This window comes from Molossus molossus, unplaced genomic scaffold (genome assembly GCF_014108415.1).
Source record: "Molossus molossus isolate mMolMol1 unplaced genomic scaffold, mMolMol1.p scaffold_m16_p_12, whole genome shotgun sequence".
In the NCBI taxonomy this organism is placed as follows: domain Eukaryota; kingdom Metazoa; phylum Chordata; class Mammalia; order Chiroptera; family Molossidae; genus Molossus; species Molossus molossus.
The window spans coordinates 96,177,534-96,321,712 of NW_023425347.1; the positions used below are offsets into that span (position 1 = coordinate 96,177,534).

The 144,179-nt window shown below is 45.4% G+C and overlaps 1 protein-coding gene across 2 annotated transcripts; it reads right to left on the reverse strand.

Moving 5' to 3' along the window:
* Positions 1–4,390: 4,390 nt before the first annotated feature.
* PRDM2 (PR/SET domain 2) lies at positions 4,391–108,586 on the reverse strand. 2 transcript variants are annotated; one of them, XM_036257164.1, is made up of 9 exons: positions 108,506–108,586; positions 94,597–94,714; positions 91,975–92,078; positions 80,682–80,834; positions 72,245–72,371; positions 47,436–47,546; positions 37,224–41,604; positions 10,427–10,570; positions 4,391–6,198 (listed from the first exon to the last, which is right to left on the reverse strand). In XM_036257164.1, the coding sequence occupies exons 1-8, from the start codon at positions 108,512–108,514 to the stop codon at positions 10,450–10,452; spliced, it is 5,124 nt and encodes a 1,707-aa protein (XP_036113057.1). In that variant the 5' UTR covers positions 108,515–108,586; the 3' UTR covers positions 4,391–6,198; positions 10,427–10,449. The 2 variants fall into 2 exon arrangements, with proteins under 2 accessions (XP_036113057.1, XP_036113058.1); XM_036257165.1 differs by lacking the exons at positions 4,391–6,198; positions 10,427–10,570 and adding an exon at positions 31,324–33,900.
* Positions 108,587–144,179: the final 35,593 nt, after the last annotated feature.

The window sequence follows — 144,179 nt, forward strand, 5'->3', positions numbered from 1 at the left end:
GTATTAAAACGCGTCTGCTGTAAGCGGCAGGCCCAGTTCCGCCAGCGGCACCTGCACAGCCTGTTGAGCGTGTCCCTCCGTTGCATCATTTCTCCGGTCCTGATTTAGTCTCCTGTTTTTTACGGGAACGCCCTACAGGTTTACGGCCTGGAAGCACCAGGCTGCACACGCAGCCTCGGTGAGGAGCGGCTGTGTTCTGCGGGTGCGCGAGCGCACTCTGTGATGTCCGCACACGACAGGATGACCCGGGGCGGTTTCCCAGAGTGCGCCCCCTGGCTGTGTGGCTCGTGACTGTGTCGCTTTCTAACACGGGCATTTCATTCCCATGGTAAATAGCGCAAGTACGTGCAAAGATGTCCAGTGCCCATGTGGAAACTTAGACCCCCCACCATCATTAACGTGAACACAGAAGCAATAACCTTAAAGGTGAAGAGACCCAGTATGAACGAGTGGTAACTAACAGCCCGTGCTGGACACCGGGCACCGCGCCACGCACATTAACAATCGTCTTAATTTCCCCGACAAACTTGAAAGGAAGGGACTACGATAATCTCCACTTTACAGAGGAGGAAACCGAGTCACAGAGAGGTTCAGTAGCTTCTCAAGGTCACCCAGCAGGTTGGTGGCACAGCCAGTTAGCCAATATTTGTTCACATAAAAACCTAAAGGATGAAAGGGAATCCACCACTGTCTGGGGATTTCTTCGGATTTTCCCTGTTTTTCTCAGGTTACTGTAATGTACAATTTCTAGTTAAAAAATTAAAAATGTGAGTCCTGGCTGGTTTGGCTCAATAGTTACAGCATTGGCCCGAAGACCAAAGAGTCCCAGGTTTAATTCCAGTCAAGGGCACGAACCTCGGTTTCAGTTTGGTCCCCAGCCCTGGTTGGGGTCTTGCAGGAAGCGACCAATTGATGTGTCTCTCTCGCATCGATGTTTCTCTCTCTCTCTCTTCCCCTCCCTCGCACTCTCCCTCCCTCCCACTCTATCTGAAGATAAATGGAAAAATACCCTCAGGTGAGGATTTTAAATTAATTAATTAATTAAAATTAAACATTAGATGGAGAATTGGCCGAGTCAAGAGTCCGTGCTGAGGGAGCACCAGGGTGAGCGTTCACTAGGAGCTGGGCGCACCCCCGGCCTCAGTAGTCCCAGAATGGGGGGCCCACCACTCAGCCACCCGCCCCCGCCCCACAGGGAGCGCCGAGGACTCCGCCCCTGCCTCACCTTCACTCTGCCCTGCAGCTCTGCCTGCAGCACTGAATGGCACGGGGTGACGCGGAGCAGATGGGGACCACGGGACAGCTGGTTTGCATGGGCTCACCCAGCACGGCCCTGGGAAGGAGCCGGAGACCCTCAGCTCTGTAAGAGCCCTTCTTTGCCCACGAGAGATGGCATCTGGCAACATCCTCCCAGCCAGGGCCCAAGCTGCTCCACCGTGTGCCCTTCTGTCCGGGAGTCTCACACCAGATGGCAAAAAAGGCGAGGTGGTTTTGTTTTTTAATCTGATGCATCAAGCAAAAGTCAGAGCCACAACCCCACGCTACAGGCAGGTGTCAAGAGCCACTTGAACACTCTAAAGAGTCCTCAGGGCCCCACTTGACACTCGGTGACCTTCCCATCCAAAGCATGAGCTGTAATTAACAGCAGGGGCCCTGCTGCCCCGGCTGCTGGGCTGAGGGCCAGTGCTGACTGACAGGCGCTCAGGACGACCAGCTGGAAGCGGCAAGATGTCCCCGAAGAGAAGGACATCCCAAGGCTTAGCCAACTGAATAGGGTCGCCAGACAGAGCAAATAACAATAAAGGACACCCAGTTACACTTTCATTTGAGCTCAACAGAAATTTCTTTCAGTATACGTATCCCCATGCAATATTGGGGACCTACTTGTACTTAAAAAAATCATCTGTTTATCTGAGATTCAAAGGTAACTAGGCATGCTGGGCCTTGTCGGGTGCCCTTCCTCTGCAGCAGGGACTTGGAAAATGAAAGCCGCCTCCTTCCCCCTCCGGCCACTAGAAGGGTCTGCGCAGAGACCCCGACAGAAGCAGGCTGTGGCTGGGACTTGGCCAAATGCTGCACCCAGTTTGGAAGCTGCAAACCGGCCATTTTTACACAGCTGCATTCGATCCCCGTCCATCAGGGACGCCTGTCAGTGGAATTTCCCCAGGAACGCCTCTCAGTGCGTCCCACGGTGACTCCTGAGCGCCTACTGGGTGCTGGGTGCCGAGGCCACACAGGAATAGACAAATATGGTCCCTCTGCTCCCGGGGGCTGACATTCCAGAGAAGCTGAGAAACTAGAAAAATCTCAGGTACTAAATAAAATCAACAAGGCCAAGTGACAGGTGACCAGGAGGCCACTTTAGACTGAGTGGTCAAGGAAGGAAGCTGAGGAGACAACCCTTAGGCTGAGAGCCATGTAGCCATGGGGTGGGGGTGGGCAGTCATTGCAGGCAGAGTGATTAGTTTGTGCAAAGGCCCTGTGGCAAAAAGAGCTTACTTTATCCAGGAGCTGAAAGACAAATGCCATGGCTGGAACAGAGAGGGCAGGGAGGGAGTGGTGGCGTGCAAGGCGAGGCTGGGGCCAGAGGACCTTCTAAACCAGAAAAAAGAGTTGGATTTTATTCTGTGTGCGTGAAAAGCCCTTGGAGGGTTCTTAGAGAGACAAGACGAGATTCAGAGATGTTCTCACCAGAGAAACACAGCATCACAGGCTGTAGGACCAGGGCTAGGGGGGTATAAGCAAAACTTAAGAAGACCCTCCCTTTGGATCTGTGCAGGGGCAGCCCTCAGTGGCCCCAGCCCCGGCCCTGCACGGAAGTCAGTGCTGTCCCTGCTGCTGGAGTGGGGGCAGATCAGGAAGAGAAAGGAGAAACTTACTTTGTGCTCCAGCCCTCGGGACAGGCTGCAGCTTCCGGTAACCCCTGGGCTGGACCCTGCGCGCCCCCCCCCGACCGTCTGTTGTAAAGAAGGGGCGGACCTAGGCCAGGTCCCTCTCTTACAGCACAGGGCCCCTCCATCGGGGGGCAGTAGTTTTTCTTCTCAGCCGAGCCCTGGCAAGGCAAAGCTATGGGGTGTTCTGCCGCTGTAGGCCCCTAGCCCCGTAGACTTATTACCCACTGGACTGTGAGTCCCGGGGAGCTGGACACACCACCACCTCACCCCAGATCACTGCTTCTCTGCCTTCACCTCACACTCGGGGGAAGGGGAGCCAGGCCTCCCTCTCTGGGGCCGGGAGCGCACAGAAACACTTCCCACCACCTGGCCCGGCTCTGGCCTCGCCTCCTTTCGTCCTTGACCAGCATCAACCAGGAGCACCTGGCTCACCCACGGGCCCGAGACCACCGTGGTCTGGCTCAGGCCGGGAATGTTCATTTCAGCTGTTGCTATGACCACAGTACTTGACCTTAGCGGGCATTCAACTTGGTGGAACAAATAGAAATAGTTGACAAACATGTAGGTGGCCCAGACCCCCTCCAGGGGTTCTGATTGGGTGGAAGTGGGGAAATGGGGCCAAGAATATCTCATTCAACGACCAGCCAAGGATCTGGGAAGCAGACAGTTAACTCACCTTAAGGAGACGGGGTGGGAGCTCACTGATATGCTTCTAGAACACAGGAAGGTGTGCCGACAGGGAAAGCTGAGGTCCAAGGTCAGCCCAAGGTCACAGCCAGTAAGGAACAGAGCTGCAACCGACCCAGGCTGGTGACCCTGAGCCCATACTTTTTTTTTTTTAATGTTTTTATTGATTTGAGGGATGTGAGAGAGTGTGAGACCGAAACATCGATCAGTTGCTTCCTGTATGCATCTCGACCAGGGCTCGAACCCAAACCTATGCATGTGCCCTGACTGGGAATCGAACTGGCGACCTCTCGGTGCAGGGGACGATGCTCACCCTACTGGGCCACTCCGGCCAGGGCTGAGCCTGTACTTTGAATCTGTGCTTCTGGCATGGCCATGCCTCTGGGCTGCAGGAAAAGCTGGGGGTTTGGGGAGAAATGGGGGTGAAATGTCCTAAAATTGATAGCAGTGCCAAGTTCACAACTCCGCAGACTAAGCACCGTGGCTTTGCACACATGGGTAAATTATACGGTAGACAAGCTCTGTCTCAGTAAAGCGTGTAAGGAAATGTGTTTGCAGTCACAGGTGGTCCTCTAGTCGGGGTGCAAGACTGAACCCACTGCTGGCAGCTGGGAGGGGGTTCAAAGCAGGGGAACCTCGCCCGCCAGGTAAGGTGCTGCTCCGGGAGCCTCCTCGCAGCCGCAGGGAGCCCCGGGGGACCCCACCCCCAGCCCACACCCCTCCCAGCGACACAGACGTCACCAGCATGGAAGTCGTAAAGCACAGCAGCCCAAATGACCACTCCCCACGCTCATTCCTTAAAATCGCACTTCACACCTTTATTGTTAATTTTCTTCACGTGGCAGATGCAGAACTGTCTCCCTGCGAGGTCTAAACCCAAAGCCACCGGGCCAGGGGGCGCCTCTGTAAAGCCACGCCCCTTTCACGCCGCCCGGGCAGTTTTCCTGACAGTCTGAGTGTTGGAAGCTGACCGGCACATTTGCACATGCAAAAGATGAGTGGCCCCAGCCCCCAGCCCGCGACATCCCCAGAACTCGCCACTGCTGACAGTGACCTCTGCAGGCTGGGGCCCGCAAGCCTTCCCCACTGCGGAACGGAGGCCGGGTGTGGGTCGTGTGGACAGTTAGGGGACGGGATCCAGTCTTTAGGATAAGGCGCAGCCAGCGTTTCCATGCTGTGAGGGCTGATTTCAGAAGCGGGCGAAGGGATCCTTCCGGTTCGCACACAGTGAGAACAAACCGCGGCTGTGGGCTGGGCGGGGGACAGGGGAGCCGTGACGTGGGCCAACGATCAGCATTTCTGCCCCTGTGAGGATCTCACGAGAACTTTCTCCTGGCCCATTATCAGAGCCCGCACCGCAGCTGGTCGACTGATTAATTAAATAACACAAGTTATAAAACTTTAAAAAGGGGGCATTTACAGTCAGGGACATAAATACGTGCTTTTAAAAGTGTCTACGTACATATTTACAGAGTTGCAAGATCAACCATAGTAGCCCTGAAAAAAATCCCTTTTTGTGTGTGACCACTCGCAGCTCCCGCATCCCCTCCCTCCACTTTGGGTCGATACGTCTCCACTGGACACGGGCGAGGAGCAGCCTGAGTGGTCTCGGACATCCTCGTCTGGGGTCTGCCCCAAAGGCACCAAACCCGAGACCCTCCCCGGGTCCACCCTCCGGGCTCCGCCCACCCGTCGCTCTGAGGCGCCTGTGCCTCCAGGGAGCCGGGGCCACCACGTGCGTGGGGCCCTGGCAGGCGACTGACAGCTTCCGGAAATCGTCTTGTGCCCCTGGGCTTTTTCATCTCCCATCTCAGTGTTCATCTCCTGATTTCTGTGTGTCCGTTTCCCTTTTCGGCTGATTTGAGCTCCAAGTGTTGATGGTCCCAACGAGTGAGGCAGAGGGGCACAGGAACACCGGGCATCACCCCTCCCCCACGCCTGTCCCCTCCCCTGCTTCTCCACTGGGAGGAACCCAATCCCGAACAGGGCCAAGGGCTCCCCCATGCACATGGATCAACCACAATTTCAACTCTGGAAATGACTCGGGCCGGCAGCCCAGACTACTCTGGCCAAGAGGGGATTTTCCAAGTGCACAGGCCAAGGTCAGCGAGGCTCCCGTGTCCACACGCCACTGATTGCCAGAGATGGCGGAGGGCGTGGGACGTGGGGAGGCAGGGTGGTTGGAAGGAGAACCTGGCCACCTCCTGAAGGCCTTCCTCGGACAGGATTAGAGCTGACGCCTGGGCCAGACCAAGGTCCCCGCCATGGCAAAGGTGAACTCAGAAGCGCCTGGGCCAGACCAAGGTCCCCGCCATGGCAAAGGTGAACTCAGAAGCGAAAAGCAGGATCAAGGAGCTCTTGAAAAATTGCATAGTAGGTGAGGCCCACCCCTGCTGGGAGGCTGAGCTGCAGAACAAGCCCCCGGCCGCAGCGTGGTCCTCCGCGGTGTGGGAGCAGCCGCCTCCCTGCCTCTCGGGGTGCAGGGCGCTCATCCGGAGACGGCACGCGCTCACGCACCCCTTTCTCTCGCAGGCTCTAGAACTGGATCAGGTCGCTGCTCCCGGCAGGGCGGGAGGCCAGGCCCTTTGGCTTCGCTGATTCCAGGTCACTTCAGGTGCTGAGGAGACAAAGGAAAAATAACAGAGGCAGCTGCATCCTCGGTGTCTACTGTGAGCTGTTCAAACATCGTCCCACTTAACTTCTCCAGCTTGGCTGCTGATGGAGGGAGAGCGCACAGCCGGAAACCGGAGCTGGCTGGGTCTCCGAGCACCCCACACACTCCCCCCCCCACCCCCACCCCCACGTCCTCAGCGCCCAGGCCGGAAGTGGAACAGGAGGGCCAGGCTCTCGTCAGCTCTGCGCCCAGCCCCCTTGTAGGATAGCCACTAACACGCACCCCCAGAACCGCTATCCTGACCGCTGACATCAGGGTCTCCCCCGTAACTTAAACGGAATTCATCAGGGCACCTCCACTGTGCCTGGCTGCGTCTGCGGAGCCGGCTGAGATTCATCCGTCTGAGCAAACCGTGTGGTTTTCCCAGGTTCCTCGCTCACTGTGGGGGTCTGCTGCAGGGTCACCCCTTCCCCCGCCCAGTCTGCTGCCCGCACAGCCCTGAGCTTCAGTTTGGGGCCATCGTGAGAAATGCTGCTGGGACATTCTTACACGTGTCTGAAGGACATGTATGGTAACGAGTACACATATCCATGCGGCCTGGAAATGCTGGGGAGTAGGGTGCCCCTGTATCACGTAAGAATGAATATTCTTTCTTTTTTTAATTTTTCTTTATTGATTTTAAAGAGAGAGGAAGGGAGAGGGAGAGAGAGATAGAAACATCATGAGAGAGAACACTGACTGGCCGCCTCCTGCATGCCCCCCACTGGGGGTTAGGCCCACAACCTGGGCATGTGCCCTGACCAGGAATCGAACAGGCAACCTCTTGGTGCATGGGTTGACGCTCAACTACTGAGCCACACCAGTCGGGCTTTTTTTTTTCATGTTTTTATTGTTTTAGAGAGGGAGAGAGAGAGAAACAATGATGTGAGAGAGATACATCGATCAGCTGCCTCCTGCACGCCCCCTACTTGGGCTCAAGCCCACAACCTGGGCACGTGCCCTGACCGGGAACTGAACCAGGACCTCTCAGTCTATGGGACGATGCTCAATCCACTGAGCCACACTGGCCGGGCCATATGAATATCCTTGCACATGTTTTCCGGTGCACATGTGTACACACGTGTACACACGTCTGAGCGTATCCCTAGCAGTGGGATTGCTGGGTCCTGGAATACGCGTTTGTTCAGCTTCGGTCGACTGCCAAATGGTTTTCCAACAGAGTTACACTGCCATGAATTCCACCTAATGCTCGCGACAGCCCTCGTGGCAGCGGCAGAGACCTCCATTCTGCAGGGAAGAAACGGGGCTGAGTCCTGGCCGGTTTGGCTCAGCGGTTAGAGCACCAGCCAGTGGACCAGAGAGTCCTGGGTTCGGTTCCCGCTAAGGACACGTACCTCAGTTGCAGTTTGTCCCCGGCCCCGGTTGGGGTCATGTGGATGGCAGCCACTCGATGTGTCTCTCTCACATCGATGTTTCTCTCTCTCTTCCTCCCTCTCTCCCTCCCATTCTATCTGAAGATAAATGCAAAAGTGTCCTCAGGTGAGGATATAAAATAAAAAAGAAGTGGGGCTCAGAGAGAAGTAACTTTTACAAGGTCAGACTGACGGCAGGTGGAGGTGGGACTTGAACCCAGGTCCAGCGCACTCCAGAGCCTGTGTGTGCTTTCTGTTCGAGGGAGTGGCTGAGCCACGCTTCCTCCGTGGAAACCCGTTCACAGGACCTGGCACAGACCCCGGCACAAGCGAGCACCACAGTATTTGCATTGGGTTGAATGTGTGCCTGGAATGGGGCTGAGTCAAGTTCAGGGGTTCAGTTCTCTCACCCAGGGGACCTGGTTATCATCACTATTACTACTCCTAATAATTAGAGCTACTATCATTATTACTATTCATACTTCTAACAGCATAATAATCCAATGAGGATAATAATAAGAGCAGTGCTGATATACAGAAGGCTTGCTACATACCAGGCACTTTGCTAAGTGCTTCTCAGGTACCAAATAACCTATCAAATTCTCACAATATACCCATTTTACAGATGGACGAACCGAGAAGTGAAGTACCCGGCAGGATTACTGGAGCCAGGATTCGACTCGAGAAAGCGTGCACTGAACCACTCCACTGTCCATTCCAATCCCCCCAAACCTCCCGACGGCGCTGGGGGAGCAGCGGAGCGGAGCCTTTGGGAGAGGGAGCCTCCCTTCCCGCGGAGGCCGCCTGGCCCATCTGACGGAGCAGGGGAGGAGCAGAGCACACAGAAGGGGCGACCTGCGTGCCCTGGGCCGGGCGTGGCAGCACCTGTGACTTCCTGTGGGCAGTCGAGTGGGATCCACAGAGGCCATCTGGCCAGTCCCCTGCCCCAAAGACAACCTGCCGAGGAGGCGGCCCCAGCGCAGGGGCTGCGGGCTGGACCCGAGCTCTGCTCCAGGGGTCTGCGTGCCCCTCTGCGTCAGCTCCCCTCCCTGCGAAATGAGGGCTGACCTACACACCCGTTCACAGCATTTTAGGGATCATTCTGGAACTGTTAAGGACTGCACTGTCCCCGACAACTGAGCCTACCCTGCAACGTGAGGGTGTTAGGAAGTGGGGTCTGTGGGAGGGGACTGGGTTTAGATGAGGTCACGAGGGTGGGAGGGGACAGTCCCCGTGTAAGAAGAGACACCAGAAGGTGCCATCTGCCAGACAGCGAGAGTCCTCACCAGCCCCGACCTGCTGGGGAAGCTGCGAACGTCTGAAAATGAGGGACAGGGAGGCGTCCATCCAGGGCCGTGCCGACCCCGGGGAGCCTGACTTAGCGAGGTGGCGTCATGGCTGAGACACAGTGGGCCCCAGCAACACCTCCGTGTGCGCAGGGAAGCAGCCCGTTGCTCCTGGCCCTCCGTCAGCGGCACACACCCTCCTGGGCTGGAAGTGACCCCCTGCCTGCCCATCAGAGGGCCACCGGCAGCGCCACCGCCACAGGAAGGACCCGGGGCACACATGGGACCCCGAGTCGGGAAGTGCTCATGCTGGCGCTGCCTCCCCTTCTCCGGAAGACTGAGCAAGCCTCTGCAGTCCAGGCCCAGGCCCCCGGAATGCGAGGGCAGAGGGACTCCCCGGCTTTGGGTACTTCGCGATCTTAGTGTGCATTTCCACCCTGCTCGGGGTCACGACGCCTGTCAGAACCTGCTTCCTGAGAGGCGGGCTCAGATCCCGCTGCAGATAGCGATGCTCTGGGGAAAGTGGGTTTTATTTTCATTCCCCCCAAACCCCCCACCCCGAGAAATAAAGCTGAGCCCAGAAACCCCAACTGCTAAGGCACGGAGGGGTGAGTGAGCCATCGGGGTGGGAGGGCCGGTGGAGACAGAAAGGTACAATACCAAACAGCCCAGGGCATCGGAATTCAGCCCATTCTTCCTTAAAGGGCTGCGTTCTCATTCCAAATGACCCCAAACTTGAGGTGACCCAGAAGCACCCAGCCACCTGCTTGTTCAGCACAGGAGTGGGGCTCGGGGTCTGTACCTCTAACGGGTGCCCCAAAGCCAAGGTCCTGCCATCATGCCCGAGGCTGGTCCTGGGGACACAGTGGAAGAGGACACCCTGTGTCACCTGCTCCAGAGCACGGACACAGCCCAGGCCCCTGAGGATGAAAGGTCTGGTTTCTACAAATGAATTTGGGTTTCACCATCAGAAAAATCTAGAAAACAGACTTCTGGTTCAACATAAATCTAAATTTATTGTGTTACGAATGAGTATGATGTTTACTTTCAAGTGCATTGTGGGAACAGGGACTCCACCGTCCTCTCTGGGCTTAAAGCCTCTGAGGGTCCCGATCAGGTCCTGAGTATTATTCTCAGCAGCAGCAGCAGCAGCAGCAGCAGCAGCAGCAGCATTACAACAAGGTAGTGAAAGCTTACCTAGTGCTGACGTGTGCCAGGCGCTGTTCTAGGTGCTCTGCGCACGTTTGGCACTTGGGACTATTGTCCTATTTTGTGGATGTGGAAACTGAGGCCCAGAGACTAACTTGTGGAGGACCCACGGCCAGCCAGGGGCGGAGCCGGGATTTGAACCCAGGTGGTCCAGGGTCCGCACTCTGGACCACTGTGTGCCCGTCTTTCAGGAAGGCTCCATGCCACCTGGCACACAGAGGGTACTCCACCGGCCACCATGCCCACCCCAAGACCCAAGCCCAGCCCCCGTGGGCCCCCAGAGCCACCCAGAGGGATCCAGAAGCGGCTCCACCCTCTTCATACCTGTCAGGGAGCAGGTGAAGCTTCTACTCTTTGAAGAGGGGTCCTTGGAGCTGAGCTGCCGCCGTGGCCTTGACACTCCGGCACTGCCTGGTGACGTAGGGGCCGGCGGGCACAGGGCATCGGGTCGCCAGGCGCAGACTGTAGCTGTGCAGGGAGAGAAACACACACACCATCACCAGGGGCCCGGGCCAGACAGCACCTGGGAGGCCCCACCAATGCGGCCCTTGAGGCCAATGGGGTGTGGGCTTTGATCAGGGGTGAGCGCCCCGCCCCGGAGACAGCGCCAGCAGCAGCAAACACCGTGGGCTCTGAGGCTCTGCGCTGAGCGGGGCACCCGGGGAGGTTTCTAGCACCAAGTTACATCCGTCACCGGTGGTTGGGAGAGGAGGGCGGGCCCGGGCCCCTCCCGGATGTTCACGCTACCCTGGACCTCTGCCTTGGCCCCACTTTCGTGGCAGGGGTCACAGACGGGGTGTGAGCCAGGACCCTGCGACAGTTTGGCCCTATGTGCTACTACAGCCCATTACGTTGGACTTTTTTTTTTCAGGAAAGCTTTTAAATTTCTTTTTTTTAAAGACAGGTAACAGATTGTTATTCCTCTCTTCCTTCCCTCAGCTAACCCGTACACACCGTTCAGGGGCTGCCTGGCAGGCTGCCTCCTCCAGGAAGCCCTCCTGATTTACGTCCTAGATGCGTGTCCCTCCTGCCGGCTCCCACTGCCCCAAGCACTGGTTACACCGAATCGCAATTGCAGGGAAATGAGTCGGCCCTTCATGAGCTGTGACCCCAGGGCCAGGGCCTTGGCCTTGCCTACTGCCTGACCCCAGCGTGGCACAACCAGGATGAAGATGTGCCGACCAAGAAGGACGCTGTGCTGAGTGTTTTCTGTATATCCACTCTCTCCCTCTTCACAGGACCTTCCCGGGGACACTGCATACCCCTCATTCACAGGTGGGGAAATGGCACAGTGGTTTGTCCCAGGTCCCAGGTCTGTCCCTGGAGATGGAAGAACGGAAGAGAGGGGAGACGGGAGGTGGACCGGAGGTGAGGCAGAGGGAACTTCTGGGAACATCACCTGCTCCAGGGGTTGGCTGGGAGCCAGCTCTGCCCGAGGGAGCAAGAGATGGTCCTCAACCAGGTACCTGTCTGCGGGTCAGAGACATTTCTGGTCGTCACATCTGGGAGGAGGGAGGATGTTACTGGCATCTAGTGGGTAGGGCCGGGGATGCTGCTAAATCTACCACACACGGGGCCACAGGGTAGCCCCCACGCACAGGGCCACGGGACGGCCCCCCACGCGCAGGGCCACGGGGCAGCTCCACGACAGAGAACAATCCAGCCCAACACGTTCAGTGCCACAGTTGACAAGGAAGCCTCAATACCTATCTGTTAAAACAAATGAACGTGGAAACAGACCAATGACGGGAGAAAGTCCGGGGAGCATCTTAGATGAGACAGAGACCGGCTGCTTCCGCAAGGAGAGCCCCTCCTCAGAGGGCCCGGCTCTGGGGCCCGCGCACTCCTCCCGAGGCAGACAGCGGAGGCCCAGTGCTCAGGGACTAGGAGGCCCGGGAGGTGGCCTGTGGGGGCACCATGGCTGGCTGGCACCCCAGTGTGAGCAAGGCCCCTCAGCCAGCCAGCCCAGCTGTGGGAGGGGACAGTCAGCCGTGAGGCTGCCTGAAAACACAGACGGCTGGTACACCCTTGTCCGGCTGGGGAATGAGGGACGGTCCTGGCACATCATGGGTCCCCCAACACTGTCCTCTCTTTAAGGAGTGTCTCCAGCAGAATGTAGCAAGACATGCAGCTGCTAGGGAGACAGGCCGGCCCTGCACCCATGTCCAGCTTCTTCCTCTCTGTTACCTTCGTTCCACAGCTATTAAACATGCAAAAGCCAAATCAGCCAGACCGAGGTAACACCCGTGACCTCGTGCCCGCCGGGACTTTTCCCTGCTCCCCTTTCACATCTGTTCTACCCACGGGCTCCTGTGGCCCCAGCAACCACAGCCATTTCCACGGGGCCTGGCTTCTCCCCGGCCCAGGCATCTACCTGGGTAGACGCTTATGGTCGGGGCAAGGCCCGTCGCCAGCCCTCAGCCCACTGCCTGGCCCAGGGGAGGACGGCGCCAGCGGACATGCCCTGTGACTCCCAATATCTTCTCAGTTTTTGCCTCTGAACTGTCCCAGCCGCCCAGGAGGTAGGTTAAAAAACAAAAACAAAAAAACCCACTTTTATACCCATTTCACAGATGAGGAAACTGAGGCTCAGACAGATGTGGAGACAGGGGCAGGGGGAAGCCCAGGCCTTTCAGTTCCATGAGCTCTGATTTTGGGGGGCCACCAGGTCACCACCTGGATGCTTCCTGTTAGCACCGGGGCAGCGACATCCGGGAGGGAAGCCTGCTTCCCTATTATGAAACCCTTTCTCTGGTCAGTGCACTCTTGAGAGACTGCCCGGAGCTGGGGCGCTACTTCTCTGGACTAGACACTGTTTCTCCAGGCCTCAGCACAGGAGGGGTCAACTCGCAAAGACCTCACGATTCTGGGTTCCTCCTCACTAGCTGTGTGACCTCAGCAAGGGACGGACCTCTCTGAGCTGCTCCCACCACCTGCAGAAGGGGAACATCCATACGACGTGGTTCATCTTTTAAAACCGTGGTGGGGTCCGGAGGGGGGCCTGCCCCACAGGGACTTGGCTCAGAGCTGCCCATCCGTTTAGAGTGCTCTCCTCTGCCGCCTGCTGGGAATGTCACTTAACTGCAACACAGACTCGCGGACTCTTACAGCACAGGGGGACCTCGCATGCTACCCCGGCCCAGCCCCAGGCTGTACGGGAAGGGGGTCAGGATGATGCGAGAGAATGGGTGGGACACACCCATTGGTGCCCGGCTCGCATGGAGGGCTCACAGACGGCCATCCTCACGCACCGTCCCTCCGGATGACAACTTCTAAACGGTCAGAATCCCTCGATAGTCTGAGGACGCAGAAAGGGCTGATCCACCCTGGCCCTGGAGGGCACGTCCTTCTTTCAAAGCCGTGTATGTATCTCCTCTGGTGCTCTCCTACTCAGGGACTTGGTACCTGCCATTCCCTAGCGGGAAGCTCCCCAGGTGGTCAAGGAGCCCGCCCCACCCTCCTCCAAGTTCTTGCTCAAGTGCCCCCTTCCCAGTGAGCTCCCTGGACGCCTCCCTCTGAGCCTGCAAACACCCCCCTGGAACTCCGGGGGGTCTGCTTTGCAGAAGCTCCACCCCTTCATCCGGGGCGCATCCCACAGTGTCAGTTACACACAGTCACCACGGTCCGGTAATATGAAATGGACAATTCCAGAAAGAAACAAATCTTAAGTTTTAAAATGTGCACCATCCAGCCCTGGCTGGTTTGGCTCAGCGGTCAGAGGGTCCGTCGGCGGACCAATGAGTCTTGGGTTCGATTCCGTACCTGGGCTGCACGGCTCTGGTCGGATCGTGCGGGAGGCAACCAGTCGATGTGTCCCTCTCACAACGATGTTTCTCTCTCTCTCCCTCCCTCCCACTCTATCTAATGACAAACAGAAAAACATCCTCAGGTGAGGAATGAAAAAAGGTGCACCATCCTGAGCAGCCATGACGCAATCTCCGCCCGCCCTGGACGTGAAGCACCCCCGTCCAGCCCAGTCACTGTGAGTCCAGTACAGTAAGATACTGAGAGATCATATTCACATAACTGCTATTACAGCATGTTGTGACGGTAGTTCTATTTTAGTAGTCATTGCTGTTAACCTCTTACTGTGCCCAACTTATGAATTAGACTTTATCGCAGGTACGAACGGAAGGGGAAAAACGTATGGTCTGGTACTACCTGTGGTTTCAGGCCTGCACTGGGGGTCTTGGAATGTGCCCACCACGGATACGGGGGAAACACTGTAACACTGTATTTTCTTTTCGTATTCATCACTGTCAACATACTCTGTTGTTGTTTTTAAAAATTTTTTTCTTTATTGATTTTAGAAAGAGAGGAAGGGAGAGGGAGAAACAGATAGAAACATCAATGAGAGAGAACATTGATCAGCTGTCTCCTGCATGCCCCCCACTGGAGATCGGGCCCACAACCTGGGCATGTGCCCTGACCGGGAATCGAACCAGCGACCTCTTGGTGCAGGGATCGATGCTCAACCACTGAGCCACACCAGCTGGCTGTCAACATACTCTGTATCCACATGGGTTTTGTGTCCGGGCTCCATCAGAGGCTTCTTGTTGCTGACGTATCCCCAACACCGGCCAGGTGCATTGCCAGGGGAGCGTCAGTGAACGGGACCCAGAGCTCCCGTGTGCAGGGTGCGTGACACCACGTGCAGCCCGAGAGGAACAGTGCTGTTTCGGGGGAGTCTGCACCAGTGTGAGGCCAAGGCTCGGGCCTCCTGGCTCCCCGGTGACATGTTCTCGTTCAGTGGTTTCTCATAAAGGGGATCTCTGGAAATGCTGAACTACAGTCCACTGAAAAAACAAAACTGAGTGCCCTGCCGGTTTGGCTCAGCGGTTGGAGCGTCAGCCTGCGGTCCAGAGAGACCCGGGTTCGGTTCCCGCTAAGGGCACGTACCTCGGTTGCAGTTTGTCCCCGGCCCTGGTTGGTCGTGCGGGTGGCAGCCACTCGATGTGTCCCTTTCACATCGATGTTTCTCTCTCTCTCCCTCCCACTCTATCTGAACAAAAAATGGAAAATGTCCTCAGGTGAGGATCAACAACAACAACAGAAGGGCAAAGTGTAGCCTATCACTGAACTGATAACTCAATGACTTAAAGAAGCAATTCCCAGAGAAATCCGAGGCAGTGAAGATGGAGAGATGCCTGGCCACTTGTCCAAGACAAGTCTGTTAACACAAGGGCCTGCTTTCCCCAGTCGGACTGGGGACAGGTGCCTTCTGTATGGGGCCTGCAGGTGAGGGGGTGTGACCAGGATGAGGACTGCCCGGGTTCCTCCACACTGGGGGAGGCGGAGCCTGGCACACCCCCACCCCACCCCCTTCCTGAGAACCTTCCGTCTAGGCCCTCTCAGAGCTGTTCATCGCAGCCCCGATGCGAGCAGAGACATGGGGTCACAACCCTGCCTTCCCTGACTACGTCCTGTGAGAGCCAGGAAACCAATAAATGAACCACAGTGATCACTGTGGAGAGAAACGAAGCAGAGAGAGCGCAGAACGACCGAGGGGGTGGGCGGGCTGCAAAGTGGGGGAGGAAGACCCCCACAGAAACAGCCGAGTGAGGGATCCTCGTGGATACCTGGGCCTTGTGCGCTCCAGGCGGTGCGAACAGCACGTGCAAAGGCCCTGAGGTGAAACTAGCCTGGAATGTCAGAGGTCAGATGGGGCAGAGGGGAGGGTCTGGTAGGCATGGCAGCCAGGTTGTCCTTCCGAGCAGCGCAGTGACATGGCCTGACGTGGCCACTGTACTGGGCATAGACTGCAGGAGGCCAGAATGGAATGGAGGAGGCCAGTTGGGAGGTGACTGCCGACATCCAGGCGAGAGATGACGGCAGCTTGGACCTCGGGGCCCCTGAGGAGATGGAGTTGTGAGAAGAGGCTGCGTTTAGACACCTTTCGCAGCAGTGCCGACGGGATGTGCTGATGAACTGGACATCGGGCTGGGCAGGAGGGTGAGACAGAGACTGGAGTCTAGACTGACTCCAGGGTCCAACGGTGTCCAGGTACTGCAGATGGCAGGAGGGTATGGCTCCCTGGGGGACCCGTTTTGGAAGAATTCCATTTGAAATGTTTGTTAGGCACCCAAGGGAGAAATCGAGAGGGTGGTTGAGACGCACCTCCGACGAATCTGGGGTTGGTCAGCATCAGGGTGGACTGGGTGGGCGCCCACGGGGAGTAGAGACGGGGGGGAGCCCGGGCCTGCGGGAGGGATCTGGGCAGCACGGGTGGAGCCTCGAAGCAGAGTGGGGTCACAGGGGCCAAGGAAGAGGGAAGAATAAGCGTCCAAAGCTGCCAACAGGTGAAGACGAGACAGACCACCGGACCGTGGCACCCAGCGGCCTAGCGGTTGCTGGTAACCTTGGCAGCAGCAGCTTCCAGGACAAGGTGGAGACAAACACCTGGAAGAAGTGACAAGAGGGAGGCGAGGAGCAGGGCTCGGGCTCCAGGAGGTTTCAGTCAAGGGGCAGCGAGGGGACAGGGTCTGGGTAGGGAGGGGCTGCCTGCTCCCGGATGTTCCCCAGAACCACCCAGGGCCCCCAGGCCAACACGCTCATCCATGTTCCCCACCAGGCTCCCGGGCCCTGCGCGGAGACCCCTGCCTGCCGGGCCCATCTCCCACCTCCTCCTCCCGCAGGCGTCAGGAGGGACCTTCTGCAACGCAACCGTCAGGCTGGCTGGGCCACACAGCCGCCACGGAGTCTTGCACAACTCCATGAATCAATCCTCAGAGTGCAAGCCACTGAAGTCAGCGGCTGACGTTCCGTACTTTCCCGGAGGCAAGGGAGAAGCGAAGACGCATGGGACCAGATGTGCAGGTAAGACAGCCTGCGACGATGTTGAAACACCCAGGCGGGGTGAGGGCCGCAGGCAGAAGCTACGGGAACCACCGCCTGCTTCCAGGAATGGTTGGTCCCAGCTTCCCAAAGAGGACAGCCCCTTCTGCCCCAGGGTGGCCCCCAGGCTGGGAGGCAGGAGCCTGGAGCTTCAGCTCCAGATTCCCCGCTACATGCTGTGTGGCCTCTGGAAAATGCCTCTACCTCTCCGGTTCAGAGTCATCTCACCTGTAAAATGAGGGTGTCAACCAAGGGGAAAAGTGTATAGCATCATCCACTGAGCACGTGATGTGCCTGCAAGATTTCGGGAGCTTCTGGAGTTCCTCAAACCCTCTCAGCAGCCCCGAGGCAGGGACCGCGACAATCCACATCTACAGAGGAGGAGACAGAGGGTCAGAGAAGAGAGTCTACACTCTCTCGGTCAATAGGGGCACAGCCAAGACCTGAACCCAGGACCATCTGACCGCAAACCCTGAATCTTCTCCCTGACACAGACCTAGTAGTGCAGGGGCCAAGGAGCTCTTTTCAATACCCCCAAAAGCCATAAGGAGCCTTTGCCCACAGGACAGACGCACAAGCACCCAGGAAGCTCAGAGGAGCCGTGGCGAGGGATGGGGGGGGTCCTCAAACTCCGATGCTCACTGGGGTCACCTGGAGAGATGAAAACCATCCTGATGCCCACTCCTCAGCCCTAGAGATTCTGACGGAGCAGGTTGGGGTGCAGCCCGGGCACTGGGAATTTTAAAAGCCAAGTTTATGGTCAATGATCCATCCACTCAAAGAGTGGTCCACGGCCCAGCAGCATCAGCAGTCCCGGGGCTGGCTGGTCGGCCCGGCCCGACCTCCTGACTCAGACTCTGCATTAACAAGATCCCTGGAGAGGCATCTGTACACGAAGTTGGGGAGTGTCGGGGCTAGGGGACCCCTTCCAGTGCAGGCAACGTGCTGGGGGGCGGTGTATGGGGGCGGGTCCTGAAGCCGGGTGGGGGGACCTGGTGGCCAGTGATGGTTGTAGAGAAAGTCTTCCCCAGCGAGGGCTCGGGGATGAGGGCAGAGGTATGCCCCTGGCCCGGGCGCTCACTGAGCTTCCGTCGGTGGAGATGCCGGGGCGGGGGCGCCAGGGCGGTGGGCTGGCCCCAGCTAACACGAGGCTGCCATTGCGGCCCCTCTAGCAGCACTTGGCAGCTTCTTCACTCGATCATCCCTTTAACGGTGTGAGAGGGCGACGGTGCCCTTTTTATGGCCGGAGAGGACAGCGGCACAGGACGCTGAGGTCACTGACTCCCGGAAGGTCACGGGAGAGGCGTGAATGGAAGGGCAGGAGGGAGGACAGGAGGGCAGAGCTGGAGCCAGGATTGGCAGGAACCTGGCTCCAGCTGGATCTGCCTCTGAGCAGATGGGTTTCCCTCCCTCCCACCGGCTCCGGGGACGCCCTGTACCCCGCGCTGCCTCCCGACCTGGCACTCATGTGTCCATAGACCAGTCACGTCCCTGCTTTGTGGGGTTTTTACACCAGGGTCTGAGGTCTCCGGGGGCCACTAGTTCCCCCAATGTGTTTGGCTTGAATTCCAAATAACCAGCGTGTGGCAGCTCCCAAGCCGGTCAACAGGAGGGCTGTCCTGGCCGGCCGTGACCTCAGCCCAAGGAGGCTGCCAGAGGGACGCCCTGCCAGGACAGGAGAGGGACGGGGACCCCGGGACTGTGTCAAGCAGCCCTTCACGCAGACGAGGAGACGGCCAGAGGGAGGGGGGCGCACAGCTGATCCTGGGAAGGAGCGAGGAGGCACATCTGGGTCCCGGATCGTCTGGGGGCACTGACAGGGGGAGGGAGGGCGGAGTGGAGCCCCAGAGAACTTGGGGAAAGGAGCCCTGGGAGGCAAGGCGGGTGGCCCTTTGGCGAGGGACCGGGCACTGTGACTGCCCGTCCCGCTTCCCCCACTGCGGAGCCCCTGAGCCCACAGCCTGGCCTGCTCTGGGCCTGGCCCCAGAGGGCTCGGAGATGGTCCCTGAACAAATCAACAGCAAGCCTGGAGCCAGGCTCCTCGTCCAGCTCGACCCTGAATGTGCTCATCCCTGTCGCTCAAGGTCCAACTGTCCAAGGAAGTGGCCAGGGGAGGTTTCTCTCACCGCCCAGGCCCCGCCCCAACCATGGGACCAGGCCCCTTTCCCAACCCGACTGACTCCAAAGGCCTCTCTCCCCACCACACCCTCCGGCTGGGCGCAGCGCTGCGGATCGACTCACACCTGCAGGACAGTCACGGCCTGCGCGGAGCCCCACTCCCCTCCCTTCAGGTTCTGCCTCTCGGCTCCTGGCTCCTGTCAGCCCTCCCTCCCGGGCCCAGGGCCCAGGGCCCGAAGGCCGCTGCCCCTTCTCCTCTCCAGCCAAACCGAGACAGTCTGCCAGCGTTAAAGGGAACTTCTAAGTGCGGGAGGGAGGCCCGGAACACACGGACACACGTGTCAGGACATGAACACACAAAAAGCAGATCCCCAGCGCGGGACAGAAGGGCACCAGGGGCCTCCCAGGAGGTCCAGATGGTGACGCTCTTTGAAATGGGAAAATTCTACAAGGGACACAGGCTTCATCGTTTCAAGTACACTCGGGCCAGAGAAGTTAGAGACGGTTAGTCAACTCCAGGGACAATGTCCACATTTTGGAGTCACTGAGACGCAGTCTCGGAAGCCCCATGTGGCATCTGCCTGGGTGACGGGACTCCTAGGACCTGACTGGTGCCCGTCCGAGGATAAAAGCCTTCAGGGGCGCCTCTGCCCCCTAGCGTCCCCGGAGCCTAGGTGTGCCTGCCCGGCAGGGCGCCCTGGTGCGGGGCTGGTGTGCCGGGAGGGGCGCTCCTGCCGTGAGTCCGAATCAGCAGAGAGGTGAGGGCGCTGCCTGGAGGGCAAGGGCATTCGCCTGGGCGCCTGGAGGCCTCTCCGAGGGCGAGGGGAGTGGACAGTGTGCTCAGGCACCGCCCCCACCCCAGGACCTCAAAGCCCTCCCCTCGCATCCTGGCTGACCGCAAACGGGCTTAGGGTGGCTGCAGTTGGGACAGAGTGGGGACAGAGACGGCCTGCAGATGCTGAATGACTTAGACCCAGCCGGTGGACCACTCTGGGCGGCTCGCCGCACCAGCACCCTGCACGCCATCTGGTTTGGGAACCACTCGTTGGCGACACGGAAGGCCCCTCCCTGCGGGCGCGCGCAGCCCAGCTCTGCTACTGGGGCGCCCATGGACTCGTGTCCGGGCAGCGGCTGACGCGGAATGAAAACCGCCTTCCCGTCTCGTCCACGTGACTGGCACCCCCCCGCCCAGGGCACATCCCCGCCCATGTCAGGTGGAACAGGTTCTTCCAGGCGCCACACACAGCATCGTGACCATCCGCACAACTGGCTAATGTCGCCGAGCTTGCCCGTGCCGAGCGCTGTGCCCACGTCCCACATGGAGCACCCAATTTACTCTCCACAAGACCCGTATGAGACGGGCCCTACTACGTTTTGCACACGAGGAACTAAGGCACAGAGAGGTTCAGCAGCTTGCCCAAGAACACGCAGCTGGCAAGAGGCAGAGCCGGGGTCCAAGCCCTAGCTATTTGCCTCCAGACACGGGCTCCCGAAGCCAAACGGGCATGTCTCTGCAGGATTCCAGAGCCTTTCATGTACAAGTGTCCAAGAGGAAGACAGGCTGTGACTTACCCCTCACTCACTTCCCCACTTATCTGGTCGCTGCTCCATGCTGGGATCACGCACTCTGGAGACTCAAGAATGCTGGCAGGGGGTGGCTCTGGGCTCTGCTGAGCCTCAGGGAGCACCCTTTAAGCACCAAAATTTTAATTATCCTTTTTAACAGAAATGTCCTAAAATCAGCCACACGAAGCCACACGTGTCCTGAATGTGATGTCACCTCTTTGGGGGCCGGATCACCAACTCCACATTCACACATGCCGTCGTGCACCGTCATGGCACGATGTCCTCGGGGACCTGCCCACATGCCAAAGAAGACCAGGCCTTCCAGTGATTATCATCAATACTGATCAATCGCACCTATTACATACCTGACCCTGGGCTAGGCGCCGGGATACAGGAGCGAAGCCAGCAGACCTGGCCGTTGCCCTCGTGGGGCATGTGTTCTAGAAGGGGAAAGTCATTAATTACTTGCATAATACAAAATACAAAATGACTGGCACTAAGGAGGAAAAACAGGGGCTACCAGAGCTCAGAACAAGGACACCGGGCCCTGACCACGTGTGTGCGTGTGTGTACATGCACAGATGCACACACCCGGACACCCGGGTCCTGTAGGACACCTGGAATACATTTAGGATTCCCTTCACTTTACCTTGTTGTCTTCTGCATGACTCGGGGAGCAGGGAGGGGGGAAGAAAGCACAGAATGTCTAACTTATTTTACCCTCAAGAAAAAAGAGAAAGGACTTCTAGGAGACATCATTCCTGGGTCTGAAGGCCACTCCCCGAGACAGAGGGGGCACTGTTCCTCCCTGCCGTCGCCCCAGATCCTGCCCTCGTCTGTGCCTGAGTCTCAAACACGCTGTGCACGAGAGGCGCTGAGTTTGCACGGGACCGGTGAGAACGCCTCTAGTCCCTTCCCCGGGCCTCTGTGTGGGCGTGCCTAGCAGACCGGTCACGCGCGGAGGCCTGCTCCCCACGCGACACAGACCTGAGAAGACAGGCCCTGTGTTTCCGAGGGGGTCAGGCCTGGCCCCCCACCTGGAGAAACGGCAGGGAAGCGGGGCTGGCCGTGGTCCGGGGTCTCCTGGGGTAAGTCAGGAGGCCGCTTGCACCTGCTGTGCGGGCCTCGGAACAGTCTATGAAGAGAAGAGCTACTTGGAAACGCAAAGCAGAGAGGACCCATTCAGGTCCAGGGGGTCTCCCGCACAGCGAGGTCCCAGTCTGAACCCACCCACCCCCGTCAGACGTCACAGCTGTCCCCTCCCACACCCCGAACCTGCTGACACCGGGTCCCCACCACCTCCCCACCCAACTCAGTTCTTGGGCTTCTTCTATTTATTTACACTCACTTCCTTGGGGCTTCCAATCTCACTGTGACAAATACCGTGTGTACTCTGAGGATTTCTTTCATTTACTTCCAGCTGGGTCCTTCCCTCGGAACTTCAAACCTGTGATATTCAACAACCCTTTCCACGTCTCCCCATGAAGGCCTAATGGCGTCTCCAACTTAACATGCCCCAGACTGGACCCAGGCTGGGGATGGAGACTGCAACCCAGGTACGTGCCCTCGACCTGGAATCAAACCTCCAGACTGAAGTCTTGGGCCAACATGCTAACTGCTGAGCCAAACGGCCAGGGCCTTTCAGTCTGTTCTTAACAGGTCAGCCAGAGGATTCTTTTAGAAGGCAAGTCATACCGTATTTCTGCTCAAAACCCTCCAAGGACTTCCCCCCACTCTTTACAATGCCTGTAAGCGGCAGTATGAACCGGCCCCTGGTCCCTTCCCTTCTCACGGGGCTCTCACTGCTCCTGAGCATGCCCGGATGCTTCCACCTCAGGACCTTTGCACTTGCTACTCCCTTTGCCAAGTGCTTTCCTCCCACACCCAGGTCCCATCATCACTCCAGAACTATTTCCTCTTGCCTTTCACGTCCCTCCACAGCACTCTCCATCTGATGTTCTGTACAGTTACTCGCTCGCTTGCCGTCTCCCCCACATACACCAGAACGTGAGTGCCGAGCTCCCTACCACATCCTCCCAGAACAGTGCCCAGCACATAACAGCAGGTGTTGGCCCTACACTCATTGTTGGATGAATGGACGAATGGACGAAGGGCCGCGATCGGCAGTTTCTTGACTAAATCACACCCGTAATACATCATCTCTGATTTCCAGTTGTTTAAAGTGGGGCGAGAACTGAAGACTCGTAAAAGCGATCGGAGCGCCAAAAGTCTTTGTGCCTTTATGCACATTTTTCATTGTTCTTCACGCACACCTCACAGCAGTTTTTAAGCAAATTACTAGGAGCCTTTCTAAGCCTTCAACTTTGTTTTCCATAAACAACTCTGCTCATGTGTCATCGGTTGTGATACTATTTAATTATGTCATAAAGCACGATAATAAAGATGACAAATGTAAATGACCCTTTGGCCGCATGTACCTTGAGGGCCGGGGGTCACAGCGCATGGCCGTCCCCTTGAGGGCTCTCAGGATGCTGCGCCGTGGGAGTGAGGGGCACCTGTGCATGTGGTTACATGCAAACCAACTGAGTCTCAGCTGTGTTTGATTGTATCCAGAGTTGGTGCTCTAACAAGTTCTCAGAGATTTCTGCCACCCCCTACCCTCCCAGGCCCTGGACTCCACAAACGTCCTCCCTTCAAGTATCCCTCAGGCAACGGTGGCCAGGCCGGTCTGAGGACGGCGTGCTGTGCACGGTGCTCCCCTGGGGTGTCGTGGAGAAACCGCCAGGTGAGTGGCGCTGCACTGCGGTCCGGCGTGGGGAGCACCTTGCGCGCTCACGGCCGGTTACGGCACATGTGACATCGTGAGATCAGCCAGCGTTTAAGCTCTGAGAAGGAGGGATGTGTGATTTTGAGCCACAGTAAGAAAACAAGGAAAAGGAGCCTGAGCCGTGTGTTTCGGAGGCTCTACGAGAGGGGCCCCCTGGGAGATGTCTGGAGTTTAAGTTGGTGACAGAAACAGGATGACCTTATTTTCAGAGCCAGAAGTCGGGGGAAAGGAGTTTAAAACAGAGGAAATGATTAGCTAGCTCCACCCCAGGGGGTTCGGGATGCTGGGTTACAGTCGCAGGCAGTCTGTGTGGTCGGGAGTGGGGGTGGGGAGGGGGTATAATTTCACCAGTATCTTTGAAAGAATGAGCTGTGCCATAAATTTCCCTCTGGTCTCTGGGGTTTGTTACCAGTTTTTGTTCTGCATTCTTGACCTTGAGGACCGTGCCCTGAGGTAGTATCCCTTTAATACCGATTGTAATGAACGATGTAACAGATTCTAATCAACCAAATAGCCCATTCTTTTCTTTCAACCTGATTTTAACAGGCCATATGCTTATCCAAGGGACACTCTATTCGGCTGCCAACAATCAAATGCCCCAAAACTCACATCTTAAGCAAAAGTCATGAGTTAGGGTCACATAAGTAGGTCACTGAGTGGAGTAATTTTTTCCTTTCTTCTTTCTTTTCAATTCTACAAATACTGAAATGTGTGCCGGGTGCCGTAGTAGGTGCTGGGGTACAGTGGTGAACCCACACCCGCGGATACTGTGCCAACCAAGCTTGTCCTGGGTAATGACCAAGGGCCATGTACACCCCTCCCCCGAGCAACAAGAACAACTCCATCTTGACTGACATGTGGAGATGTTCCTGCCTCTCAAGCTGCCCCAGCTCATCTGTCACAGGGTGGTTCTTAGGGTTAAGAAGAAATGTAAGTGAAGTGTTCTGAGAACTGACAAATGCTGTCAGTACCCCTGAGATTACTAAGGAACAGAAAATGATTTGAGGAAAAGCAGAAGCAAACGAAATGGTGAGCTAGGGTGATACCACACCACTTTGCTTTGCTTTCTAAGATCCACTGAAGACTCTAGAGTCTGGGTAAAATTCACTCGAGAAGCTGGCAAAAATAAAGATCGCAAAGACCAACACCCCAGAGATGACAGTTTTGTAGGTCCAGGATTTTTAATAAGCCCCTGGGTGGCCCGCTAAGTGAACATCCTGGTGACATGTGCCAAATGAGGACCCTCTGCACACCTGGGACACAGCCAGGAAATGCCCACCATGCACTGTCATCAACCAGACAAGTCTCCTGGACCCGGGAAGGACTGTCCCCTCATCTAAGTACCTGTCCAACAGCATTCAGGGCATCGCCTTACTAAACACCTGTTAGCAGGCACTCAAGGGACGCAGCTGTTATTTTTATGGTTTAAAGGGGTATAAACATTCTTAATTACGGTGGAGTAAAAAAACAGGGCATAACACTTCAACTACAATATCCAACTCCAGGTTGTCAGGTGCCTCCAAGTGGCTGGCGGCTCCATGAAGGCAAAGTCAACACGGCCTTGTCACCAAACTCACTGGTGACATTCCATCGGCGGAGCCTGGATATGGAGGAGGGCAGGAGGGCAGAACACCGAGGAGCCTCTGCACTGACCACTAGGGGAATTCTGGAAAGCTTGCAACATCCTGACTTGGAGAGGAAATGAAGCCAACAGGCAGGTGGACCCGCTTTCTCATGACCAAGTAATGGGGTGGCGTGAACCCCAGGAACGTCCTCAGACTCGCCCACCGGAGAGCGCGGGGCCCTGAAATATGTACTCCAAACCTAGATAAAGGGCGGAGGCACGAGGCAGCGAGCACATGACTGCGCCAGCATCCCGGTCCTTCCCGGCAGGACCTTCCCGAGACTGCGGCTCCGCCCCTTCACTCCTCTCCACCGACCGCGGCTTGAACTCCTGTGCGCGTCAGGAGCTGTGGAGGAAAGGGGGCCTGTGTGTGTGTGTTTCCCTTCACACGCTCCGACCTCGAGGGCATTTGTCCAGCCAACATCACTTACCAGCCAAGAACCAAGACGTGTTTAACAAGCAACCACGCCAGCAGGTCCACGCTCTGCGGTCCCTGCACTCTGCTTACAGGGAGGCCCCTGGGGTCCCCTCGGGCCCCACCTACCTCATTCTTTACAGCAACTACTAAGAGGCCCAGTCTCCAGCTTCCTAGCCCATAGATGGTCAACAGAAGCACACCTGCAGGGGATGCTGACAACACCCACAAACACCGGATGAAAAAGGAGCCGGTGAGGACATCCTTCCTGGAACAGCTGTCACACCTCAAGCCGGGATCCCGCATGCCTGACTCACCCGAGGACGTCACTTCGCCACAAGTCGTCACTGATGTCACCCTGCGCCTCCGAGGAAAGGTGCCACAGCGCCAAGGCACGGGTCACAGACCGACAGCCCCCCTCTGCGGCACGGCCTGCCCCGCCCCGTTCTGCACCCCGCGCAGCCTCCGCCCCAATCCCTTCGCGGCGGCACCCGGGGCTGCTCCTCACGGCGCGTGGGAACCTACTTGCCATCTGTGGCCTGGAAAGACTTCTCTACAACAGGAAAAGATTGACACCAAGAAGCAGGGTTTGGACGAGTCGCACGAGAACCTGCTCCTGCCCGAGAGCTGGGTAGTGTCACGTCTGGCCTGGCTGGAAGCAGCGGTCTGGTCTCCCGAGAACAGACAGTGGACCGGGGTCAGGGAGCACCACGGCGTGTTTCCGCTCCTTCGGGTCAGCGGTGCTCTCGTCCGCGCGCCAGGGGTCTAGCAGTGGGGAGACCCGCCTGGCCCGGCCCCTCCCCGAGGCCGCCGGCTCCGCTGGCAGGTGGGCCGCACTGCCGGGCCGGCTGCTCTCACTACCTGTGACCACGGGCAACGGCTCAACTTCTCGGTGCCTGTTCTCCCACAAAAGCAGTTATTTAACCATTAAATGGGGGGATATAGGAAAAGCCCCGAGACCAGTGGCTGGAAGCGCTTTGAAATACCAGAGATGGTTCTTACATTATCACGTCCGAGTTGGGGTCCCTGGGTTAAGTTTTCATAGAGCTAATGAACCTTTTCTTCTGAAGCTGCCTTCTGACATGTACATGTGGCTTTGAAATTCAAAACCAAGAGAAATAAAGTTATGTAGAGGGAGGTGCTTTGAAATGCAAACCCAAGAGAAATCATCATAGGGAGGGCTCGATGAAGAACTAATCTTTTTTCTCACCCTGACTTGAAAGCAACTGCCTGTCTCTGGCTCCCTCTTTACTCTGGACGGCGGGCGCCTGGCCGAGCGCAGCTCAGGGCCCGAGAGCAGAGGCCCCTGGCTCACTGGGCAGAACCAGGAGTCACTCGAGGAGCCTCGGTGGGCTCAGGCAGGGCAGGATGGGGGACGTGCCCACTACGGCGACCTGTGCTGTCACGAAATCACGTATGTCAAGTCAGCTTTGAGCGGAAGCCACAACTTTTGATCAGATTCAAATTTAGATTCAACAGAATGTCTTTCAGTAACAACCATGACGGTGCCGACGTTTACGAAGCACTGACTAGCGCAGGCAGCATCCTCGGGATTGTCTGCTGGCTTCGCGAGAGTCCTTTGTGGCTGGACCGATCATTACCACCCTTTTACAGAAAGGAGAAGTGGGCTCAGAGAGGTGGCGTAACTTGCCCAAGGTTACAGAGCTAGTAAGTGAGGAAGCCAGGATGCAAGGATCTTCTTCCGTTAACAAATCTTTCCTGAGCAGCTACTTCACGCCAGGCGCTGTGGTACACACTGCAAATGCAGCAGCGAACAGCGTCCCTGGGTGACTTCCCATCCTAGGAGACACGTTCAGTAAACCAATGGAACAGACCGAAACAGAATATATGGGAGAGTTAAGTGAGAACAGTAGCGCTCAGTGAGGAACTGAAGAGGGACAATGCACTTATTTCAGAGTGGATGGTCAGGGAAGGCTTCTTGGAGGTGTCACCTGAGCAAGTGGCTCTGGGCCGGAGCCAGGGCCCATCCCTCCCTTCCACTGCCTGTGATGAAACCACAGAGAAACTTCGCAACCAGGCCGGCGCTGGCCTGCACCGCACCCTCTCTCTCATGGAAGGCAAGGGGCCTTCGGGAAACGCCGAACTTGGAATCCCATTCTGCGATCATGGCAGCACCCTGGCCTGAAGCCACGGGCTATGCTACACCACTTTCCAACAGCAGAACCCGTCTTCGGGCGATGGCATCGGCATGAGGCCTTTGGGGGACACAGCGAGGTACGAGGTTTCACAATGCCTGTAAGACCAGGGCTCGAGAATCAGCGGTTGGGCTCTCCCCGAGCTGCGGGGCCCAACGCAAGTGAGGCCGCCTCCCAGGCTCGATTCATCTGTACACGCTGAGAACGCCACCTCCCTCCGGCGGTGGGACAGCTTCAGACAAGTCACGTCACGCACAGACCTCAGAACAGTGGCTCAGGGTGACCAGCTATGCCCCGGGACCTCTCAAGTCCCAGGACACAGGACAGAGCACACAGATGTGCAGCCTGACACCTCCGTGACCCGGCCTGACCACTAAAGATGTTTTCTGAATGGACGGCTGGAGAATGTGTCACGAATCCGGTAACAGCTTGGCAGTAGGAGCCATCTGAAACCATTCCCGACCTCAAGCTGGGCTGGCAAGGATCGGATGTGATTTTAAAATGCGAGTGAGAAGAGACTGTTACTGGGGAAAAAATTGAATCCATGTGAGTTTTAAATAACTTCATTCCAACAAGAATATTAAAACAGTATCGTTTGGGCAATTAGCAAACACTAAAACAAATGCAGTGATTTAAGATTGAAATTCTATTTTTAAGGTTAAAAAAGAAAAATGCCACCACTGTATCCTGAGGCCTAAATCCCATTATTAACTTACCTGTGCAACAAATCCCAGGTTTTTATTTATTTTTTTAATGATTCCTACTGAAAATTCACATTCCGATTTCATGCTAACACTCAGCAGCTACCTAAGCAGCGCTCCAGACTGTGCAGTAGGTACATTATCTGAACACTATGGGAACGTCCTCATATATGCTCCGACTCAGACTAAACCTCCACCTTAAAACCCCGCTGTAGCTTCCCGCCCGTGTGAAATGACAGCCACCTTCTCATGCCCACTGGGTAGCCCAGGTAGCACCCATCAGGGAACGTTCAAACTGCGGGTTGGCTCGCTTCCTGCTGCGGCCTGGCAGCTGGACAAGGGAAGCCCAGTCAGGCACTCACTTCCCCCATAAAATCTTTGTTCTCTGGGACAGCCATCTGAATTTTGGGTCACTTTCTGTAACAGCCCGTTGGAAATGCAAGGGCAAGTGAGGCGGAAAACAGAAGCACGTACAAGTCCCGTGGCCCCAGTAGTTCGGCAAGTTAACTCCAGTAAAAGTATTTTCAAACCCTCTTTCATGGCTCACAACAGAACTCCAAGTAGTTTAATGCGGTCATTCCAACTCTTAATCTAGAAAGTAAATAAAACCTACGCACACCCTCCTGGCTGTCACCCTACACTTTAATCACTTACTACTGGCAGAAATGTAACCCTTGTTTTGCACATGACGGACTACTGCTATGGTGGAAAGGCAAGCCCCGATCACTGCCTTTTGGGGCTACTGCCCATCAAGTCAAAGTTCTCAAGTGACATCTACGGCCACTTCCCATGTCACCCAGGCCCCCCTTAAGAACCACTTTCAAATGCACAGGATATTATTGGAATGAGCTTGATTTCCCTTCAACAGATTTTTGCTGACTAGTCAGATCGATCTAGAAAGTCAGCTGGACTTGAACGGCCTGTGACGGGGACAGGAGCACATGCTACAGTCAAGAGTGAAACAAGACACGGGTGTGGAGGAGCCGCTCCTGCTGACCGACAGTCCTGCCGTGGTAGGAAGACTCCCTTGCCCACCGAGGACTCTACTTGGTCATGAACGCAGGGGAGGCCTTTAAAGAGGCTTTACACTTACAGGAAATGAAGCTTTAAAAAAAAACAAACAAAAAAACCTATTAAAATGACAAGATGGTGCAGGTTAGAGGTGGTTCAAGTCCCAGCTTGCCACTCGAGTTGTGTGACCTTTCAACTCGCCCAAGTCTGTTTCCCGGGTGTAAGCGACACCAACCTCATGGTGTTCTTGACAAGAGGCAACTTTGGAAAATGCTGAGCGCGGTACCTCGCACAGCGAGCGAGAGCTGTGCCAGGTTCCCTGGAGCTTGTCACCACCTGCAGAGGAGGAACTCGAGTGAGCCGCTGTGGCTGGAGGCGGGAGGGCTGGGCGTTCCCCAAACAGCAGACGGGACACAGAGCCTGAACTGATCAATTCTTGAGCAATCTTACATTTTTCCTCTACACCGCACACCCACTGAAATCTCAAGTTGTGCTTCAAAATTTTTTTGGGGGGGACCCTTATGTTCTTAGTCTAGGAATGTTAACAGTAACATGGAACTCATCATGCCCGCCAATTTGGACCTCGTTCCCCTTTTCAAAAAACCCCTGAGCACTGTGCACTGAAGGCCCTGCACCTTGTAGGCAGACTGCCAGGAAAAGGGTGGGCCTCGAAGCAAACACACTGAGGGAACGTGCGCCGTGGCCAGTGGTCTGTTCACTAGAGACAGAGCACCCCTCCCTCCCAGGAAGTGCACGTTTCCATAGCCCAGGGCTCGGGGCTGCTTTCAGAAACCTCCTTCCTCCCCTCCCCGCCAAGGTACCCCATAGCCTTCAGAAAACCATGAACAATGAGGGGACCTACTTTGCAGGGTGGCTGTAAGGATTAAATGTGAGACTCAAGTCACAGTGCAGAAACTTGAGCAATTACAGGCTATAGACATTTTTTTTTCCCCACATAAATTTGGAAATTCTTTGGTGTCCAATAAAATTTCCTGTGAAATTTAAACTACGGACAACACAGGCCCGCCCCCAACTAGCCTAGTTTCAGAGGTCAGCTGTGAGGCTTTGGAGCTGCTCGCCTGACCTCTCTGGGTTCTGTGGAACCAGAGCTGGAGGGCAGGGTGTGGCTCTCGTCCTGTGCCAGCCAGTGCCCGGTGTCCAGCGATGGTGCCACCACCACCAGGGCAGCTCAGCTCTCCCAGGTCCCCCATCCCTCGAAATGGCATGTCCACCTCTGACACCTGAGTGCCCATCAGTAGCGCTTGACCAGGAACTTCCAAGATCAGGCCCTGAAGCAACAGCAGCGGCGTCGGTGCGGCCTGGGAGGGAAGAGGTCAGCGCCGCGGGGCCCCTAACACGGCAGAAATGGCAAACCTTTTCCTTCGACTGTCAGCCTGGTCTTTGCAGCACTTGAAATGTGGCCTATATCTCCAAGGTGACCCTGTCCTCACCCACCTGGACTCTCATCCAATTTCAAAGTAAATTGCCCTTTATGAATTTTTTTATGGATATAAGTCAATCTATTCAAAGTGAGGTTTGCTATCAAGTCAAAATCCACATAAACAGAATGTCAAGTGCATTAAATGAACTATCATTTCATTAGTCACTTTGACACCTAGACACCCACACTCAAATACTAAGCGAGAAGCATCCCCTTGACCAACTGCCTTGGAGGACGTGGAACTAAGCAGCAGGTTTAGGACGTGAAGTACAAAACAGGAAAAAAAGGCCACCACGCAAATCTAAGTCCTGTGAGGGTCGAGATTTCATCCACGTGAGCACCTAGGACACAGCCTGGTACACAGCAGGTGCTCGGTAAAGTGCGACTCTAGAAAACATCCTGGCGGAAGTACTTATAACCACCAAAAGAGCCATCCTAGAAGTTTGTAATCAGACACATCGTGACAGATGCTTGAAAACAGCAGCAAGAACGGAAGGCTTTCATTATTAGATTAAAATTTTTTTTTAAATGTTTAACTCCATACAGAATAAGAGCATGAACCGCATGGGGCAGCGCACTGCTGGCGAGATGGGAGAAGTGACTTCTTGGGGACTCCTCCACTGAGTCAAGGCCTGAGTCTGCCACTTCAGGCTCTGCTGCAAGACCCAGTCACAAGACAGACCCGGCCCTGCTCCTCCGTCCCTCGAAAGTCTGTCAGCCTCCGTACCCAGTAAAAAGACCTTCTAGAAGGGAAACGCAGAGACCATCTAGCCGTTCCCCACTTTGCACAGACTGCGAACTAAAACCCAGAAGTGATCTGCCCGAGGCCGACTGTCAGAGCCTGCTGGCGGGCAGCCCGATGAGACAGATGAAGAGCAGACGGCCAGATGGAGTCACTCCGTCCCGGAGCAGTGTCCTTGCATCACACAACATGCGGCCAACAGGGAGCCATGCACATCCAAACCTCGGTTTTAGAGGGCAGCTAGAACAACGAACACTGGAAGCCATTGCGTAACTCCTCTAACCTCTCACCTCCTCCCCTTCCGGTCTCGACCACAGGAGTATCATAAACCAGAAATGAGGCGCTTGACTAGGAGATGCTGACCATCCCTTCAGCTTTCCCGTCTACCCTAAGAAATGACACGTACCGATGTAAGGTATGAGAACCACAGTGCTATCGCGTGGGACTTTACGACTGCCGACATTCAACCATTTTTAATCTCAAGAAAAATGGCAACCCCATAGAAACTTAATACAGATGTTCCAACTTCTCTGCTTCATTCCTTGGGGATCCTTAACAATAAAAATTCCCAAACCAGAGTAAAGTGTTAGTAAGCAAAGAGGAAGTGGAGACCCCCACATGTGAAATGCTTTATTTCACTCCTGAGTCCTGCTCAGCACCCCTGACTTTGTGGCAACCCCCTCAATGGTAGCCAAGCAGTAAGAAACACAGACCCTCAGTAATGCCAACAGGAAGGCGTGAAGAGGTCGCAGGGGCAGACAGCGCTTCCTGCTTCCTGCATGCCTCTTCCTCGTGTACCTTCACTGCTCCCGGCCATGTACAAAATGCAGTCCTTTCACAAGCTTTCAGAAAGTTTTTATTGGTTACAATGATATAAAATGTATCATTTAAAGTTCCCTAGTTATTAAGTGCTTGCTAACAACAGCATAAAAAAACGTTTGTACACATGACAAGCTCAAATGATTCGTTCCATCCTGGAAGGGGATAAACAGCAAACAAACAGCTCTTGACTTGTCTATCTACAATCAACCTCCTTCCCTCTTACAAAGCCATCGGTTCAAATCAACAGACAATCCCTTTTGTATGTCAAATGTAAATTTTAATGTTTTCATTAGAATAGTCTTTTATATCATAACTCTCCAACAAGAAACAATAAAATAACTAACAGCAAACTCCAGTACAAGAACACTCTCCAGATTAACAACTCAAACACAAATGTAAAATGTAAATCACATATAATACAATTGAAGTGTCCAAAACAATTTAAATAATTTTAAATATTTTATTTTCAAACTGCTACAAATGCTTTATACAATATTTCAACACAAAGTCCCCAGAACAGAAATGTAACAAAATGGGAATGATAGTGAAAGGGTTAAAGTGGCACAAATTCACCAAACAAGTATTAAACTACAAATTTTAAGAGGTAGATTATTTTTAAAGTTTAGAACAAAAACAAAAACGATGAATAACCTAGCCATTTCCCACCAACTCAGTCATTAATTAGGGTGAAAACATATATAATGTATGGAGAAACGATATACTCAGGAAGAGGCCAATTTGTAGTTTCTAAATCTCTATTAGAGACTGAAGTGTAAAACCTGTTACAAAAATTCTTTTACTTATGTGCAGACACACCTTTATAGGCTGTGATGCGTCCTGGGCATCGGTATATTGCTACATAGTCTCCAATAACAGTAATAGGTATAAATTAGTGCCACGTAATTATTTGAGAGGATGTCCATCTGGATATATACACATAAAACTGGAAGAGGCATAAAAAAGGAGTCCATATCCAATCTGGTTTCCTCTCCATTGTGCTGGCAATCTGCTTGTGATAATAATAATAATATAAAAAAAAGCAGGCTAGGAGAGAGGCTAAATGCGTCTCTCTGCCTATAATTAACTTAAAAAAAAAGGCATCAAGAGCTGGTGTGTGACCAAAACATCTCAAAATGAGTGCATTAGAATTTGTCATCCCTGAAATCTACAACAAACTATCGATAAAACTGAGAACTTGCTTTGCAAGGTTAAGTTCAAGTCATTCCTTCCTCTGCTATGTGCCAAAAACCAGGGCCACACTCACATCTGAGTTGTCAGTCCCGTGACGACGAGCCAGTTTCTCTGGCCCGTCTTACAGCACCCTCTTGCATCTCAATCACCTGGGTGCCCAGCACGTGTTGGGCACCAGCGAAGAAGCAGATGCCTGACTCTAACCAGGGCAACAAGAAGCCTGCCGGCAATCAGTTGAGTGTTAGGATTTTTGTCAGCTTCAACTGGTCTTGCAAGCTTGGTAGATTTCGTGTCCTTTGTCGTAGTGCTTATCCTAAGTTGAGCATGCATTATCTTTATTTAGTCAATTAAGGTTTGGTTTGTGTGGGGGGCTTTTCTACAGGAAGTTCCTAGAAAATAAGAAAACTGAAGATAAATGACAACGTAACACAACCTTGTATGAATTGACTGTGTTAAGAGAAGGTGAGCAGACCATATGACAAATGATAAGACGGCCACAGAATGACTCTGGAGGTGTGCAGGGCCTGGGGTCCTACTCAAAAGGCATGCACTGGCAAGGCCCCAGCCCTACCTGGAGTGGTGTGGCAGAGAAGGATATGGGAGAAAATAAACATTTTCTTTTTTAATAATTCGTGGTGAAGGGGAACACTTGGGATTTCATTTTGCTTCTCCATCTTTAAATGTTTCTGATCAGCTGCAATGGAAAAACCGTGTTTTTTAAAAGTTGCTCTTCAAGGAGCATTAGAGAATGCATAAATAGCTTGGGATTTACAAAGACCAAAGACGGATAAGAGGAGAGTAAAAAATGTATCTCTTTCCTTGTCTTTTTGTCTTCTAGCCCATGAAAATGAGCCCTGAGCAAGAGCCCTAAACCCATTTCCCCAGGAAGCCACAGGAGACTCTGCTGCTCATGCGCAAGGTGAGCCCAGCACAGGGTGCACTGGACTCCAGGCTGCAACAGGAGGATCTATAAAGGTGGGTGGTAAGCCCAGTGTCCTTTGCTGCTTTATCCTAAGAATTTGGAATCCATGTCTTTTTTTACACCCTGACTGGTACCATGGTTTGTGCTCCTGGAAATGACCAAGTGGCAAATTCTGCTGAGCCCTCTGTATTAGGGAAATCTCCGACTTCATTCACATGCTGACTGCAAGTATGAACTTGAAAAACTGTGGAATCCTAAACTGGCCTCAAATGTCTAAGTGTGGGGGCTGACTCTTAATCACAGATGTTACAGTGAAACACGCAGGAAAAGGAGGTGCAGCCAGTGCTGTGGGAAGTCCTTGGATACACAACGGGATAACCAAAGCGAAATCACTGAAAACAGAGAAAAAGCGAGTATTTCTAACCATGTGCCATGAGATCATCTCTGAATAAAATTTACAAGTAGAAATATACTGAAAGGGAAGACAACTATAGTGAAAACAACTCCTTGACACAGAGTAACAGAACAGGAATGTACCAAGGACAAGGCCTGCTCTCTAAGCCCTCATAATACTCCCCAGGCCTGAGTTCAGGAATCCCTAGTTCTATACAAAATGGCTACAAGGTACTAAAAAGACCACTACAAACTCCCTGAAGGAATGTCCCCTCTTATGTCCAGGTAATCAGAATATGATGTCCTGGTACTTCACAAATTGGTGGTCACTTATAAATGAACTCGTGTGAAGACACACGTCCTTCTGATGTGTCTACAGCACATCCCAGTGACACACACAAACAGGGGGACAGCTACCGTGCATGCTTGCTGCTGCCATCTACCAGTTAGAACACTGCTTTCTCATCTGATTCTCTGTGCTTCCTTTAGGCCAATTTTCACTCCAGCAATGTAAACCTCTGTTAACTATGAAACAAAGTAAAATAATTAAAATTAAGTGGAGGACATAGAGACATAATCTTATTAGGCACATTGGTCTCCTGTGGTCTTAAGGGTTCTTCTTCAAAAAGCTCTGGATGAGTAAGAGGCTAACTGAATGAACCACATACACTTATAGTTACTTAAAGAACTTTTCTTTATAGAATTTCAATTTTTCCTACCAACTTTACCCTTGAACTATATAACTGGGATTCAGGACAAAATGATTCTTTCAGACAATATTGGAGACCAAAGGGGATACATACACACAGTACATGCTAAAGCATCAACCACCTGGGAGATGTTTCGAGTACAGTCTGTAAAAATGATGGCAGAATCTGGCTCTTTAACCTTGAAAAGAACTAGCGTTAAGCACGTCCTGTGGTTGTGGCACCTCCAGAACAAAGAGTACAAACAGGGCAGTTCAAGTGCTATAGGCAGGCTGCTCTAACAGCTAATAGACATGTGCTTATGCACAGGCCATGGCCACAGACCAGACGCTGAGTAAGATCTCTGATAACCAATTATTTAGTACATTTCTGAAGTAGCTTTTATAAAATCTGATCCTTTATTCCAACAGTAAATCATTCCCATCAGCCTCGGCTAACGATTCTTCCCTACATCTTTCGTTAGCCATGACTTCGGGCACACCAGCACCCAGAACTCTACCTCATCAGCTGTGCATTGATAACAGCACCTTGGGTCCTCATGACCTCCCCAGAATGGCAGTCCACTCCCCAGTTAACTCTAATTCTGCTTGCCTGCTGCCCCACCAAAGACTTTTCAGTCACTAAAAGGTACAGCCCAGGAAGCCTTGAGTCAACTCACTCTGAAAGAACATGATTCTGAAGTATTCTGCAGAAATTCTATCTGATGAATATTTCACAAGCATGATCTGTAGGCATTTTTCAGGAAAACAGCAGGAATTCCAAGAAAGCCCATCAACCGCGGTTATTTAAGTAACTTAGAAAGTTTGAGGAGTCGCTGTAACAAATTTAACTACTGCCCTATGTTTTTATGTTGCTAAGAACACTTCTGAATACAGGGAGGACATAAACACAACAGTAAAACCACCTCTAAGCAAGGATGAATTCTCCTATCGTCACTGGGAAGCAAAGGCACCGACAAGCCCAGCTGCCTTGCCCTGGCTTTCAGCATGTGCCTGAAGGAGCCACAGGGGTCTGGCCTTGCTGAGGGTTCTGAGCACTATCCTAGCTGCTTCTCCTTCGTTATCTGCCCTGTTTATCACCCCATGTGGGAGGTAGGAGGGAGTGGGAAACTTAAGGCATTTAAAAATGAATATAGTGTATTTTGTTTTAACCAATGAGGCAAGTTTTTAAAATGAAAACAACAGAAGCATGGATAATAGAAACATTCTCCGTTACTCTAACTACGTTTAAGTCACAGAAATATTAAATGAGATTGCAATATGGTTTTAATGACCTCAGCGATCCATGTTAACAGAAGAAACGATCTATGATCCAGAAATATTAAAAGTGACACTGAGCTTTTACCCAAGATAGGAAGGAAGTTTAAGAGAATTTCATAACAGGGTACTTTTGAGAGCTTTGCATAGTTTCAAATTCAATTCACAACCAAACCTAAAAGAAATGGCACACTTTGTGAGTCCTAGGTCTGAGATAAAAGCTAGGTGGTATCCATCTCTGCAGCAATCAGAGCAGTGACCCTTCTTCGCATGCCTACAACGTAAGCAACAGCCATTTCCTTTAAGTGCTTATGTCAAAATTATACAAGAAAAAGAAGAAAAAAAACCATTGGGCAAGTATATTGTTTTCTTCCAACCGTCTTTCCCACCCCCACACCTTGAGCTCAAGTTTCTCGGCCCTGGGACAGGCTTACCTGAAGTCCTTCAGCTCCTGCTTGCCACCGCTGTCCTCCCTCCTGCCTTCGCCCAGGTCGGCAGCAGCCGCCAGCTGGAGGCTTCGGGTGATTGGCCCTCCACTCCGCTCTCTAGATTTTACATTGAACCGGTCTGTTCTTTTCTTACTGGCCAGAGTGGATTTGCTTTGTAAGACGGCTTTGCTTTTCTGTACCCTCACATGCAGGCTCCGGGCCGTCTTGCTTGAAAGCTGAGCAGAATGATTCTTGGCCACAGCTTTGGGTTTTTTCCCCTCGACGTGAGTTATTTTGGCCATTCTTATTGGGCTCGAGTTCCTTAAAGAGGAGCTTGGCTTTTTGGACTTCCCTGAAGCTGCAAATTTGACATTCTGCTTGGACCTGAAGGAGGAAGAGGGCAGTGGGACCTGTGCGGGGCCTGAGCTTCGAGCTCTGGTCTTGCCCAAAGGAGCCTGCGTGCTTTGCATTTTAATCTCTGAATCCGCTGTCCGTCTGCGGTGGCTGCTGCTACTGTTTCTGTCACTACTTGCAGGTGATGCGTGCCCACCTTTCTTGGACGAATGGGCAACTTTTCTTTTGGGAGGAGAAAGCGGTTTTTTGGGACAGCTGAAAGCAGCATGCTTATTCAGGCTGCCGATGTACGTGAACTCCCGATGGCAGTACGGGCAGATGTGCGAGGACGACTCCGAGGCGTTTCTTAAGTCGGCCTTCTGCTTGGCAGATTTGTTTTTTTGCAGGATTGCCTTCTGGACAAGCTGGTTTTTTTTCTTCAATGCATTTATTTTGAGCTTATTTGGTGACATTTTGCTGAGCTCGACACTAAAGTTCAGTCTTTTGGGTTGCCCCATTCGTCTGAAGGCATTTTTCCCAGAGTTATCCAAAACCACCACGCCGTTTCTGGGTTGCACAGTTTGTTTCAGCGGTACCGGGTTTTTCTTAGGGGTGTACCTCTTCTTGTCACTAGCAGAAGCACATGCCAGGATATGCTTGTGTAACTCAGGCATGTTGTCTACACCTTTACCACACTTTGTACAGCGAATGGCAGTGCTAAAAGTCTGTGGAATGTTGTGTGTAGTGAAGTTGGTGGCCGTCACACCGATACCCATGGGGTTTCGGTGGTGGTACTGAAATGGAGGCGGTTTAAAGCTTGGGTAATGTTGATTGAGACCCAATCGAACATCTGGGTCTTTCGTCTTTATTCCAGAAGCCATAATTTTTATGGTCGTATACAGCTCCTCAGAGGAATCATTTAACTCCTCCTCCTCTTCTTTCGACGCTTCCAAAGGATCTTCTGGCAAACTTTGCATATGCTCTGCGTGGGCCTTGCTGGGATCTGTGAAGTTCTGCGGCCTCAGGGTGCCACTTTCAAACTCGTGGTGTGTGCACACCTTATCCGGGTGGAGATCTCGCTGGTGCTGCTGTAAATTGCACAAAAAAGCAAATTCCTTTTTACAAACGGAACACACAAAGATATTCCCCACTCCATGCAGCAAAAAGCGATGTTCCGACAAATCAGTTTTGGCTTTAAAAAGCTGCACACAGAATTCACATTTGAAGGGCCATTCTTCAGCATGAATAGATAAATGTTTGGTTAGATCTTTAATGGAAAGAAAAGGTGATTCACAGACATTGCAGACAAAGTTTTTGTTGAATGTCTCCTGAACAATATCCTGTTCAACAGAAGGCTGTGGTTCTTCCCTGGGTTTCAGATCTTCATTCTCTAGTTCCTCCTGCTTGAAAGATATCATGGGGAGAGAGGCTTCCAGATTGTCCCCAGAGGAAACAACAGAGGATACTGCTGAGAGAGGAGGCGGTGAAGGGGAAGAGGAGGAAGACGAAGAGAAAGAAGAGGAGGATGAGGAAGAAGATGAGGAAAGCGTCGGAGGCCCCGGCGAAGCAGCAGACATGAGCGGCTCCACGGAAGGAATGGGCGATGGCGAGGGAGACACTGTCGGAGAAAGGATGGGAAGTGGGGACTGTGCAGCAGCATTCGAGAGTGGGGAGGGACACGGGTGAGGAGATGCCCCAGAAGAGGGAGCTGGAAGAGGTATGGTTGGAAGAAGTGGAGGAGGCGGAGTGGCAACAGTTAACACAGGAGGACAGGGTGGAGGGGACGAGGGATGTGTTGGCATCAAGAGAGGAGGCAGCTGCCCAGAAGAAAGAGAGGGTGTCTGGAGGACAGGGGATGAAGGAGAAACATCAGGTGGGGACTCCACAGCAGGGGCAGATAAACCCGAGTCAGGATCTGCTTGGGGATCTAGGGATTTACAAGGACTCGGGCTCCTGGTCACATCTGCCGTGTTTTCGATGGGTGCACTGACGCCATTGTATTCATTGAGAAGGACCTTCTGCAGCATGCAGGTGGTCGGTTTCTTTTTCTTGATAGCACTGCAGGCCGGCTGAGCCATGCTATTGTCTTTGAATTCCTTGCCTTCCGAGTCACTACACGGCTTTTTATGCACACTGAGATCTAACACCGATTCCCACTGGACCGGGGTCTTGCCTGTACCCTCAGCCTTCTGTTTGACACCGCTGGACAGATCCAATGGCTGCTGGCTGCACACACTGCTGAAAGCGGAGCTGGCAGCCCACTCTTTAGGTGCCTTGTATTCATCAAAGCAAGGCGGGCTCACGGCTTCTCGCTCGTCTCTCCCAGACAAGCTCCACGCCGGGGAGCTGCTATGACTTTCTAATTTGGGCTTTTTGGAACTTAGAACTGCATCAGTCCACATGGCTTTACCATCACTTTGCTTTCCAAAGTCTCGAAGGGCAGGACTGTGCTGCGGAGAGCTGGGAGGGGAGCTAGTCCGCCGCTTAAACCTACTCGAGGTCACGGGCAACATCGACGCAGGAGCGGACACGCAGACAGGACCAAGCTTAGGGATCTCAGGTGCCGAAATCCCCGCGGGGGGAGTCAGTTTATCCTGGGTCTGAAGGAGCTGCTTGAGCTTTGAGGACAAGTACAGGCTGCCTTTCTCTTTGTGGAAGGACATTGCCTCTGCAGTGGATATGCTGAGAGGCAGGCTTAAGGAACACGAGGGTGCTGTGGGCTCAGACTCTGCTTCAGCTTTAATTTTGGGTAACACAGGAGGACTAGCAGTTCTCCGTTTCTTGGACTCACTGGTTGTGCTGCTGGAAGGCTCCTTAGGAAGGTCATCTGTGATGGGGACCGGTGTGGTCTTTATATTCTGAGTAATTTCCACTGTAACTGGAGTAAGCAGACAGTTTATACCATACAAGTCCGCCGAACTAGATTCCATCTCAATCACATCACAGTTACTGGTGCTGCTGCTGGTTTGAATTTTACCATCAATATAGTAATTTAAGTTTTCAGAGATATTGCTAGAGATGTCCATGATGTACACATCATCTGCCTCCCCTTCCTCCTCTGGTTCCGTGCTGGGTACGTAGACATTCTGGGCCGGGCGGGCCTGCTCTGCTGCTGGCTGGGGCTCTTCCAAGAGGCCGCCTTTTCTCCGCACACCTTTGGGAATCAGATGACGTTCATGAACCCTACGCTGATGCCGTCTCATGTTAGTATGAGTTCCAAAGACCTTTTTACAATATTTGCATGGATGAAGCTCTTTAACTTCTCCGTTCTCTTCTACAACAGAAGAATTTACTGTTTCTTGGGAAGCTTTCTCTGAACTCAAGATCAGACAGTCCTGCCCAAGAGTGGAAGGATTCGAGTCATCTTTTGGAGTGCCACTGTCTCCAGATGCTTTGCCATCAGCCAGGTCCTCCGATGGCTGTAGTGTTAGGCTGGGTTTCCGCTTCAACCCCGCCTCGTGGCGGCGCTCGTGCCTGCGCCTGTTGATCTGCGTGCCGAAGGGTTTCTCACAGTACTTGCATTTGAAAGCGTGGTTGACTGTAGACATGTGGATATGCATGTGACGCTCAAGCCCCTGCTTGGTTGTAAACTTCCTTTCACAATGCTGACATGGGAACATTAATGTTTCGAATACATCACCGTTGGCCTCTTCCTTAGTTTTGGGAATTTTGGTAACAGGTGTTACCTCTGGAGAGTCTTCGAGAGCGTCTTTTGAAATATTTTTTGGTTCTTCTAATAAATCTTCTAGCTTCTCATCACACCGTATTTCTGGCTCTTTCACAGAACTTTCATTTGGCATGTCAGCTTCTTCTTCCCCCTCTTCTTCCAACTCATCATCTTCATCCTCCTCCTCCTCCTCTTCCTCCTCCTCCTCCTCCAGGTCATTCACCTCACAACGTGCTGCTTCTAGCTTGTCGCCGGGCTCTGTCTGTGGCTCGCCGGCAGGGGGAGGGGCCACCAGCCCTGGAAGCACATCCTGACTAAGCACCTCCTGAAGAACAGCTGTCTGCTCGACTGCCGAGGCTGAAGGCTTCTCGGCCTCTTCTCTGGCACCTAGAAAGCACAGGGAAGTAGAAGCATGGAGGTGAGGGCTAAACTGGCCGCTTCAAGATCAATTCTTATTACTCAAGTTATTTCTTAGCACCTAAAATGTACAAGGGAGGTTATAATTAACAGTAAGCAGCTCCACATTCTCATTTATAAAGTTGTACTGGATTTGAATCCATTTCTTTCTTTCTCTCTTTCTTTTTCATTCATTCAGCTAATATTTACAGAGCTCTTGCTACTAATCAGGCAATACACTGGGCAGTGAGGAGACATACATGAACAAAGAGTCCCATGGAGATGACACTCTTCTGTGTGTAAGCACACATACATAAATATATTTTTATTTACAGACACTATAGTGCTTGAAACTGACTTGCAGTAGTGGATACTGAATTTCAGGAGACTAACTGTGCATTCCAATTTCTTATGGAATAAGAAAACTTAAATATATTACCAGGTTAGACTCTTAGTAGTCTGCTTGAAGGGAATGATTCTTTCCCTCCTTCCTGACTAAATCTACATATTTTGAAGACAGAACATTTTCCAGAATCATGTGGATCAGAATTTTTTCAAGTAACAAAAACCTTAGCGATCACCTCTTCCAAGCCTGATCAAATTATTGACAGCTCAGAAGTCCGATGCACAGAAGCAGCCAGGTGGCCAGGGAAGGACTCACCAGCAGGGCATAGTGGAGCAGAGGACTAAAGAAAGTGAGCCATGCCAGTACCCAGCTGGGAGAGGGAAGCTCTCTGGAGAGAGCAAGTAGCAGATACTAAGTTCTGAGTCAAGAACTTGTTAGATGTGTTTAAGGAATAGCAAGAAATCTGGAAAGGCCCTGGGTGGGGGAGGACTGGAGGGAGGCAAGAGAACAGGAGATGAGATCAGAGCGACAACTAAACAGAACCTGGGAGACTGCTGGCCTTCACTCTGAGTGAAACAGGGAACTACCAGAAAGTTCTAACAGAAACATGATACAACTCACTTATATTCAAGAGAATCATTCTAGCCCTGGCCGGTTTGGCTCAGCGGTTAGAGCGTTGGCCCACAGACCAAAGTCTCGAGTTTGATTCCTGGTCAAAGGAATCAATGTACCTGAGTTGCAGGTTCAATCCCTGGCCCTAGTCTGGGTAGGGCAGGAAGCAACCAATCGATGTGTCTCTCTCATATCAACGTTTCTCTCTCCCTCCCTTCGACTCTTATCTAAAAATCAATGGAAAAATATCTTTGGGTCAGGATTAATGAGAGAAAGAGAGAGAGGGTGTATCATTCCAGTTGCTACAAGGAAGACAGAAAATTCTAGGTGGATAAGGGTGGAGGCAGGGAGAGGAGAGAGCTACATCCTCCAGGAGAAGGGGCAAGGGGCAGGGTACAGAGACTAGGGTGGCATGGAGGTGGTGGGAATGCTCAGACTGTGATATATTTTGGAGATGAGCTCACAAGATGTGCCTGCTGGCTGGAGGTGGTGGGAGAGATGTTGAGAAGGACCCTATGGCAACATAATAATCCTGCTTACTAGGCAGAAGACAGGGAAGCGCAGGTTTGGGCGGTGTGTGTGTGTGTTGGAGGAAAATTAAGTTTACTTTGATGTCCTAAACTTTGAGGTATCCGACAGATATCCACATAAAGATTTTAAGCAGTTAACCAAGTTCAACCAAGAGGCTGAGCCTAGAAATGTATAAGTCCTCAGACTCAAAACAGTATTTGGAGCATGGGACTGGACAAGGTCACTGGAAAGTGAATGCAGACAGAAGAGAGATGGGAAGACTGTCCCCCAGATGACTCCAGTACTTAGAGGTCGGAGGAATGACCAGTGAGGAATCTAGAGAGTGGTGACCCTTAGACAACATAAACAACGTTACCGGGAGGCAGCGATTAGCAGTGTGGAGAACTGCTAATGGGCTAGGTAAGATGAAGACTGGGCAAATGAAGCATTCCATTTACCCAGGTGGGGGTGTGACATGACAAAAGCTTTAGTGGAGGAGTGGGGACAAATGCCTAATGAAGTTCCTAAGAGAATGGAAGAAGGAAGAAGAGACGGGGAGACTATAAGCAGCTCTTTCAAGTTTAGCTATAAAGAAAAGCAGAGAGCCCTGGCCAGTTTGGCTCAGCGGTTAGAGCATCAACCTGCGGTCCTGAGAGACCTGGGTTCAGTTCCCGCTAAGGGCGCATGCCTCGGTTGCAGTTTGTCCCCAGCCCTGGTCGGTTGTGCGGGTGGCAGCCACTCGATGTGTTCCTTTCACGTCGATGTTTCTCTCTCTCTCTCTCTCTCTGTTCCTCTCTCTCCCTCCCACTCTACCTGAACAAAAAATGGGAAAGTGTCCTCGGGTGAGGATTAAAAAAAAAAAAAAGCAGAGAAACTAGACAGTGGATAAAGAAAACACAGGGACAGCAGGGGACTCGAAGACAGGGGCTGTCCTAGTACATTTAATGCTGACAGAGAAGATGCTTTCTCTACAGGACCACCAGTGCCTCTGCTGAACTAAGCCCCCCATACTGCACACACTTTAGCTAGAAAGGCTGTATACAGGAGGCAGAGCTACCGGGACCTCTCGTGGCTCTGTTACTGACTCTTCCCCTGTTCACTGAGCAAATATTTACGATATGCCAGTACTAGGTGAACAAGATGGTCAAGATCCTAATCCTTATAGAGCTTCACTTTAACAGGAGCTACAATCAAGCAGGCAAACTACTGTAACAAATGTATGGTTACGCTTGTGCACGTGCTGCTACAGAAGCACAAAAGAGGAACATCCTATGTGGTTTAACTAATCAGAGAAGGCTTCTTAGATAGAGCACTGAGCAGGCTGAACCTGAAGGTCAAAGACAGAAAAGAAAAAGTTAACAGGAGGAATCAAACATGGAGCACACTATCAATTATTCTGGACCTACCTAGGGATAACGGGGATCCATTAAGGTATTTTAAAGCAGGAGAATGCCATTTGGGAGGTTTGGCTGCTATGTGGATTAAGGATCTGGGAAAAGGCACTACTGCAGGCAGACGACCAATACTGATGCAGTGATACTGGAAGGGGGAAGGTGGCTACCCACACTAAGAGATGGAGATAGAAGCAGTAAAGGCAGAGAAAAGTAGCCAGACTGTCAAGAAAAAACAGACCTGTCACATACCTGGTCACTGCCTGGATACAGGGGAGAGGATGAGGTTAAAAAGGCCAACTGTTCCAAGTTGCAAATGCAAAGTATTAATACAAACTCAGTTGTTCGCCCTAGCCACCCTGCTGTTTCCCAGGAATATGTCTTACTTTTACCCATCTGCTACTACACATACTAACAATGAAGCTTCTGCTTCTAAACAGAAACCAGCCTTCTCTCCCCTCGACAAATTTCGTAACTCCACGAGTTTTCCACAAACTGCGAAATCAGTCATTTGATGGTGGTAATGTATGTCAAATTAGGAGCTAACTCCCTTTCAAATACATGTTCAACACAGACCTGCCATGATGCTAAAAAAGTTGGAATGAGACAACAGAAAGTGAAAATAACATCTCTAAGGCACAGAAATTTCTTTATAGTTTATTTTTGGCCAAAATCAGTGGCTTCTTTTAATTAAAAAAAATTATTTTCTTTCTCTGTGATTGCTAAAGAACTTCAGATTTGAAACTATCCAAAGTAGTATGAACCGAACATGCCCAGCTCTGCTCAATGGTGAGGCCCAGCGCACAGTGTGTCCGCACACTCCATGATGGCGCTGAGTTTTAAACATAAAAGGAGGTGAACACGGGAAGAGTCTGGACTGTTTGCTCAGACCACTTTTTAAGGACATGCAAAACATTTAGGAGAGGTCGACAACTACACTGTATAGAACCAATCACACTTTAACCAGTTATTTCAGAAAAAGGTTAATATTTAAGTATCTTTTTCCATGGGGCCTAATGTTATATCAGGAAAAAAATAACTGTCTTGAATCTTTGAAGGAGAGAAGGAATTGTTAGATTTTCTTCTTAAATTCTGTCACAAACGGTAGTAAGGTTCTTAAGTATTTTTGTCGCTATTGTTCAAACAAATGTCTTCTTGGCAAATCTGCTATCAGCAGGTAGAACTTAATTTTATAAGGTTCCAGAAAATAAACTTGTCTATTCTTCATAAAATGCCATAGGAAATTACAATTCTTTATGAATATCACCACCACAAACAGTGCTAATAAAATAGCTTAAAAGGAATCAAAAATATTTTGTTGGTATTTTTTCCTCTACAAATGTTTCTTGAAAGAGGCAAAACTTACATTTTGAAATCTGCCTATGAACAAGTCTTGAGTAAGCTCTAGTCTTTGCATAAATTGGCCAAATAACAAATTAAGACAGCTCCCTTTCTAATGGCTACAGTCTCAATATGGTGGCTCAACAGAGCAATATGCCTTTCTGATTAACTTTTTTTTCCCTTTATTGATTTTAGAGAGAGGAAGGGAGAGGAAGAGATAGACACATCAATGAGAAAGAACATCGATTGGCCACCTCCTGCATGCCCCCCACTGGAAATCGGGCCCACAACCTGGGCGTGTCCCCTGACTGGGAATCAAACCAACGACCTCTGGGTGCATGGGTCGATGGCTCAACCACTGAGCCCACACCAGCTGGACCTGATTAACTTTTTTGTTTGTTGGTTGGTTAATCCTCACTGGAGGATCTTTTTCCACTGATTTTTAGATAGAGTGGAAGGAAGAGATGGAGGGAGAGAGAAACATCGATGCAAAAGACACATCAAGCCCTGGCTGGTTTTCTCAGTGGTTAGAGCATCATCCTGCGGTCCAGAGAGACCCGGGTTCAGTTTCCACTAAGAGTGCGTACCTCAGTTGCAGTTTGTCCCTGGCCCTGGTTGGTCATGCGGGTGGCAGCCAGTCGATGTATCCCTTTCACGTCGATGTCTGTCTCTCTCTCTCTCTCTCTCTCTCTCTCTCTCTCTCTCTCTCTCTCTCTCCCTCCCTCCCTCCCTCCCCCTCTTCCTCTCTCTCCCTCCCCCTCTATGTGAACAAAAAATGGAAAAAAATGTCCTTGGGTGAGGGTAAAAAAAAAAAAGACACATCGATTGGTTGGCTCCCGCACAACCCCGACCAGGGCCAGGGATTGAACTTGCAACCCAGGTAAGTGTCCTTGACTAGGAATCAAACCCGCAATCCTTTGGTCCAAGGGTCAATGCTCTAACAGGTGAGTCAAACCAGCCAGGGTTCTGATTAACTTTTATTAATCCATGCCTCCCTGAATTCTTACAGCATGGCGGGCCTAGAATATTAGTCCTCAGAAGAGACCATAAAAAAAAAGTTTAGTGGGAAGAAATACAATAGATAAGATAGAAATTTAAATTCTAACCAAAACAAAACACAAAAACCCACTTTTCATTCTGTACATTTTTCATCCTGATATATAAAATCAAGGGTGTTTGATATTTTAAGTAGTTTTTTAACGAAGCTGCAAAATGCACCTATTGTAACCCATAAGCACAGAGCGAGATACAATGTTTATAAGGTAAATACACTATATACCACCTCACAGATTGGTATGGACTAGCACTGCTCCTCACCCTGTCCCTGGCAGTCTGATTTTTGTCACCATAGATTTTTTTGATGGTTTTAAACTTTGTAAATTATTTATAAATGCAACCACATAGAAAGTTTCATTTTATTTTAAATGAGGTATAATTTCATTTTCAACAAGGAAGGTCTTTAATATGTTTTTGAACATATGGTGGGCTTGTAGGGGGCCTTCATGCTGTGTAATCCTCTCCAGTTCTTGAAATGGTTCTCAGACAGGCATGCCAAGGAGACACGACGTTATAGAAACTGGTGGTACACACCCAGATCACACACGTCCAATACCCCAGCCTACCTTCTGCGGAATCTCTCATTCTTGCAGAGGCGGAATCTGGCTCACTTGTCTTCAGCTGTATGTCTTCAGTTTTGTTTCCTCTGTTTTTATTTTCCTGGGGTTTTTTCTTCCCTGAAACACATTATTTACTTATTTATTGGTTCATTCATTCACTATTACCCTGAAATCTTGAAGGAGACAATTACTAATCCCATCACCACAGCAAGCTGTCTATGTCTAAGCAATTGTCAATTCCTAAAGAAAGGAAGAGATGACGAACACAAATACTTTTAAGTCATGTCAGAGAAAAAAAGAACCCATAAATCCTGTATTTATGAGAATCTTGGGCATTAGTTCCCTCGTAGCTCTAACAACTATCAAATCAAACTAATAGAAAATATGTTCTAGAAAAGTTAGCCATATTCAACTCACCGAAACATTAGATAACAGCACTAAGTTTTAATACCATACACACAGTAGCAACTGGCAGGCTGGTTATCTGTAAGAAGCACATTAGGAAAAACAGTATGGGATAACCTGGGGCCCATGCAGTCATGACAGGAGTATCTGCAACTGTCCAAGGAAACCAGCAGAAGCAGAGCCACTGCGGAACTGCAAGGGACACACATGCACAATGGCTCCAACACGAAATGCAGACTGATGTGAATAATTCCCTGACGGCCAGCACGGCACTCAGAGGGTCCTGTGGAACTCGACTCGCAGTCCGAAACAATTCAGAGGCTGGAACTCAGGAAACATGAACTGAGTTCCAAGTGATAGCACAGTTCAGAAGATAAGATGGAAATGCAGTACATTTCTGACAAGCTGGAACAGTGGACTCACGTCACCGCGGTGCTCAGGAAGGGTAAACACCTCCCAACAGACGCTAACGCTGCTGGAGCGCAGAAGGTCAGTCTCTGTAGGATTTAACCCAAATTCGAAACCCATTTTTAAATTCTTAGTTTCTTATGCCTGGTAGCTTTTACTGCTCCATTTTCAGGTTCAGAACAGGTCCTATCACCTTCCCCAATTCCCTTCTCTCTGCAAGGCTCTCTCCACCAGGCTTCATACAGCACCGCACCAGCCTGTCTCATTCCAACAAGCAGCCACCTTCTCTCTGAATTAGTAAGAAGATATGCCAAAGCCACCGGCCGCTTCTGGAAAGTGGTCTGCTCCACAACAGCGAATCACTACAGAGCAGCGTCACTAACTAATGTAGGTTACGGGATGGAAATTAGGATCAGAGACACAAAATATCATCATTGCAAAGATCATAATGATTAAAAATAACACCACCAATTACAATACAAAACAAGTATTAGTCCTAAATCCACCACCAGATTTTTGAGAAATATTTAAGAGGTTGAACAAGAAAAATAGTATAAAATACTTAATAATCAGCCATTTACTGTTAGTCTTAAAAACAAAACTCTAAGATACCATTTTAAACCCTTAATTCTTTAGTAAGAAAGACGTTTTCGGCAACTGCGTAAAAGTTCACTCAAATCTCTGAAAACAAGTCGATCCGTTCATTTCCAAAGCAGCTAAAACGAACTCAGGACTTCACTGGCACCAAATCCTGGTGGGAACAGAAGCAGACTGTTCTGTACCAGGCAGATGCACGACTCCGGGCGAAAAGATTATAAACCCATCCCCTCTACAAGGGGCAAGGACATGAAACCATGTCACATTGCAAGAAGTTACCTCCTCTTTCAAGTCTTTCTCCCTCTGTCAATAGCACTGGCCAAAAGCTGGTGATGACAAAGGCTCCTGAGGAATCCAGTTGTGCTTAAGGGAATTTGGATTCTAACCTTTCAACCAGTTTTCTTATCCTCATGATGACTATGCCCAGTCCATATCGGATTACCCGGAGCAAACAATGCAAATTATCACTGACTGGCTAACTAACAACTGCTCTAGTTCTGCAGGTCATGTCTCTCTGACCCATGACAGGGCCCCCGATGCCCTCAGGTGCTTCAAAAGTTACAGTCAGAAATGTTTTTCCCTGGATCAAAACCATGAATTTGTTATAAGACAGCAGTACTACCTCACCTACTCCAAACAGGCCAAGGAATATGACTCTTTTTTACTGACTTCTTACTTTCTAGTCTTTACAGGTCTGAACTTTTGAAATACATAAAAACAGAGGTATAGTCTAAACCTTCCCTCTTATGCATAAACTTTACAAAAAAAATTTCACTGTAAAATTTACTAGGAATACAGATATTAGTTTGTTGTAATACAATCCCTTGCAAAAGCAATCAAAGATTTCCTGCAATCTCTCAAGCACTGTAGAGGCTAGTTAGGTTGTACAAAAAAAGTACATCGGCCTATATGTGAACAGAGTACTAAGTGAAATTTCTAGATTTCTATTATAATAAAGCAAATCACAACTTTAATAATACCCTTCATTAATAATTATTCAGAATGAGAGCACATAACTATCTAAAAGGTAAAAATACTATCTGAAGTTTTATTCTCTGCCTAAAGTATGAGAACACCTAGCTGATACTGAATGTTAAATATCTATTTTTGGACTCTCCAAACCTAACCAGTGAGAAGCATCCTCCTGCCCCCCAGGTGCCCTCTTTTAAAACCGTAACCAGGCAACCCTGATGCCCTTTGAAGAGAAGCCACTTGCAAAGGGACTCTGCATCTTATTCACAGGGCTCCCAAGAGCAACCCCCTCCCCCCAGACGGCTACAAGCTGGATACCACTGTCTCAACTGCAGCACAAGTGACACACAGGTCAGATCATGCTGTCGTGGGGCTGTCCACGGGATTAAAGGATGTTTAGCAGCATCAGTGACCTCCACCCACCAGGTACCAGTGTCACCACCACCCTAGTTGTGCCAAGCAAAGTCTCCAGACGTGGCCAGATGTCTCTGGAAGGGGGGGGGGGGGGATGCTCCCCAGGTTAAGAACCACTGAGCTAGACCAATATAACATGGGTTACTAAAGACATATGGGGCTCTGCAGTTTTTACATTTATTATAAAATTTTAAAGTATTTGAATAACACTAATAAAACAATTCTAAAAATGGAGAAATGGAATAATTAAATGTACCTCCAAGTTCCTTTCTGTGAACACTGACAGACTTAGTTTATGATAGCAATGCCTCTATCGTGAATTTAATAATCATCCAGTCGTGGAACTGAGATGATCTGACACATGAAATGATTTTCTCCATTTTCATCAGAACATCTAACCCTTGAGCACTCCCCTCAGGACGGCAGACCGGAGGTGAAGGAGCTGTTGAAATCACCTATCCTACCTGCTGTCCTGCAAGAGGAACCATAGGCCAGGACGCCACAGAGACTACTCAGTCTGCGACAAAACAGAAATGGAACCTGCGTGTCCTGACTCACACTGAGGTATGCTGGTGTCACTCACAAGGTCAAATATTGCAAAAACAAGTGTTAGAACCTACTCCATTTCCTTAAACCAGTACATTTCCCCCCTGACACTTGGTTTCTGTTCTGTATGTAATCAAATTAAAATAAAAAACAAACCTATAACCAAAAGTAACCTGAATGACGACTTTTACAAAGGGGAGGGACTTGCTGGTTCTGTCTGTAGCTGGTGCGGCAGAGCCCACCGGGAGCCTGGCAAGCACACGTGTGCACTTACCACCAGATTCCTGGAGGGTCCTACATAGAGGCTACTGCCAGCTGCGTGCTCCACTTGCTCTAGACAAGACAGACAGAGGAGAGAAACACAAGGAAAGTGAAATGGAAACAATGACAAAGAACATAATGAAGCAAGGACAAAACCATATGCTTATATATAAAGGAAAAGAAATATACACACACAGATGAAGAAAATGAAATGAAACAGAAGGAAACAGTTGTCTACTGCATCAAGGTTCTCACCAAAAAAATAAATAATGATAATCACTGTGTTGGGAGTTGGAGACAGAACGTGGCACCCTCACTCTCGAGCCTGAACCATGCCCACGCTGTAAAACGGATGCTCTTACCACTTAAGCACCACTCTGCTCAAGACCAGAAGGCCCCAACCATGATTCTTTTTTACAGACTCCAAGGACCAAAGACATGAAGTCATCTGCTCAGGTCCACACAACTAAATTAGCTCTAGAGTCAGAATTAAAACTCAAGAATGATGATGCTAAAAGTGTTCCTTTTGCTACATTTATTTTTTTTAACTTTTTTTTTTCTTTATTAATTTTAGAGAGACGAGGAAGAGGGAGAGGGAGAGAGAGATAGAAACATCAATGAGAAAGAACATCGACTGGCTGCCTCCTGCATATCCCCCACATCGACTGGCTGCCTCCTGCATGACCCCCACTGGGGATATGACCCACAACCTGGGCATGTGCCCTGACCTGAAATTGAACCAGCAACCTCTTCTTGGTGCCTGGGTCGACGCTCAACCACTGAGCCACACCTGCCCGAGGGGCTACATTTATTTCTTAAGACCAAAAATGCATAATGAGGCTACCTAATTCTTTAGAAAGCACTTTATAACCATTATTTCACTCAGTGTCAAGGGCAAATGAAAGTGGTATAAAGATTTACACTGGACTTATAGAAAAAAAACACTGGAATTGGAATGCATATTTTTTTCCCATTTCAATTTTATCTTACAGAAACAAGTATCAGTCAACAGCACAGAACCCCAATCTGAGCAAATACGATTCACCATTAAAGAACACCAATAAAACTGGACTTTCTAGTGAAATGGCTGCCACAATGATGGCTTTTACAGACAATGTGAAGCATTATACTGCTGGCGCTTGGATGCCAGGTGCAAACCAAAATTGCCTAAAGTGTCACATGAGTAAGTTCTGGACTATGCTGTACTCTTCCAATAAAGTGAACAAACACTAGGAAATTCTAGAGAATAATGTTTCACTTAAAAAATGTGCAGGCATCAGAGAGAATGCAAAATTCCAGAAGGCTGGCTCAAGTTACACTAAAAATCCATCCCAACAGTGAAGGTCCATGCATTCGATGGTTTAGAGGAATTACATTTAGAAATGTAACTACGTGCACTGCCTCTTCACTGGAGAGCTACCCAACTCTGAAGTATAAAATCAGAATTCAGTATCAACAGATCTATCTGATCTTTGGAGAGCTCACCATCTCCCTCAGATGCACAGCTGATTCCAAACCTGGAGAGGCCCCATCTGTGAGAACTGCCCGATGGCACCATGAAAGGTCACCAAGGCAATGAACGAGCGGCCCTGAAAGGCACCGACACTACCTCCCCAAGGTGGCTTGTGCCGCAGCCTCCAGTCGCTCACCACTCCATGCAGCCCGCGGCCCTGCACTGCACTTCCATCCTCTCCACTTCCCACGGCTACCTCTGGTCTCACTGTTACAACACCAGACATTTCTGCAGCCTTATTGGCCCCAAGTTTCTCCTTCACATTTGCCAGTTTGATGGGTCTTATGTTTTTAGTTTTATTTATTTATTTTTTTTGGGGGGGGGGGGGAGTCTTACATTCTTCAGGTTACTCTCCCTAGCCTTATAACACTGCCATCTAGAATCTCCGGCTTTAGTAACCATTCTTTTGTAAAATCTTCCTCTTCTTCCTGTCCCTAATGAGAGGGCCCCTCACAGGAATCAGAAGAGTGGAGGCAGCCTTCACATGAGCTTGAAGAACGGCTTCCCCGAAGTATGCTGCTAAGCGCAGGGCACAGACTTGAGAGAAGAGACACAGATGACAGGGCTAAGGGCTACATGAAAAGGGGAGAGAAAGCAGCCTCAGACTTGGAGCAGGAGCCTTAAAGATGGTGTCAGTAGGCTTCCTCCCCAGCTCCACAAACACACATCTCTGAGCTCTGTCTCCTTAAGCTAAAATCTCACAGCAAGTTTGCAGCAAAACTGGGACTTTTTATTCCCATCAATTCATTATTCTATCCACTGTGTTCTAGCAGCCTTAGGAGAATTAACAGTGCCATCAGGTAAGTTTGAGAAATTCATGATAAACATTTAAAATCATTATACACCTTCTTGAATTTCTGAAAGGCAAGGGTGTGATTCTCATGAAAGCAGGCCAGCATGGCACTGGTATCAGCACTGAGGATGTCTGGTTTTGAGAGGTAAGTCAGAATTCTGAAAGCAAATGAAAAGCTTAACTGGGGAAAAAGCATGAAGTTCATGTTAAATGAATTTTTATAGAATTTTGAAAAGAAATAAAGAAAAAAAAAAGCTCTCTAATAGATCAGGTAGCAAGGAAGGGGACTCAGTGGATAACAGCAAGGCCATTTAAAGAATGGCCAAAATGTCGCATGTGAGCTGGTAAAGGCGTGGTCAGAGCTGGGCCTCAGCTATGTTTTATGTCTGGTAGTAGTTTTAACATTCTGCATTTGGTGTGAAGAGGAGAAGTTGGACACATATATCAAACTAAACTTTCCACAAGGAATTAACAGTCTATTTCAATAATTCAATATCCTTAATGTATGCTTTAAAAAAAGGCAACCACAAAAAAGCAGAAGTCATCAAAAGTCACTGACAGGATAATCGAGAAACCTGGACCAGCAGGACTAGTGAGAACAGTGGGTCAGAAACGACGACAGAAAGGCTTCCACAAAGGCCAACGTGGGATGCGTGTATCAGATGATCAGAAGTGGCCCTTACAAATGGCCAAGGTGAGATTGGTGGGTAAACAAGCCACTTGGGGCCTTAAACCCATCAGTCCACGGTGTCTGAGAGAGAAATGTGAAGCAGTAAGATGTTTAACAGTTGGTTTTTATGAACATGATACGCTATACGTTTTCTACAGATTTCTTTTACACATAAAATAACTCTGAAGTGTACCTGAAGGTAAAAAAATTCTGTTAAGCTCCATGGGCATAATTTCAAATCCTTTTTGTAAACTCGCCAAGAGCTGTCTGTAACCTAGAGGCAAATTATAAAAATAAAACCTCTCTGGTTTTAAGTTGTTCATGGTATTAAAACGGGACTCTAGGCGTTGCTTCCAACAGAAACAATGGAAAAGTTCTGGAGACCTCGGTGCTGCGGATCACAGTATAAATTCCTGGAATGCTTTCGTCCCGCCAGCAGGGTGCACAACCTTTGCAGCCGCGGCTCCTCCAATGTCAGGCTGCCGGGAACACAGCAAAGATCACATCTGCGGGAACATTTCATTTCTCTAGAAAAGGCTTTTTGTGGCTCTGACTGGATAATTCCAAATATTAGAAATAAACTTTCGTAAATTCAAATTAAGAAAGCATTAAATTTCCCTACACTCTTTGGAATCTCAGAAAGACTTGTGGCATAAACAAAATTAGTTTAGAGACTAATTCAATTACCTCTGTTCTGTTTTTAAGTTATTTTAATTTCTCCAGTTCTCGTGGATCTTCAGGAGCCTTTATGTTACAGGGAAACAGTATACACCTGAAGTCAGAAATCTTACATATAAAAAGTGAATTGGTGAATACAAAGTAAAGGACTTAACTCAACTTCAGGTATTAGTTCCCTATGGCCAAACAAACCAGGACTGGGATCTGAGCAGGGACGTCATTACAAGCACCTGGCAACCCCCTAAAACAGAGGGGACAGCCACACCCTGGAGAATTGTCTCAGCTAAAAGGAAAGGCATTTTTTCCTCTCAAAACCTATGATAAGTTTTACAATACTATATACCTTGATGAATTAACTACAAAATTTAGTTTTAAAAACATTTCCAGGAAATAAAATCTAGATATAAATCTGAGTCAAGACACAATTACAACATTTAAAATTCATTCTTTACAAAATTTGTTTATAGAAATGCTCAAAGTAACAATGGTCAAACACATCACTTGATAAAACCAGTCCACAGTTTACCCATTAGTGTTTAAGCCGAGAGGTTCTACATGAAGATGTTGGCAGATGGCTCCTGCTGATGTGATTACAGATGAGAGTAAAATACCTGTTTCCCTATCTGTTTGTATCTTCTAATTTTTCTAGATAAACACTTGCTTACATTATGCAAAAATAAACAAATAAAAGATTTGTTCTAAAAATACCTACAAAAGCAAAATTAGTGAGGTAACTAAAAATATTTCTTTTGGTTGAGATTAACATGTACTTTTATGAAGTACAATTTGGAAAAGACCTCAACTTTCGCCTTTGCCTGCACAGCAAAAGGTCTTGCTGAAATATTTGTTTTCCAACTCTTACCTGCACACCCCAGTTTTAGTGTCCAGAATAAAGCACTATCCCCCGACACACCAAATCCACAACAGACACACAGTTACTTTTAAAAGAGATGTAAAATATTCCTAACAGACATTATTAAACCATCAGAACTGCTTAAGCATCCAGATCGCCACTGTCAGCTTTCCGTGTACTTCCAGTCTTCCCCTGTGCCACGCGTTACTGCAAACGGAAAATTAACTGTCTCCTTGTGAACAGCCACATGCCTCCTATTCTTTTCTTGTTTCACTGCATTTGGTTATTATAGCCATGATTATTTAAATCAGAAATCTAATTTCAACAATCTTATTGAATGCCTCCCAGGTATAAGCTGAGAGTCGATGTTTTTGGTGGTGGACTGTGATCACCATGCGAGTACTGGTCACTAGCTTTCATTTTCCTTCTAAAACACAAAAATTAGACAATGGCATTTGAATATGCCACATTCTGGTAGAGGTTCAAGAAATTTGTTTATAAAAATAAGAGAATTTACGGAGATACTAAATTCCCAAGTCCCTTGGCTCTACTGTCAAATGACACATTCATTCCAGGAGAAATTTGTAAGACTCTTCATGACTACTAAGTGATCTCATTTCCTTCTGTCCAAGCCCTCAACTGTCCTCCAGCCCCTTTCCCGCCTGCAGATGTGTCTGTCGCCCAGTTCATGGACGAGGCATCACTCCCTGCTCGGCAGAAAGAGTGTGGTCCCTCCAGAATGGTGCATGGGCACCGATTCACCCACTCCGACACTCTCCAAACTGTCGAGGCATCTTTCAGACTCAAGAAGCAGAGAAGGAACTAAAATGTATTCTTATAAAGTAATTGTTTTTTATTTATTTATTTTTAAATCTTCACCAGAGGATACCTTCTTTTTCCCATTTATCTTCAGATAGAGGGGGGGGGGGCATTGATGTGAGAGAGACACACTGACTGGCTGCCTCACACACGACCCCGATCAGGGCCAGGGACCAAACAGCAAAGGAGGTATGTGCCCTTGACTGGAATCGAACCCATAACTCTCTGGCCTGCGGGTCAACACTCTAACTGCTGAGCCAAACCAGCCAGTGCAAGTAATTGTTTTTTAAATCACAAATCACATTTAAATTCAATTCCAAGTTTTTTTCTTACTGACATTCACCTAAAACAAACTCCTACTAGCCTATTTAACAACACATCATATCTTCTGATGTGCTAACCTATATCAGACTACAGCATTATTCAAATTTAGCCCAAACTCACTATTTTTGTAGATTAAAATTTTTTTCCTCTACATGCTTTGTAAAGCTTCCGGAAGAATGATGAAGTAAAAGTATTTTGATCATTTTTCTTGGGTACTTATTATCTACAAGGCCCTTTGTTAGGAGCTCTAGGTAATTCATGTATTTTACTACAAAGATGTCTGTACAAAAGGAATTTAAAATTGGAGTTACATATCTAACTGTAAAAACAAGCAAGCCCCTTTGAGGAAAGGCTCTACTAATGTCAACGAGAAGCTAATTTTGAGCAAAAAAAAATGTTCCAGAGAATATATACTTCATTAAAAAAAATTTTAAGGGAAGGGAAGAAAGGAGGGAGGAAGAAAGCACACCAGAGGATGGAGGGAGGGCAGGAGGGAGAGAGACACAAAGAGATCTAGAGAGAGAGCCCTGGCCGGTTTTGCTCAGCGGTTAGAGCGTCGGCCTGCGGTCCCCAGAGACCCGGGTTCGGTTTCCGCTAAGGGCACGTACCTCGGTTGCAGTTTGTCCCCGGCCCTGGTTAGGTTGTGCGGGTGGCGACTACTCGATGTGTCCCTTTCACGTCAATGTCTCTCTGTCTTTCTGTCTCTCTGTCCCCCTCCCTCCCTCCCACTCTATCTGAACAAAATATCAAAAAATGTCCTCAGGTGAGGATAAAAAAAAAGAGAGAGAGATCTAGAGAGCGAAGACGCAGTGATGGAACATCCATGAGCCAGGTACCACAGGGTGCTCAGGGGATCTGCTAGAGGCTTCGAGCTGTGGCCCCCCCTCGGCAGCACAGCCAAGGACCCCTAGCTTTTCAACAGGCTCCAGCACTGAGATCACAGCCTTTCAGAAACACTAAGCCTCACTCAGTGCAGGATTATCCCACGTCACCCTGCGCTGATGCTTCTTTTGTCAATATGGGGGCAAAACCATGCCCCCAGGGAGGAAGGGCTCACAGAGGACTAGGATTTGAAATACAGCTGTCTCCTAGGCCAGTGCCCACAGGGAGGAAGAGTCTCACTCTCAATCCAGGAACTCATTTCACCTGCTCCCAAAAGGTTCCTGTATCCCCACAGGTCACACAACTTCCCTGCAAAGAGCTGACTCCAACTGAAGTGAGCCACTCCTGGACTGGGTCCTCTTCCTCCCTGGCGTTGGGGCGGCACTCCAAATGAAATAGATCCTCAGAGGACTAACGCCCACAAAACTGAAATTCACAAAACTAAAACTATACTGTGCAGCCTTGGGCCATGATTGGATAAATGAGAGATAACCCTGCTCAGGGCAGATGGGAGCTATGATACACACTGGTGATAAGTACCTGCTACTGTCATGGGGAGGAGAAAAACGAGATGATGTGCATAAGGAACGTTGCACAGTGCCTGACACAGACTAAATAAATGGAATCAGTTGTCAGGATTAGCCACAGCAGATTCTACTAAACAAATTACAGAACCCCCATGCCTACCAGCCTGAACTGTCAGCATATGTTCCTTTTTACCAAGACAATGGCATTCTGCTTCTACGAACAACTCCGAATTCATCCATTTGTTTTTTTCATTTGTTCTACATCAATTCACACAATCCCACACAGATATCAGTATGGAAATGTACAATACAATGAGGACAGTTTTACTAAGAGAAGAGAGAATGCAGGCAAACACTAATGTCTCCATCAATATAAATTAGTGCTCCAACGGCATAAGTTATAAATATATTTCATTTTTTAAGTTTGTAACCCACTGATTTTATTGCTGTCTCTGCTTAATTTTTAAAATTAAACATATAAGTTCATATTTTAGTGATTCCTAATCTTTGGGGGAAGAAACCTTAGACGCCTTTGAAAACCAGGTTAATACCTAAGGCTCCTGTCCCCAGATAGTCACAAATAGACATTAACACAAAATGCGGGGTCTTAGGGACCTCCTATGCTATTACAAAGTCAAGTTGTGAGTTCACACAAATGTGAGTATCAAAGGGAGTGTGTGATCCCTGAAAAAACAACAGAACAAAAAAAACCCAACCCTGACTCCTCAGAGTGCTCAATAAGAATGTCACACAGATAATCAGAACATTTGTTTCCTTAAAACTGACATCATCAACTTAATTCGTAACTTCTAAGGAAATGGCTCTTTCTTTTTTTCCTAGTTTTCACATCCAGAAGGATGTGAGCTGACAGATTTCCTCATCTGTCACATAGAGCACTGAAACTGCTGCCACACAGTAAGTCTCAAGGCTGTCTGATAATTTAACATCTAAGAAAATGTATCCAAAATTCATCCAAAATGTCACCTGCCTAAAACTTCACCCTAACAGTAAAGTAGAGCCACTGTGAGTGGTTTGCACCACATCAAGGAAAGACAGAACAGGAAGAAAGCAGAACACCTATCATTTGGGCAGCAAGCAAACAGTGGAACATGAGTTCTCTGATCTCCAACCTATAACAACCATCAGTGTCCTACTGTAGGTAACTAGTGAAACAAGACAGCGTTTAAGAAAGAAGAGGTCTCCAGCATCTGAGGAATTCCCTAGTACCGACGTGTATCTAGCCGTAGCTGGAAAGCAGTTCTGTAACTTACCTAGTTTGCAATCTACTTCATTCTTCATTAATTAGCTATGTATTTTGTGTCACCAAAGGAAACTAATGGATTTTTAAAGGACATGTTGGAAGATGTTGAAACTGTTCATTTTTTTAAATCCAGAAGTGCCACGATAAGCTAATGGACAGACCGAGTTACCACAGAACTAATTTTGCTGGTGCCCACCAATGACAACGGAACAGATCAAGGTTGGTGTGACACACGTGTTACTATAAGGCTCTCACTCAAGGCTCACAGCCATTCTACAGGTAGGTCTTATCCCCATTTTACAGAAAGGTAAAGTGAAGATCAAAGCACATGGCACCTGTCCCAAATCACGCTGCTACTGACTGGTGTGGATTTGAACTGGGACTAGAATCTGGCCTTCTACCCCGCTAAAAATACTTTAGGTAGTTGTTTATTTGTTTTTAAAATGTGCTTTAGGCCCTGGCCGGTTTGGCTCAGCGGTTAGAGCGTCCGCCTGCGGTCTGGAGAGACCGGGGTTCGGTTCCCGCTAAGGGCACGTACCTCGGTTGCAGTTTGTCCCCGGCCCTGGTTGGTCGTGCGGGTGGCAGCCACTCAATGTGTCCCTTTCACATCGATGTTTCCCTCTCTCTCTCTTCCTCTCTCTCCCTCCCACTCTGTCTGTACAAAAAATGGAAAAATGTCCTCGGATGAGGATAAAAAATAAATAAATAAAATGTGCTTTAGCATAAAATTTGAAGTTGGGGTTAAAGGGATCATAACAATCATTCACTATGAAAACAAAGTTTACCAATACCAATTCCACATACTTTTTGACAGTTGTCCATAAGACATTAGAGGACCCTGTCTCTCAAACACTGAAGTAAGAACGAGTTAAGCATCACTTTTTCGTGATTTAATATTTTGTATATTCTACCACAACCATGAGTTTAATTTACCTTGTCATACAGACAGTGATTTATATTATCACTATCCTGAACTTATCATTTTGATAAAATCAAAACTGCAAATAGTATTTATTAAGCTTAACACTCAAATTTGCTTGTTATTAAATAATCCTTTGACCACGTCTGGTAAGGAAAAGAAACCTCCTGTGATAATACACTTAACAGCTAGTAAAACTTCTTAAAAGAAGCAAATTTGGAACCCTAAGCCCTTTTTCAAAACTCCAATCAAGAATAAGAATATCGATAGTCACTCCTTTTTATTATTTGCTTTGGACGCCCGTGAGAAGGAAATTGTATTTCAACTCCAGTGTCAATCTTACAAAAATTACAATCCAAAATGTGTAAATAGACAAGGAGATTGTTCCATGTATAAAAAAATCAAAACTGCAACTAACCACCTCATGCTGCCTGCACTGTAAATCTGATAGAGATGAACAGACTGATGCCAAGTTAACATGCCACAGAGAAGGTACCAAGACAGGAGCTGAAGGGCAAGGACGCCCTAGGTCCTCAGAAGGACCTCGGTCATTCTGCTTAAAGTCAATAGTCACTTTATTCCATGGAGAAACAGGTTCTGATAATCTCATACATTAAAAACAAAAAACACAGCCAACAGAACCAGATATATTTTACCCCTCAAATTGGCTAGAGAATGAAAACTGACCAGCAGCCAAAAAGTGGAAAGAATAACAAAAGGCCCAGAAATCGCCTTGTTGCCCATTCTAAACCATATTACAACTTCAAACACTGCACATAATTCCATTTAGAGGTTCTAAACACGGGTGAACAAACCAGTTTGCCTTCATTTTTGTGGCATGTGATGTCTTAGGAAACCTACAAAAGACTACATCAAGAGTTAGGATTCTAAGTACAAGAGAAAAAGGCTGTTATCACTGTAGCTTCACAGAAACAAAGGGGTGAGGAGGGGAGGCTAAGTTGTATGTATTGCTTTTCTTTTTAACCAAAGCAAAGATAATCCTCTGCAACTGTACATAACTAGCAACAGATGGCTAATTCATGAAAGGCAAAATTAGGTTTTGGTTATTCAGACACCAATTAAACATATAAAAGTCAAAGTTTTGAAACTATCAAATTAGCAAAGATTTTAGATGTCATAATCTTATTTGAAAAAATGGTATTTGTATATATCACACATACAATATCATTATTTTACCATTAGAATAAATCTCTTGGCTCTCAGACTATTCAAATATTCTGTGTATATTAAAAATAAATGCACTGCCCTGGTCAGTGTGGCTCAGCCATTAGAGCATTGGCCTGCAGACCAAAGGGTGGAGGGCTCAGTTCCAGTCAAGGGTATGTACCTGGGTTGCAGGTTTGATCCCTGGCCCAGGCTGGGGTTGTGTGTGAGGCAACCAATCGATGTATCTTTCTCACATCAATGTTTCTCTCTCTCCGCCTCCCTCCCTCCCTCCCTCCCTCCCACACTATCTAAAAAAATCAATGGAAAAATATCCTCAGTTGAGGATTGACAAAAAAATAAAATAAAATAAAAATAAATGTATCAACCAGTATATAACATTTAGAATAACTATTCAACATTTACCATGTTAAAACTTCCATCAAAAATATAATTTAAATTTCAGGGTTACAACCACAAACATGGGAAGAGGAAACAGCTATGACAAATGCTATGGAACACTTACTCATAATCCCACAGGTCTTTTTCTTAATATATGCACCGAGTTCTAACCTTTTAAACAAAGTTACTGCTTCATAATTTTTTAGAGAAAAGGGTAGCACAGAAAGGAAAATGCCTACGAAATATGAAAATGCAGATTACTAAGCAGCGGTTCTGTCTAGCCTACCGTGTGTTTGGGCATGTGGGTGCAGTATTAAGGACTCACTAAATCTTTAAGAACAACTGAATAAAGTCCTCTCAGTAAAAGTTTTAGGTAGAGCCCTGGCCAGTTTGGCTCAGCAGTTAGAGCGTCGGCCTGCGGTCCGGAGAGACCCAGGTTCGGTTCCCGCTAAGGGCATGTACCTCGGTTGCAGTTTGTCCCCAGCCCTGGTTGGTCGTGCGGGTGGCAGCCACTCGATGTGTCCCTTCACGTCGATGTTTCTCTCTCTCTCCCTTCCTCTCTCTCCCTCCCGCTCTATCTGAACAAAAAAATGGAAAAATATCCTCGGGTGAGGATAAAAAAAAAAAAAAAAAAGTTTTAGGTAGAAAAGGCCATTTTACATTTTGTGACAAATCTGAGAAGTTTTCAAAATTTTATAAACATTCATATTCTATAGACTCTGTGGTGAAATAAATACAATGAAGAAAGCAAACTCTGCCCCTCTCACTAGGAAAATCCAAGCGTGCACATGGACAGGTTAGGGCAACTCCTTTCTCCTTCTTGCTTCCTTTCATGCTTTTCTCAGGAATGAGTCAAGTCGCTAGAATAGGCACGGCTTTATCAGCAAACAAAACTCTTAAGAAGGTACTGCTTCAATTAGTTCACAAGTTCCTCTTAAAGGGAAAAGTAAGAAATAAAAAGCTACCCCCTAAATAAGCATTTGACAAAACTAAGAAATAAAATCCCAATCTTTTTTGTTTTTTTCTTCTAATTCCTCACTTCAGGATATTTTCCCACTTACCTTCAGATGGGGGGGGGGGGGCCACACTGATGTGAGAGAGGCACATCTACTGGCTGCCTCCTGCACGATCCGAACAGGGCGAGGGAACAAACCGCAACGGAGGTAGGTGCCCTTGACTGGAATCACACCTGAGACTTATTGGTTCACGGGCCGATGCTCTAACCACTGAACGAAACCGGCCAGGGCTACCGTCCCTATCTTTTATTGAAGACACTAAAAGAAACTAGTAACAAGCATGATTTAACTCAATTATATTCACAAACAAGTCAGATTTGCACTTACAGTTTCTAGATTTAATTTTTAGAGTGTATATTAATTAAAACATGTTCATGATCCATAAAACTCAGCTTATGAAAATGTTAAAAATTACATTACATTCAGTCATTCTCAGCACTTGGTCAGTCATTCTCAACAGAAAACACTGGTGAAGGGGAGAAGTTAAACACCATGGAGTTCTTAAAATCATCACTCAGACCAACCAAGGCAGCTCTGCCATCCCAGACCCCAACCCTCTGCCTCCCACACTGCAGAGGGAGTCAGGCAAAGGCAACGTCTCACTCTGTTCTTGTGGTTTCTCGACTGCTTTCAAAAATAATACAAAACTTAAGAGAAGTAAAATATTCATAAGAAGCTCTAGCAGACAAATATGTTATTAAAAAACAGACAACAGCGAGCAAGGAATAAAATGTGTTCTGTCAGTGTTTTTCAAAACTGTTTGGAGATGCTCAAAGGTATACAATAAATCTATTCAGTGCATAAACCCCCTAAGCAAGAATAACTGAAGGCACTGGTTCTCACCATAGCTTTCCAATACCAAAAATTTCACCTAATCACACCACACTGTCTTATTATTTAGGATTAAAGTGGACCATTCTAAAGTAAGGAGAATTCATCTTGGCTAATTGATTGGCAAAGCCTTATAAAACACTGCTACTTACTCAGTATAACTGTTCTACTTAGAAACATTATGAACAAAAACCAGATTTAGGTAAGGCCAAGTAATTTAGGAGCTGGGTGAACTTGGGCAAACCACATGACCCCTCTGAGCCTCAGTTTCCTCGTCCACAGAGGGCAATGATCGCTGATTTGCAGGGCCACTGGAGGAATTAGCAATAATGTACCGATGCTCTTTGACTGACGACAGAGTCACATCCTGATAAACCCATTGTAAGTTGAAAACACTGTAGTCAAGAATGTATTTAACCCACGAATACCACAGCTTAACCTAACCAGTTTCTATTGACTGCATTATCACTTTTGCACCATCGTAAATCAAAAGATCTTAACTGAGACCATCATAAGGCAGGCACCGTTCCTACATGGGGCACCAAGCACAGCACTAGGCTCTCTCGAGACATGAAGAAACGCTTTTGTTGCCATCATGGTCACCATCAATACAAAGTAATGATTCATCGCATAATGACATGATGTGCAAATAAATGTCAAATTATGAGATATGTCCATATCAAAATACATCATAATGAATGAATTCAACCAAGAACTCTTGTACTGCCTGACACAGGTTTAATCTGAGTGGTTAAAAAAAATGGCTGTCTTCAGTGTTCATATCTTCACTTTGAGAAACATTACTGTTTTCAAATAACTCTTGCTTCTATGAGTCATTCAAGCTTCCTAAATGACATCACCCAAAGTTTTAACATCAGTAAAACCAAATTTTAGGACTGTCTTTGGCAGAGTGTACAGTGTGATCAGATAGTCTACCTGAGGCCAAAACTCTCCACATAACCTTTAACTGAAAGAAATCTTAATTTTTAACCTGCATAATGGTGTTCTTGGAGTATTTATCAAATTCCTCAGTTCTTTAGAGGCAACTTCAAATATAAAATTCTCTTCTCTGTATTTGCCCTATGAACATTTATGATCCCACATTATAACAGCTTATTTGTAAACAAAAATGTCCAACTACCCAGGAAAGGAAACACTCAGTGAGTCTGAAAAACAGTAATTAATTTGTAATTCAGCAAAAAAACACACACAAAAAAACACCTAGTATTCATATTTAAGAAAAGCATTAGCAAATTGTTTTTCTACTTTCAAATTACAACTGAAATTTTAAAAATCAACTGAACTATTTTGAACTCACTACAATAGAGTCTTGTTATCTTTTTACCTTTTAGAAAACATAATCACAACCAACCTTTTTTCAGTGTTGGGCCAAATCTCACCTTTCAATTCACATAGGGACAAAGAACCAGAACCGCCACCCAGATATAGACAGAACACAGCATATTTCCTCATTCACTCAATTATGGTGTTGGAAGCAGTTTTCAATCACGGCATACACTGGTATTTTAGTATAAGTTCGTATACTAAAATACAGGTGAAACTTTTGCAAAATGCTTTGGAAAATTTTTGTTCATCCACATAATTTCCCTGTGAACAAGGTTATAACATAAGAATCAAAAGCACAAAACAAAAATACTGACCAAATGATTTACCTAAATTTAGGGCAATTCAGTAACAGCAGAATCAGAAAATTTAAATTTAATTCAACTCCTACCGTTGGAAAAATATTAAAACTGTACTGCGTTTTCAAAAAAAAGACCACTGCAACAGTAGCAGCTAACAACCTGGCGGGTGACCATTAGAGGTAGACATCCCACGCTCAGCAAAGTTGTCCCTCAAGTACAAGGCAGGAAGAACTGCAAGGGGACTAGGACACGGCTCACTCGGTCTAAGACGACAAGCTCACAAGCCATATAGCATTTGCAGCTGGGGCTGCGCTTCCACAGAAACATGGCCACCTCCAACTGCACCACACCCAGCTCCAGCCCCTGCAAACGAGAACTGCGGTGAGCGCCTGTGAGTAAGGGGACAGAAGGCCTGCCCGCCCATCCAGAAGGTTAAGGCCCATCTACCATCACCCATAGGCACCACAGCCAGGCCTCTGTCCTTCAGCTTTGGCCAAGGAGCCTGGAACAGCTGTCTGCTGCTATGGAAAGTGAGGAGATCAAACGTCACTGAAGCCCACCTATTTTCTGCGTTCATTAATGTATTCTCTAATCTTAACTTTAAATGATACCAGTATGTCACTTCTTCTGCAGTTGCCCACCACATGTGAAAGTGGACAGACAGCTGCATATTGTGCAGAGAATAAGATGGGGAAAACCCGGGTTGAGCTCTGACTGCTGCTCACTGGACAAGTTATCCGACCTCGCTGATTCCCATTTCCTCAGCAGGAACTGGGACCCACCATGTAGCTGGTCCGGACACCCGAGAAGGACAGCCAGCGGAGGATGCCTGTGGAGTGCTCAGCACCATGCCAGGATCATCACGGTGTCTAGCTCCACACCCCTGCCCACAAGGGGCTCTGCGTCTCCATCAGAGTCCCTTGCCGCCCCTGTGTTTCTACCCATTGTCTAGCAGTGTCCTGTGACCTCATGTCCCTGTGAGTTTTCTTTCCCCACCTCATGCACTGCTCTTTCCTTCTTCTCCTCCTCACTTTCCTTCTTACGGGTTCTCCCACTGTGTTCCATTTTGTAACCACAAAGCAGCATCACCTCCTCTCCCAAAAAGCTCCTGCCCACCCCCTCCCTATCCTGGACCCCACACACATCAACTAAAACACCCAGCTTAAGTCTGACCTGCATGGAACTGCAACAAAACAGAGAAGCTCCCCCTGGCTAGCTGGGCCGTCTCTCTACCGTTCCCTACCAATCCAGACACTAGTGTAGTGCCTAGGGGAAAGGGGCCAATATATCCATTTGTAAAACTGAGCTTCATTATTTAAAAACACTCATTTGAGTTTCTAGGTGGCCCTCACTATGTACCACCCCAGCACTAAATTCCCCTAAATGCTAACAGTAACACTCAAATGGTCCCTCCTCTTCATGGAGCTCTCAGCCGCTAAAACCTGCATCATTCATGTTACAGCCTCCAAAAAACCGTTTCTGGCCCTGGCCGGTTTGGCTCAGCGGTTAGAGCATTGGCCCGTGGACCAAAGGTCCTGGGTTTGATTCTGATCGAGGGCACATACATCGGTTGCAGTTCATCCCCGGCCCTGGTCAGGGTCATGCAGAAGGCAACCTGTGATTGTTTCATTCTCTCCCTCCCTCACCCCCCGTCCCACCCCAAACTGAAGATAAATGGAAGAAAATCCTCCGGTGAGGATTAAAAAAAAAAACAAAAAAAAAAAAAAAACACCATTCCTGGCTACCCATCTACAGTCATGGCATACTTCACACACACACCCCCGACACACACACTATATTAACATTACAAGACCTGTCCTGTTCATCTTGTTGGCCAGTCCCCTCCCTCTCTGGATCATCAATTCCATGAGAGCAGGGACCTGTAACTTCAGCACCCAGAATCAGGTCTGAGCCAGACACAGGACAAACTTGCTAAATAACTGAGGGGAGACCATCCATATACTAGGCCTCTGACCTGCTCACAGTCCTTTGACTCCTCTGCATGTCCTCTCTGCTCTATGCTCTTAAATGCCCCCATCCTGCCACCCTGTCTAAATAAAGACTCCCAGCCACCCCAGCCCAGAGCTCCCTTTTCCTTCTCTCAACGCCAACAGTCCTTTAGTTTAGCACTTTGTTTTTTCTACTACCTCAATCAAGTTATTGTGCATGTGGATTCCTTACCTGCCTGAACTGACTACAAATTTCTATAGGCTTTGTCACCTTTAGAGAAGAAAGAACTTCAAACATGTACAATGTCAAAAAAAACTGTGTGTCATGGTACCACGATTTTTTATTTGAACAACCGTGATTGTACAGACAGAAGAAATATTTCCTTTTTAAGCTGATTATAATTTAACTGTTCTGTGGTGACTAAAAGTCACCTAAATAGCCCTGGCCAGTTTTGCTCAGCGGTTAGAGCGTCGGCCCGTGGACCAGAGAGTCCCGCTAGGGGCATGTACCTCAGTTGCAGTTTGTCCCTGGCCCCAGTTGGGGGTCGTGTGGTTGGCGGCTACTTGATGTGTCTCTCTCTTCCTCCCTCTCTCCTCCCCGCTCTATCTGAAGATAAATGTAAAAGTGTCCTCAGGTGAGGATTAAAAAAAAAAGTCACCTAAATAAATACTATAAACTGGCTGATACTCTTGGGGACTATTTACAGTTTTTATAAAGGATTACCCGAACCTGCTAAGTGACCTTAAGGAACTGCGCTGTTTGTTGTTCATTACTGGTTTCCTTATAAATTTTGTCTTCTTTACTGTCCAGTATCAGCAATAAAACTATTTGCTGCTATAAGTAATTCCCCCTTTCTGATTTCCTCCTAATTTGCTGTGAACAGGTAAGTCAACAGGTCAGAACTGGGCCTACGAAAAGGGCGAACTGGCATAGGCTGATGAGGCCCTGCCCTGGGAAGGAAGAGGCGCAAGTCCCACTGCTTATTTGGAGCTTCCACAGATGCTCCATAAATACTGATCAATTAAATGAGTCACAAACTCAGTCGTTTGCGAGAAACACGTAAGGAGCAAGCAGTCAGCTTCACTCTGTCAGCAGCACTTTCAAGTACCAAGGACTCAAACCTGCACAGAGCTGTTCCTTTTTATTATCTCACTTGCTCTTGACAGTAACCCCGTGAGGTTAAGTAGCAAAAGGACCATCCAGTGTTATGACACCTACCTTTAAAGCGATGGAAACTATGCCCCAGAGAGGTGACATGATGGTAAAAATGGTAAAAAAGAGTAAAAATCCAAGGGTTCTACATTTTTCATCTCGTCCAGTAAGCCCAACTGTATAAAGCCCCTGTTGTTTACTTAGGGGAAAGGAACTTCAGGTAGAGCTCCTATGTAGCCAAAAGAGGGCAGGGCAACAACACATTCTGCAATTATATTCTATTATATTCGAAAAGAACGTTTGCCAAAAGTCACTGTTACCAACAAAGCAAATTCAATTTTTCAGACTAACAAAGAAGAGACGGAGATGGAGAAGATGGTAAATACACCCAAATTTGGCCCTTCCATGTCACTTCACAGATTATAACCTTCCTATGGTTCAAATTAAAATAACTGGAAACACCCGACACTATAACACCCTCCCCTTCCTCTGTACCTGAAGAGTTTAATCTGTCCCATTCAGTGCTTTCTCGTGTTCAATCTCATTACAGGGGCTGCTCAGACATGTAAGACTGAATTACAAAGCTGACAATCCAAATTCTTGCTCAAAATGCCCAAGGTGTGTACATCTTTGGCCCATGGCAAAACTGCATGCTCCTTGGTCAGAGACAATATGAACTGTGTTCTCACACACTGTGTTCTTTTCCTTCATTACAGGTTTGTGTGTGTCTTTGTTTGCCAATCAACGAATATTTATTGAGGGCCTATTCCATGCCAACCATCTAGGTACTGATCAGCAGCTTACTGATTTAACGTTTGTCTCTAGACTACAGGCGCCATGAGAAGAGTTACTGCTTCTTTCTGGCTCACTCACTACCCAGCAGAGTGCCAGGCATACAGCAAGGGCTTAACAAACATTAGCTGAATGAAGGAATGAGACAGAGACACAGATGGAGAGAGAAGCGGCCACTGTGGATGTAAAGGAATCAGGGCTTTTCACTGCCCAGAACACGCCTCATGGCCCCAGCGATCTGGTGAACTCTGCACGGCACCACATGCATGCACAGCTGTAGGCACAGCAGCTGTCATGCACAGGAGCCGAGGCCCAGAACTATGCAGAATCCAGCCCTTTGTTTCTCTCTGCTCGCCTCATGATTGAAGTGAAGTTAGGTCCACTGTCAATCTACCTGTCAGCTGCATGTCTTCAACATCTGGCTTTGAGAAATACTAATTTAACATTGCTACTGAGTGACATTGATGTTGATTACTCACTGACATCACTGCCTGAAAAGATATTAAAATGGCGGGGGTTCACACAGAAGACCTATATAGAACTGAGTTCATATAAAAAGTTCTCCGTTTCAGGTCTTTGCAAGCTATAAATTAGCTTTCACAGAGTATTTAATTTAAAAACAAAAAGTAGCTTGACTCATTATTTAAACTCTCCAAACTTTAGGTCATAAAGTTCAAACAAGACTCTTCACCAGCAAGCTGTTCAAAACAGACTAAGTTCCAAGCGCGAGCCTCACCCAAGTATTTTAATTAACTAAGATTCAGTGGGTTATATGCTGCCCTGAGAAGTTATAAAAATAATAACAGGATAAAAAGAAATGTTAACTACTTAACTCGACATAAAAACACAGCAATTTGCCCTGGCCAGTTTGGCTCAGCGGTTAGAGCATCGGCCTGCAGTCCGGAGAGACCCGGGTTCGGTTCCCGCTAAGGGCACGTACTTCGGTTGCAGTTTGTCCCCGGCCCTGGTCGGTCGTGCGGGTGGCAGCCACTCAATGTGTCCCTTTCACATCGATGTTTCTCTCTCTCTCTCTCCCTTCCTCTCTCTCCCTCCCACTCTATCTGTACAAAAAAAAATGGAAAAATATCCTCGGGTGAGGATAAAAAAATAAAAAAAAACACAGCAATTTAGGCAGATATGAAAATGAAGATGTGTAAGTTCATGTTTCAGTAACAAAACCAAAAGTTTATTTCCCCAAATCCAACTAAATGAATAGATTTTTTTAAGGACTAAATTTTAAAAAGCAGAAAGTAATAAAATGTTCTAAATATGCACGCCAAAGTATGTCAAACAGAAAAGCCTTCGAGTGACGTTTCCAGTCAGCTATGGAATATGTTTAAATATATGAGTTAGTTATGCTTAGCAGCAGAGTAAACATTTCCCCTTCCCCCCAAATTCCAGCCCCTGCAAATCACAACTTACCTGAAAAGGCGGGTGACATTAGTTATAAACAAAATGAATACTAAATAAAGAAACAAGTTGAATTATGTGAACACTTCGCAAACAATTATAGATTAAGCCTAATGTCAACAAAATCTCAATACCCAGTTAAAACAGTAAAAAAAAGAAAACAAATGAAACAAAAACACACCTGGGACATTTATAGACCCTGATCATCTGATTCTGAATCAAAGTATTTAATGACCTAAAACATCAGCAAAATCACGTTCAACAAATACAGCAAATACAGAACATGCACTTAGCAAAGGGCCCATAAACTGTTCCTTAGATGAGTTAGTTGTTTTCTCATGACACTGTGAAATACAAAGAATATGTAATGGAAAAATCAAAAAAGACTTCTTGCCTACATTTTTAAATATTTTTACTTTTTCCAAAATCAGGTTTATATTCTGATTTTATCTACAGTAAGACTTTCACAACTCACTCTGCAATGCAGTGAGTAAAAAGAGTAGACCCCCAAGTTCAGATGACTACAAAAATTTACTTAAGAATAAGGTGAGCTTAAAAAAAAGTTTTATATTAATAAGAAACTGCCATATTGTGCCTTGGCATATATTCAAACTAGGCTCTATGGAAGATTCACGAATTCACATTAAAATTCTTCTTTTTAAAAAAAAATCTCAAAGACGTGTCAAAATGCCAGCTAGAAATATGATATATCCAACCAAGCTATTTTCCTACCCGGAAATCATCCCCTCCCTTTTGTAAGCTGACTACGTTTCAACTTGGTTTGAAAACATCATAAAACAAAACTACTGGAGTTGCTTCAAAAGTGACAAAACAACACACTCTTCAACTTCCATTTTGTTAACGGCCTAATTTCGGGAAGATCTGCTGCGCTTAGACCTTAGCCCACCCCTGAGAGTGTGGCAATCTTGCGCAGTGCTGCGTGGAGTGGGGTGGAGAAGGGCGGCAGGCCCACCGGGAGAGGAGCGCGGTGGACGCCGGCTGGAGAAGGGGGGCGGAGTGGCCTGGAGTGACAGGGCCCAGCCCCCTGTGGTGTAGTGACAGCACCCATCCCGCCCGGGTGGGGTGGCAGTGCATGGCCGGCAGCTCTCTCTGCCCTCCGGGGTGCGCGAGCTCCGCGGCCGGGCCGCAGCGCGCCAGGCCCTACTGCAGTCCCGTGTGGACACGAGGCCACCGAATCTGCGGACCTGGAAATGTCACTATCGAAACACATTTTATGACGCGTTCGCTGGCAAACAGCACAAAAAGCTAAGAATACACCGGGAGTGCACCGCTCTGGAGGGACCGGCTGCTGCTGCCGCCCGCAAGTCCAGATTTTTTGATGTCCGTGAGTGCAGTGACAACCAGCCCTTGGACAGCGCTGGGGTCCTTGCACTTTCCCACGCCAGGATTCCCAGCCCCAAGTTAGAAAAGAGCCCGAGCGGCGTCCGGGGCCGTGATTCAGCAGTGGCCCGGGGGCGGGGGGTGGGGGGGGACCGGATCACCGGCCGGTGGCCGGTCCGGAAAAGGTCACCAAGAGCTGCGGGCGCAGCCCCAGCCCGAATCCGGCTGGCCCGGGAGCGGCGGGGGAGCGGGCGGCGGTAGGCTCCTACCTTTCCTGCTTTTCGGGGAACTCCGCTTGCTCCGGGCGCTGGCTCGCTCTTCCTCAATCGCAGCTGCTATCTCGGGGTTGTCTTCCCCATTGTACCAGACCAGGAGCTCCTCGCCCGGCGCGATTGGCTGCGGGGAGAGAAGAGACAGGCGCCTAGCCAATCAGAGCGGCGGTTGTTGGTGGGGCGGGGGGCAGGGCGGGGCCGCGAGCCGGAGGCCAGCCCGGCAGGAAGGGCTCCAGAACCCTCTGCGGCTGCGGGCTGGGCGGCTGTGGGAAGGGACCCTCTGCTGGAGGGAGGACCTCACTTCCCACCCGCTTCCTCGCCCTGGTCCGCAAGGCGGTCTATGGAGCTGACTAGGAGAGATCACTTTAAACTCAAAACTGCCATATGCGGAGAAATCTTGCTGTTCAAAGCCTCACGACTACCCACGCAGAAGGAAAAAACAAAAACAAAACAAAACCCGGAACCATTTTGTCCATGAAATCCAGCTAATAAGAAATTTTAAAAGCTCAATTAAAAAGAACCAGGAGGCTTGGAAAGAGAAGTGCTGGAATCTAATTACCAGTGCACGGTTCAGATTCCAAGAGTAAGTTAGGCATGATAAGGAAGAACTAAATGCAACAGTACATTTATTAGCCACCCCTAATTATATCATGGAAAGGCTAAAAGAAGACAGACACGCAAGCGCCCTGGCAGTGTATTATCTATGCACTGCCACTAACCTGCTCAGGTCCACAGAGAACTCACCCTCTTGCCCTCTGTAGCACACATCGAGTTTACATGACAACTTAAGTTTTACAAGGAAATGCCTAAAAATAACCTCACATGTATTTCGCTCCTAAAACATTAATTCTTAACAGCAATGTCACTAGTGAGGACATATACCACCAACGTACTGATTACACCTAGCATAAGACCCTCAAGAAAAAACACACCGAGTGGAAAGACGACACTCCTAAATAGAATTTAGGGAAATGTCTTACTGGTTTCTCTCACAATGACTCATCTGTTCAAAAACTTCCAAGAGGATCAACATAAGTAACATTCCACCTAAAACCAAATGAATAAAATAAGAATCAATGAGTCCATACTGATATAAATGAATGAACAAATCAATGAAAAAGGAAAGCTCTTCCTTAAAGCAGATCCCAACTAATCAATGAAAAATAATGGAGGCAAGTAGAAGAGGGTAAATGGGGGATAAATAGTGAGGGAATGAGACTAGACTTTGGATGGTGAACAAAAAATACAATATACAGATGATGTATTACAAAGCTGTACACTTGAAACCTATATAATTTTATTAACCAATGTAACCCCAATTAATTCAATTAAAAAGAAATAATGGAATTAGAAAATCACTACTTGGCAATCATCACAGTAATAATGATTCAGGCAAGAATCATCAATGGATGCTAAAACTTGTAGCTATAAGTTTCAAGAGTAACAGAATACTTGCACAGTCTCAAAATATCTCCTCCCCTAAAACATTTACTAATCACAAAGGGAGAAATGATATCTTTATAATGAGATTAAACATATGTGCCTCCTGAAACCATGCACAGAAAAGAACACAGCGTCACTTCTGGAGATTTCTGTCCAACATGAATAAATGTAATTTAATCATGATGTAACACAAGAGAAGCCCAAACTAAGGGACATTCTACAAAATAACTGACCAGGTATCTCAAAACTGAAGTTATAAAATCAAAGACTGAGATACTGTCCAAACTAAGGAGACTGATAAAAGATATTATATAACTGAATGCAAATAAGTTTTCTTTTCCATAAGGACATAATTGGAACAATTGGGAAAAATAATAAGGTATGTAGATTAGCTAATAATACACCTTATTAGCTCCTGATTTTGATCACTGCACTATGATTATGGAAGAGGGTGTCCTTGCTTACAGGAGCAGAGGGAATTCCACCTAAAATGTCAGTTTAGAAACAACACAGTTCTAACTTGAACATACCTTCTAGATAATGCTCTTGAAAGTAACTATTATTTTGTTTCATTCTCTGCAAAACTCACTGTTTATATAAGTTCACATCTTTAAATATTCTAAATTCTTTAAAATAAAAACAAGCCACTGTTTCCTTTGCTCCCCCAAGGATGGTTTAAACCTGCCATTTTCTTATCTTAATGTACTATTATTTCCCTTCTTGAGTCTGGTAAACATAAACCAAAACAAAACCCAAAAACCACTAACCTCATATCAATAAGATTTTAATGAGTTAAAATATATGAGATTTTATGAGTTAAAATAGCCATTACAGATACCTTTTGGCATTCTGATGAACTCATCTGTTTCTGTTGAAGGAACAGGCTTTTTTATTTAAATAAACCATTCATAGTTCCAAATGTATAGTTTGTGTCTCTATTTTTTGTTAGGTCACATATTCATGAAATGGTGGTATCACAAAACATTTGAAATGTGTAAAGACTTAAAATAAAACCAAAGTAAAAAAGTACATGGAGCCCTGGCCGGTTTGGCTCAGCGGTTAGAGCGTCCGCCTGCGGTCTGGAGAGACCCGGGTTCGGTTCCCGCTGGGGGCATGTATCTCGGTTGCGGTTTGTCCCCGGCCCTGGTTGGTCGTGCGGGTGGCAGCCACTCGATGTGTCCCTTTCACGTCGATGTTTCTCTCTCTCTCTCTTCCTCTCTCTCCCTCCCACTCTATCTGTGCAAAAAGTGGAAAAATGTCCTCAGATGAGGATAAAAAAAAAAAAGTACATGGAGCCCTGGCCGGTTTGGCTCAGCAGTTAAGAACGTTGGCCCATGGACCAGAGTCTTGAGTTCGATTCTGGTCAAGGGCACGTACCTCGGTGTGGTTCAGTTCCCAGCCCCGGTCGGGGTCATGCGGGAGGCAGCCAATCAATGGGTCTCTCTCACATAGATGCCCCCCCCCCCCCAATCTATCTGGAGATAAATGGAAAAATATCCTCAGGTGAGGATTTTTTTAAAAAGAACATGGAGAAAAGAAAAAATGCAGTCCCAATTTATTCCTAACCCAAACAGCATAACCAGAACACTGGGTGAAGACACCCGCTGGACATTTTCCAGGCACGATCTCAACTCAGAGCTTAAAGCTTCCATAGCTATTCCACTCCTGTCTTCTGAAGAGTACCACCCGTGCCACCTGTGCTAGCAACTGGGTTATGTTAAATATCAGCACAAACTCTTTACTTCAAAACACACAATATGACAACATGCCAGAATCTATTTTTACCTCAATCCAATACAAAATTTCTACAGGGCTAATGAGCTGGTGAATAGCTAGATTAAAAGCAACGTGATTTGATTTCGCCCAGCTGGTGTGGCTCAGTAGTTGAGCGTTGACCCATGCACCAAGAGGTCGCCGGTTCGATTCCCAGCCCGGGTACATGCCTAGGTTGTGGGCCCGATCCCCAGTGGGGGGCATGCAGGAGGCGGCCAATTGATGTTCTCTCTCATCGATGTTTCTCTCTCTCTCTCCCCCTTTCCCTTCTGATCTCCCCTGATCTCTCTAAAATCAATAAAGAAAAAATTTAAAAAAAAAAAAGCAACGTCATTTGTTAGCTACAGAATAATCTTCAAAACTGTTACCAACTGAGGTGATTATTATATTATTGAGCTACATACCCCCAACTTCATATTACCAGCTACACAAATAACAGCCCATCATGAGAGAAAAATAATTTATCTCTTTCTAAATCAATAGTTGATGCTTCTGTACTATTTTTTCTTCTTTATTGCTTAGCACATTTTTAAGATTTTGTAAGTCAAACTTCAGAATAAAAGAAAATTTTTGCTCTAAACATAGGAAATATAAACCCACATTAAGAAAAATACAGCCCTGCCCTGACCAGTTTGGCTCAGCGGTTAGAGCACTGGCCTGCAGTCCAGAGACCCGGGTTCGGTTCCCGCTAAGGGTACCTCAGTTGCAGTTTGTCCCCGGCTCTGGTTGGGTTGTGCAGGTGGCAACCACTCGATGTGTCCCTTTCATGTCAATGTTTCTCTCTCTCTCACACACTCCTACTCTAGCTGAACAAAAAATGGAAAAATGTCCTCAAATGAGGATAAAAAAAAATACATAAAAGTTAAAAGTCCGAACCACCTCTTTTTTATATATTGAATTTTGATGTTTAACAAAAAACAACCAGAAAAACAGAAAGATGTTAAACTCTTCAAAGTTTTTCTCTGGGTTCTGACAGGCTTACAAAACCAAGCAGACTCTCTTCTCTAAATACCAGTAAACATAAACTTGAAATTTTAACATGCCAAATAGGAAAAGGCAAGGGTTCCAAAAAATATGCCTGACACTACATCAAAACAAAACATCTGAACATCTGAATTACAGGAATACACACAGCAAGCCCATGCTTTCCCTGCCGTCTAGTCCCCAACGTGACCTCTTTTTTTTTTTATCCTCACCCAAGGACATTTTTCCATTTTTTGTTCAGATAGAATAGGGGGGGGGGGAGAAACATTGATGTGAGAGAGACATCGAGTGGCTGCCACCCACACGACCCCAACCAGACTGGGGACAAACTGCAACCGAGGTACGTGCCCTTAGCGGGCTGATGAACCTGGGTCTCTCTGGACCACAGGCTGATGCTCTAATCACTGAACCAAATTGGCCAGGGCCCCAATATGACCTCTTAAAAGTCACACGTCGGAAGTCAGGAGCCTCAACCCTCGAATGGGTGAACTGAATTGCAGACTGAAAGCTTGCACTCCTTTCTCCTTTGTAACCACTCCACCCCACCTGATCTGGCCCTGCCCACCTCACCAGCCTCACTTACCATTCTTCCCCTTGCCCCACTCCATCTCCCTTGCTCCAGCCACATTGGCTTTTGTTCTAGTCTTTAAAATAAAAATCTAGCTTATTCCTACTTCAAGGTCTCTGCTTCTGTCAGGACCTCTCTTCCCGGACGGCTCTTCCGGAGGATCTTCGTGTGGCTGGCCATGATGCCAGTGGGGAAGCTGATTACGTCATGTCTCCCCTGACGCACCAGAGCTAAGGCAGCCCTCAACCTACCTAGTCTCAATCACATTTTATTGTCTTCAAAGCATTCGTCACAATCTAAAATTATTTTGTTTACTTATTCATTTGCTTATTATCTGCCCATAAATTGGAAGTTCCATGAGACCAGAGATCTTATCTATCTGGTTCACTACTATAGAAGAATACCTAGGACATACTAGACAATACATATTTGTCAAACTAATGAAGTAAAGAATGAATGGATAACAGGCTAACAGTCAACTTTGACAAATATTTTTATAAAAATATTTTTTAATTGTATTACAAACAAAGCCAGCGTTGGGGATTTTAGTTATCTGGGTGATAGCTGAGAAGGTGATGCCCAGCCCAGAAGAGCATCACATGTAATCTATTTACAAAATCTAGCCCAGAGAGCCTGATCACAGTTAGAGCACCTGGGAAGAACCCTGAAAGGTCCTGTGCACACCTGAGCAAACATCACAGGTCAGGACTGGGGAGGTCTGCAAAGATCAGAGCCATGTTAGTCCAGATGGAGATAGGGAAAAATAGTAGTAGCAGTATAGCTAGTTAACAACTTTGAGTACTTGGGTTGGGCTAGGAACACTTCACAGAACCTTACCCATACCATCTTGTTTAATCTTCGCAACAACTGTATATATTAATTTTACTATTACCTCCATTTTTACTGATGAAAAAAACAAAGACACAGAACATTTAATTAACTTCTCAGGGTCACATCTAGAAGCCAAAACCTGCTCACAAGGCAGTCTGCTGTAGTCCCCACCCCTAACCATGACATTGTATCGCCTCTCCAAAAACAGCAACTACCTTTATTCAGCACTTATTAGACACTAGAGCTCTACCCATAATCACCTATGAAATCACCATGATCACCCTATGAAGTCAATACAATTATTATCTATACCTTACAAATAAGGGAACTGAGGCACAAGGTAACTTGCCTATGGTTACATGGCTGGTAAAGTTACAATGACTTGCCTCAGCTCATACAGCAAACCAGGATCTAACCCAGAAGTCTGGCTCTCCCAAATACTCTCTTTTATTATCAATGTTCCTCGGACATGCTATCAGAGACAGATAGTCTCATGAAGGAACTTTGAAATGTCCGACTACGTCCCTGGGCTTGCTCTCCCTTGGGACCTCATTTCTACTCCCCTGATTGTCTCTGATTCACCCCCTTGCTGGCATTTCATCTCCACCAAAATTCTACCTCACTGAGTCAATCAGATAGAACTCTCACTTTAAATAAATCTGAGAAACACAATGAATTCTTGAATCTAATTTCAAATTCCAGTGAAACAAAATTGTATGGTAATACCTACTAGAAAATCATGCTATTACAATACAGCAAAAAAGAAAAAAGAAAAAAAGAGAGAGAAGTATCAATTTTAAAAGTTCAACAAAAATATAGTTCCTGCAGGGATCGCAAGCAAAGCTGTGGGTAAGTATGAGCCAGACGGCAGTCCAACTAGCTAAAGATGACAGGAAAATTACGCAGCGATATGCTCACTAAACTTCCAGAAGCCCCAGTGCTACCAGACAGGTAAAACCCAGCCTGCTGCAAAGCTGGCCATCACCTTAAATACTTGCTCAATAGAGTTTTCAATTCAGTGGAGATCATTTTTTCATGGACTATCCCCCAATCATGACATTTTTAATGGAAGTCAGTGAATAAAGAGAAATTTGCCTTACAGCAACTTTAGCAAACGTACCTATTCCACAAAGCAACAATCGTCTCTCTTTAGAGCCCCAAGACAACACCTTCAAGAACATGTCCATGCACGATGCATGCAGGTTCGCGTTCAGAGAGAACGTGGCAGGGGCTTGTTGCAGAAATGCAGAAACACTCTATGCTTCCTAATACTAACTTCCCAGAATGTCCTCAGTGACCTCTGGCCTCACTGCAAACCCTAAAAAATGACTTTACTCTTCTTGTCATCTCAACAATGAATGCTCTGAATAAAAATTTGGAAGAGGAACAATGAGGTATCACCTCACACCTGTCAAAATGGCTGCCATCAACAAATTACCAAACAAGTGTTGGCGAGGTGTGGAGAAAAGGGGACTCTAGTGCACTGCTGGTGGGAATGCAGATTGGTGCAGCCACGATGGAAAACAGTATGGTGTTACCTCAAAAAATTAAAAATTGAACTGCCATTTGATCCAGTGATCCCACTTCTAGGAATATACCCTAAGAAGCCTGAAACACCAGTCAGAAAGAATATATGTACCCCCATGTTCATAGCAGCACTATTTACAATAGCTAAGATCTGGAAACAGCCCAAATGTCCATCAGTAGACAAATGGATAAAAAACCTATGGTACATACACACAATGGGGTACTATGCAGCTTAAGAAAGAAAGACTCTTATCCTTTGAGACGACATGGAGGGACCTGGAGAGTATTATCTAAGCAAAACAAGCCAAGCAGAGAAAGACTAATATCACATGATCTCACTTATTTGTGGAATATAATGAACATAACAGTCTGAGGAACGGGGTAGTCCCAGAGACGTGTAAGTGGGGTACAGACTGACAATCCCCAGAATAGGGGGTGTTGGGGAGATAAACCACAGAACTTATATGCATGTATGCATGAACAATGGACATGGACAACAAAGCTGGGGACAGGGAAGGGAGGGGGTTATCAGTGGGGGGGAAAGGAGAAATATCTGTAACAAAAATTAATTAATGAAAAAAAATTGGAAGAGGAAGAAACATGTCCTGTTTAATTCCCATTCTGAATACAATTTAGGGGAAAGCTAATCCAAGGCTGCAATACACTGAAGACCTAGACTGTTTTCAGTTAGCAGAGAACGACCATAGCCATTGGTTGTTTCCTCCAGTTAGATGAATCAGCCTGTCAGACAGCTCCTGATGCATCTGTATCTGAGGAGGAGGGAAGCAGCTGCCACACACTAACTCATCAGTATCTAGAAAGATGCAGCATGTAGTTACTGAACATGATCTTCACACTTTCGTGCCCTTTCGCATGTGAAGCAGTGGCAACTGGATTATTTACAACACAGACCTTTAGCCCTGGCTGGTTTGGCTCAGCAGTTAGAGCGTCAGCCCGCAGACCAAAGAGTCTTGAGTTCAATTCCCTGTCAAGGGCACATACCTCAGTTGCGGGTTCGATCCCCAGCTCCAGTCGGGGTGGTACAGGAGGCAACCTACTGATGTGTTTCTCTCACATAGCCGTTCCTCCCTCTCTCCCTCCCTCCCACTGTCTCTAAAAATAATAATGGAAAAATATCCTCAGGTGAAGATTAAAAAAATTATAATTAAAAAACACAGACCTTTCAATGTGTTGATGAACCACTGAATCCTAAGATCTGCAAAGTTGTTACTGTCAGTCACAGCTAAGGACAGTACTTGCAAAAATGCAAGCAAAGTAACTAACAGAGACTAATTCTAACACTCTTACCTTTAAAGTTTTGTAGTAAATAGCCCTGTTGATTTCCAGTGGAAATAAATTTTGCTCTTCTCCTGAGCAAGCCCAATTCACATATCGCAGCCAGTTCCCCTTCTCTGGATCGGTGGCGTCAATGCACATCCATCCCAAGTTTGGGTAATACACCTTGGGAGGAGAAAGAAAATACCCTTTTAAAAATGGCAGTATCTTTCAAATGGTTCCATTTTCAACTTTTAAGACAATTCTTTTTCATTATATGTAAATACTCTGTAAAGCAATTCTCGGAAACAAAATAAATAAGCAACAGAAGAAAGAAAAATAGAAGATGAAAACTGAGACCCAAAACTGTGTAATCCTTATTAGCTATTTTTCTGTCTGGGCTTGTCTGAGTAACTGTTTTCTCCTAAACTTGGAGAGCTATAGTAAATGTGCTGAATGGTCTCCAAACGCTTTGCAAATACGCACACAAAGACAAGTAACAGCTCTTTTCCCTGAAGATGGAGTTGCAAGAATGAGCTGGCAGCACCCAAACCCTGGGCTTGCTAGGCTGCTGTGCACGCGGCCCAGTCCCAAAGGCTCCAGCAGGTCCCTTCACTGCGGGGCTGACAGGAACCTCAGTGAGGAAACAGGTAGTGTTCAGCTACACGTGGGTGACAGGGTATGATGCTGTTGCAAACTCAGTTCACCCTAAACCCTTCCTTATCCAGGGCACCTTGTCAGGGCTGAGGTGCTATAGAATAGCACTCTAGGAGCTATCAGGGTCCTTCAAAAAAAAGATCAAAACCCCAAGCCCACTTTCCAGAGTCAGATGAACCTCCTCTTGCAAGCAGCTTTGCCTGATCATCCCATCTCAGCCATTCCTTTGCCCAGATCCTTCCAGCACTTCACATTCCTTCCTTTCAAAGAAATTCTATTCAGCAACTATTTTTAACTTTATCTTTGTATGTACATATATACATGTTTTACTTCCCCCAAACTAGACTGTAAAACACTTGATTAGGCACTGAAATGAAATTACAGAATCAACTGGTAACAGACCTGTCAAAAACAAGGCAAACGAAAGGAGTTTTTCACTTTCTCTTCAGGAAGGAGGGAAAGAACCTCGATGCTTCCATTTCTTCCTGAACACACACAGCCGAGACCCCAGCGCTCATTTCTTCTTTGCTCTCCCACCCACACGAACACTCTCCTTCACTGCAGGCTTCTTCCTAGAACAGAGCTCCCGCTCTGCGCTCTGGGCATGCCTGTGTCCCCGAGCCTGACAACCGGGGGCAGCGCCCACCTTACTGGACACTGGCCTACTTCCTTTCTCTTGGGAGTTAGGTGTCAGGCATAACGCTACATGTTTTCCATATTATTTCGTTTATCCCCATGCAGCAGACTCATTATTATGCTTTTCTAACACATCAACATTGAAGATCAAAAGTTAATTTTCCCCAAGTTGCCCAATTAATAGTAAAGATGGCCTTAACTCCAGGTCTGCTTGACCTCTACCTATCCTTCCCTTCCCTGACCATCCTAGTTAGAACTGCAAATCCTTCTCTTCCCATCAGCAGCTCAGGCAGCCCCTTTGATTTGTTTTTCTTCATAGCACTTATGCTCTTTTAAAGTATGAGATCATCGCCCTGGCCGGTTTGGCTCAGCGGTTAGAGCGTCGGCCTGCGGTCCAGAGAGACCTGGGTTTGGTTCCCGCTAAGGGCATGTACCTCGGTTGCAATTTGTCCCCGGCCCTGGTTGGTCGTGCGGGTGGCAGCCACTCGATGTGTCCCTTTCACATCGATGTTTCTCTCTCTCTCTCTCCCTCCTGCTCTATCTGAACAAAGAATGAAAAAAAAGTGTCCTCGGGTGAGGATAAAAAATAAATAAATAAATAAAGTATGAGATCATCTACGTACTTCTCTTACTTAGTGACTATCTCCTCACAGCAGAGCATTAGCTCCAGGAGAAGACATTTCGCCTTTTCATTCCCTGCACTACCTCCGATACCTTGACCAGTACCTGGCAAAGAGTAGGCTCTCAATAAATGACTATAGGATGAATGAACAGATTCCATTATATACAAACGTATAACTGCCATCATTTAATGAGCACCTACTATGTGACAGGAACCATGCTAGAAGATGCTTTGCAATTGATTTAATCACCATTAAGTGCCAAGAATATTTTCACTATCCTTTAAGTACCCTCAGTGAGTTTATTCAAAAATTAGGTGTTTACGAAAACATCTATCTGCACCATTCTAAAGAGAGGTTATCTTTGTCACATCAGACTCGTTTTCAAACTCACTGTCACACTCACCCTCAGTACACACACATGCGTGCACACAGACACTCCTCTCCCTTTAAAACAAAGAGAAAGAGTAGCCCCCAAATGGTATGTTATGAAGAGACAGCATCACAGTGCAAATGTTAAACTTTATACACCAAAATAACATAAGCTACTTTACTTTCAAATGTTTAAGAGATATTTTTGTCATATTTTTCAGCATGATAAAAATAAGGGAAATGGAGTAGTTGGTCCTTTAACACTGTCAGTCTACATTAGTTACGTTTTACTAACTTTTGGATAAAAGTCTTGTTTTGACTTCTCACAATGGATGGCAATAATCCACTCACTCTCAACCCACATCCTGACACAGCTCCAGACAGCCACCAGACCGAGATGAGGCTGGAAAACCGCACGAAGTTTTCAAGCAGCTAGAGAGAGGCATCAGGAGTCTACTCGTCAACCTGGGGATAACAATACAGTCTGTGCCGGCACTTTCTGGCTCCCAGGTCAATACAGACCTTTGCATGGTATGCCACTTGAGTGAATTCTTTAGGTATGGCTTGTTCTAGCTCAAAAGGGACTAAGGCATCTGCTAAATCATACTTAAACTAAAATACTTAAGTTTACAGAGAAAGATAAACACTTCCTTTTTTTTTTTAATCCTCACCCAACGATATTTTTCCATTGATTTTTCAGATGGGGGGGCAACATCAGTGTGAGAGAGATCGATCAGTTGCCTCCCGTACAACTGAGGCCAGGGATCAAACCTGCAAGCCAGGTACATGCCCTTTACTGGAAATTAAACCTGCAACCCTTCGGTATGCAGACTGACGCTCTAACCGCCAAGCCAATTCAGCCAGGGACACTTCCATTTTTAAAATGTGCAAACAGCCAGACCAGTGTGGCTCAGTGATTGAGTGTTGAGCCATGCACCAGGGGGTCACCAGTTCAATTCCCAGTCAGGGCACATGCCCAGGCTGTGGGACAAATCCCCAGTGTGGGGCATGCAAGAGGCAGTCAATCAATGTTCTCTCTCTCTCTCCCTCTCCCTTCCTCTCTCTTTAAAATCAATAAAGAAAAAAAAATTTTTTTTTAATATGCAAACAAGTAGTTCACAAAGGAATATACATGGCCAAAACCTTGTGAAGATAAAAATTAAACTTACCTAATAACAATTAACAATAACTTCAAATTAAATATTTTTCACCTACTGAACTGGTAAAAATTATTTCTTAAGGAACAAAACAATATTAGAAAGCAAACATTCTCTGCATAATTAAGTGGAACAAATCGATGTTTCTCTCTCTCTCTCTCTCAAATCAATAAATAAAAACATTTTTAAAAAGTAAACATTCCCCAATGTCAGTCAAAGAATAAATTAGTATCACTTTTTTAGATGAATTTAGCAGTACTTGAAAAAAACAAACAAACAAACAAACAACCTGAACTAAAATGTAGATGCACTTTAACCAGCACATACATTTATAGGAATTTAGTCTCATGAGATAATGGGGCAATTATACCAAAATGTATGTATGAAGATGTATACAGCAGTGTGGTTTATTATAGTTTCCAATTCATTCCTAGATGGAAGACTCACTGATTAGCTCAGTATAATATATGCATCTAACAGAATACTAAATAAATGTTAAAAAGTACTACTGCATAAATGATTAAATGGCTTATGTGGAAACTTCTTTTCTGTTACATATTTCTGTAATCCTTAAGAACTTTTTTCAATAAGCACACATTATTTCTATAATTAGAAGAAAACAGATCATCAGAAGTTGTAGAAATATATTACTGGTGTAAAAGATAGTCAGAGTACATGATGACTGAATGAAGCCATTTACAGAAAGTATGGCTTATATAATGCCATTTTTGTTTTAGACTTGAATATATGAAGAAAAAAATCTGAAACTAAATAAATTTAAATGTTAATAATGTTTTTCTCTGAGACATAGAATTACCCATTTTTTTCTTCTGCTTATTTAAATTTTCTACCTTTTCTTCACTGATTTAGTATAATCTCTTAGTAAACAAAGGAAGTGGGCGGAGAGAGCAAGTCAGTCTTTTGAATGAAACCTAAGTTTGTATAAAGGCAGCCAAGGTCTGCTTAGTGCCAGGCTAAAATACTCATCTTCCTCCTCCTTCCATCATCACACACACACACAATGTAGCTTTCTCAATTGTCTTGAGTGAGAGCCAACCCTATAAATAAAAATGTGCCTGACCCTGGCGGTTTGCTCAGCATCGGCCCACAGACTAGAGAGTACTGGCTTCGGTTCCCACTAAGGGCACGTACCTAAGTTGCAGTTTGTCCCCGGCTCCATGGGGTTGTATGGGTGGCAGCCAGTTGATGTGTCTCTCTCACATCAGTGTTTCTCTCTCTTCCTCCCTCTCTCCTTCCTGCTCTATCTGAAGATAAAATGCAAAAATGTCCTCGGGTAAGGATAAAAAAAAAAGTGTCTATATATAATTCCTATCTCAGATGGTCAAACCTTGGTTTCCAATCAATTCATTTCCGTAGTTGACACAAAGAACCTAATCTCTAAAATGTGATAGAATTTTTTAAAATGTAAGCTATAAATTACTAGACTGCGAAACTGCCATCACACGTTCTAAGAGTAGTGGAAAGACAGTGGAGAACCAACTAGACTCCCTTCCCTTTACACAAAGACAATGCAGAATCCAGGTGAAACTTCCACCTTAGCTCAAACTCCACAAATGATATGTAACAAATCTATTTCCACATCTTAATGATGACCAAGAAAGAAATACTCAGTTGACTAGATCCAAAGGAGAAATAATTCCATATATTCAGTAATTTTTCACAATCCAATTTATGTAACAGTCCCTTTTAACAAAGCAAAGGTACCTGACTATGTACTACATATTATGAAACAATTCTGACAAGTTAACTTTCAAATGGAAATACCCTAGCTGGGGAGAAAACTGAAGAAAGGGAAGTACTTCAATGTCAAGCACAGGGCTAGATGTTTTATTTAACCTTTACAAGAACCCTATGAAATACTATTAAATCCCTTTTATATATCAGGACACTTGGGAAAGTTGGTAATTTTACTAGAATACTTAAGTCATCAAAAGTCAGAGCCAGGACTCAAACCTGGTTTTTCCTCATTCGCTCTTACTTTTCCAAACGTCTCCTCCCATCCTCAACCTTTGCTGGGTCATCCAGGCCTGACTTCCTTTCTGCCGCTACCACCAAACAGAGACTGAGTATTAACTCTGTCACACAGAACGTAATTATCATACCACCCAATTTAATACCGTCATTTCAAAACAGTCATAAAATTATCCAAATTCAAAATTTACTACACATTCCAATTTAAAAACATTCAAAAATAAATACTCATGATATATAGAGAAAGGTTTGCAAAAAACAAACCAAAATGTTAAACACGGTGTCCTTATGGGTTGAGGATGAGGGTTTTAACTTATATCCTTCTTTATCATTTATATGTTATACTGTATACATATAAATTAACATTGATAAAATAAAATTTCTCATTCAATTAATGCAAATGTACCATAATTCGAATCCTAAACTGTTTGCCTAGAGGTCCTTACCCACCCTCAACTTGCAGGAACCAACTCACTTTGCCGGAAACCACTCCCAGGAGTTAAGACAGGGCAATTAAGACAGCTCTTCATACTGTAGAGTCTCATGCTGAGATAAGTCTTTATTCACTGAAACCAGCCCCCCAGAGTTAGAGTCCACAGTAATGAAGCCATCCCACTGGCTGGCCTCTGGACTTCCCCTCCCACTATGGGGCTCTAACACATTAGTGATGGAGACAGGCCCTCTCCTGGGGTCCAAGTGCCATTCCACTGGTTCTAGTTTGTCATACTGTCTGAGGCTCCTTTTCATCTTTATTTCTCTGGGGATCTAGCTTGTTCAATTTTCAACATTATGATCTATACATCATTTCCCACTTTCCCTGTCTGTTCCTGAAAGACAGACAATACCTGATTATATTTCCACTGGGGTCAAAAGGACTCAAGGGAAGACAGCAGGTTCACTTCCCCACTAGCCAACTTGCATAGCATTTACCTCCAATGCATTTCCATAAGTAAATAATTCAGAAGTCAATTCCAGGACCTTCCAACCAATAGTATTCTAATTTTTTGTTTCAAAACACAGCCCATACCTTCTGACACTGGAAGAGAAAGAAATTCTAACAAAAATGAACATTGGTAAACATTTAAAAAGTATTCAAATACAAACAAAAAAAAGTCTTTATCCACTATCTGATAATGCAAGTGTTTTTCTTTGATGTTCAGGTTCAATTAATATTTGTTGAGCCAGCAACATCTACATCAAGTAATTTCATATACATCATCTAATCTATAGGCAAACAACTCTGCGAGCTTGTTATCCTCATTTAAAAGTGATGATAAAGAAAAATATTATTTAAAAAATTACATTAAAGTATTTTCATTATTAGAGATACAACTTCTCTTTCAATTGTAGTTGAAATGCAATTCTACTGCTTCCCTCCATTCTTCTGACTCAAAATCAATTGCCGGAATGAATAATATAAAAACAGAAGGGGTGAACAACCAAGATTACTCTATCCTACAAAGCTATCATTTAGAATCGATGTACATATAAAGAGTTTCCCAGATAAGAAAAAGCTAAAGGAGTTCACCACCACCAAACCAGTATTTATGAAATGTTAAAGGGTCTTCTTCAAGAAAAAGAAGATAAAAAATATGAACAATAAAATGATAATACGTACATATCAACAATTGAATCTACAAACAAAATGAACAAGCAGAACAGAAACATTCTCATAGATACAGAGAACATTCTGTTGGTTGCCAGAGGGGAGGGGTGTTGGGGGATGGGTGAAGAAGGTGAAGGGATTAAGAAGTACAAACTGGTTGTTAGACTGACAAACCTCAAAGGAAGGGGGTGGGGGATAAACCAAAGAACTTATATGCAAATATGCATAACCAATGGACACAGACAATAGTGTGGGGAAAGGCAGGAGGAGGGTATAAGTAGGAAGGAGGGGTCAATAGTGGAAAAAGAAGGAACACTGTAATACATTCAACAATAAAGATAAGTTTAAAAAAATACAAAAGGGATGAGCTATCAGTTTTCATCTATAACAATATGGGAAAACCTATTTAAACGATTAACAATGCTGGGTTTTAAAAATTAAGAAATATACACTCATGATATTTATGTAAATTAGTATCCTTCTAGATGTCTGTTAAGAAAAATTTGTCAAAAATTAAAACATATAAAGTAACTTTTGACTTAACAATTATAATTCTAGAAATTTATCTTAATAGGTTAACCAGACAAGTCAGCAAATATGTATATAGAGTTTCATGTTTGAAGACTTGTTAATATAATGAAAAAATTAAAACTATTTAAATGCCCAACTGGTTAAACAGTGAATGGTACAACAGAATTCTAAGCAGCATAAGAAATAGTAAGTACATAAGTGTTTGACACAGATATATCCATAACATATGGAAAGCAAAAGGCACGTTACACAACTACATGTACTGTACTGTTTAACCTCCACTGCATGAACCACCTATGTATGTGTCTGTATCTGTACCACAGAGGCAGAGAAACAGTTAAAAGAATGTCCATCAAAATGTTCCCAAATGACTTTTACTTGTGTATAATCTTCTGTATTGTTCATGTTATTTTGCAATGAGTGTGTGCAACCTTTGTAAGTTAAAACAAAACATAATGAATGGCACCAAGAACCAACCCTAATGCAAACTGTGGACTTCAAGTGATGATGTGTCAATGCAAGATCATCGATTGTAACAAATGTACCACTTTGGTACAGGATGTTAATAGTGGGGGAGGCTGTGCATGGGGGCAGGCAGTTCATAAAGGAACTCTCTGTACTTTCTGCACAGTTTTGCTGTGAACCTAAAATGCTCTAAAAAATAAAGTCTGTATCTTTTTAAAAGACATAGACTTTAAAGATTTAGTTCATCAGAAGCAATTTGAGCCCCATAGAAGTGAATTTGAAAGGCTTTCCCCAGAAGCTGTTCTAGAGTCCTACAGATTGCTCAGCAGATGTGGGGCAGGCAGGGGACTAGCAGCCCACCCGCCACCCCCCGAAACTGATCAAAGAACGCTCTCCTCTTCGGAGAACCTGTTTTGTGCATTCACCCTGAGGATACTCTACTGTGTTTCTCCTGTTATTTCTGATTTAACAGAATGTTTTCAGTGAAAGCTTAGAAGACCTAAGACTATGCTAGATAACCAAGGGCTCAAGAAAAGCAATTTAACGCTGTTTCTGATCAGCTTTAAAATGGAGTTCTAGCTGGAGCAAAAGATGAGCTGTTCGGAAGGGGCTCTAACTGAAGAATGCCAAGATGAGATTTTAATGACAAGCAGTTTCTGTTACATTAATAAGAGGCACTCTGATGCAAGTCTAAGGATAAGACCAAGGTTGCAATAAATTAATGGGGAAATACTAAATTTTACCTGGATTCTTATTTCCTTCTTTATAAGAAATAGTACATTATAATTTATGCTCCCTGTACTTTGCCAAATGCTACTTCTTCATATGTATGTCATATATATATCTACTTGTAACAAAGCAAAGACTTAGGTTTTTGTATGGAATATATATATACTTTATAGTTGGGACTATCTGAATGACATCCAGATTTTTTTCTTTTTTTACTGTATTGGGGTAACACTGGTTAATACAATTATATAGGTTTCAAGTGTACAATTCTATAAGACATCATCTGTAATATTGCATTGTGTGTTCACCACCCCAAGTCAAGTCTCTTTCCATCACCATTTCTCCCCCTATGCCCTCTTCTTCCTCCCCCCACCCTCCTTTCCCTCTGGCAATCACCATACTGTCATCTGTGTCTATGAGGTTTTTCTTTTCTCCTTTGTTTAATCCCTTCACCTTTTTCACCCAGCCCTGCAACGCCCCCTCCAGATTTTTTTTATAACTGCAGGAAGAAAAAGCCAGCCCTGACAAAAACTCAATCTTTAAACCTGACCCACAAAAACTGGCAATGTCATAAGGATTCACAAACTGTGGTAGTAATTAAGCAGAAGTACCTGAAGTTAACAAGGGAATGTTAACAGGCTTACAGTAAACTCGAACCCCTAATATGCCATGGCTCCAAATCACAACTTTTGCCAAGCTGCTATGAATTCGTACTATGCATGAGTTTCAACACAAATGAAGCTTAATGGACAAAAGGCACCATTAATAATGCATACAATATGCCCAACAATATCAAACTGCTGTGTTGAGTAAAATGGGTACCATGAACTTAGGTTTAATTTTAGTGGCATTTGTTCAAGCTTTGGCGTTTTACACCCGGAACTAGAGCACACATTTCCTGGGTCCCTGACATGATCCTCGCTCAGGTGAGTGCTAACCTGAAAGACCGCATTTGTAAGTTTCCCTTGAGAAACTTCTAAAATTAAAAATGTAGTTTGGAGCATAATTTTGTAGTCAAGACTTTTGTGACAACTCAGGGTAACAGCATTTTTTGGCTGGGTGGTTTTTCTACAAATACAGCACTCTCTGACCTCAAAAGTGGTAAAACAGCAAAATGTAATTATTCTTAGGTAAACCCTCATTTCCTAAAGCCCCTTGGGTTAACTGTCATTAGGCTCATTATAAGGGACTCACAACCAAGAAACTCAAAATTACTAGGAGAAACCGTCAGAATTTTCAAATTAAGCAACATTACTTATAGCAATGAGGAGAGCAGCAATATACTTCAAACGTACAAATGCCACAGAACTTCTTGATGTAAAATGTCCAGACATTTCCTATGCGTATTTTATTTTTAGGCTTTTGTATGTTTACAGTGAAACAGATGTGATTCAATTTAAGACAAACTGAGAGAAATGCGTATCCTCGCCACCAAAAAACTTTAATTGCTTTAAAAAGGAGTCACACCATGTCCGGCTGGTGTGGCTCAGTGGTTGAGCATCGACACATGCACCAAGAGGTCACCGATTCAATTCTTGGTCAAGACACATGCCCCGGTTTTGGGCGAGGTCCCCAAAGGGGGGCATGCAGGAGGTGGCCAATCGATGTTCTCTTTCATCGATGTTTCTCTCTCTCTCTCTCTCCCCCCCCTCCTCTCTCTCTAAAATCAATAAAGAAAAAAAATGTTTAAAAAGAAGGAGTCACACCACTGAGTTCCTATAAGAATGTGAGGAACTCGAGGGGGCACCAGAACTGAACTAAATTCCACATAATTGGTGAATTCGCATGCAACTCTCCAGGAAACAGTAACAAACATATTTTATCTTCACAGCTGTCTTAATGAGATATTTTTTATTCTCCCTATTTTGAAATTAAGAGTTTTAGCCAGAGTTGCAAAGCTAAAGGTAGGATATAAACCAATGAAACATTTTTAATTGTCTAACTGACTATCCGGTGAGAGATATGGGTTCTAGTTCTGAACTGACACCACTCTCAACATCTGGGCCCCACTGTTCTTGGCCACTTCACCTCTGTAAGCAGGGCGCTAATGTTCTGCTCTGTCTTCCAGGATTATTGGGAGAACATGAAACAAACTGAATAAAAGCCTTTTGAGAAGTTCAAAGCACTATATAAATGTGCCATGTGCTAAATATATTCAACTCTGAATATTCCAGCAACACAGATGACGTTCTAAAATATAGAGAAGACCCCACAGTGTATTTTTGTGGCCACCTTGGGGTGTCTTTTATGGTGTCTATCTGGAAGGCTGTAAAGTGACAGACAAAAGTCTTGGCTGCAAAGCAAACACCCTGAACAAGGCAATAGAAAAAGTGGATTTGACATTTACTGTTGAGGACGGCCAAGCAGTCTCAAAATACAAATGTAAACAGCAGTCTGTATCCAAGGAAACACATTTTCTCCTTAATAAAAATATTCTTGATTTTAAAGAACACATTAAAGTGGTTGTTTTAATTTCAAAATGTCAAATCCTAAGAGAATAGACCATTCCTTTAAAAAAAGTATAGAACTCTGATAAACAAAGAACTAGAATTCTTTCTTACCTCCCACATGTACACATTATTCTTAACCTGAGATCTTTTTTTCTTATCACCAACAAATGGTCCAAACTTTTTGCCTTTTAGAATTGGTTTAGTGGCCCAGACACCTAGAAAATAAAACCAACATTTTAATAATGTATGTGGTTACCTTAATGACTGAAGCACTAGTGCCCCCCCCCCCTCTGGAGCATGCTCTCCTACCCAATTCCCCTTCCTCAGGCACGTATGTATCTTTTGCTTTCTTTCTCCTGAGCTCCAAGGGCCCTTCTTCTGCCTCTGTGACTTGTTTCCTGAGCCCACATAGCCCAGCTGGCTCACTTCTTCTGCCTCTGTGGCTTTCTTTCTAAAAGGCTAGAACTCTTGGCTCTGAGTTCTGTCTTTGCTGAGCTCAAGAACCGAGGTCTAACAGCACCACCACCTGGTGCTGTGACTCAGGTTGGCGGCTTACCACTCTTCTCGGATTGGAAAGAAAAAACGAAAAGACTGAAGCACTAAAATCAACTCAGTTTCACAAAATAGTTAAAAGGTTAGACAGCCTAAAAGCAAGATAATGTTAAGTCAGCTAAGATCTAGTGAAATTAAATCAAGTCTTCAATGGTGATTTCTATTTCTCTTCTTTATGTTCTATATTTTCCAAATAGCCTATAAAGAACCTATATTTTATATAGTAGGAAAAAATGTTTTATATTTGCTTGTTTTTATTTATTTACTTATTTATTTATTTTTTAATCCTCACCCGAGGACATTTTTTGGTATTTTGTTCAGATAGAGTGGGGGGGGGGGGGGAGAGAAACATCGACGTGAAAGGGACACATTGAGTGGCTGCCACCCACACAACCCCAACGGGGCTGGGGATAAACTGCAACCGAGGTACGTGCCCTTAGCGGGAACCGAACCCGGGTCTCTCCAGACCGCAGGCCAACGCTCTAACTGCTGAGCCAAAATGGCCAGGGCTATATTTGCTTGTTTTTAATTTTTTCATGTAAAATTACCCAGACAGTACAATCACCAATACTTGGAAAACAGCACAATCACAATTAAAGAGAGAAAAATACTGGAATGTAGTGAAACTACAAATACTTTTTAACTCCTCTTTCTACTTCTCTACAGACTGCAAATGATCTCAAATAAATATGAGTTGCTTTTATAAAAAGTTGGAAATACAGTTTTTATAAATAAATATTTTTGAAGTTTGTTTTTAAAAACCCTCTCCTCACTAAGTTTCCTAAAAACTTAGCTACTGGGACAACTCCCTTTGATGACTTGCAACAGCCAAGATTTATGCTGCCCCGTGGTGTTCGTAGGGTGCCTCTATTTCCTCTGCACTGACCAGAAGGCAGACAGACCAGCTGAAGCAGCAGTGGATAAAATGGCAGGAGGCCACCAGCAGTCAAGGGAACCGTGAAGTCGCACAGAAGTGACTCTCACTGACAACATCCCTCTGAACACTTCCCCTCATCTCCTGGCCTCAGCCTCCTCACGTACAGGAGGAGGGAGGTGTTTCAGCCAGTCCTGCTCAGCCAGGATGTACAATTTCCACTTTTCTGTAAAGTCTGCTAGGATCCTGTTTGATAACACAGCTAATAATCCATTAGTGGAGCTATAAAATCAAATACTTTCATATGAATGATACAATTTAAACGCTTAAGTTATTCACCGAACAGTTTCCAATGAGAATTAGAAAGCATTTATAAAAAATTTATTCACACACACATATATATATACATAAATTAGAATATCAGAAGTACATCTTTAAAAAAGGAAACAGGCTCTGGCTGGTTGCTCATTGGTTAGAGCGTTGGCCTGGGGACTGAAGAGTCGTGGGTTCGATTTCGGTCAAGGGCACGTACCTCAGTTGCTTTTGGTCACTGGCCCTGGTCAGGGTCATGAGGGAGGGGAGGTAACCAATCAATGTGTCTCTCTCACATAAATGTTTCTCTCTCTCTCCCTCCCCTATTCTGTCTGAAAATAAATGGAAAAATATCCTCGGGTGAAGATTTAAAAACATAAAAAAGGAAACAGGATATAAATATGATATTATTCCAAGACTGTACTTTGATTAAATTTTTATAATTTACTTCCTTAGCCTTATGACCAAAGATCAGAACACAAAGCAATACCAAATACACAAAAGCTTGGCTTGTATTAAACAAGACATCCCAGCCTGAAGCATTCAGATTTATTCAGGTTGTCATTCATTCAAATACCTCCTGAGGTCCATAGTGTCATCATGTACTGGAGACATAAAGATAAATAAGAAATGAAGGTATGCACAAGCAATGAAAGGGACAGATGTGAAAACAAGTACAAAATAACAAAATAAACCTAACAGCACAATCACACTCATACACTGTGTGGGAAGAAGAGCCCCAGGGAGACATGGAGAAAGGGGGACACTCAGGCTGAGTCACAAAGGGTGGTGGGTGTGCAGGTGTTTCTGGTTTAATTTCATGATCTATGTCCACCCTGGATTCTTGACTGGAAATTGCATAAACACCACATACTCTTCTAAGTGAGAATGTAAATCTGTTGCTTTTATGGTAAATTCCCTACCTTAATTGCCTCAAAGGAAGCCTGGCTGCCGGCAATCCCTTCCCCCGCTCCTTCTCGGACCCCAGTACTCACCAATCCGAGTCTTGTCAACAGCAGATGGGAAAAGCCTCACTTCCTCTGGAAGTCCGCGAAGCACATGTTCAGGTACCTCAGCCAGGGTCTCAGTGGCTGCCACAGGCTCAGTATCGTTCTGCAAGTTAAGAGACAGAAGGATCATTGCAAAATGAAGAAACCCAGTTAGCATTTTGTTTTTTTCTGGTCCAATGAGCAAATATGCAAACATGTAACTAACTGAAAGCTGAAACTGGCAAGCCAAGACCAGGACAATGATGTCAAGCATTTCAGGAGTTGTTTTGATGCCTATTTGTGAGTCTACAAAGGAAACTACTGGCCTTCAAGCATGTCTGTGTTAATGTTTTCTTCCAGCCACCTGCAACCATTTTCAAAATACGTATATCTCTGGCACCATATTGCTTTAAACTCAGAGAGACTCTGTCAGCTTAAGCTTACACTTACTTTTAAGTCAAAGGCTACCATCAGCATTTTAGAACATCTAAAAACTCAAAATCAACACTCCTTACTCAATGAATATTTTTGGCACATACCAGAAAGGCCATGATGGCCAGCGGGACCCCAACCCATCCATGCTTTTATTCCCCACCACCAATACCCCTTGACAGAGCCTTGGCTATTCCAACCAAGAACACTACAACTTATTCTGGACCTTCAAGGGAAGTGTGACCTTTCCAGAAAACAGTAATCCACCAGTCTACCAAGTCATTAAATAGCAAAGTCGCCACAGTACCACACAGTCTCTAAGAAAGGCAATTTTATACAATTACTAACCAAAGTTTATGCTAAAATTCATTGTACTCTTAAAAACAAGATTACTGCCCTGACAGATCTGGCTCAGTGGTTAGAGTGTCGGCCTGCAGACCAATGAGTTGTGGGTTCAATTCCGGTCAAGGGCACGTACCTCGGTTGCGATTTGTCCCCTTCCTGGTTGGGGTCGTGCGGGAGGCAGCCACTCGATGTGTCCCTTTCACGTCCATCTCTCTCTCTCTCTTTTCCCTCTCACCCTCTCTCTCCCTCCCACTCTATCTGAAGATAAATAGAAAAATGTCCTCTGGTGAGGATAAAAAAAAAAAAACAAGATTACTATTAGATACATATATAAGGGGACGAAAAACAGAGATTTGGGCCAACTGGTAAAACATGACTGTTATTTTATTTATTTATGTAGTTTTAATCCTCACCTGAGGATATTTTTCCATTGATTTTCAGATAGAGAGGGAGGGAGGGAGGAACATCGATGTGAGAGAGACACATCAATTGGTTGCCTCCTGCACAACCCCAATCAGGGCCGGGGATCAAACCACAACAGACGTACGTGCCCTTGACAGGAATCAAACTCGTGACTCTTTGGTCCACAGGCCTACGCTCTAACTGCTGAGCCAAACTGGCCGGGGAAACATGACTGCTATTTTATAATTAACTTTCAAATCAAAGGAAAACCAAGCATCTATTAACTGGTACTGCATAAACCCTAAAGAACTGATGTGTGTATCATGACACCTAAAAACGATAGGTTTTGTAGTCTGAGTGTTCTTTATTTCACTGCAAAGGGAAACATTTCTCAAGGACTTTCAAAGAAACCAATGCAGGCAAACAGCAAACTCTAAGCAAAAAAGATTAATTTCCCACAACAATCAAGCTCTTGTAATTTTTAAGAACATTTTGTGCCAAGAAAAAAAATCATCCAAATTTGAGTACTCTCAATATTTCAATTTTTAAAAAAACTATCAATAGACTGCTTCAAGAGAAATAAACCCCATAGCAATGAGCAAGTCATTATGAAGGACTCTCTGGCCTGCTCTGAGTTGGAATGTGCAAAAGCAGGCATCTGAAGACCTGGGTTCACGTCTTGGAAGGGGCAGAGTCGACAGCATTCGCCTTAGAAGAACAAATGCCTCGATCCTGCTTGATCCACTCCTGGTCCCAGCATACCATCATGCACAAGTGAAATGCATTCCACATCGCAGAAATACCAAAACCGCCCCAGAAAATGACCGTAAGGTATTTTTAATTAGCTAAAGTGTAAAAATTTCTTACTTCTAAATATAGTGCCCATTTACAAAATTTTTAACTATAAACTAGAATTTTGGAAACATGAATCAATTGTTTTTCAAAGGGGAGAAAAGTATAAAATTGGTAGTTGGTACCCTAGGCTATCTAATAATTATTTTTTAACACTGATAAATTAAGCAATATTAACAAGTACTAGCCAGAGTTATGAGTCCTATCAGCACATGGCCATTTAGAACAGTTAGAGGGAGTTTCTTTCCCTTTTTTGCAGATGGAATCCTAGACAAAAATGTTAAAGGATTCGACACTATTGAACCTCCCTAGGAGCCTGAAAAGACAGTGTCAGCTAACCAAAACTGATACTCCAGGCACTGCCACAGGAATACTAATAACTTAATATGCACCCAGAACCTCCCCCGGGACTCATGTAAGCACTGTGCTAGTTTACCATCTTGTATGCATGACAGAGTTTACTCCAAACAGACCAAGAGACAGGGACTGTCAGCAACTCCTCCCAGACACCTCCAACACCCTCTCCCTCTCTCTCACTCACACACACACACACACACTCACAGAGGCCTAGGGAAATGGTCTAAGTTGCTCAGGGCCAGAATATGAACCTTGTCTGTCTGACCCTAGAGCCCAAGCTCATAACCACTATGATGTTTCCAGTTAAGATTCTGCTAGATGTGCTCTACGGCTCTAATGTAAACCATGGTGACCATAGCTGACAACACTATTGCAGGATGAAATTTGCTGAAGAGAGGAGAACTTAAACATTCTCACAAACAAAACAAAAAATCCAGAATAAATAAAATGAGAGGTGATGGATATGTTAATTAACTGTATGGTGGGAATGCTTTCACAATGTACATGTATATCAAATCACTACGATGTATACTTTAAATAGCTACAGACTTATTTGTCAGTTATAACGCAATGAAGCTGGAAAAGAAAAAGAACGATTCTGTTGGAATATAATCTAAGAACCTCTGCCCTACAACCTCCAAACGTCCACAGAAATGCTGGCAGGAGGTGGCACCTAAGGCAGGAATGGTCATTCCCACAGGAAATTTGTAACTTGAGTGTAAGTTGGAGAACAGGTATGTTAACATCTGTGAAACACCTGTGAATATAAAGGACCGCAGCACAGCTGCTCCAGGATGAAGAAATGAGGACAATTCCTACACACTTATTTACCTGCTTTCAGCCGACCCATTATTCATCATTTGGGCTCATTTACGTAGCTGAGAAAAGCTTTTTTCTGTTTATTTTAGTATCTTTCACACTAGAACAGGACTCAACTAAAACAGGAGGCCCTCCATCTCTATGCAGCCTTCCAGACCTGGCCAGGTCCAAGGCCTCCCTCGTGCCTCTCAGACGGTCAGAAGGCCCACTGCAATGGCTGGAAACTGCCCTGAATGTCTTCAGGAATTCAGCCACTCGAGGAGAAGGTGGGTTGGCCTGCCCAAAGAGAACCACCTTCTCTCTCTCCTTCCTTCTTTTTCCTTCATAGCTCTTATCACCATTTTAAATAATTATTTGTATAATTACAAATTTAATGTATCTCCCATCACTCCAATGCTTAACAGGAGACATAAAATCTTTGTCATTTAAATACCTGAATGAATAAATGATTCTTTAAGCCAACTTCAAATCTTCTTTAGAAAAAGGAGGTTATATAAATAAAATAGCAGGGTCATCTATCAGAAAGTATTTTCTCCATGTGTGCCTGAATTTCTTGAATTTGAGATAGGTATTTTTCTGAGTCAATACAAAAATCTTTTTTTTTTAGAGAGAGAGGGAGATAGAAACATTGATGTGAGAGCCCCCACATGCCCCCTACTGGGGATTGAGCCCGAAACCGGGGCATGTGCACCGACCAGGAATCAAACCGGACCTCTCGGTCCATGGGACGACACTCAATCCACTGAGCCACACCAGCCAGGCAAGAATCCTTTTTCAGAATATGTGATATGCTCTCAATTTCAAGCAACCAATTTATAGGTAAAACTTTAGAACAAAAGAATGCTTAAAAAAATTTTCCTCCCTCACACACTCATAAACTGGAATCTCTTTTTTATAGATATCTTGAAGTAATAGATATAAGATAATCTAAATAACACCATCTCGGTACTTACGCTGAGGAATCACAAGTTGATGCTGGGAACTTTTCCCAGACTGATTTTGTCTACAGGAAATCACAATATCTACTCAATTAATTTAATAAAGTCTTTCTAAGTCCCTCCTATGTTTCAGGCATCACATTTGCCTTAACAGTGTGTCACTCCAGTGAGGAAGACAGACAAAAGCAAACAAAGCTATATGGTGCCTGGTAGGTACTGATGCTCTGAAGAAAAATCAAGCATAAGACATAGTGATGGGGAGGGGCAGGGTGCCACTTTAGACAGAGTGCTCAGGGAAGACCTCTCTACGCCAGGAAGAACCACGTGACCATATGAGGGAAACGTGCCAGGGAAAGGAACCAGCAAGGACCACTGCTGAGTTAGGGAAAGGCTTGGTGCGCTCAGCGAACAGACAGGGAAGAGACCAGTGTGTCTAGAGCAGACAAGGCGAGGTAGGCAGGATAATGCCTTAGGAGAAACATATCACCGTTTGCTGGTCTACACAGACAGTTCCAACCAGAGACCAGACTGCAAGCTCTGGGAAGGAAGCTTGGCTGCTCCTTCTCCCAGGACCCAGTCCTTGCTGTCCCTGGAGAAAGGCATATTTGCATTTTCAGGCATTCCAACACTGACTACTGTGGTTAAGTATGGAGGAAGTTACAAGGACTTCCATACTTCCCTATTATGTGACAGGAAACACAAGAACTCTTTATTCTACTGCTTAATGAAGTAGTTTCCAAATATGTATCCATGAACTCATCTGGAACAGTATGTATTAAATTTAATTAACACACTAAATTTAAGTTAATTTAATTAACATATTAAATTTAACTTAGTAAGTTACTTATTGACTATTAATTAGATGTCTCCAACTTCTTACCTCAATCTCAAATGTAGTCAAGATCCCCTCCTTCCCCAATAAATGGCAGGGTGTCTCTCCTCACTCGGCCCACCACTCAGTCACTGACAAACTCTGCGGGGTGCCCGCTGGGGCTGGCACTGTGCTGAGTGGTGAAGACACAGATACAGTAAAGTTGATCGGGCCCCTCTCCACAAAGCTCACTGGCCAGAGGAGCCGATCTTCTCCCACTTCCTAACCCAAAAACACTTCAGACACCTGGATTCTCCAGTTCTGACCCTGCCTGGGGCATCGGAAAGACCCCTGTGCTGCTTCCTCCTAATACCTTTCCTCTGGCCCAGGATGACTGCCCCGTGTTGCGGGGTGCGGAGGGATTTCCCAGCGGGGTGTGTATTCCTCCCCCTGGGCCAAGGCCGATGCTACCACTGCCCGTGCTTCCCTGACAGCCACCACGGCTCACACGCGGAGTGTGCGGGATACTCCGGACACTACTCGGAGCACTGTCCGCGCATCCCTCATCCAATCTCTATGCTACCACTCTGGCTGTCACTTTATGACCCTCCCCCTTTCTACTGATGAAAACGAAAACCCGCCCATAGTCGCAGTTATCAAGGGCAGAGCGAGGACTCGGGCCCTGCAGGCCAGGCCTCGGGCCGGGACTTTCAAGCACTATGCTAGGGAGTAGCTGCCGAGTAGTTCCCCAGGCGGCATGGTATTAAAGCAGTGGAGGCGAGACCACGTCCAGGCAGTCTCGAGAGGCCACAGTTAACCACTAAACCGGCGGGGCCTCACACTACAGTCCGAGGACGGCTGGGAAGTCCCTTTTGGTGGTCCCTGCGATCAGAGTAGGTTTTGATAATAGTAAAATGCTATCTGCCTTCTCCACTTTTAGGTGTGGAAAGGAGAGTTTGAGGGAAACTATGACATTCTGCTGGCTAATGGAATGTGTGACTGTTTATTCCTACATTTCAAAATTTCTGATTTATGAATAAGGCCATGTGTTAAGGACTGGACATTCCAGGGAAGTATCTTGAGACAAAGGGCTTGCATGTTCAGGAACAGAAAGAAGCCACTATGGCCAGGTCAGAGTGAGCCAGGGAGAAAGCAGAGGTGGCCAGCACAGGACCTCCAGGACCCTGAAGGCCAGGGAACAGAGACCCAATGGCATGTGGAGGGTGGTGGGACACCACTAGAAGGTTTGGGTCAGGGGAGTGACAAGGTGTCATGAGGTTCTCTGGTTTCCAGTCTAGTCCGGATTCGACTCCGGGCCCCTACAGCCACCAACCTCTGGCTCCTCCTCCCTTCAGCAAACTAGGTCTCTTACTCCTCCAGGTCCTTCACAGTTCAGGCTTTTAGCTGATAATGACCCCAGGGCACTGGTCCTTCTGGCCCTCAATTCTGCCGGACAATTATCCTCTACCTTCTTCCAGGTCAAGTTCAAATCCCAGCTCATCCATGAAGACATTCCAAACAACCCATAATGACTGTCCACTTTTCTGATTTTCTATATGGTCAGTTTTATGTTGTATAAGTACAGTACTCAAGGCACATGGAAAATGTGAGGCAATCAATTAGGAAGTTTCTGTAACAGCCCAAACAAGGGATATCGGGGTCTGACCTCAAGAAGTGACAGTGATAAGAGGGTATTTCTATAAGGCAGAATTAAGACTTAGTTACTGGCTGAAAATAATAGATGATATAATAACACACAGTGTTTCCTACATATACACCAGGCACCAGCCTCAGTGCTTTATGTTTATTAACTTTGCTCTTGACCACAATCGCATGGGGTGGGCACCACTACTAACCCTATTTAACAGGTAAGAAAGCAAATACCAAGAAGTGATTTGCTCAAGGTCACACAGCTGGAGTGGCAAAGCCAGGAATGAAGGTGGAATGTGACTCACAGGACAGCTTAAAGTGAGCCCAAGCTAAACAATCTAGAAGCCTTCTTCTCTACCAAAGCATTAATATCAGACTAACATAAAATGCAAGCCTTCTTGCCACTGTGCCTTCTGTAGTTATACAGAGAAATGCTTTTATTCAAGTTAAAATTTTTTCAAATTTCAAAAATAATTTTAATATTTTCATCCGAAAGACATTGTACTAGATTTTACTTCATAAATTGCTAATTTATTTAGACTATATGGTTCAAAATGAAATTTAAGTGCCATCATTATTAAACACATTTATTTCCTCAACACTCATCAATTGAGATTTAAGTCATAACAGAAACCACCTTAGTTGGAAGTCTTTTTTTTAAAAGTCTGAAAATTCAAATTTGCCTTTATGATTACTTAGAAAAATATAATTCAGTGTTAATAATATGCTAAAATAGCAACAGTGGTTTCATTTTACACACTATAGATTTTTATATATTTATTTTATTTTACTTTTTTTCTTTATTGATTTTAGAGAGAAAGGAAGGGAGAGACAGAGAGAGAGAGAAACATCAATGAGAGAGAACATCTATTGGCTGCCTCCTGCATGCCCCCCACTGGGGATTTGGCCCACAACCTGGGCCCTGACCGGGAATCGAACCAGCCACCTCTTGGTGCATGGGTCGACACTCAACCACTGAGCCACACCGGCTGGGCTAGATTTTTATAATTAGGAAAAAAGTGAAGGAGCTACCTACAATTAAAGATAAAAAGACATCCCAGGATTTCACCAAATCTTTAGAAATATGGTACGAACAGATTTATTCAGATGGTTACATGATGGCCCATAAACTATTTTCTGTAAAAGGAAGAAACTACTGATACCCACAACAACTGGATAAATCTCAAACACATTACGCTGACCAAAAGGAGACAAACACAAAAGAGCACGTATTTTATAACTCCATTTATGAGAAATTCTAGAACAGGAGAAGCCAATCCAGAGGGACAGTGAGCTGATCAGTGGCCGCCTGGAGCAGAGGTTGAGGGGAGAATTTCAGAGCCACAAAAAGGAACTTTCCAGGGTGACGGAAATGTCCTGTACTCTGATAGTGGTGGTAATTACATGAGTGTCAAAACTCAGGACCACACGCTTCAAATGAAGTACACACCTTTTACTGCACGTAAATAGATAGATAAATCCTACACTCTCCTCTTTAAATTATGTTAAAACGAAACTTTAAAGCTGTAAGAAAATTTTAAAAGATTACCAATGCCATAAAAAAATGATTTTTAACCAAGATTGCTTTTTGGTTTTTTTTTACTTAACTCAAAAACCTGTTTCAACAGTTTCCCTTTTCCTTGGGTAAAGTCTACTCTAGTCCATTCTTGCAATGACCTGCATTAACCCTATACCTCTGACCACTCACCCCACCTTCTGCTCCTGGGAACCAGCCTGCTCCACCCCCTCTCACCTTCTGAGATAGAGCCCTGGAATGAGTGAGGTACATGCTAAAACAGAGAGAAAGAAAGGGGGGGGGGGAGAGAGAGAGAGAGAGAGAGAGAGAGAAACATCAATGAGAGAGAACATCTACTGGCTGCCTCCTGCATGCCCCCCACTGTACAGCATCACACTGGCACTGGCTACTGCTACCTAAGGCTGCATGTACCCCCAACATAGAAAACATGTACTCATGTTTTTACTGTGAAAGCCACAAGAATAAGCAGGTTTTTCTGGTATTTCATTTAAATTTATGTAACTATCCCTTTTTACACACCCTACCCAGACAATGACCATAAATTATTACATCAGATTTAATTGATTTAATTAAAGCACCTAGTTTTTTAAATACCGATTTGATCAAAACTAACACCTGAGACCAATACTGCTTAATATTAAGAACATGTCATAGTATATTCAAAATAAGATACACATTATTGCAACAACAGACTAATAATCACCATAGTAATCTCTGTTACCAGCAAAAGACATCCAATTATGAAAGAATATTAAAATAGTCAAATTCTGTAAACAATTCTTCCTTTAAACTTGCAATCAAGACTCCTAACTGCTATTCTTGAAGCAATATAGGGAGAGGGGGGCAGGGATCAAACAAGTTTCAGTTTACTGAAATAGCATTAAACTGTTATTTGGTTAAGGAATGAGTAAGATTGAAATAACAATAAACAGATGGGGCTATAGAACAAGAAAATCTTATACACTGTCTTTGGAAAAGAAAAGCAGTCAGAACAGTTCTGAAACATTAAAAAGTACCCTCCTTCACAAAGCTGGCAGATCCACTAAGCTGTCCAAGTGAAGAAAATGTCCTTAAATATAGTGTTAGTCTCAACAGTGAACAAACATATTACCACTCTTGCCCCTACAATCCAGTCTCCATGCAGTGAGCATGATATTCTAAAAATGGAAAACAAAGTATGTCACTGTCCAGTAGCTTCCCACTGAACTTAGAATAAAACATAATCTTCTTCCCATGCCTTTAAGGACCTACAAATCTGGACTTTGCCTCTGACACCAACTGCATCTTGTCCCAGAGTCCCAGATGCTTGCCAAGCTCCAGCCCTGGCTTGCTCTGGGCCTTGAACCAGCAAGCTCATTCCCGCCTCAAAGCCTTTGAGCTCATTATCTGTTCCCTGTACCTAGAATTTTCTTTCCCCAGATACTCATGTATCTGGTTCTTGGTTATTGCTTGGGCCTATTATTCAGTTATTATTATCAATAATTCTATTAATTCATCAATATTCTAGTGTCAATCACCTTTCGGGAACAGCCTTCTCTGACCATGTAACCCAGAGACCCCCCCGCCTTCACCCAGCACCCCTGATCACATTACCTTGCTGCACTGTCCTCACTGCACCATTCACTGTCTGAAATCATCTTCCTGCTCCTGCACTGTCTCCCTCTGAGAGGGTGGAAGTTGCAGAGCGGAGCCCTTGCCTATCTGGCTCACTGCAGAATCCACAGAAGACTGGCATGCAGTCTATGCAGGATGAGTGACAGGATGAATGAACATTCAGACAGTTGAGATAATGGAACTATGAATGGGTTATCACAATTCTCAGGGTTAGATCTGCAACATCAAGTGATTAAAACTTTCCTTTGTATTATATAAAATTTAAAACAAGTTTAGAAGGCTAAATTGCTAAGTTGCTTTGTTACTGGTTACTGGCAATACCATAGATTATTGATCAGGATATAGAGAGACTGCAATCATAAGGTACTAACTATACTGTTAGAAATTTCAAATATTAGTAACAACTTGAGTTATACAAAAATTCTTTGTAGAAAATTAAGTGTGACCCAGTAAATTAGTAATCAAGGCCATTGTATTAAATCACTATGGTTAAAGCCTACATAATATTATATGTAAATTATATCTTGATAACTCTGAAAAGAATCATTGGGGCTATACCCAAATATTACCATTCTCTTCTCCCAGGAACCCAATGAATTACACTGCTCCCCCAACCTGAGTCTTAAGCTAGTTGTGGCCATATAACTAACTCTGACCAATTAAATGTAAACAGAAGTGACGTGTGTTGAGACATAGCCTCCATCATCCTTGGTTCTTGAGCAACTACAATAGCAGATCCACAATGGTTGTATACTGAGAACAAGAAATAAATGGTTGCTGTGTTAAGCCCCTAAGATTTTGGAGCTGCCTGTTAACACAGCATAACCTAGCTTATCCTGACTGATACAGCAGCAAGAACCTAGGCTTTGCAATCTGACAGGCCTGGGTGTGAATCAGAGGTCTACGACTAACAGTTTGAATGAGCATGGGCAAGCCATGGCCAACTATCTGGGTCTTAATGTCTTTCATCCATAAAATGGTTATAAAATCTATACTTCATAGGGTGGGTGCAAAGACTGAATTAATAAGAAAATGTACGTGCATACTTAACCAAAAGCCTGGTGTGCTGCGTAAGCACTCAATAGATAGGAAGATGGCATTAAATGTTAACATATCTACTTTAAGCTATTATGCACATGTTGCAGTATGGAACTTCGCTCACCTGGGATGTTCCATAAAGTACAGTAAGTCCTCATTTAATGCCGCTGGTAGGTTCTGCAACTTTAAGTGAAATGTTGTAAAATGAAACCAATTTTACCATAGGCTAAGTGATATAAACAAGAGTTAACTTCCTAAGGCATCTCATCAACATTATAGGGAAAGGGCATTGAAGGAAAGGAGGTGAGAACTGCTATAAAGCATTCTAAACTCTTTATTCAATGAGAGAGACATCTATAACATCCTGGATTCTCCCAGATAAATCTAGGAAACAGAGAAGGAAAAGAGTGGCATATCTCAAAGTTAAATATTAAGATGGGAGTGTAAAGGATGTCTATGATTTGCAAATGGAGAGAAAAGAAAATGGACAGCGAGGGAAGGAAGTAGAGAGACTGCTCCTCTTGTCTGCCAACTAGACCTGGCTCAGTTAGAAGAACAAAGGCTGGGTTCTAAACAGGGAAGACAAGAGATAGTAAGAAAGGGGTAAGTGTTGAGTGGAGAACACACCAGAAGAGAAAGATGGACAAAGAACGCGTGGGTCTCGGGCTCCAGGAGCCCAGGGCTGGGGTTAAAGGGAAAACCTGGCAAGTGACTGCACGAGGAATGACCAAAATGCACTAGTACCGCTGAGCAGTCCACAGTGCCGCTTCAAGTCAGTCTGTGCTTAAACTGCCAGGGGGCTTTGGGCTTTGGACTCGTTTCCTCGGACAATATGGCATGCTCGCTCCTAGGATTCTTTAGTCCCCAAGACTCACTGTCAGGCATATATGAATGAATGATCCTCTTTTATTGTCTTAGAGACCATGCCCATGACAAGGGACAGCTCTGACCGCTAATATTCATCAAAGCAATGCAGATCAGTCCCTCGAGAGAAAAATCTAACACTAAACTCACCATCAAGATTTGAATTACAAGTCAGTCTGGCTCAAGTTAAAACTTTTTTAATTATCTGCATTTTGTATAGTTATTTTGAAGTTTTCAAGCATTTATTGCTCATTTTCACTGGCTGCAAATGAGAAGAATAAACATAAGAGGAAAAAACATAAAATGTCCTGAAACAATTCTTAATTTTTAAAAATTACTAGGACAACTGTTGAAATACACTCATAGATTTTTATGCCGTGACATAATAATCAGGACTAAACATCATGTAACTAATATTCCTCAAATAATGAAAATATAACTAAAGATGCTGAAAATTTACTCATAAAGAGTGGACAATTTTTATAATACAAATAAAATTTTCATTACTACCAGACCATTTAAATTATACCCACATCAGAAATGTGCTAACCATTAGAAACATAAGAAGACCCTTTTCCATTGATATTTGGCATTTGGCATCAAAGGCAGTCCTCTGCAGATCTGATATTAAAACTTGTCAAAAGCAAAATGAAATTGTAAAAGAGCCAAAAAAAGAAATGGTTACAACTCTTTTGAATGGCATGTGGACTTTCTTTAAACAAATTCGTTTGATATAAATGAAATATTAAAGTGAAAGTGTGAGGTGTCAAAGAAATAAAATATTAGAAGTAAAATACTTCTAGACTAATAAGATGTAAGAATTAAAGCATTACTAAGCCTATGACTAAAGTTGTAGCCACTGAAAGAAATAACTGCTGAACAATGAAGCAACAAAAGCAGTGTCAGTATTTAGATTCCACTTTGGAAACTTTCACGATCATTCTAATCCAAAATCAAGACTCTTCTAACAACAGTTCCCGGGCGATTAGGAAAGCAAGTACCCTGGGGTGACAAAGTTCACATTAAGAATCAGTCTTAAAATAGGAAAATATATGAAATCTATAGCATATATATGCACATAACTTTGATGGGCAATGACTGTGAAAATCCACTGTTCTCTTTTCCTCCCCCATTTTACCATTTCAAAAACAATTTGCCTTCAAAAGCATGTCAGTAAATCTGCAAGTTTTAAAGTAATAGAAACCATGTGCCCCATGTGTTCACCAGATTCGTTTTTATGACGTATGGTCCTCTGCATTAAAATAAACATATTTTGATAAAGAAAGTAATGAAAAGAAATCAAAGAATCCATTCCAAACATTTCACATCTCTCAATGCAACACAGGGCTGAATTTATTAAACTTGGCCACCTAATAAAATTGGACTTGTGATCTCGGTTAGAGGCACCTGTAAATGATAAAAGGGTGTCCAAAGTTCCAGTTGATGAAGGATACAAAATATTTTCCAGTCTGGTAGTTTTAAGCTAAGCACTAAAAATTACAGACTCCACATTTTTAAGTTCTGTCCTTCATATTTTTTTAATGTGTTTATAAAGATTTCAAAAGAGAATATTTCTGACACCCATAAATTTCTGTAACTGTTAGTGAATAATATTAAGATCAGAAAATAAGAATCCTACTTTAGAATATATTAAATTCACATAACTGGTTCTACTTATCAGAACACCCTTAAGGCTACAGAAATGTCCACAGCAGAATTGTTTAATCTCCAGGTAAGGAGAAGCACATCTTACATTTCAATATCTGCCCTCTTGTTTCTGTTCCATGAACAGGTTTTTTTAAGGACAGAACAACTTCAACTTTCCCATTTGATTAATTTTGGCCTTAAAAAAAAAACAAAAAAAACTTACAATCCTCTCTTTTCAATCAATGGGTAATCACAAAATAAAAAGAATTAGAAATGAAAGCCTAGTAAGCTTTAAAACAAAACAAAGAAGTAACAGCAGAGTATAGCACAGGAGAGGTAAAAAAAAAAAAAGAGCCTGAACTAAGGTCCCTAAGAATGAATGAGTCTTCCACTCAGGGCTCCGCAGAAATGCCAACCCATGCCCCGCAAAATGCACACCCCACTCCGTGAACAAACGCACACTATGAAAGTAATGAATTCATTAATGGCATTAAGAACAGAAAGAAAAATCTAGGAGGAATAAATGTGTGTGTTACTATCTTTTAAAAATTAAGAACTGGTCTAACATCTAAATAATGTATTTGTATAAATTCTTATATTTAAACTCACCTGATTCATTTCCAATTCCTGTTGTGTTCTGAAAAGATACACACAACAAAAACTTCTTTGATTACATGAGCCCTAAAAAGAAAAACAGACAATTGTAATATGTACCTGCCTACAAATTTACAGTGATTTAAAACCACATACAGAAATGTAGAGTTTGCTCAAAGGGCTATTCATAAAGCAATTCCATGCCAGATCAACTTCAATCTACGCTGAGAGCTCACTTTGGATTTATTAGCTACAATAAAATAGATTTCTTGCTAATCTTTACCAGGGCTTCACTGCACTCTACAATTGAAAGCAGACTCATTAGAATGATATCAAATTTTTGCTTTGGAACTGCATCATTCCTAAGAAGAAATGAGTTAGCTTTGTTAATAGAAACACAAAGCCTTGCTGCATAAATTATGCAATTTAATTGTCCTTCTCTTACTTATATCAACACTGTGTTGAATACAAACACAATCAGACCCCTTTACATTATTTTGTTTTTCAAGTTCCTGGAGTAGAAAGGTGAATTCAGTAACATTTTCATAGGAAGTTCTCTTTGAGAAACAGAACAAAACCCTTGTAAGTGAATTGCAAATGCTTCAGTAAAAGCTATTTGGAAAGAACTACAATTATTCCTTTAAATTTTTTCTTCAATATATTCATAATATAATAAAATAACAAGAAGACAAAATAATTTACAAATGCATGTGACATACTTGTTTTTAAATATCAATCTATGAAGAATGTCCTCTCTGCAACATACATCCTGGGAGACAACGGAACTCTTTAATGATGAATGAAAACCACGCCACTTGAAGGAGCACTTCCACTGGAACAGTCTACATTTTCAGCATGTATACATACACACACTGTTAACCATAATTCTATTTCTTATAATCTCTCCTTTCTAGGCTCCCAAGACACTGCTCACCTTAGAATTTTATGGTCCAATTGTTAACAAACCAAGGAACATGCAACTCAATGCCATTCTTCATACTAGAAGAAACCACTGCCTACCCACTGTCATGAAGAATAGCACTGTGTCATTTTACCCCAGTTCATTAATAAGGACAGTTTGGGGTTTTCTGCTTGCGCTAGTAGTTAACCACACTCACCTGATCACCTTTAACAATCAAAGGCGCTATGTTTCAGTTAGGGCCTGGTCCTCTGAACTAGCTTTTTATTTGTATTTGGCACAGGGAATATATTCCATAACTTGCAGCTGGCTAGAGAGCTCAATCTAGCCAAACCAACACAAGCTCGTGGTAAGTAAATACTCAGTGAATACAATCTCAGGTAACTGGAGGTTAAGCCATGAAGTCCATTCCTTTCAAATTTAATACTGAGCCTTCTTTCTCATATCCATGTGCTTCTTTAGTATACGTCTTCTATTGAATATGCTGATCCTTCTCTATGGTACTGAGGATCATTATCAAGTTACAAATGCATAACTGGGTGTCTAAAAGTGATGAGATTAGTGGCCTGGAAGGTGTGCACACCTGACCCCCTCTACCACAAATGCCTACTGACTGACAGGCGATTCCACAAGTAGAAATCTTGTGTGACACCACAGAACCCCAGGAGAGAACAAAATGTCAGGGTTTTCACTTGCCCTCACTAAGTTTTTATAGGTGGATTTACTAACATTGGCCACAGGGTGTTCTCTTTGAGAAACAGAACAACAACAACAAAAATCCTGTAGTAAAAAGCAAATGTTTTGCCCTGGCTGGTTTCGCTCAGCGGTTAGAGCATCAGCCCGTGGACCAGAGAGACCCAGGTTCGGTTCCTGCTAAAGGTACGTAACTTCGGTTGCAGTTTGTCCCCGGCCCCAGTTGGGGTCGTGTGGGTGGCAGCCACTTGTATCTCTCACATCAATGTTTCTCTCTCTCTCTCTCTTCCTCCCTCTCTCCCTCCTGCTCTATCTGAAGATAAATGCAAAAATGTCCTCGGGTGAGGATAAAAAAAAATTTTTTTTTAATGCAGATGTTTTAATGAAAGATCTTTGGAAAGAGCTACAATGCTTTGCAATGTGAGCCCTGTCCACCAGAATGGTTATAGCTTTTCCAGAGATGAAAGGCAACTGGGAGGCAGGTGGCAGGAGTGACCTAACGTGACTTAGATGTAAAGACAGTGAGAACTACAAACTGGTAGTTACAACACAGTCAAGGGGATGTCAAGTACAGCATAGGGAACATGGTCAATAATACCGTAGTAACTATGGTGCAAGGTGGGTACCTGAAATATCAGGTGGATCACTTTGTAAAGTATATGACTGGCTACTCACTACGCTGTACACCTGAAACTAATACAAAGCAATACTGAAGAGACTATAAGGGAGTGGGTGAAGGCAAGCAAACCTCTTAGGAGGCGAATGCCCCAATCTAGGCAAGTAATGATGGTGGCTTGAGCCAGGTAGTAGAAAAACATGTGAGAAGAGACTGGATCCTGGATCTGTTTGAAAAATAGGGCCCTAAGATTTGATGCCAGACTAGATGCTGGGTATGGCACCGAGGAAGTCAGGGATGACACCAGGGTTTTTATCCTAAGGACATCGAAGAATGGAACAGCCATTTTCTAAGATGCTCCCTTTTTCTGTTTATCTGTTTTTCCCTCTTTTTTTTAAAAACACATTTCTCCTTTCCATTTCCTCCCCTTTTGCAGTTGCTAGCTCACAGGTGCAATTCAAACTGAGATACCCTGACATCTGAAACCACATAACACTGAAGTACAGTAGCCCCTCAGGATCTCAGGGGTCTAGGACCCACCCCCACTGTTCCACAGATACCAAAATCCTCCCATGCTCAAGAGTCTTAAATATAATGGTGCATTTGCATATAACCCATGTAAGTACATCCTCCCACATACTTTAAATCATCTCTAGATTACTCATAATACCTAATAACTGTAAATGCTGGTTAACAGTTGCTGCCGTGTATTGTTTAGAGAATAATGACAAGGAAAAAGTCTGTAAATGTTCAGTACAGACGCCACCTCATTGGCCTAACTCCATAGATAGTACACATCAGCAACACCCTAATGTTTTTCCCCCAGAATATTTTCAATCTTCGGTTGAACCACAAATACAGAGAGCCAACTGTACTTAAAAAATTTTATTCTTTTGTTATCTCAATGAACCTCAACTTCTTCTTAATTAAAAAAAATTTACAGACTGGCTGATTTGGTTCAATGGTTGAGCATCAACCCATGCATCAAGAAGTCACCAATTCGATTCCTGGTCAGGGCACATGCCCAGGTTGTGGGCTTGGTTCCCAGCAGGGGGCGTGCAGGAGGCAGCCAATCCACGTTTCTCTCTCTCCAAAATAATAAATAAAAACATATTTTTTTAAATTTACAATATAATTCAGATTGTTACTTGATTAATAATCTCCTGACTTTCTACACTGTCCATTCCCTCTTCATCCAAATAGGAATGCACTCATCATTTCTTCCCAGAGAAAAGAAAGATCGTCACATCTTTTTTTTTAAGCATTCCCTACATACCAGCAGCATGCTTGGACCCTCCGGTCAATCACTTCTAATCCTAATGGCTAAAAACCAGACCCTCATTTGTTGTTGTTGTTGTTGTTGTTGATCTTCACCAGAGGATATTTTTTCACTGATTTTTTTAAATAGAGTTGAAGGGAGGGAGGGAGGGAGGGAGGGAGGGAGGGAGAGAAACATCGATGTGAGAGAGATACATTGATTGGTTGCCTCCCAAACAAGCCCAACCACGGCTAAGGATCAAACCTACAACCCAGGTATGTGCCCTTGACCAGAAATCAAACCCAGGACCCTTTGGTCCGTGGGCCGATGCTCTAACCACTAAGCCATACTGGCCAGGGTCAGACCCTCATTTTTTCTCTCTCTCCCTCCTGACTTGCAATATTGTCAAATTGTACAATATCAAAAGCACTGCAAATCCAACACAGACTTCGCCAATGACATTTTTAAGTTAAATTTTTTATTAATCTGTACTAAAAACAAGGATGTTATAACAAAAGAATTGAGACTCTGAGGACCACTGCATTTTGGGATGGGCAATTCTTCTGGGGACTATCCCCTTTCCTTTAAGACCGTTTAGCACCACAGTCAATGCCAGTAATGCCTTAACACATTTTGACAATCAAAAATACCTAACACACATCCCCAAATACCGTCCCTGTTGAGCACTTCCAACTGCAGACTCTAAAACTCTAAAAGCAGCTACTGAAGTAACCTCCTGCGATTCCTCCAGCAAGTGTCGGCCATCCTACGTGACTCCACACTCGGTGTGGATGTCAACAGCACTGTTCTTGCATACCCACTTAACCAGGACAGACACCTCAGAGTCGGAGTCTTATCAAATGTGAGAACTTGAACTATCAACCCTATCTGTGCAAAGGCAGAGAGAGGAATCTTTCCACACATACCACTAAAACTTAACAATTCTATCAAATCTTTTTAAATGGTAAACAATTAAGTGTCTGTTTTTCCAAAGGTAAATACTAAATAAAAATCTTAAGATCCCTAGGACTTCTCTGACCTTCGCTTATGCCTTAGTTTCTTCTTTGGATTTCTCCACCTGACCAAAGCTTTTTGAGTATTTCTACATATCCCTTTCATTCCACCTTGTTGCCATTTATCACATAAAGAACAGTAGGCAGATACACAAACACAGAGCATGTAACTTTTTATCACCACTATGCTTTACTAACAAGCATACACTCCCCAAAAAATAAGAGCTTGACCTGGATTTTATATATCCAAGATTTTAATAACACATATGTACTTAGCTCTTTAATATATTGCTTCCAAATTCTAGGACAAATCATCCTCACAAATATTTAACTTAATATCATAAAGATGATTTTGATTATACATGATCAGTATCAATACAGCAATAATAAAATGAGGGACCATTCAAATACTGGTCCCTTAAAATGTCAAGATAACCTCAACTACTGTTAAACTGCTGTCATCTGATACGGAGGGCCAGAGGCCAGAAAACAGAGATATGCAGGCCACCCCGATCCAGCAGCCCCAGCCATATCTCCATCACCCACCCTCTGCACTGAGGCCAATTAAAGACAGACAGACACAAAATGACAGTTAATACACACACTAGGCTGAACCAGTCTGCCCTTTGAAAACGTGTAAAAACTGCAAAACTATAAGAAAGGCAAAGGAACAGATTATTTAAGATTAGTTTAAGTCTGGGAAGGAGGGGAGAGAATTAGGAAAATAATTATTTAGTTTGATTTGCATATTCACCTATAAATCACTGGAATTATTTCACAATTATTCTTTTGGATCAGCTTAGATAATTTGGGGTTATTTGTAAATAATTCAGTAAGTCTGCAACATTTACTTAGAGGTCACTAATATTAATTATTTTCTAATTACTGTCTAAAGATACAAAAGAATCCCACATTGAAGCATCAACTCAGAAGAAACTTTAAATTTTCAGATTCAGGAAGCAACATATAGCTTACGAACAAATAGTAAACAAAAATAAGAGAATATGGCCCTAGCTGGTTTGGCTCAGTGTTTAGAGCATCAGCCCATGGACCAATGAGTCACAGGTTCGATTCTGGTCAAAGGCATGTACCTCAGTTCCCGTTGGGCCCTGGCCCTGGTCAGGTCCTGCGGGAGGCAACCAGTCGATGTGTCTCTCTCATGTCGATGTTTCTTTGTCTCTCTCTCTCTCCCTCCCTCCTTCCCACTCTATCTGAAGATAAAAAGAAAAATATCCTCCGGGAGGATTAAAAATAAATGAGAGAATATGGTTATAGCAAAATTGATAACATCATAAATGCATTGAAAACATGACTAGATAAATAAATAAAAAAGTTTTAAAAAGCCATTTTGTGAAAGGAGTCTTGGGAAGTTTATGACCTACATAAGAAAAGAAAAATATTCTAAAACTACATCAAGTAGATCTTTCATGTTAAATAAATATCATGGTGGCAAACACAGAGATGATTAAGCTTATTAGTGGAGTAGATTTACAGTATTTAATACTGTTCTTAACTTACTCTGACCAAAAAATTCTTGCAATCCAGAAACTTCTAGAAAAATAATCTGAAAAGTCTAGAAAATTGGGGGGGGGGGGGGTCTAGGAAAAAGAATCTAAACTATGCCAATTTCTCAAAAGCCATTTTTATTCATTTGCAAATGTACTGTTACAAAAAACTACCACTCGTAATTCCTATCAGAAGAATGGAATCACCAAATTACAACCTCTAAATTCTAGATATCAATATGAAAACATTTAGCAATTACTCATTGGATTAAGCAAAAGCATGTAATTCATAAATATTGAATCTGCCCAGAAATTTGCCAAATGAAAAATCATTTTCCTTTTCTAAAGTAACAAACACAATTGCACGATAATCATCTAAAACATCTAGTTTCACATGAAAAAAAAAATACCTCCAACTTTCCTTTTAAAGGCAGGCTATATTACCACATTCAATAAGCTAAAACAAAAATCAAATCTGGTATGTTTTACAATTTTAAAAACAGAGATTGTGTGTGTTTGTGTGTGTGTGTGTGTGTGTGTGTGTGTGTGTGTAAGGAAAGAGACTGAGAATACAGCAAACGCTCAGTAAACTGCTGGATCTGAGGGTGTGAACTCCTACCACTGGAAACTGGTTGCGCATGTCTCTCACCTGGCGTCCAGCATGGTCTCTACCCACAGCAAAAAGGCAATGGTTTAACAGAGCAGATCACACAGAGGAATTTCCCCACCTAAAACAGTATGTGAGATACAGAGAACGGAATGCTCACAAATAAACCAGTAAATTCTCCCATTTCAATCAATCGGGCTCCTCAGTGAGGTCCAACACACCTCAGACAAATCCCGGGCCCTGATCCCCAGAGCCACAGCGTCCTGACACAAACCTAAGTAAGGACGCAGAGTTAGCACTGGCCTCCAGGTGGAAGGGCCATTCGGACACGAGTTTCCACCTTGACAGAGAGGAAGAGCAGAGGGTCTGCTGTGCCAATGCCTTACAGCCGCAGAGCACCAATGAGAAAATGACGTTGATTAGAGCTTTTGTTTGCAATATGTAATTAAACAATATCAGAATAAAATATTAAATAAGAAACCCATGGATATGTTAGGAAAGCACCACGAATCTAAATTTAGATTATGGCACGCTAGGGGTATCCCCCCCATCTGCTTTAAGGGAAAAGGGGGAAAAAAGACTAAAGGGGAATTTTCAAAAATACTGCTTCAGCCCTGGCTGCTTTGGCTCAGCAGTTTGAGTGTCGGTCCGAGGACCAACGAGTCTCAGGTTCAATTTCGGTCAAGGGCACGTACCTCAGTTGCAGTTCAGGCCCTGGCCCTGGCCGGGGTGGTGTAGGAGGCAGTCAATAGATGTGTCTCTCTCACATCAATGTTTCTTTCTCTTTCTCCCCCACCCCCACCCCTCCGGATAAATGGAAAAATATCCTCACGTGAGGATTAAAAAAAAAATACTGCTCCAAACCTCCATTAATAAAGAGCTAGCTTAGCTATATATGTATAGCAACTGCTGATTGTTTATCATTTACCTGGCTGATGTTATGGATAGCTATTAATATATGCTCTCCCTTTTTCTTTTGATTAAATGTATGCATCTATGTCATTATTATACTGCAGTGAACATGTAATTTATTACATCACTAAGTTCAGGTTTTGTTGAGGGTTCCTACAATAATTCCCTCTCAACCCACAATTAAAACCACCTAGTTTCTCTACAGAAATTAAGAACTATTACTCTAACAGTACACTATTCCTCCCTATGATGTTTTTTTAAAAAAAAAAGTCAGCCCTGGCCGGTTTGGCTCAGCGGTTAGAGCGTTGGCCTGCGGTCCAGAGAGACCCGGGTTCGGTTCCCGCTAAGGGCACGTACCTCGGTTGCAGTTTGTCCCCGGCCCTGGTTGGTCATGCGGGTGGCAGCCATTCGATATGTCCCTTCACATTGATGTTTCTCTCTCTCTCTCTTCCTCTCTCTCCCTCCCGCTCTATCTGAACAAAAAGTGGAAAAATGTCCTCGGGTGAGGATTAAAAAAAAAAAAAAAGTCAGTTTTCCTGGATGAAGTAAGTCCACCCAATCAAAATACTCTTGAATTAAAAAGTTAATTTCCTTTCCTTATTTTCAGTACTAATTACTAAAAGTATAGCTGTAAAAATCCACATGAAAAGGTGGGTGGGTGAAAATGCAAATGCTTTCCAGTCAGTCACTGCTCTCTGATGAGAACTGTGCCACAGATTCAAGAGTATTATTATAACTGCCATCTCTCCCAAGTAAGTACAACTTAACCAACTGTTGACTGCATAGTCTGCAAAATAGCATTAACGTCAAAGAAGTTCCTATAAAATGATACTTTCCTAACATTTTCCCCATGTTAGACGTGTAAAAGTTTTCGGATACATAAAAGGAAGTCAATTCTTTCCTAACACTCAACCGCCAAACACAAAATTTCTTAAGCGAGATGCCACATGATGTTCAGTTCACAATTCCCAAAATAAAATGCATTCTGTTAACACTTTCATTGTTTTTCCACTGGAGTTGCCAATGCAGATGTTACTTTTGTGATTAAAAAGTCAAAATTGAGAGTTTCAGAAACCCTACAAAATAGTTCTCAATTTCCTGAAAAAGGGATGAAAGTTTCAGCGACATCACACCTGGTGCTGGCAGTAAGAATTCATTTTCTCACATAAAGACTCTCTACACATTAACAGAGTCGCCTTTCAAGTGGCTGCTCAGAGCTCTTTGGGATTTTCCTACAGGATAAAATCCACAGAAAACGCAGGTTCCACAAACTACATATAATGACAAAGGGGCTTCCTGGATTCATAAGTAAACAATGTACAGCGAAACCGGACGTCGTGCCGAATAGTGACAGCTCAACTGATTTTGCTAAGGCTCACGATCACCGCGCGATCCGGAGGTCTCCTCCCACGTTCCTGAGCTATTTACTGCTTCGGTAAGGAGCAACTCTTCTACGGAAATGGAACCTGGGGTTTGAAGGCTATCCTCTCCTGTGCCACTACTTCTGTTCTCAAGAGCATTTTAAAATAGCAATGCTGGGGCATTTCTCTGCAGCTTAAGAAGCTCTAGTACATACATGAGTTTTTATTTTTTAAAGGAAAGTATGTTTCCTCACAATAAATTGTTTGCAGTCTTTGTTTCAAGGTACAGACAAATGCCTCCCCATTTACGATAAAAAGGAAAGACTGTCCCTCGGTGCTACTGGCTTGGGAAAACCAGTGTGACTCAAGGAGAAATATCCAGAGAGGAGAGAAGACGAAGGATTTGGCTTTGTGAAAGGTATGGAAGGACTGGGGGAGGAGGGGGCTGCCCCCTCCACCATGTTCAGTAGGTATAGAGCTGTGACAGACTAGATGGGCTGGGGGGGGAGGGGGAGTGAGTTCCAGGTTAAATGTAAACTTGACTCTGTGGTTAGGACTCCCCAGACACCATTGTGTATGAAGTTATTATCCCAGCCATTCTCCCTTCCCACCTACTCCAAAGCCCCGAAGGCCTTTAGAGAACCATGGAAAAGGAGTTAAAGGCAGAGCCCGTGAACACATGCAGGCAGGAAGCTGGGGAAGACCTGGTTTTATCACTGCCCATAGGGAGGACAGGTTCAGCCACCTGGGATGAGCTGTGTGGAGCCAGGAGCTGTTTCGGACTGGGGAGGGGGAGGGGAGATCGCAAAGGAAACAATGTCTAACCGGTCAGGAAGAGCAAACTGACAGGAAAGAGCCAGGGCACAGGTGGGGAGAGGGCAGCCACCGAATGTGTTTTTGAACCGAACAGGAGGTAAACGAAGATGGGGAAGATGGGTCCGACATAGGGAATGTGACTGAAAGAATGAACAGATTTTACAGGCAGAGCAGCCAGGAGTAGGGATTAAGTGGAAGGTGGTGAGCTCCATCTCAGAGACTCTGAGCTCGGGAGGCCAGACATCTACATGGAAAGCTGCATCCCTCAAACAGGAAGAAAAGGTCCCAGCACAGACTGCCTTAAAGGCTGGGGATGGAGATTCAGAAGTCTTCAGCCAAAGGGGGACCCAGGGACAGAGGAAATCATTGCGGGAAGAAATACCCAGACAAGAGCAGAAGATGAAGGATTCGGCTTCGCGAAAGGTGTGGAAGGGACTGGGAGAGAAACGCTGCCGCTCAACCATGGCCGGTAGGTGCAAGAGCTGAAAGACTCAGAGATTGATTGGAAGGGTTTTTCTCGACCATTGAGCTGTGTTATCCCTCAACGCCTATTACATTAGTAGAAATACCTAAGGGAAAAGCTATTAATGACTTGGAAGAATCTAAAGTATCTCAAACTGCTTGCATATTCTTCATCTATTCATCTCAAAACATCCCAGTGCCCCCACTATTGCCAGAAATAAAGGTCTCTGCGCTCCATCTGTGATCTGGTTTATTCAGAACGCTGAGGTTGGGGCTCAATTAAATTACTAGGAGATTATACTGATACAATATCTATCTCCCAAACAGGTGAACAGACCTGTTCAGTGGCCTCTAACAAGTGGTAATAGAGCTTCACCATCAAGAATCTAAGTTTATCCCAAGAGCCCGCCTTTTTAAAACTCCTACTTCCAGATGGGCTTTCAAACTAGGTCTTTCAGAATGATGGCAAAGTCCCTAAAATTAGCCTCACAGAGTGAGAAACATTTAGAATGTCATTTTTATACTCATGCTCCAAATTATGCCTAACTCACATGGTCTTAATAAGGTCTTGGGTAATGTGCAGGATTCACACTGAAGAATGTTCTTTAGTGCTTGGTGAATCGCAAAACTCTTTTTACATTTTGTTGGCATCATTTAGATTATTTGAAAATGCCACAGAATTTCCCCCCAGAGATCAATGTAGTCTTAGGGGAACTACTTACAAGTACCTAGAAAAGCTGTAGGTCTCACCAATTTCCAGACAGCCCGTCCACCGTAATCAAACCCACAGTTGCACTTAGCTTTACACATCTCAGACAAGCTGTGCCAAGAAATAATTTAGCTCTTTCAAAGCAAAGCCTATCCTATGATTTACTGCAAGAGCTACAAAATACTCTTTTCACCAAAATGGCTGGCAAACATGTAAGTTATTCAGTGAAAACTCCTTTACTGCTTGTTCTGAAGGACTAACAAATGTAAACACAGTATAGGTATGTCATGCACCAAGACGCTAAGAATAAATACTAAACAGTACTGAGAAAAATGTTATAAGCATATTTCACTCCAAATGAAGCAGATTTACTACGTACAATAACTCTAATTCACGCTCAGGGAGGTGGGGGTAGGGAATAGAAGGCATTCTCTTTAAGAAAGAATATTGAAATGACGCGTGCATTCCAGTGAAATTATGCGGATATTCTGTACTTTGAAAAGACACCCCATTACCAAAAAGTCCTAGCAGCGTATCTTTTTTGTTTTATTTATCAGTAAGTTCTAACTAAAGAGTACTTATGCCACCTTAAAATTCAATCTATACTATCTACACTCTTAAGGTTTACAAATAAAGATGTGACAATTTACACTTTTTTCACCCAGGGAAAGTTGTATTAATGATGCATGTGTGCCATGAAGCTCAATAAGCTATCTTTAGAACATAAACAGTAAGTTAAAGTTACATAAGCACTTCATAAGTAAACCTCATCTACTAAAGATAAATCCATCACTTTTGTGAACTGATTGTTTAAAAAGAGAGAAAGAGATTTTATTAGAAAAACTAGTTTGGTTTCTACCATCAATCTTCAAGGGGCTGTTCCAATAAGTCTCATTTTCTATGAGAAAAAGACAGTTGTTTCTGTGCTACTCAATATCCTATATCATAACCTTAAATTATTCAGCATTCACTGACTGTGCAAATGTATTTACATTTTCTAATTTCATCTACATGTTGGAGATGCTGAACCTCACCATGCCCACTCCCTCAGTCTCCCGGTTACCTCCCACTGCTTCATCCCTTGCCACAAAAGGGATGCCAAAGCAGAAGTGCTGAAAGTGACCATCCAATAAAGTCACAACACCAAACGCAGGAGGGAACTTCCGCAGGCCACTAAGTTCTTTCCCCAGCTTCAAGGTGGATTTCATGTAAACCATACAGACTGTTCTTAGTTTTTGAATAGAGATTCCATAAATTGCTTCAATGATTCTACCGTCCAGTTACATGAACTTTCCTTTAATGCAGTGGTTGAGAACTAGGGTGATTTTGCCCCCAAGGAACACCTGTCTTCATCTGGAGACTTGATCAGTTGTCCAGACTCGGGGGCGGCGATACTGTCATCTCACTGGTAGAGGCCAGGGATGCTGCTAACCATCCTACAATGTACAGGACAGCGCCCACAACAAAAGTATCCAGCCCCAGATGTCCACAGCACCGAAGTTAAGAAACCCTGCTTTCATGGAACCTAAGTACTGCTTTCAGCAACGGAGTCCACAGCTTCCAGCCACTCCACGAGGACGACTTTTACGACTCCAACTATAAACTTCTAACTTCAAAAGGAGAGAGACAGAACACAAGCCCAGACCTCTGACCAAACAGTGTGAAGGGTGACAGCCTAGCTGACGGGCACCGGCAATCCTCACAGCGCTGCACACATGCCAGCAGTACAGTAGTAATGACTGTCAGTAACGTCCCCGTCACCTGGAAACTCCCTGGATCACCATGCAAGTTTGACAATTTTCCCCTGCTGTCTCCTTTTGCTCCCCACTATGGCATTTTCTAGTGACAGCCCAGTTTATTGTTTTCTGCATGGGTATTAAAAATAGCATGAAAAGCAAGTTGAAAAACATGAAAATAGTAAATAACCTAAGGTGCTTTCCATCCTGGAAAGTCTATGATTTAACAGAACTTAAAAGGTTTGTAAATCAAATCTGAAACTTGAAAAAATATCCGCAGCTTAAAGAAACAGTCCCATGAATAAATAAAACATCTAACGTAAAATAATCATCAAAATAAAATGCATGCAGATATACATGTGTAACTGCACAGACCGGCTGAGGGAGAATAGAAAGGAGCTAAACGGTGCTGATTCCTATAACTGCATTGGCAGGGAAAATGCATCTTCAGGGGCTAAAAAAACAGAATTTACATTTTCATTTATCTTAAAAGATTACAAAACTTTAAAACTCACAACACAAAAACCATTTAAACAAATCTTAATGAAAAGAAAATCTCAGGCTATCAAAACCTTACAGATCAATACAGAATTGCTAAATGATGGCCCATTCATATATCACACAGCCATTAAAATCATACTCAACAAATGTTAATGGCATGGATATATGCTCACAATATCCTACAGGAAGACAGGTTATAAACAATATACACAATATGCCATCAATCCTGTGTAAAACATATAGAAGTGAGTAAATATATCTAAGAAATACACACATGCCCACCAAAACAGACAAATGTTCAAGTGGTTATCTGAGGAACAAGAAGGTTATGGCTAATTTCTATTCCTTCTTTGTGCTTTTCTCTATTTTCTAATTGTTCTGCTGTGAGAATTTTTGCCATGTTTTATACTTACAAAACGGAAACATCATCACAAAATTAAACCATACGTTTCAGCTGTTTACAAAATTGGGGGGCGGGGGGGCCCACAATCTGGATATGCCAACTTTCCCATTAAAGAAACCACCTAGAGAGTCAACAAAAGCGAATCTTTATTGGGCATTACTATTATGTGCCCGGCGCTTCTCCATGCACTTCGAATGTATGAACTTTCCAAATCGGCCAAAAGCGAGTGAAAAGGAGCCCTGGGAAACCAGACAGAAGCAGCGAACAAATGTTAGTCCCACGGTGAATTCCCATCTCTGTTGCCATAGCCTTGAAATGAGGGGTTTGTGTTTTTTCTTTCTTACCAGGATGGTCTTTAAAGGTCCTCTCAAGGCTACACTGAGATTCTACACGTCAAACCCTGTGGTCACCTGAGTGTCGGCAAAGAAGCTTCTAGAAAAGATGGGGCAGCGGTACGCTCTGTCAAAAACAGAACCCTCCTCAAGGACATAGGATTTCGCGTCTCACTTCCTCCTCAATATTTGCACAGCAAATTTCACAACATGTTTAAAAAAAAAAAAATGTTGAAGGCCTACATGTCCGCAGTACTTGGAGGCGCAACTGATCAAGCCGATAGGGTATCTAAGAATCGCTGAATTGTAAAGCGTTGTGGTCGCTTTTACCTACAAGCCGGTAGCAAACAAAAACTTTAAAAAGATATGTTTTCGTCGCATGCTGGGGTATAATCACTTGCGTGTCTGATTTAAGGGACCTAGGGCCCTAGTTAGTGGGAGCCCCCAAAAGGCGTTCCACTGGGTGAAATTAAACCAAAACCTCCCCCAACGCTGAATGGAAATGAGGGGCCAGCAAGGGGGTCCTCTCGGTGGACAGTACAGCTGCGCAGGGACGGGACTGGGGCTCTCCGGCCAGCCGGGGGGGCCGGCCCGCAGGTCCCCCGACCAGGTGGCCCGTCGTGGCGCAGGGACCCGCGTGGGCCAGAAGGAACCACGGAGGTCTGGGGATAAACCCTGACCTGTTCGGTCCACCAACAAAAATAGGTTCGTGAATATCTCGAGCAGTAAAATCATCCCCAAGTGCACGTCTGTAAAAACAAAAACAAAAACAAAAACGAAACGCCGGTGGGTCCACGCAGGGCGACAGTTCCCAGGTCGGAACCGCACAAAACTACTTGGGAAGCACAAAGACGCGGAGGAGGGTTGCGAGTGGGAAAGACACGCTCGGGGCGCACACAAAAGGGAAGCAGCCGAAGGCTCGAAGCGGGACCGGCCCGGGGCCCGCGTGCGCCTCCGCGGGTGGACGTGCGGCCGCCCGCGCCGCCGCCCCGCAGCCTTCACGCGTCCCCGTCGCCGGGCGCGCGGCAAACCAACGGCGACAAAGCGAGCCCGCAACTTCGCCGCCGCGGGCCCAGGGCCGGGCCGGGGGCTGGGGCGCCGCGGGGACGGACCCCGGCCGCCGGCGGGCCGCGCCTGGTTCCGGGGCCCCCGCCGGCCCGGGACGCCGGGACCTCTGAGGGGGCGCGTCCGCCCGCCCGCCCGGCCCTGCGCGCCCGGGTCCCCGGCGTGTCGTCGCCGCCGCCGCCTCGCTCCTCGCGGGCAGGGACGGGCGTCCCGGCGCCGCGCCCGCCGCCGTCCCGGAAGCCGCCCGCCCCGGGAGCCTCTTACCTGCGCCCGCCGCCCCCGAGCCTCAGAGCGCCGCCAGCCGCCGCCCGCGCCGCCGCCGCCTCTCCGCACGCCCCGGCGCCCGCGGTCGCGCCGCCGCCATCTTGGCTCCGGTCGGAAGTGACGTCGGGCGGCGCGGGCCGCGGTCCGGGAGCCCGCAGCCAGCGCGCCGTCGCGGAGAGCCCCGCACGACCCCTGCCGCACGCGCCCCGCCGCGCAGCCCCCCGACGGCCCCGGCCGGCCCGGAGCGGAACGCCTGCGTCGCTCACGCCCGGACGGCGCGCTGGCGGGGCCGGGCCTCGCGGGGACCCCGCGGAGCCCACGGTGGCGCGTCCGGACGGAACCCCCGCGGCCAGCGCCCGCGGCTCGCCGCGTCCGGCCCGAGCGCCCCGAGGGACCGCGGGTCACTGCGCGATGCCGCGACTCCGACGCCCAGCCGTTCGTGAAAGACGGAGGGGAAGCAAACGGGGTTCGTCTCTAAGTACCAGCAGCCCCCCCCTTCGCTCAAGAGTTTCACCCAAAAAGATCGAACTCCAAGGGGGCAGCTGCAGCTGGGTGTGTGTGCTCATTCGTGGGAACCAGTCTTCACTGCCTGCCGGCCGCGTGCCAGCCCCTTCCAGGCGCTGGGGCTCCGGCACGGAGCAGGGCTCCGGCCTGTCCCTCTGCAGTGCGTGCACATGGAGGACACGGGTAGCCCACCTGGTGCAGGACAGAAGGATGCTCGCGTGGACGTGACCTAGGTTGACTGGCGGTGTCTGTCGGACAGACGTCGGAGAGGAGAGGGCAAGCGGACGGGGGATGAGATCGAGCGGGGAGTTGTCGCCAAGAGATGATACTTAAAGCCCTGAGCACTTCAAGATAAAGTGGCGGCCTGAGAAGGAAGTCAGGGGCCATGGAAATGTAACGGGCAGCGTTAGGCCTCTGTGGAAAGGCCGCACCCTGACGAATAGACACTAGATTGGATGCAGGTGCACCTCGGAAACCTAGGAGGGGACCCCGAAGTCCGTTCATGGAACCAAGCCAGCGATTTTCAACCGGTGCGCCGCAAGAACTTTTAAGACCTGCAACACCTGACTGTTCAGTCAGGGGCACTGACCTCTTTACCCTTAGATTGTCAAATTTAAAAAATGACACAACCAGCATAACAATAGCCATCCGTTGTGAATGAATTAAATTATACCTTTTTATTTTTTTTGGTCAGATTGACAAAAAATGAATATTTTTTTGGTGTGCTGCAGAATTTTAGTAATTAGTTTGTGTGTGCCATGAGATGAAAATGGTTGAAAATCACTGAACTAGGGTTTAACCTTAAGAAATCATGATGTATCAACATATCTTATTGCAAAGGGATAATGCTGTAGCTAATGAACAAGCGAAGATATCAGTCAATTTTGTTAAGGCCTTAAAAAGCAGCAGGGTCAGCACAGAGCAGAAGAAGAAAAGAAATTAACCCTCATGAGTTTGCTTATTTCTTCCCCTATTCAAGGAAAGAGACCCTAGATCTATGAGATACTTTTCTGCGTGTCACTAAAATAGTGTCCCCTGATGTGGGTCAGATCGCTAATCTGACTTTTCAACCCCTTACCTAGACCAATGCCTAGAAACATGACCCATGTATCACATTCACCTGGAGTGTCTACCAAAAAATGCCAGGATGACCACAATCCCATCCACAATCAAAACATTATGTACAAATCAAAAATCTAAAAGAGTCTGCCGGTGTGGCTCAGTGGTTGAGTGTCAACCGGTGCAGCAAGAGGGCACAAGCCCAGGTTGTGGGCCCCATCCCCAGTGGGGAGCATGCAGGAGGCGGCCAATCGATGTTCTCCGTCATCAATGTTTCTCTCTCTCCCTCTCACTTCCTCTCTCTATAAAACCAATAAACGAAAAAAAAAATTTTTAATCTAAAAGAAAGCTCTCTGCCACTGAGCATTCAGTAGAATGCAAAGAAAAATAAAGGAATGTTAAATTAGAAGCGACACAGTGAGCCCACTGGGGTGGCTCAGTGGTTGAGCATCAACCCATGCAACAAGAGGTCACCAGTTTGATTCCCGGTCAGGGCATATGCCCAGGTTGTGGGCCCAATTACCAGTGGGGAGCATGCAAGAGGCGACCAATCAATGTTCTCTCTCATCCATGTTTCTAGCTCTCCCTCTCCCTTCCTCCCTCTTTAAAAAAAAAAAAAATCAAGAAAAAAATGTTTTTAAAAAGAAGTGACATGGTGAACCAGAATTTTTACCAGGTAGATTCATGCCAAGAGATGGTTGACAGTTCCCCCTGTCAATCTAAAATGACTGGGTATGTTAGTTTCCTGTGGCTGTTGTAATAAAGTACCGCATATGGGGTGGCTCAAAACAACAGAAATGCACTCATTCACAGTGCTAGAGGCCAGAAGTCCAAAATCAGTACCACTGGGCCAAAATGAGGGCGTCAGCAGGGCCACACTCCGTCTGGAGGCTCTAGAAGAGAATCACTCTTGCCTCTTCCAGCCTCTTCTGATGGCTGTCAGCATTCCTTGGCTTGCGGACACATCATTCCAATCTTCAAGGCCAACATCTTCAAGACTCTGCTTAGTCTTCACATCACCTTCTCTTCTGTGTGTGGTCAGATTTCCCTCTTATAAGGATACTTGTAATTGCTTTTAGGACCCACCCCATAATCCAAGATAATCCCCTCTCCTCAAAATCCTTAACTTAATCCCATCCGCAAAAACCTCTTTTTATATGGGGATCAGGATGTGGACAAATCTTTGGGGGTTGTATGTCCTGCCACAATGGGTGTATTCTCAGTACTTTGAAATTCCCCGCTCATTGGACATTGTGTATTTTTCATCTATGAACTTTTCTTGATCATTTTTATATCTTTCAACTTGTGCTACTTCTCAGGATAAATAATTATACACATTTTATCAATTTAATCCAAAAAAGATATGAATTGTCACAAATATAATGATTTCATGAATGTTTATAGTCTGTCTGATATGCCTCTTTGAAAAGGTGAAGTACATCGCTAGAGGATGAGGAAAGGAAACGGATATTTTTGTCACATTTTATGGGCCATTTCTATATTAGGGGATGGAAGTATAAAATGCACTCTATCTAAATCAATAGCATGAATGAAACTCCACTCTACACAGGCATGTACCGTACAGGTCCTGGCTAGTTTGGTACCTTGGCGTGCAAAACCATCACAGAGGATGTAATCATCATTCATCACAACATCCCAGTTTCCAGAACTGCCTGGCACACGGTGAATGCTAGATAGATATTTTCAATGGGAGAAAAAGTTGCCTCCCCGGCTCTTCTAATGGGGCTGGATTAGAGCAAATATGTGTGGACCAAAGATATTGTGCATTGAGAAGACAGTATATGGCTGTAATGGAAGCCACAGAGCTCAGTGTAGCCACTGGGAGACCTACAGCGTTGCTCCTAAAAAGATAAGATTTTACAACCCAGATTAAAGAATTGATAACGCATCACCAAACAGGAATGTTTAAATTCCCGGATTGATAACAGTGCTTATTCTCCCCCGGGCAGGCTTCGATTCCAGGCATTGTGCAGTGGTATCTTCATCTTCATGATAACCCTGTGTGATAAGCTCTATCCTCATTTTACAGCTGAGGAACCCGAGGCTGGGAAAGGTTAAAGAATTTGCCTAGTCAGAACCAGCTTTTAAACCTAGACAATTTAGCTTTCTAGTACTAGCTGCAGGCTGGACAAGTAAACCATACTCCCTACACACACACACACACACACACACACAGCTGGGCCCAGAAAATTCTCTCAACTAATCCTTCCTCAACAGAGATACTTGGGGTGGGAATTGGAAAGTATTTTTTTTAAATATCTACATAAAGAGACTGTTCTACCTACCCTCCCTGGAATGTCAGGCAGGAACATCTCAGAGGAAAGGGGACTAATTGTCTAAGGGCAACTGCCTCAAACGAAATCACCTCTGGTCAAATAACACATCACTTACCTCTTTTAAGATACCGAGTCTTGCCCTGGCTGGTTCGGCCCAGTGGTTAGAGCGTTGACCTGTGGTCCACAGAGACCCGGGCTCGGTTCCTGCTAAGGGCATGTGCCTTGGTTGCAGTTTGTCCCCGGCCCTGGTTGGGTCGTGTGGGTGGCAGCCACTCGATGTGTCCCTTTCACGTCGATGTTTCTCTCTCTCTGTTTCTCTCTCTCCCTCCCACTCTATCTGAACAAAAAATGGAAAAATGTCCTCAGGTGAGGATAAAAAAAAAAAAAAAGATACCAAGTCTTCCTCATGACTGCGAATCATCTTCAATGGGATCCAGGGTCTCTTGTCTCTTCTTCCAGGTTCTTCACCTCGCCCTCCCCGTTCGCCATCCCCTGGCCAGTCGACATGTGAGCAAGCCCACCAGCAATCAGAAAGTCTGAACATTGGGCCATGGCCAGTTTGGCTCAGCGGTTGGAGCATCGGCCTGCGGACCAGAGAGTCCCGGGTTCGGTTTCCGCTAGGGGCACGTACCAAAAAAAAAAAAGTCTGAATGTTGGGTTCTGGGTTCTCTCTACGGGGAACGAATGAAGTTCAAAGATGGAAACTCTGGGTGTTAAAGAGACATGTTATTGCGTAATAGACTTCTGGGGCTGCATAATTTCAGTGTGAAAACTTCTACAGCTTCAAATGTATAGGGGGATCTTAGCAGTAGGGAGATGGAAAGATGGAAAGGAGGGGAACTTGACTGAGCGCCAGTAACAACAGCAACAACTGTTTTAGACTGTTGAGGGGCACCAGTGTGAGTGCCAGAGGCAGGATTCAGGGGCTTGTCCATTGTCAAAGTCCATGATCTGTCTACTGTCCCCACTGCTTCGCAGACATCCAGGCGCCCTCAGTGCCACACGCTTTCTGCACTAGGATGAACACAATGGGACAAAGACACCATTCTGCACCACCCACCCACCCCCACCCCCGGCTTCCAAGAACTGGGGATCGAGTGGAGCAGACTGGACTTGCTTCCAAAAGCACCGCGGAGCCGAGTGTAAGACTACAGCATCATCCTTTTGCTCCCTACGTGCTCCTTGAGGGTTTGCTCCCATTCTTTACTTCAATATTAGATTTGGAGATAAAAGAAGAGACAGAGAACCAACTCCAAGATGCTAACATTTCTACCCGATTCAAATTCATGAGCCCCAAAATAAACGTATTCCATCCTGTGAGAAAATTCAGGGCACTGTTTCTAGTTTTTTCCATCGCACTTCTTATACCACATTTTTAGAACCCAACGCGTTCGTGAAGCCGTTCAAGAGTTCGGCATTTCCCACGCAGGTGGCCCGACGTAGCAGCATCCGCTCCTGTTTCAGAAGTTGGTCGTGTAGCAGCTCCAAGGCCTGTGCAGTTACTGCAGCTTTGTCTTCCTCGAAGGTAGAATGAATTCACTCACACACCCCCACAAGAGCATGAATAAAATATACAGGCTGGCAACACAGACATGAGTGAAACCATTCTTCAGCAGGAAATAGCAAGCAACATGAGAAGGACTGGGAGATAAATCAGGCCCAGGAATACGCAGCTAGCACTGAGGCGGTTAATCCCCAGCCCGTATTTCTTTCCCCAGATTGGAAGCTCCTGTGTGTCCCTTCGCAGGGGTGTCTATGGACAATATGGCCCATCCGACCTACCCAGCTAGCGCTCCTTGGTCATCCAAGTGACCCTGTGCTACAGAAGTCCATGCTTGTGCCACCCCGTACGTTCTGGAAACGGTTTCCTCTTTGTTTTTGTTCGCCTTACTTTTGGTCTGGAATTCACTCATGACCCCTTCTCTCCTCCATCCAGATTTTGCCTCTCCTCGGAAGCCAGCTTTTTTTTTTTTTTTTTTTTAATTTTTTTTTCCTTTATTGATTTGAGAGAGAGAGAAAGGGAGAGGGAGAGAGAGATAAAAACATTGATGAGAGAGAACATCGATTGGCTGCCTCCTGCATGCCCCCCACTGGGGATCCGGCCCACAACCGGAGCATGTGTCCTGACCAGGCATCAAACCAGTGACTTCTTGGTTCATGGGTTGATGCTCAACCTCTGAGCCACACCGGCCAGGCCGGAAGCCAGCTTTTCGATGAAGTCTTTCTAAGTCATATTCATTTCTTAGAGCTGCTTTCACAGTGTGCCGCAAACTGGGTGCCTAACACAGCAGGAAGGTCTTCTCTCACAGCCGTGGAGGCCAGAAGTCTGAAATCCACGTGTTGGCAGGGTTGGTGCCTTCTGGAGTCTCAGAGGGAAAATCTGTCCCACGTCACTCTTCTAGATCCTGGTGGCTGCCGTGGCATTCCTTGGCTTGTGGACACGTTACTCCACAGTTGTCTCCACCTTCCCATAGGCATCTTTCCTGGTCTCTGTGTCTCCGCAGGAACTCCTTATGAGAATGCCAGTCCTTGCATTTAAGGCCCACCCTACCCCAGTACTACCTGATCTTAACTGACTGTATCTGCAAAGGCAGCATCTCCTAATAAGGTCACATTCTGAGGTTCCTGGTGAGCATGAATTTCGGAGGGACATAAGTTAGCCCAGTATAGGAGTTAACCCCACATTGATTGTTTTCTCTTTTTTTTTAATCCTCACCCGAGGACACTTCTTCCATTTTTTGTTCAGATAGAGTGGGAGGGAGAGAGAGAGAGAGAAACATCAATGTAAAAGGGACACATCAAGTGGCCGCCATCTACACGACCCAATCAGGGCCGGGGACAAACCACAACCGAGGTACATGCCCTTAGCAGGAACCGAACCCGTGTCTCTCTGGACTGCAGGCCAACGCTCTAACCACTGAGCAAAACCGGCCAGGGTAATTGTTTTCTCTTTTTATGAATTCCTCCGTAACCCCCACCAGCAATTTTCCATACACCCACTGTGATCTAATTACTGTGCTTGCGTGTCTTCATTCCAAAACCCAGTCTCAGCCCCCTGAGAGAGAAAACAGAGTTGTGCACGCCTCCATTATCCAAATGGTGGTAGGCACACGTGTTCCCTCGATCAGTATTGTTGGTTAATAAAGACCTGTGCGCTGTCTTGAAATTTAAATGTGATCTGTGAAGCAGACTCTTCAGTCCCAGCTCAGCAAGCACTCTGGGCCTACACATTGAATTCACTTTTTTTTCCAATTTGATTTGCCTACATTTCCCTCCTGCAAAATTTAAATTTTCTTGTCATCATAAGATTCTTTGGCTTGCGATAGAAATAGGAGAACTTTCCAAGGTTTCACAAGCAGGGTCAGAAGGCATGGCATTTCTTTGTCCCAGACGTTATCATTTAAATGATGTGAGGTAGCCATACAGATGGCACAGCTAAGATAGCACCTGCCAATACCTGCCAGGGCAGACACACTGAGTTCATAAGCATTGTCATCAACCTGTCTGAGCCTCTACCTGAAACCTACCCATAGGCCAAGTTATGATTAACTTTAACTAATTACAGAGCAGTGGTTATCAGCCAGGCAGAGATTTTGCCCCCAAATAGGCATTTCACAACACCTGGAGATAACTTGGTTGTCATAAGTGGGTGGTGGATACTACTGGGCCCTAGTGGGCGAGGCCACGAAGGTTGCTAAGCATCTACAATACACAGGACAACTCCCTTTGCCATCAAGAATATTTGTTTCCAAAATGTTGAGAAACCCTACTGTAGATTATTCTACATTTGATTTTCTAGTTATACCGTCTGCTCAGTTGGATTGTGGAGCGGGAACTCATCAAGGAGAAGGAATATTTTTCAACCTTTTTTTTTTTCATTACCTTCCCCATTCCAGAAGTTGTTTTTGGACATTTATTCCTAGTTGTCCCTCCTCCACCATGAAATTTTAACATCATGTGTACTGTATGTATATCAGTGCTTTCTATACTCTAGTGAAACACTATGGCTATAGCAGTTACTGAAGAGCAAAGGAATATTTTAGCAGGAAATAAACAAAATCTTTTGCACAGGATTTTAAACAGCATTTTTAAAAATTGTGGTAAAACACACATAACATAGAATTTCATCTTGCAAAACTGAAACTCTGCACCCATTAAAATATAACTCCTCATTCCTCCCCCACAGCCCAGCCCCTGGCAACCACCACACTACTTGCTGTCTACATGAGTTTGTATTTGACTTATTTCACTTAGCTTAATGTCCTTAGGTTCATCCACGTTGTAGCATATGTGAGAAGTTTCTTCCTTTTTAAGGCTGAAAAATATTTCATTGTATGTATGTACCATATATTATTTATTTTTTCATCTGTCTAGAGATGTTTGGGTTGCTTCCACCTTTTCTGTAGGTTTTACTTATTTTTTATTAAATGTATCGGGGTAACATTGGTCAATAACTATGTAAATTCTGGGTGTACACCTTTGTAATACATCGTTTGTATACTCCGTTGTGTGCTTGCCACCCAAAGCCTCATTTCTTTCCGTCGCTGTGTATTTGACTCCCCGTACCCTCTTCGCCCTCCGCCCACCCCCTCCACCTTCTGGTTATTGTCAATAGCACTGCTGTGAACGTGGGTGTGCAACGATCTCTTCAAGATCTTGCTTTCAGGTCTTTGGGGTGTATACCCAGAAGTGCGATTTCTGGATCATATGATATTTCTATTTTAAATTGTTTTGAGGAACTGCTGCACTGTGTTCTATAGTGGCTGCACCATTTTACATTCTCACCAACAGTCACAAGGATTTCAAATTGTCCACATCCTCATCAACACTTATTATTTTCTGTTTCTTTGACTTCAGCCATCTTAATGGGTATAAAGTGATATCTCATTGGGTTTTTTTTTTTGTTTTTTTTTAGTTTTTTTTTATTTAGTTTTTTTTTATTGATTAATTTTTGTTACAGATGATTCTCCTTTTTTCCCCCATTGATTCCCCCCTCCCCCTCCCCTCCCTGCCCCTTCCCCAGATTGTTGTCCATGTCCACTGTTCATGCGTACATGCGTATAAGTTCTGTGGTTCATCCCTCCCCCACCTCCCCACTCCTTAGGGGATTGTCAGTCTGTACCCCGCTTCTGCGTCTCTGGGACTACCCCATTCCTCTCATTGGGGTTTTGATTTGCATTTCCCTAATGATAGTGATGTTGAGCATCTTTACAGTGCTTACTGGCCATTTATATATCTTCTTCGGAGCAATATCTATTCAAGTTCATCATTGCTTTCTTTTTGTTGTTATGGCCAAAGCTTAGGAAGTTTAATCCCAATACAATTATTTTAACATTGTCTGATAAAAAAAAAAAAATACTGCAGAATATTTTAATAGGCAAAAACACAGAAAGTTTAAAAAAAATTAATAGTGGAAGCATAACTTTGAACTTTACATAATTGTTTCACTGTGTACTCTTCTTTAAATGTACTTCTCTAAATAAACCCTAAAAACACTACTGCTTTAGGTAAATGATGGGGCCATTGCTCATTTTTTTAATCAAGTTGATTGTTTTCTGTTGTTATTGTTGAGTAGCAGGATTTTTTAATGTATTCTAGATATAAACCCCTTATCAGATATATATGATTTGCAAATATTATTCCCATTCCATGCTTGCCTTTGACTCATTTGATCGTGTCTTTTGATGCACAAAAGTTTTTAATTTTGATGTTGCCTCTTTATCTATTTTTACTTTTGTTGCCCATGCTTTGGTGTTTTATCCAAGAAATCATTGCCAAAGCCAATGTCCGGAAGCTTTCCCCCTGTGTTTTCTTCTGAGAGTTTCATAGTTTAGCTCTTAGGTTTAGGTCCTCGATCCATGCCATTAATTTTTTAAGTAGTGTAAGTTAAGGATTCAGCTTCATTCTTAATGCATGTGAATATCCAGTTTTCTTAACATCATTTGTTGAAAAGGCTCTCTTTCCCCCCATTGACTGATCTTGGCACCCTTATTGAAAATCATTTGGCCATATATGCAAGGGTTTATTTTGGGGCTTATATATGGCTTTTATTTGTTTGGTTTTTTTCTTCATTGATTTTAAAGAGAGGGGAAGGAAGAGGGAGAGAGAGATAGAAACATCGATGAGAGAGAACATTGATTGGCCGCCTCCTGCATGCTCCCCACTGGGGACCTGGCCCACAACCTGGGCATGTGCCCTGACCAGGAATCAAACTGGCGACCTCTTGGTGCAGGGGTCGATCCTCAACCACTAAACCACACTGGCTGGGCTATATATGGCTTTTAAATATAAATTTAGCTCCAGTGTTCTTTATTAAAATATCTGCTTCAGGCTTTGAACACCTTTTGGTGTTTTGTTAAAATTTATAAACAAGTATTTTTAAATGATTTATGGCTATGATTTTGTATTCCCCCAAGAACCAATTTTATCTTCATTGAGAATGCATGAACTCTAATCAATAACACTCTGATTGGGGGGGGGGGGTGATTAGTACAAAGGTAAGGTTGAATACATGCCTCAAATTAGGTATGTTGTATCCATAACACATCATTCCCTCAATTATTTTTAATAATGAATGCTGTTCATACCACATGGCTTTCCATTAAGATTAGGTCTACGCTTAGCAAAGCCAGAGAGGCAGCATGCTCAACGACTAACTAAAACCCAGAACAATGAGGAAACCGAAGCTTCGCTCCCCATACTGGGGTTACCTGAGCTAAGAATATCAACACACTGAGGTTCCATTTGAACTGGGGAGGCACCTTGCCTCTCTCAAGATATATTTCGTAATTCAAGGTATAAAGATGGCAACACCAAAAGCTTAATATTAATAATACTCTTCTTATGTATTCTACTCTGAGAGAGCAAACGTCAAAAATATCGACAGGCAAGACTGAAGCCTCATTTACATCCTCTTATGCCAATCAAGAGTTTGTCTAGTTTCAGAGAAAGAGACCAAAGCATGAGAAAGCTGGAGGCCCTGCGCAATGTTTTTTAAATTTTTCTCTTGTTCTGATAGAATTAAAATTAGCAATAAGCAATTATAGCTCAATAATACAATAATAAAAGTGATGATGAGGAATAGTTTCTTATTTACTCAGGTGGCATCACACATCACAGTACCCCGACCACTTTTTCTAGTTAACCGAGATGAAATATTATGACTGTAGTAACAGGAGCACAAACAAATATTGTGGCAGGAAATAACCTGCTCTTTTATGAAAAATTACAAATGGATCTTATTGGAAAGTTGATGCCTGTGTTTCTTTTTTTATCTATTTATTTTTCATCTTCACCCGAGGATATTTTTCCATTTATTTGTAGACATATTAGGAAGGGGGAGGGGAGAGAGACATTGATGTGAGAGAGAAACATCGACTGGTTGCCTCCTGTGCGACCCGACCTGGGCCGGGGACAAACCACAACCAAGGTATGTGTCCCTGGCTGGAATCAAACCCGGGTCTCATTGGTCCGCAGGCCGATCCTCTTAAATGCTGAGCCAAACCGGCCAGGGCTGTATTTCTTTTTTTAAATACTGTTTCAGCCTTTAAGAACTATTGTAATGTTTTGTTGAATTTGTGGTTAAGAATTTTTTTTTTAATTGTATGATCTTACTTATGATGTCTAATATCTCGGGGCCTGACTTTTATAGCTGGAAGGAGCTCAAACCCTTAAGGGCCCCTGTAGTTCTGTTAGTCTGACTGTGTGGAGATAAACAACTCCAGGAAAGTTTCCAAATTGAAACCTGAAATTGACGAGGGGAGGTCTCTTGAGTTCAAAATAGAGTCCTTGGGATACCCCTTCCTTTGTGAGAAGCGCTGGGGAAAATGCATTTTACAAACATTCATTTCTTTTTAAACTTTTGGCATTTTTCAACAATAACAACTATTTAAGTAAAAATGATATGCAATTTACCTTTTATTACAGGTGTCATGTGGGGGGAAATGTAAAGCAAAGGAAACCATGATATTATAAAACTCGGGACTTCATGTTATATCTCCTTAAAATGTCATATGGAATTTGGATATTTGTAGTTAAGTAAGGACATCTTTCCGTGACACAAAACAACAACGATGAATATAAAATATGTATATAAATATATATTATATAAAACATAAATATATAATATAAAATCTTTCATATGAAATAGGAAAATATATTTATATAACATAAAATGTACAATATATTATGTATCTATAAAAGTCACTATTTTGAATCAGAGAACAAAAAGACTATAGCTTATAATATTTTTGTAATAATTACTTTTAATGTATTCTTGAGATATAACTGACATAACATTGCATTAGTTCTAGATGTACAACATAATATTTTTTAAATTAAAATATTATTACATAGTCTCTCCCTGAGCTGGAAGCTCACTGAATAATTGACCAGAAGTTGACTTGAAAACAGCAAGAAAAACATTTCTCTAAATCTATAATGTATATTTTAACAAGTAGTTACAATTCTAAAAGTATGATTATAAGAATGGTATGTATGAATGTAATAAATATTGTGATGACGTTTGTTTTTTTATCCTCACGTGAGGACATTTTTGAATTTATCTTGAAATAGAGTGTGAGAGAGAGAGAGAGAGAGAAACATTGACATGAGAGAGACACATCGAGTGGCTGCCACCCACATGACCCCAACCAGGGCCAGGAACAAACTGCAACTGAGGTACGTGCCCTTAGTGGGAACCAAACCAGGGCCTCTCTGGTCTGCGGGCCGTTGCTCTAACCGCTGAGCAAAACTGGCCAGGGCTGTAATGATGTTTTAATACTTTCTGGCGTCACTGAATTTCTTCTGCTGAGATTTCTGAGCAAAAGACAGGGTGTGGCAGAAGTAGGTTGACAATTGTTTGTATGGAAAATAACATAGTAATTAATAAATAATGATAATACAAGAATAAACTCGTGTACTCACAACTGTAAACCTGCTTTTGCCCCACCCTGCATTTTGCTCGGAGGAAAAGTCATTAACGTATTCATGTGTTTATTCCTATTCCACCTAATTTAAAAAATAACACCGGTGGCTGACAACGTGCATACGGTGTGATAGGGTAAAAATAGGCAACGGAAACACAGTGGAAGAAAAAAAAATCTGAATACAGCAGAAGTTTCTATACAAGTAGTACCTTCATGACCTCCTAATGGTTGTGGATAAACTGGGTTTTTCATCTGCAATATTTCTCTTTAAAGGGCAGCACTAAATGCTTCTGCATTTGGTTGCACTGTGTCCTTTCTCCGTGTGTGTGTGTGTGTGTGTGTGTGTGTGTGTGTACTTCTGAGTGAAGATTATCCCCATGGGGGGAAAATGTATTGAAACAAAGAAAAAGCAGGGTCATGACATGAGATCCTGGAGGGAAAACACTTGCCTCCTGTTGTGGGGAAGGAGGACATGAAGTTAGAGATAAGGTATAAAGCACTTACCACAATCTCCATCCCATCGTAGGAAGATGCTCATTAAACAGATATCATTCCCAGCTCCCCTGTATCTGTTCCAGTGCCTTCCTCATAGCAGGTACCCAAGCACGTTTGTGAAATGAAATATGAGAGGAGGGATTAGGAGGTTTGTGTGTCGTAAAAACGGCATCTCTCTGAATGAGGATGAGCCCGAAGGGTGTTCCTGGCTCCAGCTCAGAGCAAAAAGCCAGGAAAGGTGGAGGCTGAAATGGATCTTGCCAAAGTAATAAGAATAGATCAAAGCATTTAACTTGGATTGCTTCTCTCAGCATTTCAGAGAGAAAACTATTTTAAGGTAAAATTCTGTTTTGAAGAAAAAAAAAAAAAAAATCTTAAGCCAATTGATGATCCCTAGTACGGTTCGTTTCTTTTCCATGTAGGGGCCAAGCAGGAAAGTCCCATGCAACACTTACAATTTTCTGAATACCAACTCAAACAGAAAGAGTGTGGGGGTTTGTTTTCCCAAGGATCAAGTTATAGCCAAGATTGCTCAGGTACCGGAGCTGGTCCAGACGGAGGTCGGGGCTGGCTGCCCTGCTAGGAAAGCCCCCGGGAGAGAGCAGGGAAATGGAGCTGAGGCGGTCCTTGGCTGAGAAACGGATTTCTGCAGAAACCGTTTCTCTAATTAGAAGACGCTGAGGTTAATCCTGTCCCCACTTCGGCGATCGGGTTGAAACGAAAGCAGGTACAGTAATGTAGCTACGGGGTAGAAAGGGAGTCAGCTTGCGGGAAGAAACGGGTCACGGGGTGGCCCGATGAGCTTGAGATGGAGCTTGAGATGGAGCTCAAGTTGGTTGCTAAGCCAGACTCCGGGCCTGTACCTTAGTAAGACCCTTCGGCATTCCTCATGGGGCCCCCGTTCCGATGAACTCACAGATCAGTGTTTTAACTCTGAAAGCACAGGTCCAGACAGAAACGCCAAATAAGACACCAGGTGAAGCCACTGAAAATTCAGTCCTAGGCTCTCGATTCTACTTTCTTGTGCACATTAGGCATTAAGTTCCACGAGGAACGCCGCAGAAAACCTTCGAAGGAAATCGAGATTTTTCCAAAACTAGTGGCACTAACTCTCTGTACTAGCTTGGTTTTTCCTTAAAGAAGGCTATCTCTGCATTTATGAGTCATGGCCACATTTGTAATGACCTCTTCTTATTTATATATTTCATGAATAAGTGGTATTTTGCAGGTTCATCCAGATGTTTATTTTGTATGATATTCATACTTCTTATATTCATTCGTTATTCTTTTTAATATCTTTACATTAAATGTGTTAGATTTTCATGGAGTGTTTTAATTTTAGTGTAAAAAAGAAATTTTAGCTCGTTTTTTAGTTTGAATCGTTCAGTTTCTATTTTGATGCGGAACTTTAAAAAAAGTGACTTAAATTCTAATTTAATTAATGTGCATACTGGTAACTTCAGGGTATTCAGACACCTGCACACCATAGTCCCTGCCTTCAAGAAATTTATTATCTTAAGCACGTATATGTTGAACACTATAATAATTCTAAATATACAAATACATTTAAAATAGCAATAATAGCTGCAGGGACAGCAGCAAGAACTATAATAAATGATAGGGTTCGTGTGGTTTTTTTCTTTATTGATGTGAAGGAGAGAGAGATAAAAACATCAATGTGAGAGAGAAACATCCATCGGTTGCCTTCAGTATGCGCCTCAACCAGGGATCATACCGAAACCCAGGTGTGTGCCCTGACCAGAAATCGAACTGGCAACCTTTTTCGGTGCGTAGGACGCCGCGCAACCAACTGAGCCACTCTGGCTGGGCTCAATGATTGCATTTTTTGAGCATTTGTTCTGTGTTGTATATAAACATTATCTTATTTAATCCAGATGGTCGAAAATGGAGGAGGAATAATTCAGGAAGATCAGGTTAGTCTAGGGATGGGGGGTGGGGAGAGACATCAAAGAAACAGGCCACAGAAGGCACCTACATGAGTGCCTGTTTCTAGTACATTTTATTTTTTGAAAGCTCATTGCAGTTATTCATTTAGATCGCTCTGGCATGATGCTTACCCCTGCTTTGCTGATGAAAGAAATACAGGAGCACACAGTATCACATATATATGCTTGAATGTACTTGTTTTATTTTTCAGATCTTCGCTATGTTGAATCTATACAGTGAGAGAGAAGAAACGCTATACACCCCAAACCAGAACACACCATCTTTTCCTGCACGTTCCTGCACATTTTTGAGTACATATGGAAAAAATATTTTTAAAAAATAGTCCATGAACTAGGTCATAAAAGAAACCTCAATAAATTCCAAAAGAATAGGATCATATATACCATGTTCTTCAGCCATATTTCAGTACATTCGAATTTAATAACAAAGGATGACCACAAAAATACCACATGTCTGGAACACTAAATAATGTTAACAAATAACCTATAAGTTGCAGAGGAAATAAAAAAAGGGGGAAATTTTAAAAAATTCCTAGAACTGATGATAATGAAAACATTTCCTCGTAATGTGGATGCACCAACAAAGACCACTTCTGTTGTGACCGATGCTGTGCTTGAGCCACAGGCTGGACAAGGTTTTAACATCGAAGCTCTGAGGGTATTTTTTCCATTGATTTTTAGAGAGCGTGGGAAGGAGGGAGAGAGAGAAACATTGATGTGGGAGAGACCCATTGATTGGTTGCCTCCCCACATGACCCTGACCATGGCTGGGGATCAAACCTGCAACCCAAGCACATGCCCTTGACCGGGACTCAAACCCATGACCTTTCGGTCCACAGGCCGACGCTCTAACCGCTGAGCCAAACTGGCCAGGGCAAGAAATTCGGATTTTTTTTTTTTTTTTTTTATCCTCACCTGAGGACATTTTTTTTATTTTTTGTTCAGATCGAGTGTGGGAGGGAGAGAGAGAGAGAGAGAAACATCGACGTGAAAGGGACACATCGAGTGGCTGCCACCCGCACGACCAACCAGGGCCGGGGACAAACTGCAACCGAGGTACGTGCCTTTAGCAGGAACCGAACCCGGGTCTCTCAGGACCGCAGGCCGACGCTCTAACCGCTGAGCCAAACCGGCCAGGGCAAGAAATTTGGATTTTTAAGGAGATTGCACTGTAGTGTGTATAGTCTACCCATCAAGAGTTTGCTTTTTTTCCTTGAATCAATCATCTTCTCTACTCAGTGAAGATCTAACTTGATGGTGCGTTTTTGGGGATGATCTTGATGCCACATCCAAACACTTAACACAACGAGAAGAAAGGCTTCCCCGCCACCAGCAACCAAAGAGGAAACAGGAATTCACGCTCAGCTCCTTCCTAAGCAAGCGTGGAAACTTCCAGAATGGATGTGACACGCTGGTTGGTCCAGCTTGGGATGGAGCACTGGAAGGAGGCTCTCCTCGGAAACCTGTTCATAATTTCTGGTCCTTGTTCTGGCTGCATAGTCATGACTGTCAGAGAGAGCACCAGGTGTGGGCTGCCGTTCTCAGTGATGCACACTGTTAACGGGGAATTTCTAACTCAGTACAGGAGGCGGACACGGGTGTTTTTCCCCATCAGACATTATGCCCCACTTCTTTTGGGAGCGGCATCCTCGGTTTTCTTGGGAAATAGCCCCTCCCTCTTCCGGGCAGGGGACGCCACCCTAAGTTTGAGGGATGGGTACAGATCCAAGCCTGCCCAATGGGTCCTGAATGTCTTGGGCCCAATGAGCAGTCTAGACCTGGGAAGATGCATCTGTAATCAGTCTGACTTTGGGCAGATTTTTTTTGCAGGGGCTTTTGTGGAAAGAGACACTCTGTCCCTTTGAGAGCATAGGTCATAAGCCTGGAATAAAGGCAACTCGGGGAAAAAGAGAGGAGAAAAAGGAGCCAAGATATGAAGAGGGACATTTTTTTTTATCCTCACCCAAGGACATTTTTGCATTTATCTGGAGAGAGGGAGAGAAACATCTATGTGAGAGAGATACACCGAGTGGTTGCCACCCACACAGCCCCAACCAGGGCCGGGGACAAACTGCAGCCGAGGTACGTGCCCTTAGCGGGAACCGAAGCTGGGTCTCTCTGGACCGCAGGCCGATGCTCTAACTGCTGAGCCAAACCGGCCAGGGCGAAGAGGGACATTCTTGATGAAATTGTTTGGTTGCCTAGATCCAGCCATGCCTGAAGTTAGAAGTATCTCTGGAATTTCTGATTATGCAAGCCAATAAATTATTTTTTTAATTAAGCTAATATAAGATTTATCACTTGGAAGAGAGATGACAACGAATAAAACATTTCAAAAACAAAAAAAACCCCCAAACCAATCGGACTTGTACTCAGACTTTTGGTTCAACTTATCATTGACAAAATATGCTTCATAAAAGAGAAGAAATCAGAATTATCTTGTTCACTGATATAAACAATTATTTATTTCATTTCTAAAATTTGTTTTCCTTTATTGATTTTAGAGAGAGAGAAAGGGAGAGGGAGAGAGAGATAGAAACATCGATGAAAGAGAACATTGATTGGCTGCCACCTGCACGCCCCCCACTGGGGATCAGGCCCACAACCTGGGCATGTGCCCTGACCGGGAATCCAACCGGCGACCTCTTGGTGCACGGGTCGATGCTCAGCTACTGAGCAACACCGGCCGGACTATTATTAATTTTAAATTGTGTTTTATTTGCTTACAAACAAATAACTGGTGAAAAAAGTTTAACTGGACAGGGAAACAATGAGATCTTCACTTATGTAAATATATTGGCTCTTTCGATGGTGTATGGGCAAATTGGGGGGGCGCCCTCCAGCCCTGCCACCTTGAAATTGGCCATCATGCACTCTCTGCTCCTCGAGAGAAGAATACGGGACTTGGGAATGGGGAACACGTGTGTTCAATTCTGAGCGCATTTGTATGCGTAAGTGGTTTTCAACAGGCCCAACCAGATTACACATCAATGTTCACATTAAAAAGTTCCGTGCAAAGAGCAAAAATGCCACCCAACTGAAGGAGGACGTTAAACCCCTTTCTGCTGTCACCCTCGTGTGCACTTGAAGAGAGCTGTCAGTCAAGGACTTTTTGTTGTTGTTAGCGGAGAGATGATTCTCTTGGAAGGGCATGTTTCGCTTTTTTTAGGGTACCGCATGCCTCACAATTTAAAATTCTCATCTTGAAATCAGGTGGGTTTCATTTTTTATGCCTTGAATTAAAGGGATATTGCCCTGGATAAAAATATACCCATGGGGAAAAGGATGATTTGCAATTCAGAAATGTTAGCCCAGTTCAATGTAGTAATCGGATGCATAGTTTTTTAAACTATAAATGTTTTGGTTAAAGTAATGCAAAGATGAGTCCTTTTCCTGACAGCTCAGCGGGTCTCCCTAGCTGTGACTGTCAAAATGGTAGAGACTGACTGAAAAAAAAAAACAATTCGATGTCATAATGACATATTGCTGAGCTTTTTCATTAAAAAAGAAAGGGGTGAGCAAGTGAACCCCAGGACTCCTGAACATATCTGTAAGGGGTGAAAAGTGGCAGAAGAACCTACATCTGAATTTAAATATGTCTCTTCGAAGAGAAGCCCCTCGCCCAACCACCCTAACCTCCCCAACCTTTTCTAGAACATTGCTTGTCTTCTGCACCAACCCTAGGATGAAGACATTTAACAACAACTCATTAAAAGAATTGCTATGGCCCTGGCCTGTTTGGTTCAGCAGTTAGAGGGTCGGCCTGCGGTCCAGAGAGACCCAGGTTCGGTTCCCACTGGGGGCATGTGCCTCGGTTGCGGTTTGTCGCCCGCCCTGGTTGGGTCGTGCGGGTGGCAGCCACTCGATGTGTCCCTTTCACGTTGATGTTTCTCTCTCTCTCTCTTCCTCTCTCTCCCTCCCACTCTATCTGAACAAACAAACAAAAAAAAGAATTGCTATGGCCCTGGCCGGTTTGGCTCAGCGGTTAGAGCGTCGGCCTGCGGTCCAGAGAGATCTGGGTTTGGTTCCCACTAAGGGCACGTATCTCGGTTGCAGTTTGTCCCCAGCCCCAGATGGGGTTGTGCAGGAGGCAGCCACTCAATGTGTCCCTTTCACATCGATGTTTCTCTCTCTCCCTCTCATCCTCTCTCTCCCTTCCACTCTGTCTGAACAAAATCGGGTGAGGATAAAAAATTGCTATGCCTTCCCCGCCGGCAGTGTGGTTCCGTGGATTGAGTGTCACCCTATGGCCTGAGAGGTCCCAGACCTGATTCCTGGTCAGGGCACATGCCGGGTTGTGGGCTTGATCCCCAGTAGGGGGCATGCAGGAGGCAGCCCATCCATGTATCTCTCTCACACAGATGTTTCTCTCTCTCTCTCTCTCTTTCTAAAAACTCAAAAAAAAAAGAGAGAGAGAGAGAGAGAGAGAGAGAGATGGAATTTAAAAAATAAATAAGTAAATAAAAGAATTGTCACGCTCTACCTTTTTCTTAGCTTGAACAATGACCACCAGATGCTTTTTTCCCCTATGGGTATTCTTGGTATTTCAGTTCTGAATCTTCGGGGTTGGTTTTGCCAGTTCTCTTTGGCAGGCAGCATGCACAGGTGGCTGGGCATCTGCCGCACGTGCAGTCAGTCCCCCCTGGCCCTTCTCCCCGTTTCTAGTTCTCAGGCTGAAAAGCCCGGGACTCTCTGCCTAAGTCACGTTTGCTTTGCCCTCGGCGCTCCCTAACGTGGTACAGCAGTAACAGCCAATGTTGTCTTGGAAAGTGAAGGGGCTGGGGCTCCCTGCCTCCCCATTTCCCACCCAGCCTCCTGTTGGTGTGCACAGTGTGAAGGGGGGACCTACACGCCCCACCCCCGTTCCCGGTGACAGGTACGGACCAAGGTCTCTGCTAAGCAGCATTCACATCGCCTTCCCTCTCCTCTACCCCCAGCCTCAAGCCAAGTGAACAGTATGTAACTCTCCCATTTCGTGGTTCTTTAAAATAATAAGGTGATGCGATATAGTGGACAGATGGTGGTCTTTAAAGTTCCACCCAACTTTGTGACTTTAGGCTGCTTAACTTCAGTTGTCACTTTGCAAGGTCCTTGCAAGGACCAGGATTGTCACTTTGCAAGGTCCTCGCAAGGACCGGGAATAAAGGACATAAGACTACAGGAACCTGGTGGTACTCAGAACGGAGGGTCAATTTCATAAGCGCTGATTTCTTTTTTGTTTCTTTTTTTTTTAAGGGGTAGAAAATGACTCTGATTGACTGTTTCTTA

What these genes read in the sequence shown, in the direction of transcription:
- PRDM2 (XM_036257164.1), bottom strand. An exon ending in TGTTGACAAGACTCGGATTG is followed by an intron (nt 92,079 to 94,596) that starts GTGAGTACTGGG and finishes TTTATTTTCTAG; the next exon opens with GTGTCTGGGCCACTAAACCA. An exon ending in TTCCCCGAAAAGCAGGAAAG is followed by an intron (nt 47,547 to 72,244) that starts GTAGGAGCCTAC and finishes AATGTGTTTCAG; the next exon opens with GGAAGAAAAAACCCCAGGAA.